This window comes from Prunus persica, chromosome G3 (assembly GCF_000346465.2).
Source record: "Prunus persica cultivar Lovell chromosome G3, Prunus_persica_NCBIv2, whole genome shotgun sequence".
In the NCBI taxonomy this organism is placed as follows: Eukaryota; Viridiplantae; Streptophyta; class Magnoliopsida; order Rosales; family Rosaceae; genus Prunus; species Prunus persica.
In genome coordinates, this window is record NC_034011.1 from 14453570 (window position 1) to 14597288 (window position 143719).

General features: G+C 37.1%; 13 protein-coding genes, 1 long non-coding RNA gene and 1 pseudogene across 22 annotated transcripts in view; 10 read left to right on the forward strand and 5 right to left on the reverse strand.

The window, feature by feature from the left end:
* The window catches only part of LOC18766135 (pentatricopeptide repeat-containing protein At2g20710, mitochondrial), a 4349-nt gene extending 3338 nt beyond the window's left edge, over positions 1-1011 (forward strand). Inside the window, exon 2 of the mRNA XM_007198840.2 lies at positions 1-1011. This exon is cut by the window's left edge and continues 682 nt beyond it. Within this exon, the coding sequence (XP_007198902.1) occupies positions 1-452 (452 nt within the window). The 3' untranslated portion in view covers positions 453-1011.
* Positions 4809-7325, reverse strand: LOC18766098 (E3 ubiquitin-protein ligase RMA1H1). The gene is made up of 2 exons (XM_007198776.2): positions 7004-7325; positions 4809-5857 (listed from the first exon to the last, which is right to left on the reverse strand). Exon 2 carries the CDS (start codon positions 5814-5816, stop codon positions 5028-5030), a length of 789 nt encoding a protein of 262 aa, XP_007198838.1. The 5' UTR covers positions 5817-5857; positions 7004-7325; the 3' UTR covers positions 4809-5027.
* Positions 24509-29382, reverse strand: LOC18766025 (thioredoxin 1). The gene is made up of 2 exons (XM_007198900.2): positions 28706-29382; positions 24509-25720 (listed from the first exon to the last, which is right to left on the reverse strand). Exons 1-2 carry the CDS (start codon positions 28953-28955, stop codon positions 25407-25409), a joined length of 564 nt encoding a protein of 187 aa, XP_007198962.2. The 5' UTR covers positions 28956-29382; the 3' UTR covers positions 24509-25406.
* Positions 33808-35166, forward strand: LOC109948187. Its single transcript, XR_002270790.1, has 2 exons — positions 33808-34166; positions 34409-35166. It is a non-coding gene; the product is annotated as an uncharacterized LOC109948187 (long non-coding RNA).
* On the forward strand, positions 36191-42061 carry LOC18765988. Of its 2 annotated transcripts, XM_007198770.2 has the most exons (9): positions 36192-36881; positions 38583-38723; positions 38894-38986; positions 39075-39201; positions 39644-39753; positions 40184-40264; positions 40618-40700; positions 40792-41071; positions 41613-42061. In XM_007198770.2, exons 1-8 carry the CDS (start codon positions 36576-36578, stop codon positions 41009-41011), a joined length of 1161 nt encoding a protein of 386 aa, XP_007198832.2. In that variant the 5' UTR covers positions 36192-36575; the 3' UTR covers positions 41012-41071; positions 41613-42061. The 2 variants fall into 2 exon arrangements, with proteins under 2 accessions (XP_020416577.1, XP_007198832.2); XM_020560988.1 differs by lacking the exon at positions 40184-40264 and having other exon boundaries at positions 36191-36881.
* Positions 44106-46167, forward strand: LOC18766021 (GPI-anchored protein LLG1). Its single transcript, XM_007198812.2, has 3 exons — positions 44106-44490; positions 44596-44652; positions 45571-46167. Exons 1-3 carry the CDS (start codon positions 44403-44405, stop codon positions 45921-45923), a joined length of 498 nt encoding a protein of 165 aa, XP_007198874.2. The 5' UTR covers positions 44106-44402; the 3' UTR covers positions 45924-46167.
* Positions 47570-48610, reverse strand: LOC109948341 (uncharacterized serine-rich protein C1E8.05). Its single transcript, XM_020561132.1, has 2 exons — positions 48361-48610; positions 47570-48090 (listed from the first exon to the last, which is right to left on the reverse strand). Exons 1-2 carry the CDS (start codon positions 48490-48492, stop codon positions 47977-47979), a joined length of 246 nt encoding a protein of 81 aa, XP_020416721.1. The 5' UTR covers positions 48493-48610; the 3' UTR covers positions 47570-47976.
* Positions 58201-60451, reverse strand: LOC18766049 (riboflavin synthase). Of its 2 annotated transcripts, none has more exons than XM_020560613.1 (2): positions 59444-60451; positions 58201-58475 (listed from the first exon to the last, which is right to left on the reverse strand). In XM_020560613.1, the coding sequence occupies exon 1, from the start codon at positions 60307-60309 to the stop codon at positions 59467-59469; it is 843 nt and encodes a 280-aa protein (XP_020416202.1). In that variant the 5' UTR covers positions 60310-60451; the 3' UTR covers positions 58201-58475; positions 59444-59466. The 2 variants fall into 2 exon arrangements, with proteins under 2 accessions (XP_020416202.1, XP_007198837.1); XM_007198775.2 differs by having other exon boundaries at positions 59459-60443.
* Positions 73574-83321, forward strand: LOC18766066 (serine/threonine-protein kinase TIO). 6 transcript variants are annotated; one of them, XM_020560981.1, is made up of 22 exons: positions 73574-74127; positions 74220-74294; positions 74378-74470; positions 74620-74694; positions 74813-74905; positions 75465-75528; positions 75636-75720; positions 76138-76210; positions 76293-76361; positions 76459-76539; positions 76735-76837; positions 76914-77054; positions 77341-77479; positions 78163-78334; positions 78632-78730; positions 78811-79347; positions 79549-80709; positions 80941-81177; positions 81704-81847; positions 81951-82031; positions 82272-82460; positions 82571-83321. In XM_020560981.1, the coding sequence occupies exons 1-22, from the start codon at positions 74038-74040 to the stop codon at positions 82814-82816; spliced, it is 4047 nt and encodes a 1348-aa protein (XP_020416570.1). In that variant the 5' UTR covers positions 73574-74037; the 3' UTR covers positions 82817-83321. The 6 variants fall into 6 exon arrangements, with proteins under 6 accessions (XP_020416570.1, XP_020416571.1, XP_020416572.1 ...); XM_020560982.1 differs by having other exon boundaries at positions 76926-77054; XM_020560983.1 differs by lacking the exons at positions 73574-74127; positions 74220-74294; positions 74378-74470; positions 74620-74694; positions 74813-74905 and having other exon boundaries at positions 76160-76210.
* Positions 84084-85118, forward strand: LOC18766070 (CASP-like protein 1C1). Its single transcript, XM_007198826.2, has 3 exons — positions 84084-84303; positions 84425-84527; positions 84656-85118. Exons 1-3 carry the CDS (start codon positions 84149-84151, stop codon positions 84887-84889), a joined length of 492 nt encoding a protein of 163 aa, XP_007198888.1. The 5' UTR covers positions 84084-84148; the 3' UTR covers positions 84890-85118.
* On the forward strand, positions 87966-91468 carry LOC18766119 (transcriptional regulator DEF1). 2 transcript variants are annotated; one of them, XM_007198838.2, is made up of 3 exons: positions 87966-88369; positions 89132-89422; positions 89973-91468. In XM_007198838.2, exons 1-3 carry the CDS (start codon positions 88217-88219, stop codon positions 91116-91118), a joined length of 1590 nt encoding a protein of 529 aa, XP_007198900.1. In that variant the 5' UTR covers positions 87966-88216; the 3' UTR covers positions 91119-91468. The 2 variants fall into 2 exon arrangements, with proteins under 2 accessions (XP_007198900.1, XP_020415063.1); XM_020559474.1 differs by having other exon boundaries at positions 88028-88369; positions 89129-89422.
* On the forward strand, positions 115590-118447 carry LOC18766073 (putative pentatricopeptide repeat-containing protein At1g12700, mitochondrial). The gene has a single exon (XM_020558920.1). The coding sequence runs from the start codon at positions 115760-115762 to the stop codon at positions 117590-117592; it is 1833 nt and encodes a 610-aa protein (XP_020414509.1). The 5' UTR covers positions 115590-115759; the 3' UTR covers positions 117593-118447.
* LOC18765983 lies at positions 130558-132972 on the forward strand (annotated as a pseudogene).
* LOC18766028 lies at positions 136370-137397 on the reverse strand. Its single transcript, XM_020559976.1, has 3 exons — positions 137007-137397; positions 136776-136902; positions 136370-136571 (listed from the first exon to the last, which is right to left on the reverse strand). The coding sequence occupies exons 1-3, from the start codon at positions 137395-137397 to the stop codon at positions 136370-136372; spliced, it is 720 nt and encodes a 239-aa protein (XP_020415565.1).
* The window catches only part of LOC18766055 (callose synthase 12), a 7239-nt gene continuing 6159 nt past the window's right edge, over positions 142640-143719 (forward strand). The window contains exon 1 of the mRNA XM_007198843.2: positions 142640-143719. This exon is cut by the window's right edge and continues 4864 nt beyond it. Coding sequence (XP_007198905.2) covers positions 143280-143719 — 440 coding nt within the window. The 5' untranslated portion in view covers positions 142640-143279.

The window sequence follows — 143719 nt, forward strand, 5'->3', positions numbered from 1 at the left end:
TTTGTATGTTAAGTTCATTAGTGAAGCTGGATGACATTGGTGGTGCTGAGATGATCTTGGAGGAATGGGAATCTGGGGCAAAGTTCTTTGACATTCGAATTCCCAACTTTCTGATCACTACTTACTGCAAGAAAGGTCTTTTGGTGAAGGCTGAATCATATATAAATAAGCTTGAAGAGAGCGGAAAGCCACTGGATGCAAGCACATGGACTCGTTTGGCGGCCGGTTATCATATGCATGGTCAGATGGCGAAGGCAGTGGAAACAATGAAAAGGGCAATATTGGCAAGTCAACCAGGATGGGAGTTGAATCATTTAATTTTGGCTGCATGTCTTGAGTACTTGAAAGAGAAGGGAAATTTGGAAGTTGCACACGAGCTTTTGAGTTTAATTAGAGAAAGGGATCATTTTTCAGAAGAATTGTGTGATAAATTAGAAAAGTATATTATTTAGGGGTTAACCTTAGAAGAGAGATGGGAAGTATCACAGTAACTTTTGAGATTGTTGACAGGAAGTAATGATCTGTACGACAAATTAGAAGCTTATACATATGGTGAATCTCAGGTTTTGGCCTTGATAAACTGAAATAGGATACTCATCGAGGGATTGATGAAGTCGAAGATGGGTAAAATTGAAGATGGAGACACATGGGATGGTGGAGCTTAAAAATGTGGTAGCAGCTAAATATATGTTTCAATCTGTAGAAGTTATGTTCTATGACCAACACCAAAAAACGAGAGGTGAACATCCCTGCCACACCAGTCCTTTGAATGCTGCAGATGATAGCTGCTAGTTGACCCTCAGCAAATACATTTTTCACCAATAAGCTGAAGGAATGTTGCTCTCCTTCGTGTTATCGTTCAATTTGAGGCGGATGGAATGAATGTGTACATGAGTTCCCTCAAAGAAATTTTTTGAAAGAGAGTTAGCCATCAAGAACATCTAGAAAGAGGAAATGAAGGGGTTTCTTTTTCTTTGTGTTCCACAGTGCATTAATTCATTGTTTTGATCTTTTGGTCGTGTCCTATGCCCTATGGTTACCCAAAACGTTCGGAGGGGAAAAAAAGAAGGAATTAACGATCTGAATTATCTATTTTTAAAAGTTTAGATGAAATAAAAAGAAGAATATATACCCTTGAAATATTATATGGAATAGTCCCGCAAGGGTGTATATATATAACCATTAAGACATCTACTTGTAATTTAGTGATCAAATAGTTTCAAATTCAAGTGATTTCCTACACAGATAATTTTTGAAGAAATACCTAAAAGATAAACGATTTTGATTATTGAAATACAACGTTGAGTGTGCGGAAGGGGCTCCATAAGAGTGTTATTGTTTGAAATCCACTATTATAAAGCAACATTATAGGATAGCCAATCTAAAGCTGGCCCCATTGCCTATTCTCAAGCCTATTATGAGGTCTTCAAAATGAAGAAATGCATTGTTGATATGATTCTATCGATCACAATACGTATCTTTAACCAAATCCCTCCTCTTACATGCTCCAAGGTGATCAAATAAAAAAATATTTTAAGTTTGAATCTTTTTCAATCAAAAAGCAAAAGTTACACAAAGTCCTAACAAAGCATGTGCAAATTGACCCGATCGACATGACGAGCAAACCAGCAGCCTGAGGGCCCCCATGCAAGACGAAAGGCACAAACCCTAATATTTATATTCAACCATCCAAAACCAAAGGTTATAGGGTTTGCCTGATTGCATGGAGAGATTAAGGTCTTCAAAAAGAGAAGCAAGTCAAAGAAGGTTAATCATCATCTTTCAATCAAAGCACACCCACTGTCACTGATGAGAGCAGTCATTTTCTTTGAACTTAAGCAAGCGAACCAAATTAACCTAAACTCCAATCAAACACCAAACCAACCCCACTACACTCAAATTTGTGTCACATTCGTGTTTTGCAACGAGCAAAGACAAAAAATAATGGGCCGGCGGTGGGTGTGACTTCAAAAAGAAAGGAGCCGAAAAGGAAAAAAAATTATTGAAGTAATTAAGGAGGATTTAATCCTCTCAAGTGCTTTCATGACCAGAAAACAAAATCAAACCAAACCAAATCCCCCTTCAAAGCTGGGCCTGTAATTATATCAACACTCACCGACAGAGAGATTACTGGTTGGACTTTTGTTGAAGTGGTTGTTGCACCATTTGTTCTTAAATCAAATTTTATCCCATGTCAAAATTGCTTTTTTTAAGGGAGATTCACTATTATACCTAATAGAGGGGCCCAATTTATTATTTTAAAAAAAAACCCTACATAAAATGCACTTTAGAAACACACTCAAAACCTATTTACGATATAACAAATTGGTTTTGAAATTCCTATAAATTACAAAACTACCATCAATTTATTATAACAAGCCCAACCCCAAAACCTCTACAACAACAAAAACCCAAGACACCCAATAAGGCATCAAAGTAATTTAATAATCAAAATTAAATTCAATATGGCCAACTGTCATTTTTTGAGTTTGTTTGTAGAAATGAAATGATATAGGATTTATCCATATCACTAGTGTTAAGAACGGATATATAATTAAATATCTCTTTTTCTTAATGCCATAGTGCTGACGTTGAGCAAGCCTCACAAACTAAATGGTTAAGATAAAAAGGGTTTATCTCCTTTGATGAAATACAAATCTATGGTTAAGATACGTATAGAATCCTTAGATTTGTAACACTTTTTATCGGTTAACTTTTAAGTGAAGCAGTTTTCGGATGAAAAAGAGCAATCTCAAACGGAAACTTAGAGCGATGCACTTACAGTGGCCCTGCATGCATGCGATTATTTCTGGTTGTTTTAGAAGTATGGGGGATAATATATATGGGTGACATGTCTTTCTCTGAAAGACAAACGTATTTGTATCCATCCTAGCTATCCGACAGTATTTGGGGTCAAGCAGAGGTAGGGATAGGATCAGAGACGTTTGTGATGTGAATACCAGAATCTTTTAGTGTAGAGAGTATTGCTTGGCAGCAACTTGAGTGCCGATTCCTTCCCACCACCGTAAGCAAAGTAGTGGTGGTGACCCTTTTGTCCACCATCCATGGGTAGATTTGTCATTACGCATTGGCCAAAGTCGTCGATGGCTTTAAAACTAGTTGACCACTTTTCTTGGAAGGTTCTCCAATATCATCATTCACCCGACATAAAAATTATTAGGTGTATCCGATACATAAGCCACTTACTTGACGATTTGAGATTTAGGGTTTAGATGGTAATAATAAGTCTGTTTTTTAGCGTTAGAAACTTAGAATGACCCTTTAGAGCTTATACTTTATGCGTTCTAAGTCTTAGATTTTGGGTGAACCTAAGCAATTGACGAATCCAAAATTAAAATCCCAAAATCCGAGTTCTAAATAGTGATTCTACTTCTAAATAATCAAACTATGTCGATAAATATGATATCAAAGTTGAAGAAAATTGAGCAGAAAGTCTCTTAATAACAATACATGTCTTATAATTTGAATGAATTTTATACACTAAGATAGCATATTACATGAATACACGTCTTATAATTTGAATAAATTCTAAAACCTAAAAATTAACATGTTACGTAAAGCATCGGATACGCAATAATTTCTCCATCCACAGCTTCCAAGTTGCTACCACTTGGTCCACCACAAGACATATATGTTTTGTTTTTGCGTGCGTAGCTAATGGGCGAATATGTTGCATAAAAGATATGATAGGAAAGAAAATGACATGCCTCGTCAGGTTGTTTGGATATGGATGCGGTGTTCTAACTAGACAAACCAACATTCAATTCCAACACTCCTTTCAGAGAAAAATGGTAAACTCAGCTAAGAAATTTCACCACCTCAAGTGATGACTATTCTTCATGTGGACCACTTTTCTTGTTTTGGGTTGCCTCAGTCAATATGCAACCATAGTCCATACTTCCATTGGCGTCTAATGAATGAATCGCAACTATTCAAAGATTGAATATTATCAAAACCAAAAAAACACAAAAACAAAAAATACTAAGGAAGGAACTATCATAGCTAGGCTTAAGAGTTTTTTTTTTTTTTTTTTTTTTTTTTTTTTAAAAGGAAGAAGGTAGGTAGAATCGAGTCGAGTCTAGTCAAACCAACTACCAATTTGCTTAAACTTAGATGTCTTTGAAAAATCTGTCGAGCTCGAGTTAAGCTTGATTAACTAGTTGATCAAGCTTGGCTTGGATACTTCTTTTCAAGTTTGAGCTTTGCTTTGCATATTGGATGAGCCAAGCTTGCATTTGGCTTAGCTTTTCCTATATTTGATTTGTAAACCTAGATCTACTTGGAGTAAGTAACCATATGCAATTCTCATATTATTTGTTTATTTATTTCTATCAATGATATCTCTTTTTCTTATTACATGGATGGGGCCAAAGCCCAATCTATATCTAAATGATTTTTCTTGCTTACATGGGGCCCGGAAGCCCAAGGAAACCAACAAGAATGATTTCTCAAATCACAAAATTACAAAAATGATCAGTTAATGGTGATTTTATTATTATTATATTATTGATCAATTATTGGCAGCTGTTAGCGGCCTTTCAACATGGTAATTCTTCACTCCTCCTTTGTAAAAAAATAATAATAATAATAACACAATATGATGACTTTTTTGGACTTACCAATAACAATACCCTCATGTTCAACAGTTTTTTTTTTTTTTTTTTGGACATAAACAGATCAATAATCAAAGCAAAAACTTGCATGGCAAATTCCTCACAACAAAACAACCAAAAGTACCAATTGTGGAATTCTGTATTGCAGAGAGTCCTTTGATTTCTTTAGATTCGTTGATGGTGAAATTGAACCCCTTATTCTAAACTCGATCCTATACATGCTGAAAATTTATGCAATGGATTTTACCAAGATCTAAACACATCTTGAAGCACAGTACATTCAACCGCTAACATAAAATTGGCAACCCGTCTGGTTGAATCCGCGCGTCTTTCATATTCTTATACTCAATTTTACAGGTATACAATGAGTAAGGGAGGGAGCTAAAATTGTGCTCAGAACAAAAGAAGGCACAACATAAAGCAACAGAAGAGGAAAAAACATATTCTGCTGAGCGACTTATCAGCCTGCATTACATGCCTTCTAACCCTTGGACTACCGCTCCCGGCAAGATTGTACGAATTCGAATAAGTGTACAAGTTTGTCATTGAGTTACCAAAGACCCTTGCGTATACCATTTCGCCGAACATTCCAATTACTGGATTGATTGTGGTGGTGCTTCCAGGGCTTTGCATCGGTAAAGCAGTGTTACTGCCTTGTTGTGGAGTGTTTAGTTGTGAACTGTAAGGAGAACTCCGATGATGGAGTTGCTGAGTAACGTATGGACTGGTGGGGGTACCGGCTGTTCGTGGTGTGTCAACCCCGCAAGGACGAAAAGGTCTTCGCGGAATGACTATACCAAGATGGGAAGCCTTGCCTTTGGAGGGCTTTGTAGGCTTTGTCGTTTGGCCCCGACCGTAGAGTGGGACTAGAGAAGATTCATTGACTTCAGCTTTGCATACAGGGCACTGCGGCTGTTTTTGCTCATCCTGGTATTCAGAGGGCGGGCTCTGGAACTGAAGCCACTTGTATATGCAAGGCCAGCAGAAGAGGTGACCGCAGAGGGTGACTACTGGTTCGTGCACAGAGTCCAAGCATATGCTGCAGTCGAAATTACCACAGGATTTGTTTTCAGAGTCTGTGACTTCATCAGAAACAGAGTTCCACTTTTCAAAGGAACATTTATCTTGTCCAATGGAGTCATTTTGAACCATAGCCTCTGGAAAGTGCTGCTCTAGGGCCATCTTAACTGATCGAGAAAGTGGTATTTCTTAGCTGCCGAAATCTGAGAAATGGAAAAACAAGAACGTTAGAATATGGTCTAAAAACAAGCCTTTAATGAAGTTTAATGATATCAATGAAAAGGCTACAGAAAGATACATCTTGGCAACAAGAAAGCATCAAAAATTACACGATTAAAAGATCATTAGATCCAAATGTTTAAAATTTTTTAAAAAAAATTAATTAAAATAATCCTATCATTTTATAAATAATCAGATGACTACAAAGAGCATATGATAAGTTCAGATTGAGTAGATTTATCTATTGTATGCAGTCCTTCTAGAAAGACTTAAACAAGATTAACATTTTAAATTAAAGATTAATAATTTCAATCTCTTCAAGATGCTTGAGAATTAAATATGTGATCTAAGAATTTCAAGTAGACAAAACATGAAAAATATATAGGTAGGCTTGACCGAACTTGGATTAGGTGAGAATTAGGCAAAACAAATTGCATCAATTGTTAAAAATCTGTGCTCAACTTCCAACCAGCTATGGTTGGGAAACCTAACAGAAGTATTATTTCTTCCAAACCTTCACCAATGAACACATCAAGTTGAAACTCATGGACTTAAGCTAACATCAAATTGACAACCAGAGAGACTCTTCTGTAGAAAATCAACAGAAAGACCAAGAATACCAATATTTCAATGGTTGTGGTTGACCTGAAAAGACACGGTTTTTTCAGGGAAACAACTTCTCCTTGTGTTCCTGATTAATATCTAGTAGATTTTGGAAATTTGCAGCAGATTTCATGGATCTCCATTAAATTAGGGAAACAAAATCCTGAGAATCAGATTCCCGGGAAATTTCAAAGCATGTAACCAGCTACACCACAAACCATCACCATGGTGGGTATTTCTAAAATTTAATATGCAGGGGACCCATTTTGAACAGAGAAACACAAGTTCATACTTCAGGGGAGCCACCAAACCAAAACGAGGAGAATGTTTTATGCAAGTTAGGCAAGAACCTCTTCGATTTCTCAGAATCCAAGATTCTTGAGTTGAAATCGATTCACCATACACAAGCAACTCGAAAAGAAACAAACTTTGCTACCCAAGAAGAGAAACCATTCAAAGAACAAGACCCACATACATGCGAATGAACAGACAGATGCATAAGGATATGAAGAGAGACAAGTGCATACCAGGAGTATTTGAGAAGTGGGTTTTGCTATTCTTTGTGTATGTAAGCTGTGAGTGCGTAATTAAGAGCTTTGGTAACAGAGCTTCAATGGCAGAACAGAGAGAATCAGAGAGAAGGAAGGAGCGTTGGTGGGTATGGAGATGAATGAGAAAGATGAGAGGAAAGAGGCATGGGGGAAGGAGTATATATAGAGACAAAACATATTACGTCTTCGAGAATAGATTATTAGATAAATGATAAAGCCATGAGCCACTTTGCTCTTCACGCACGGTTCTTGAGATTTGATAATTTTGATACCACCCTCTCTCTCTCTCTCTCACTCTCTCTCACATATACGTGGCACCCATCATTTGTACTATTTTCTTTTTTCTTAAATTCTTTGTAAGATCATTTCTTTGCCTTTTTTTTCAATAATTAATAATAATACATTTGTTTGATTGTTTTTATTTTCTCTTGGAGCTGTTTTTTTCCCTTTTTCACCAATGCTCTTGTAGCTGGAACTCTAAAATAGTTATCATACACATTTTTTAAGAAATTTCTAACATTAATCACTTATAAAATTAAGGAGGTGTATCTAATCCATACTTATAAAGACTTTTTATTAGTGAGTGACTTTTATAAAGTTGAAAAATTCTTTATAAAGTTAATAAAAGTTCCTAGTAAAGAAATTAATAATTACAAAAAACAATTTGGTTAACAGGTTCTAGCCCAGTATAAAAGGGCATTAACTTGCAAGCTAGTTGGCTCAAGTTTGATGTCTCCTTGGTTGTGTGTGTTATGTGTTGATTCCCCCAGTAATTTAGACTATCGCTTGTATCTACCAATAAAAAATAAAAAAAAACTTCGCCTATATTCAAAACAGAAATTACACGAAGAAAAGTAATACCAACAAAGAATTACAAACAAAACAAGAAAGTATTGTATTTTCGTATTTGTTGTATTGTGGGATTTCTTGTATTTTTTACTTGACTTGATTTTCACATGATAATTGTGGAAATTTTTGGATTGTACGTATGATTACATATTCGAGATTCAAAGTGCTTTGTTTTACTTCGATTACATCCAAAATCAATCTAGGATAATCTAGAAGTTCTTAATCTTTAAAGCATTTGGCAATGTAACCATACCCATTTGTAACAAGTGGTATAAGAGCTCATTTTGTTCCACCATATTTTGCTTTATAATAAGGGGAAATTTTTGCATAACCATAGAATACAGCGACTTGTCATAACTCATCCACACATTATAAACATTCACTTATATTATTACACGTGAATAATTTACATCACATGACTATACTCTAGTACGACATTATAATTCATGCGTACAAGAAGAAGGATTTCAGAGTACCCAGTAATTGTGACGAACACATCCTTAATGTAATAAAATAAAAAAACAATAAATTTAGAGAGGAAATTAGAATATTATTCAACGTGACAGAAGAAATTCTAGAGTCTAGGTGTTTTCAATTAACACAACATACTATGGATTTTCTTGGAGACCGAAAGTTCCTTGAAGTTGTATAAAGTGGAATATAAATAATAAACTTTGGGAGAAATCAATGTACCACATACTTCTAGAAAGAAAATTTAGACCGATGCTTCACTTTTAACAACTACTCAACACTTTCCTTTTCTTTTATCTTCAAGTACAATATTTTATTTACTTTTTTACGTACAAATAATAGTGTAAATTATTTTAAATTTATCTAATTTACTGACGACACTCGAATTTGAGTGTAAATGACGAACTTACTACTTTGATTAACTGATTTAACTTATATATATTCTTTATTGATTTATTTTTTATAAATACAGCAACACATATTTTTCTCTAAAAAATTGTCTTCTTCCTCTAATCATGGTTTCTTTGCATTGTGGTTTCAGACATAAAACATTGAGAAACCATTTATTTCGTGATGCATGATATGTAATAGGGTTTTACATTCCACCTCACATGTTAAATAAAAATATTATTTTATTATATAGTGTTTATTGGTTTATGACTTTCTAGGCACATTAATTGAAAAGAAATAATGAAATAACATCACAGAGTCAAATAACAAAAAGTAATACCATGAGAGAGAAATGTTATTCTACTTAAAATTTAATATTTTAGTTGGAGTGAGTCTCAACTATTTTTTTTACATACTAAAAGTGCCGCATTTCTTTAAAAATAAAAATAAAACTGGACACATTTCTTTAAAAAATAAAAATAAAAATGCGCACATTGGTTTATGTTCAAATTGTTTCCTTGGTAGAAGAACTTGTGATATACTTCAAATAAAATGTACTCAATAAAACCATCTGCAAATTCTTGGACAAAAACAAGGGGATAAGAATCTGCTGGCATTCGAGTAGTAGTTTGAGAATGCTGTTTTGACCATTATTGTCTACATTTGAATTTTATAAATAGGAATACCAAAAGGTTATAACTATGACAAGTATAGCTAACATAAATTCATATGTTGCACCACTTAAGTCTAACACGTTACAGCTATGGTGATATGAGAGTACGTATAACTCTAACCCATAACTTATTATAAAGAAGCCGACGATCTTTTATGCACTAATACAAAAATTTCATTTCCCACATTGAAGTACGTCGATTTTTATAAATAAAAAAATTCTTAAAGTTTGTCCCACGTTTCACTCAAATTGATAGTGTGCATATTTCATGGAGTGTAAGTTTAATCATAAAGACTGCTTACTCATTTTGGCAAAAGGAAAACCCTTAAAACCAAATAATATTGACATTGATCTTTCTAGAAAAGGGAAAAAAAAACAGTGATATTGATATTGCAACTAAATTGGTTCACATATTGATATTGTAACTGAATTAATTGGTTGACAGCTTGATTTGCAACAAAATTCATAAAAACAAGTTACTCATGTAACCCTGTCAATGTCAGTTTTGCGTGATGTGCCACTCATAAGAAAGAAATGAGATATTTATTCAAAAACCTATTTTAACACGACATATTATACAAAAAGTCATATAAAAAGTCATATAGAGTAATGAAAATAATTTAATCAACCCTTTTGGTGGTGGATTGTAGTGAAGAAGAAAGTGAATCGTTAGGTACCTTTGAATACAAAAACAACACTTGCATTGTGAAATTTGTTGGAGTGTTACCGTCAAATCAAATTAGTAACTTCGAATATTATACGCATACATACATAATTTTTTAAAAGTATTTCAATTTTTCATACACTACTTAATTATATGGAAAAATATGCATTTCTGCAATAAAAAATATATATCATTTACGTATTATACATGCACATACTTATTTTTCTTGAATAAATATATGTTTTTTCAACTATCTTGCAATAATACACATATTATTTGTGTATTGTATCCATATTTTTTCACGTACTGATGAAAAGAAGATTAAAAATAAATAATTATAAAATGACTGGATTTTTCACCATATATTTTTAAAAACTTTAACAAATAATATACATACGTATTTTATACATATTATACACAGTGGCAGAGTAAGAAAATTTATCAAGGAGAGTCATCCTTAAATAGCAGAGTGAAAATTTTACTCAATGGATTGACTCATTTGTTAAAAAAATCCCGAGAAATCTTAGAAATTTGAGGTGTGTTTATGTCTTAGAAAAAAGCCCCTACTAGAGCCCAGAGGGATTTTGTAGTGTATTTGGTTGAGCAACCTCAAAAGATGAAAATGATCTGCCCATGTAATATAGAAAATAATTGAGTCAAATACAACACATACAAAACACAAAGGGTGAGAAGGGTGAGAAGGGTCAAGTGACCCTTGTGGGCCTTCATTGGCTCCGCCCATGATTATACACATCTCATATTTTACTAATTATGCTAGCAAACATTTCGCTACAAACATAGTTAGCTTGATTTAAAAAATGATAATACATAGCTTTCAAAATAATTAGACTCCCCTCTGTAAATCCTCAAAGATACCTTAATATGCCCTGTTTTTGAAATAGGGTAGCCTCCCCTCTCCCTAAACTTTATATTGATTTTTACAACTGATGGCCTATTTGAATTATATATGAATGCAATTTATCGTAGAAATTTCAGAACCATGTATTTGTGGCTAGGTATTTAGATTTTGGCTAAGTTTATTGGTAAAAGAACTCACAAAATAGTCTGCTAATAATTTACAATACTAAAATGTATAAAGTCTAAAAAAGAATTATACTTGTTTTGAATTTAAGAAGCAAAGGAAAACCAACTTGGTTTGGTCACCAATCCTCTAGAAGCAAAGGAATTATCCAACGTGAATTTAATATAATACAATGGAGTTGCTTATATATGTACGGTGTTAAATTATCATCCCCTTATAAATAAATAATATATATCAAACCCCACAGCCAAATTGGGGTTTTAAAAATAGAAAAAAAAAGGAAGAAAGAGAAAGAAGAAAGCTACTTTTATAATTATTAAAGAGCTTCACTTAGACAGCTATCGTCGTGCTTATGGCTATGATGTAGTATAGTAGATATCAATTATATACCATTATAAATACATAGTCCAATGTTCTCCGAAAAATATCATAAATTTAAATTCTAGCATTCGTGTAGTGTATGTAAGTGAACTACAACGTAAATATATAACACAATTGGAATCATGTTTTGCCTATGTATATGCATTATTTAGGGTTCTTCTTTGTGGATCATTTTGCCACTATATCATCATCAATTAATCTTGACAAAAAATTGATAAAATAAAATAAAATATTAATTGCATGCAGAGTTGTATACCCTAACCCATCTCTAGAACATGCATCACAAACAACTAATTTTAGGTACAAATAGGACGGCAAGTGTTCTTTTATCCAATGTAGTTGAAAAAAAAAATTTAATTGAATAATTTACAATTTATATACATAGTTGACTACCATGAGTTCTTGTAAGCAGTTGACCAACTATAGCTAAGTGTAGTGACTATAAAAAATGATGCATTGCCAAGTCTAAGCATCATTTATTTAAAGAGAAAGTCTAGGTATCAGTGGGTAAGGAAGTCAATGCCTTATAAATTTCTGTTACATGCTACTAAATTTATGAAAGATTCACATAAAAATCTTATTTGTAATTGTTGGTACGAAGAGCATGAGGATCAAAATTTTGTAACAAATGGACATTACGGTATAAGAGGGTGAGCTAGTCAAGTAAATTAACACTAAAAAAATTTGACATATAGCAAATGGCTGGTAGCTTAAGTGGCGAAGAATATTGAACTTTGTACCCGAGATCCTAAGTTCGATTCCTCCTGCATTCAATATCACTTGTATTTAAAATAAAAAAGAAGAAGAAGAATTTGACATATAAATTATTATCTCTTTGATAATGTGTATGTTGTTGAACCCATACGTGGCATACATATTATAGGAAAAGAAAAGCACAAGAGACGTTAAAGTATATTTAAAAAGAAACAAAGCTTTGACAAATAAAAATTATTTAAAAAAATCCAATAATTAGACCATTGAGAATAAATGCATCAAAAAATAATTATGTTGGCCAACTCACATTGTTTACAGAAAAGGGGAAAAAAACCTAACGAAGAAAATAGTAGGGGAAATTTTTGAGAGTAAAGAAAAGAAAACGTACATGAATTAGTATATATAGAATGCAGTCCTGATCTCTTGGACTACAGGGGTCTAAGAGATTTGTGGTCACTCACCGTTGGATGTAAATTCAACGGTTCACTCACTCTTGCACTCATTTTAAAAAAAACTTTTTGAACCATTGGATTAATATCCAACGGTGGGTGACCACAATCTCTTGGACTCCTGTAGTCCAAGAGATCGGGACTAATATAGAATGGTGTTGTTGACCATACATAAAATACATGTTCCTCAAGACCAAATCTGGACTGTCGATATGTATTAGATCAATCTCAAGGGCAGATACAAAGAACCAAGGGGCCCCTTATATTTATTTATATATTGATAAGAGAGTCTGACTCGTTATCTTTGATCTGGAGGAAGGAAAGAGGCCGATGACGTGGCAGAAGTTGTCGTCGTGGGAGCCACAGGCGCAGAATAAGAACCGCCACGTTCAGGCAGCACAAGACACGATTCACGAAGACCTGAATCACCGACAGCAAAGACCAATGCAATTATACGCGGAGTCGACACGTGGCATTAAATTAGCATGATGATGACGGACGAATGGGGATGTGCCCTTTCTTGTGTTTCTAGATGGTATACCATATATTGCACGATTGCGTTGCGGTGTGCTACTGCTGATGTGGCTCCTTTTATCTGCTTTGGGTTTTCTACTCTTTTTTCTTGTTCTATCCTATTTTATCAAAAAGAAAAAGTTTACATATAGAAATCTACTTATCCTTGTTAATCTATATATATAAAGCAAAAGGCAGAGAATGGTGAAACATTCAAAATACCAGAAAATGCCCTTAGTTAATGCAAACATTAAGAATTAAAATTATTAATTAAATGAGGATAATATAGTAAATTCACAATTTTTCTTATTAAAAAAATTAAAATTAAAAGAAAATTCAGATAATGGATCCTATTTTTATGGAACACAAGTATCCATTATCTTTTTTAATTCTAAAATAAATTTTAATTTAAAAAAAAAAAACCTCTCGCATGCGCGGAAGCGCGTGCAAAAAGGCTAGTCTATATATATAAAGCAAAAGGCAGAGAATGGTGAAACATTCAAAATACCAGAAAATGCCCTTGGTTAATGCAAACATTAAGAATTAAAATTATTAATTAAATGAGGATAATATGGTAAATTCACAATTTTTCATATTAAAAAAATTAAAATTAAAAGAAAATTCAGATAATGAATCCTATTTTTATGGAACACAACTATCCATTATCTTTTTTAATTCTAAAATAAATTTAAATTTTTTTAAAAAAAAGCCTCTCGCAGGCGCAGAAGCGCGTGCAGAGAGGCTAGTATATATAAAGCAAAAGGCAGAGAATGGTGAAACATTCAAAATACCAGAAAATATCCTTAGTTAATGCAAACATTAAGAACTAAACTTATTAATTAAATGAGGATAATATAGTAAATTCACGCTTTTTATAAAAAATTAAAATTAAATAAAAAATAATGAATCCTATTTTTATGGAACACTTTTTAATTCTAAAATTTTTTTAAAACTTTTTTAAAAAAATGCCTCTCGCAAGCGCGGAAGAGCGTGCAGAGAGGCTAGTAATACATAATGGTGAAATATATAAGTGTTGTACCATAGTTTTTTTTTAAAATAATAAAATATAAATGACTCTAAAATATAACCATGCATGATTGGAGATGGAAAAATTTAATAATTCACTATTTTTTTTAAAATTAATATTTTAGAGGACTAAATCTTTAACACTGGACTACATTTAGCGCTATGACTGAAAATGGCCTAAGTTGGATTCACCATTCTCCCAATATAGCTTGTAATCAAATAAAAAATTAGTTTCAATATATTATATATGGTCTTGTATAGCAATAAAAAACTGTCTTTTATTTTATTTTTATATATAAGCGATATCTTGAAAAGAAAATTTTAAAATGAGATCTCGAGCGCAGAAATAATATCTCTTAATTATTTGACCCATAACACTAAAACATTTTAAAGTTGGTAATACGACCGGTAAGCTCTTTAGCTACGTAGTGTTGTACTATGCGGCCACATGGATACTGTGTTTATCATATCATAACGTTGAGGACCGTGTCGAGGATGGTCAAATGACCCCTTCCACTTAAGAAGTTTGCTCATTGTTTTTAACTTGACCCCAAGAAACAAGGCATCAAGTATATGGTAAATGTTAGCGCAACTGGTTTGACTGTTTGACCACTTGGGTATTAGGGGTGTTTGGATGGCTTATTGCAAGCGATATTTTATTTTAATTTAATTGAAACTATGTGGAGGAGAGGGGGATTTAAACTCGAGTGTAGAATGGGGATGTTTTGGATTGCTTACTGTCTTTTACATATTAATAAATGAACTAGTTAATGGAGGTGCCAAGAAGTTTATTAGAGTTTGTATATTGTAAAACTCAATAGTTCGTAAAGGAATTTGAAATAGAATCATAATTTGAATAATTCTATATAGTTAACTATTTTTTTTATTTATTATGAGAGAATAATATATGCTCACTTCATTGCAGATGCAATTGGTCCGAAAGCTCTCTCCCCCTAAAATGAAATAATTTTAAAAGAAACAAAAAATTTGAAAAAAGATGAATGCAAGCGAAGACCAAATTAATGCGTCATTGTTACGTTTACATTTGAATATAGGTAAAGCTTAAATGTCTTAAATGGCATAGTTGATAGTTGATAGTTTACAGTTGAATGACTTAGTCGAATTTAACAATGGCAATAAAGGGTACTGCTTTTTTTATTATTATAAATAACGATAGTATTTTATTAATAAGAGGAACAAAAATAAATACAAATAGCATTGTATTTAACATTAAACATATCGAAATTAATTAGGTCAGCATAGTATAGAAGATTTAGACTCATGTACGGTTTTAATATATCACCGGACATTGTTAGTACTCTTGTTTGTTCTTGAAAGAGAAAATGTACTGCATGAAATAATATGTAAGGTTCATTTCTCATCTTCTATAATTTCGGTGATAGAACACTTACGTTCATTTTATGTAAGATCCCACATCAACCAAACGGAGAGGGGGTAATGTGCCTTATATGTGCACGCCCGCATCCATCTAGCACAAGGCTTTTTGGGAGCTCACTGGCTTCGGAGTCGTAGGAACTCCGAAGTTAAACGAGTTGGAGGCCAGAGCAATCCCAGGAAGGGTGACCCACTGGGAAAGTTGCTCGTGAGCTCCCATAAACAAAACCGTGCGGGCAGAGAGGAGGGCCCAAAGCGGACAATATCGTGCTACGGCGGAGCCGGTCCGGGGTGTGACAATTTGGTATCAGAGCCACTCTGCCGTGTGGTGCCAGTGTGCCGACGAGGACGTCGGGCCCTTAAGGGGGGTGGATTGTAAGATCCCACATCAACCAAACGGAGAGGGGGTGATGTGCCTTATATGTGCACGCCCGCATCCATCTAGCACAAGGCTTTTTGGGAGCTCACTGGCTTCGGAGTCGTAGGAACTCCGAAGTTAAACGAGTTGGAGGCCAGAGCAATCCCAGGATGGGTGACCCACTGGGAAAGTTGCTTGTGAGCTCCCATAAACAAAACCGTGCGGGCAGAGAGGAGGGCCCAAAGCGGACAATATCGTGCTACGGTGGAGCCGGTCCGGGGTGTGACATTTTAATTTAGAACGCGAGATTGACCTTTTCTTTTACGATGAAGAAACAAATAAAAAGAAAAGCTATGAAAAAAAAGCTATGGGTACGTAAGTTGTAAAGATGATGGTACAGGTTTTCTAGAGGATAAAGACTTTCCAAAGTTACTACTCAACAGACCATTTATTATTGAAAAGCTTCATTCATTTTGAACATTCTGGCCTCTCAAAATCAGCTGAAAATGTTTCTAGAAGGAACTTCTCATTGATTGTTTTTTGTCTGCTGGGTTTAAAGTCTAGAAGGAGAGAGAGTGGGAGAATTACAAATTGTGGTGGTGCATGCTTTAAGCTTTGACTGTTTGACACCACCAATAAATTATGTCTGGGAAAGTCGGCATTCTAGAATATCTATAGATCCTTGTAAAGTTCCTTTGCCTCTCTTCGCCGTTCCTTCTTTTTGTCCGTTCAACAACGTGAGAAATTCTGAGGGACCATGTTCTAGTAACAAGAGAAATTGACCAAGGGTTGGTTTGGGAGGGTTTCAGCTGTAAATTCTAGGAACTAACTGTTAGATCAGAACTAAGGATTCAACTCATGTCGTGTCTCACATTCATGTAGTTATTGTTAAGTTAGAGTCTGTTTATGAAATATGAACTATGGAAAATTATCGTAACAAAATTAGCTAATTACTGTGAGACTACACGCTTATTTACTAAAATATTATAATTAAAAAGTGGCAATAATCATCATTATTTGGTGACATTTGATAACTAATGTTATGGTGACTAAATGTCACCAAATAATAATGACTGTTGCTACTTTTTTTTTTTTTTTTTGGTACTGAAAACACTTAGAAACAACGAAAGAAGAACAAGAACGAAAGAAGAACAAGATTGTGGATGTAGAGTGAACATCTAGCGTAGAAAAGTGAAACTGAATCTGCACTTAAACAACAAATCATTAAAATGAACAAGGAAGGACTTGACAAGAACTTGAATAACTTAGCTTGTTAGCTTGCTTTTTTTGAGGGCTTAGTTTTATGTACAACTCTCTCTAGTCACAGTTAACGTATATAAATGTTTGTGTTTTCTTCTACATCTCCTACGCCTAATTATCTGGATAAGCAGATCAGCTCCAACTTCCAAGACTCAATCATGCATGAACTTATTAAACTGCAAACACCATGCCTCTCTGTCTCCATGCTCTCCTCCTTCCCCAGCATGAAGACGTTGTTCATAAATGCGCGTGTCTCCAGCTTTTTTTTTCACTTATTTATTGTTAATTTTTGTATTAGAATGTAGCACTCTTCTTCCCATATTTTAAATGCAAGAGTTTGAACCGAGGGGTCTAGCCCAGTAACTAATAGCATTAATTTGCTGATTAATGATTTCATATTCAAATTTCTATGACACTTTGTCGTGTATGTGAGAAAATCCTCTTTTTCAACGAAGTTGAAACCTGTGAACTTGATTAATTGGCCAATGAAAGAAGGGATATACGCATGATTGATCGACCATGCTCCTAAAGACCTAGACCAACAAACAAACGGATCTACTAATATTAATAATGCAAAATTAATTTATGATTTGAAGTCACCAAGGACAAACGACAAATTGAAACCGCTAATGCCGGAGCACTGAAGCTATAACATGCAACATTAATATTAAAATCTTTGAATTATTAATATAATATAGTCGGGAATTAATGTTTAACTTATCTATATGTGGTCACTATTAATTACTTAATTATTTTCCTAGCCATAAGTTGCTTTCAAGCTACCCAATCAACTTGATCTAGAAGGACACCCATTTCAGAAGGGAGGTGGGGCCACCACTTCCCTATGCCGACTTAGCTCAAAACCATCATCTCTTGCACTCACAAGGAATTATTTTATTTTTCACCAAGAAAAAAAGAATTATATTATTTTTTAATAGAAAAATAAAAAATTATTGAATGAGATATTTAGTCATATATTCATTTTTAATACTAATGATATAGTTTTATACTATTTAATTTCTATAAACAAACTCAAAAAATGACAGCTGGCCTTATTGAATTTAATTTTGATTATTAAATTACTTTAATGTCGTATTGAATATTTTGGATTTTTTTTACAGGAGATTCACTATAATACCCAATATAGGAGCCCAAATTATATATAAAAAAAATCTATATGAAATGGACTTTAGAAACACACCGAAAGCTCATTTACAACATAATAAAAAGGCTTTTAACTTCTTTTAAATTACAAAACAGCCATTGATTTCTTAAAACAAATCTAACCCAAAAACCTCATAAAAAGCCCAAAACACTCAATGAGACATCAAAGTAATTTAATAATTAAAGTTAAATTCAATAGGGCCAGCTATCATTTTTTGAATTTTTTTTTATAGAAATTGAATGGTGTAGGGTTTATTTATAGTTTTAGTGCTAAGAATGGATATATGACTAAATATATCTTTTTTTTAATGTAGTTTTGGGGTTGAGCTAGTTTTAAGAAATCAATGACCGTTTTGTAATTTAAAATAAGTTAAAAGCCTCTTTGTTATGTTCTAAATATCTTTTGGGTGCAAAGGACCCACTAGTATAGTGGTTTGGAATATTTACTCCCTCAGGCAAGATCCTAGATTCGAGTCCTAACATCCTGTTTGGGCCTAAATTCGACACACCAAAGAGATCCAGAAACAGGCCCGTGGTGAAATACTTATCCAGTCCCAAAAAGACCCAAAGCTGTCATATTGGGCCTTTGAAAATCAGCCCACAAAATATTGTTTAAACTCAAGCCCAAGAGACTAAAGACACATTCACGTGGCTACCTCACCTCTCTGGAAAGTCAGCAAATCCAACTAGAGTTTTTATGTGAGAAGGGACGTTTCTGAAAACACTGCCGAGAAAGAAAAATCAAAGGGGCGTCTATGATCAGAGACTTTTTGCTCCAAAGCAACACACCGTCTTCTAAAAAGATTTCGCAAATCACGTTTTCAAGAGCAAGAGACAGGGAGTTGTTCAGAAAATACAAAAGAAAAATCAAAACCGCCATAGGATCAGCTCACACAGACGGTGGCATTAAAATAAAAAAAAAACCGTCAGCCAGGAAACCAGGGAAGGGATCGCTATAGGAAATGACCACTGGGAGTCTATCTGCCATAATTGATAAAAATCTTTCCTGCTTTACGTTTTTTGAGAAATCTTTTGCCGCCCATTATTAAAATTTAAAACCACCTTCAAAAGGAGGGTCTCTTATAAAAACAGAAACAGGCAAGAAAGAAAAGGGACATTTCTTTTCATCAATCAATCAAAAAATACAAACAGGAAAACAGCTCTAGATCAGAATTCCAAAGTTCAGACTTAGAAAATAAGTCCTCTGAAAGCGAGATCCCTCTCGTTACAAATTTGGTTCAGCAAAAGCCAAAACAAACACAGCTTGAGTTTTCACAAATATGAAAACCTCAACAAATTTTTATAGCATAGTTCCAGCTTGTTAAATCCTCGAGAATAGCCACTTCTGTCCTTTCAAACTGAAGAAGTCGCAGTTCTGCCCGCTCGAAAAGTCTCCCAAGGCTTGAAGTAGATTAAAGCTCTGCCAAAATTGAACTTTGGTATCGATTTACAACTGAAGCCAAGCAGCTAAAGTTGTTGACAGTACAGTCCAGCATAGACATACCCAGTCCAGCCCGGATCAGAAGTTTCTACCCAGGCAGAAATGAGATTCCAGCCATCTTTTTGCCTTTCTAGAGTTGATTTCTCCATTCTTAATTTTGTAAAAGGCAGTTCTGCCTGAAACAGTACTTTATTATTATCTATTCTGGCCAGAACAACCATCTTGATACTGAGATAAATTGTGAAAGTCCTCACCAGTCTGAGGCAAGAAAAGAACTTACTTGGGAGATATTCCTCACCCAAATTCACAATCGTTTGTTTTAGAAGTCAGTAACTTGAGGCGCAGGTTATCCACTCTAAAAATGAGTCTGCTAGAATTTACATTGCTAGCAGTGGCACGCTCGCACACCAAAGAAAGCTGACTTGTTGACCAACAAGTGGTCTCCAAGCTAGTGGGGAACTTCGCCCTTCCATATCAGGAGTTAAACACGAAAACGGGTGAACACATCCATGTAGTGTGTGTGAGTTTAGTATGTTATCGCCTCTTTCAATAGAAAAGGTTCTCAAAAAAAAAAAAAAAAAAAAATTTGAGTGTATTTCTAAAATCTATTTTATATATGATATTTTTATTACTTGGCCCCTATAGAATTTCCCTTATTTTTATTATTATTTAACATGCTTTATGTTTTTTTATTTGCTACCTACGTGTAAAATAATACATTAATGTACTCTATAAAAATAGTCTATCTCTGGCCGGTAGTTATTTGTTAATATAGCTTCTAGAAGTCTTTTGCCATATTCCATTATTTTAATAGGTGGACGCCTAATTTGCCGATCAGTTAAGGAAGACGAAGAAAGTCCAACAAATTATTTATGGGAAAAGTGGTGCTACATGAGAATGAAGTGACACATAGATTAACTTGTCGAGCATTGTTTATTAGTGATAGATTCGAATGGTTCGAGGAGCCTTATGATCTTATTCTGGATTTTTTGTTTGTTGATGCCTATAATCGTGGTCAACTTTTTAAGCCTCTCTTTTCTCTTCACCCTTCTATGTTCGTGTCTTTTTATTGATGATTAATAAAGTTTCTCTCGTACAGTCGAGATTTCTAAAAAGAAAAACAGTTGAAATCGAAACTTATAATGAAACTTTAACTACAATCTTATATCCCTTCAAAATTACTAAAAGTGAGAATAACAAATAAGAAACAAAAAGGGATGCTAGCCGTCGGCCTGGCCCGTTCCCACCACCCTCTCCTATATTGCCCATCTATTTTTGTATAAGTTGTATTTTATTTTGATATGGTGGAGCATAATTGAGTCTGATGAGCAGTGTTTTTTTTTTTTTAGGACCTTTTCTATTGAAAGGGACAATAACGTATTAAACTCACACACTCAACACGGATGCTAGGACTCGAACTCGGAACCTTGCCTGAGAGAATAAATATTTCAAACCACTATACTAGTGGGTCCTTTGCAGATGAGCATTGTTTTAAGTGTGAATGGAAATTACTCTTTAAACAAACATCTTCACAATTAATATATAACTAAAACGGGAAACCAAGTCTTAATTTCGTTGGACAAAAGGACATCTTGTCCTGACTCTGAAGAAACCACTACATTAGTGGGTCATTTACAGATGAGCATTGTTTTAAGTGTGAATGAAAATTACTCTTTAAACAAACATCTTAACAATTAATATATAACTAAAACGGGAAACCAAGTCTTAATTTCGTTGGACAAGGGACATCTTGTCCTGACTCTATAGATAAGAAGAAAGCTACTTTTGTACAAGAAAGAAAAATCAATTACGGTAAGTGTTAGATATATTAAGTCCAGAGCAGATAAGTTCATGGAGTGGTGAAAATGAAGTCTGCTCCAATCCATGCCATAGATTTGACATGAGGCTAACTATTCCCGTGTATAAGCTGATCAGAATTCCACCTTAAAACATGATTATACGTGATCAATGTGTGGAAAGTTTCTCAATGAAACCTAATTGTCAACCCTGGACCAAACCTTTTGGACAAGATTGAATTCTCTTTTTATAGATCACTAGGGGTTAAACTTTTTAGTGTGAAAATTAACTGTGATATTCTAGGTTTCTGGCACATTTAGTGCTTTGGAAGGCACGACTTTGCAGTTAACTTGTCTGTTAAATAAAGAACCCAATTCATCGTACATGTTAAGCTGGGCAAGATGCATAACCATATCAGCATTTCAGAGAGTTCTGCCTGCCCTGATCAGATCAACTGGCTTTTGAACTTTCACAATTAATTTTCATATAGTTGTGCCTACCAAATTGGCTTCCGAACTTGGGTGTTAGCGGGCGGACTCACTGTCCTAATCAACTGATCTAATCCACATTTATAGGGATGGAATATCTTATGTGGGTATAATATTATAACACGTTAACATCCAAATAAGGAGGGGCATGGGAAGAAAAAAAAAATAATTGAATGGCAATATCCCTTTCTTCGTTAAGAATATAATATTCAGGTGATCATTTTCCTTCTTGTTAATGACGTCGTGCCTATCTTCTTCTTGCTCAGAAGACAGGTCTTCTGCACGCCAGATAAAGATGAGGTGGTGCATGATGGCTCTTCTTTGTACATTGTATTGTCACTGCTTTCTGGACAGAGGATATGGACATGGGTAACACAGGGTTGTTGACCATGTCTGGAAAGCTCACAAGCCAATTTGCAATTGGCAACAACTTACTTAGATTAGCTTTAAAATAGTAGAGAGAAAAAAAGGGGGACAGTAGGGCTTAGATCTATTCGTCCACTCACCATGCAGGAGCAAAATTACAAGTTGCATATGCCTAGATTTTACACTCATGACATAGTCGCCTTATAAAAAAAGCCGGCTAGGGTCAGGCAAGATCCAGATTGAATCAATTTTACTCTAAAATACCGACAGAACTTATTAGAATAAATTGATTTGATTCAGTTTGGTTTTAATAAAAAAATGTTGATGAAGTCGAATCAAATTCATAACCTCTCTGGTTTAGTTTAGAATGATTTTCAAAAGTTCAAAACCACAACCGAACTGAATCATTACAGTCTCGTTTAGTTTTAAACTATTTGACTTTTTTTTGTATAACTGAATCACTATAGTCTGATTAAGTTTCGGCCGAATTGATGCCTACCCCTACTGTTAGGTAGATGAAACTATTGTCATTCATTTTTCTAGCAATTAGTATATCTTGTATTAATCCTGCTTAACACGAAAAATATGAATAGAGAGAATATTCATTCATATTATCGTACAATGAATATTCATTCATATTGTAGTAATATTAGATATCTTATAAAAATGATGGTCCCCTATATATATGTTTGAAACATTAGATTATCCTTAGGCTTAGAAATACACATGCAGGATCTATAGATAGTCCATGTGATCAACTTCAATCATCAGTCAAAGCTACTAGTTAACCGAATGGACCAATCACCAACTTCACAACTTGACGTTAAACTAAATTTGCATGGCTTGGTTGTTGCCAATATGTTTCCAAAAGGATACGAACAATAAGATACTTCTAGCTAGCTGGCCTCCTCTTTAAACATGGCCTCCCATGGCCTCCTTGGTTTTATAATATCCAATTATTTGCTAATCTCCTATTTGTCATTTGTTTCTAACCTAACCTAGCTTTCTGGCATCCAAGTGGCTAATAATTAGAATGCACGTAATAAGCAACACCAGTTTCCAGACACATAAACCACCGATTAAAAATTAGCGTTGCATAATTGCATTGGAAGTTGACCTACATGTTGATGATATATATAGCTTTTTTCTTATACGGATGTTTGCACGTTATTACCGTGCGGACGCCATTGTAAAGAAAGGAAAATAATGAGACGTAATAGAAAATAATAGCATGCGGATGTTTCTAGTAAAATGCCGGCTAGCCTGAGCTTCAGCAACAGTCATTGTTTATGCAGAATAAACCAGACATACAAGGCCAATTGGTTCCTAGTGTAATATATCGATTCAATACTGAGCAACAAAATAAACAGACCAAATAGACAATAGAACATTAGAGAATAGAAAATTAGAGAATACAGGTCGGCATGTCAATTAAAATTGGACTTGGTAAATGTCAGAAGGTTTCCCATATTCACAATATTCACAACAATTCAGATAAGGGTCTGACTGGCTGTGACTGCGACTGCGACTGTGATATGGTCTACAAATTTTAAATAGGCCAACTTGCAGGTTGTTGTTGTTTTTTATTTTTTTTCAGCTTCATTCCGTTTGCACCGTTAGTCCAATCGTCAACTTTTTTCATTTCAATGTGTTTTTTTTTTTTTTGGTCATGCTCACATCTTACTAAACAGACTGATAAAGCCTCTTCCTTTCCTTCCGCAAAAAAAAAAAAGAAAAAAAAAAGCCTCTTCCTTTCTTAAATCATAACAGTTAGCGTTTGAAAGAAAAGTTTAATTCAATTACTGCTCAAGTTTTGTGGACCATCCAATTTTAGTAGAAGGTTGTGGGCTAGAGGCAATGTGCCCAGATCAAATAGGGTTCCTCATGTTTCAATTAGAAATTTGAACCAGGCACCCTACGTTAGGGATAGACAAAAGGAGAGCTCCTAATCTGTTTAAGAAGAAAAGCTTCTTCTCTTGTGTACCAAGTGTTGAACCGATTTTATTAAGTTGGTAAAGTGAACTAGTTTTGACAGAAGACTAAAATGGAATGAAGTATTTTATTTCTGTCTTCTCATGAAAGCCTTTTTTTTTTCTTTTTTCTTTTTTCTTTTTTTCTGTTGAAAGACAAACTCATCAGTCTAGCTTTCAAGTTTACTGAGACTTTTCTTTGAGAAATAATAGAATAAATGGTTCCCTAAACATACTTCTGGCATGGAAAAATTCAAGAACAGAGACCAAAAAATGTAGTTTCTATCATAATATAGACTTTCCTCCTGTTTTTTCATAATTGTAAACAAGGCAACTTCTAACTTCGACCCTATTTTCTTATTCAGTTGCCAATAAGAATGAAGTCCTCAGTTTGATTCAAGTCATATAAACAACAGAAATAGTCATAGTTTTTGAATCAAAGACATCAACATCATAATCAGAAATGGCTTAGAAGAAGAGTCAGAACTCTTGTGAGATTCTAGATGTAACTTGTACGCAGGCTGCAGCCCTTGATTTATTTATCTTTATTGGTGACAGCAATTCAAAAGAAAGTAACAACATATTTTCCAGTAAGATCCAACAACATCAAATCAACATGAAGGCCTAGTCAAGTTCAAAAGTTCTAGAATAGTAGAAAATATGAAAAAATGTGAGTGGGTAAGAAGGCAAGACCCAGGTCATTGTAGGGTCTTATGTAGAAGCTTTTCAAAGTTGTGAAAGTTGACCCTCTGGTACTTCCTTGGGGCAAGAAATTTTCAGCAAGGCCAATATTATTGGAGAAGTCGAGAGGCGTTCGTGTAGAAAATCAACATAGATGACCATCAAAAGACAAGATAAAAGATGCTTCCAAATTTGATAGACTAATCAATTTATTACCTAACAGCAAAGAGAACATGAAAGAAAAGAAAAATACAAATAGAAATTTTGCAAAAGATTTCCATACCCACCTACAAAAATTTCTCAATGGTAGCAGTCAATGTGGTTTTAGGCACAGCACCAATTATTGCGTCCTTTTTCTCACCATTGATGAAAATCATGATGGTTGGGACACTTCGAATTCCATATTGGGTTGCAATTGAAGGAGTATCATCCGTGCTTAACTTAAAGCACTTAAGCTTCCCAGCATACTCCTTTGCTAGTTCACCTACTACTGGATGGATCGTGCGGCAAGGCCCACACCATGGAGCCCAAAACTCAACCAATACAGGGCCATCAGCTTTGAGGACCAGTGAGTTCCATGTTCTATCCGTAACTGTAGGAACTGTAGTTAGAAAGCAAAAGGGTAAGTACATTTGCCTGCATTTAACAAAAAGAATCAATGCTAAAATGTGATCTTAATACAAAAAGATGATATGCTGGTAACCTGATACAAGCAAACAATCAGACAATGTTCTTTTTTCTAAGTTTCAGAAAATGTCCAACTTTTACTCAATCAGTACTCTGTATCAACCTGGTCTTATGCACTAAAATACTGGAGCACTATCTGAGCCAGCACTCTTATATATGATCAAGTATACATGCAGAACAAATGCAAAATACAGCTCCATTTAAAAACTTGTAACATGCAATAATGAGAGATGGTGAATGGTAACTATGGTCCAATCGTTTGATGGCACATGAATGGAACTGCCAAACAACACCAGGTGAAGATATTACAGTGAAGTGTGCTTATCTATCGCATTGACAATAACAGTGTATGCACCAAGAAAAACAATTGATTCCAAAACTTTTACTGAATTACAGTGTATGCATAATATATATTTCACGTCCATTATAGTCAACTATACTGAATAAGAACAAAATTTCATTTGCAGGCAGATGAGAATCAACTTGAGGCCTTTCTTTCACTTCATCTTTTTTACATTATAGAAACATCAAGAAATCGTCTGTGACAAACCAGACATAGATATATTTTATCTGAAGCCATTGTGGGAGGAAATAAAGACCTGAGAAAGTTAATTTGAGTTCTCTGACTTTCTACCATGGATAAGGTGAAGCTGATATTGAAGTACACATTCAATTCCCACATCTAGTGGTACTGTGACATAAGAGATGTGAGATGTTAAGAAATGAGGAAATGAGGAAATGAAATTTGACGGAGAAAGGGTCATCACAAAATTGGATATATGTAACCAAATGGCTTCGAACTCATACAGGTATGACAACCACAAAACATTGTATCTTACCTCATGCCTATTTCATTTCCTTTGATATGTCTCTTCAAACCTGAAAAGTATGATTTTTCACCACAACTTCCAGATGGCATGCTAAATTTGGAGTTTAGGCATTGAGGTGGATAACTTCTTGTCAGATTGCAGTGTTGAAATTAATTGGAAGTCATCGATTTCAAAAGAGAAAAATTGTTTGACAAAGGAAGCTTCTAATTTGATACGACAATGGCAACACAAATTAGAAGTAGGTTTCATCTGGAAACTCAAAAACAATTGCATCCATTATTACACACACCCACACAATATATGTTTACCAAATTGATGTGTACATTAAATCTTTTCACATGTTATAATCTTTTCTAAGAAATTTTCTTTGGTGATTCAATTAGATTTTCATTTTCACACACACACACAAAATATATGTTTATAATTTTCTTTATGCATATAAAAGATTAAAAAAAATTCTTCTCAATTAGGAATGTAGCATAATTTGAGGGTTAGTTTGATGGGTTACATAGATTCTAACCTCAAAAAGTTACTTCTAATGCTTCCTTGAAACTGGCCATGAAGGAAATTTATAGACTGTAAAATGGAACCAGTCATTTTTTTTATGTGAATGTGGGTTTGCACTCACTATTACGTATTTTAGGGACAGTCTATCTGTCAATACTTTCAATTCTTGGGAGCGTAAGCAGCACATTCAAATGCTTCAAACTCTCAATCATTATGGTTCCCAGAGTTCTAATGGTCTCTATGTTCCTAATTCAATACCTGCACGAAGGATCATCCCCATTACGGAATATTTTGTAAAGCAAACAGGATTAAATAATTTAGATCCATACTTTATCTCAAACGTAATCATCATATTAATATGGTTATCGTAGTGATGAAAAATACGTACATTCACCTCTTCATCAAACCATGGTCATCTTAATGATGAAGAATGGTTCCATGAAGCGAAGTGGGCCTCAAAAGTTCCATAGGGCATTCTACCAACACACCTATATTTCTGTCATGGACAACTAGAGCACTACATTTTCTAGAAAAGTGACCACTCCACCCCACCCTAACCATTCAACCTTCCCAACCCTCATCTTATACAAACCCAAGGCAAGGCAAGTTGGTTTGGCCTGTAGCCAGCCTGCTGAACCCTGAATGTTTGACTCGGGCTGGTCTTTGAAGCATTAAACTCACGAGGTTGTCCCTGCCTCAGCCTATTACCAAGTATTGTAACAAATTTTACGTTATTTCCATTATGAAAAAAGACAGACACACAAATATCAGAGGATGAACATGAATGTTTTGGGTTCAAGAATTGCATGGGAGTTGCATAGTACACTAGAACACGTATGGTTATATGCAAATTTCCTATCTATACTCTGCGTCCTCTACAAACAGCAATAAAACTTATGACTCTCGAACTAACGAAATCCTTCAGTCACAATCTTTGTTTTAGATAACACTTGCCAATCAAATTTCTAGCGTGATGAAGGCTTGCTCCTCGTTATAGTCAGAAATAAATAAGGGTGACAATATTGAAGATGATTAGAACTTATGATATGAAATAAGGGAGCTAGTCTTGTTTCGGCATCTCTAACCAACAATAACACCAAAAAAAAGCAGTTCATACTTGTTGTCGGGGATACTTAATTAAACTGTTGATGAAACACAATCCCATGTATCAGTACTCATCAAGGGAGCAAAGATGCAGCCCATCAAGCAAAGCTTACATTACATACCCTAGAAAATGACAGAGCATAAAGCTAAAACGAATCTATAAAAACAATCTCAATTCGCATAGCCATTTAGGCAAAAAATTGAATACACCCAACTACAGAGTTAACGAGATGTCCATTGGTAAATGATCAAAACTTGGTTCAAAATCAAACTAAACTTTTCTTTCTTGTTTCTATTGTGCTACATTACTTCCTCAACACCAAAATAGAACATCAACAAAACTAAATTCTTAAATTAAAAAAAAATGGGGTAAGAGAAACTACAAGAACCAAATTACGAGAAAAAGAATTAATTTTTATGCGAAAATTTAAAATTACAAGACAAAAGAAAAAACGTACCATCGAGAGTGGTATCCTGAGCTTGAGAGACAATGCCGGCAGTTGATGGAAAAGGCCTGGCTTTTGGAAAATTGGAGGGAGCGGGCGACGGTTTGGGAAGCAAGTGAACCCTCAAGCCCCTGAATTCCGGCAACGCACCCAGTCTCCGGCGAACAGAGATGGAAAGAGCCGGCCTTGACGATATCACCGGCCGGAGATATGAATTTTGAGCCGAAGAATAGAGAACGATGGAGTCAGTTATCGTCGCCATTGAAGAGAGAAATGTACGGGAGAGAGATTCGGGATGGAGACTATTGCTTCAATATATAGTGAGAATTGAGAAAAATGAAAGTCAGATGTGGGACTCTTTGAGTGAAGGTATGAAAGAAAAGTGTTGGAAGATGGAGACGAGGAGCTTGGAGTGTAGCTATAGCGATCAAAAGTTAACTAACAGCTGAGGTTCGGATTTCGGAGAAGACACGTTGTTTTTTTTTTTTTGACGAACTACATAAAACCCGGCACCTTCTATAGTGCACCCATGCACCATTTGTCCTTTATAATGTCCTCAAATTTTTTTAAAAATTGGTTACCGGTTATACAAGTTATCAAGTTTTCACTTTTTGAAAATGCAATTGCATAAGGGTCATGTAATTAATTGACATATGATTGGATAGTGATTTACAGTAGTTTGGATATGAGACTACCATAACATGTAAAAGGATTCTAAAACTTATAAGTTACAAGATTTGAGTAACGATTTACAAGTTTTTGAACCAAGATTACAACATTAGGGTTCACCTAATCCATAATGTTGTAAATACCCATTTACAAGGATATGGATCCACATTACAAGGAATTGGTAATTCTAGACCATGAGGATGTACATTGGGTCCTTATTCTAGTAAAATGAGGGTTTACAAGACTAATGACCGATTTTACAATTTTGGGATACGAGGGTACCATAACTTTGTAAGGAGGATCCAAAAACATGTAAGTTACACAATTTGGGTAGTGCTTTACAAGTTTTTGTACCACGATTACAACGTTAAGGTTCTCATAATCCTTAATGTTGTAAATCCTTAGTTTACAAGGATATGGATCCACATTACAAGGAATTGGTAAGTGCGGACCATGAGAATGTAAATTAGGTCCTTATTCTAGTAAAATGAGGGTTTACAAGATTAAGGGCCGATTTTACAATTTTGAGATACAAATGTATCATAACGTTGTAAAGAGGGTCCATAAAAATGTAGGTTACACAATTTGAGTAGTGATTTACAGGTTTTTGCACCATGATTACAACATTAGTGTTCTCATAATCCTTAACGTTGTAAATCCTTATTTTACAAGGATATGGATCCAAATTATAAAAAATAGATAAGTTCGGACCATGAGGATGTAAATTGGGTTCTTATTCTAGTAAAATAAGAGTTTACAAGATTAAGGACTGATCTTACAATTTTGGGATACGAGGGTACCAAAACGTTGTAAAATGGATCCATAAATATGTATGTTACACGATTTAGGTAGTGATTTACAGGTTTTTGTACCACGATTACAACGTTAGGGTTCTCATAATCCTTAATGTTGTAAATCCTTATTTTACAAGGATATGGATCCAAATTACAAAGAATAGGTAAGTCCAGACCATGAGGATGTAAATTGGGGTCCTTATTCTAGTAAAATAAGGGTTTACAAGATTAAGGGCCGATTTTATAATTTTGGGATACGAGGGTACCTTAACGTTGTAAAGAGAATCCCTAAACTCATAACTTACAAGTTCTTGGTAACAACTTACAAGGTTTTGCTCCTGGATTACAACGTTAGGGTTCACCGAATCCATAATGTTGTAAATCAGCCTTTTACATAAATATGGATCCATATTACAAGGAATTGGTAATGGTGGACCTTAGGGATGTAAAATTATTCTAGTAAACAATAGTTTACAAGATTAATGACCGATGGTGCCTTAACGTCGTAAAGAGAATCCCTAAACTCGTAACTTACAAGTTTTTGGTAACAATTTACAAGGTTTTGCTCCTGGATTACAACATTAGGGTTCACCAAATTCATAATGTTGTAAATCACCATTTTACAATGTTATGGATCCACATTACAAAATTAGGGATTAGGAAGAACCTTCAAGTTGTAATCATGATGCAAAACCTCGTAAATCATACCCTTTTTTTTTTCTTTCCTTTTTTTATGGTATCAAAAGCAATTGTCAAACAAGAGACAAATGACCCTTAATCAATTCAAATGTTCCTTTTCGGAATTAAACTTATCCAAATATATAGTTTAATTTTATTTTGTATTTTCAAGATAAACTTATAAAGCATGCATTTCTAGGAATAAAATGTATAACATGATTGCAACCACATTTGCAATAATGTGCATAAAATTCAATTGCAAGGAGAGAAATTATGAACTGCAAAGAAAAATACAATTGCATTCTATTAAGTAATGTTTTTCTGCATTCTACTAAGTTTTTTGCACATGGATTACAATCTTTTGAACATACAATTAATTATGAAAGATTTATCATTAGTGAGAGACGTTTCATAATTGTGCAAAGATAATGATAATTGCAAGACTGAAATGCAAATGGGACTACCTTTTTTTTTTCCTTTTTTTTTTTTGGGTCTAAATCGAGTTTCATTAAAAAAGGAGAGAGAAAAAGAAAAAGAAAGCAAAAAAAAAACGTGGAGGTAGAGATTTGGAAAAGAGAACAGAAAAGGAAGGAGAGGAGGGGGGAAGAATGAGAGAGGGGGAGAAGGAACCAGAGAAGAAAGAAAGGGGGTGAAGAGGGAGAAAAAGCAAAAACATAGAAAGAAAAAAAAAAGAAAAAAAAAAGAAGAAAAAAAGGGGGATGAGAAGGGGGAAGGGGGGGAAGGGAGGAAAGGAGGAAGAAGGAGGTAAGAAGGGGAGGAGAGAAGGGTCGATGACCACTTACCCCCCTGGCGGTGCTAGAAGAGTTGGGCTAGGGTTGGGAGCTTTTTTTGCTTTGTAAAAAACTTATTTTCGATGTCGTTGAGCTGTTAATATTGCCTCAGATACAAATGAGACTACTTTAGTTGTCAATTGCACTACTAGAATACAAATTACCCTACCTGTTTGTCAATTCAGTCGAGCAATTGCCATTATCTGTGCACAATTAATTGAAAATGTAAATATAATATGTGATTTGTCAATGCAATTGATCGACTGGAATGCAAATAGTACTACTTTCTTTGTCAATTGCACGACTGGAATGCAAATGGTACTACCTGTTTGTCAATTACATTGACAAATCACATATTGTTTTTACTTTCTTAAAATTGAAAAAACTGCCAATAACATGACAATATGCATACACTAATCTTAGAATACAACTTTATGGTACAATGCCCATTCAATGGGATGATTGTTTCAATTGGCACATAAACTATGATAGAACAGTCAAATTTACTTTAAAAGCTTATTCTCAATGGTACTATATCCTCATCAAAGCTAACATAAACTTCATTCATGTAATTGAAAGTATTGTTCAATACATTCACTCTACAGAACCAATAATTATAAATCTAAAATCTTAAGTCATTATGTATATTTTTTTATAAAAAAAATACAATCTCCAGATACAATGAAAATATTACAAATTCAAGTAGCCAAATAAATAGACTCCAAAATAGCATATTAGTCTTGTACTTGCCTAATTCTTTACCCCAACCTGAAAATCACGAAACTATTAATAAAATGAATGGAAACATAAAGCAATATGCTAATATGAAAACAACTAGAAATTCATCATTATAAACAAAAAAGGCTTTTTATCACCAATGGTCCCTGAGGTTTGCAAAATTATGGTCTTTCGTCCTTAACCTATTTTCTTGACACTAATGGTCCTTAAGGTTACTCTATGCACATCAAAATGGTCCTTCCGTTAGCTTATGTTAAATTTTCTGTCAAAATGTTGACGTGGCACATATATGAAACCACCCATCCAATAGAATAGGGCCATGTGACTTTAAATAAAAGGTATAATACTATATTAAAAATAAAAATAAACTTTTTTTGAAAATAAATATTAACACTTTGAAAAACGAAAAAATAAAAACAAATGACCTGCCAGTTCTACCACCAGCCACCTCCCATGATCCCACCCAGCCAACCCCCATCCTACCTTCCTCCAACTGACAGCCTTCCGATTCAGCGCAAACCCAACGCCACCGCCACTCTCCTCTCCAACACAACCAAACTCCACCTCGCCCAGATTACCACGAGTTGAGTCGGTCGAGTTGCCGCTTTCATTTTCAACTTACCCAACTTCAGCAGAGATTAAAATTGGGCAGCAAATATTACCAAAAAGAAAGACAAGAAAAAAGGGCAGCAACATCACCTTTCAAGATGCCAAGATAGACAATTCAAAATGCAAATTTCAAAACAAATGTCCAGTATTATCAAACCAATTAGCTAGAATTTGAAATTTTATTCAAATTAAAAGGCTCGAAGTCAAATATCAGATACATATCAAGACACCCATGGATCTGGTGAAGGGGGGAGATCCACTGTTGGGCTGTGTCGCATAGGGGAGAGAGAGAGGGGCTGGGGCTGTGCTTTTTCGAGGGAAGAGAGAGGGGAGCGGGGTTTGAGACAGAGAGCACACCCAACCCAGATGTAATACAGAGAGAAAGAGAAGGGTGCCGGAAGGGAGGTGCCACAGGGATGGGCGTGGGGTGTCAGGGCTCAGAGGATTGGGGTGGCGCTGGCTGTTGTGATTACTTCGTTTTTTTTTCTTCTTCAATTCTCTGGTTGGTCATTCGTGTTAATTTTTTTTTCCTCTCTCTCTCAAATCTGTGCGATTTGGGGAGTTCAATTTTTCTTTCTTTCTTTTAATATTATTTTATTAAATTTTTTAGTTTTTAAATACTTAAAAATATTTTATTAATATATTATTAGATGTGTGCCCCATATATATGCCACATCAGCATTTTAATAGAAAGATTCAAGAAAGCTAATGGCAAGGACCATTTTGATGTGCATGGTGTAACCTTAAGGACCATTAGTGTCACAAAAAAAGGTTAAGGACGAAAGACGATAATTTGGCAAACCTCAAGGACCATTCGTGATAAAAAACCAACAAAAAAAGAACAAACCTACAACATAATTAACTTGAACAAACCTACAACCTTATAATTTAAGCAATACCACCTTATAACTTAAGCAAAAGTATATCAGCTAGCAAATGTAGCTTTGTATTGTAACTTAAGCAAGAGTATAAATAAAAACCCTACGAAAATTCTCTCTCTCCTGATTTCTTCCCCATTCCTCCCAATTTTTTCCCCCTACAGATTTCTTCCCCCGACCTAGATTTCTTTCCCCACCCAATTTCTTCTACCCCACCACCCAGATCAAGAATATCAAAGAAATTTTCCACTTGCATGTTCGAATGCCATGGCCTACCGAAACCATCTCCATTCCTTTCCGGCATACCCTCCACGAGGTACTCATTGGCAATCCTCATTCTTGATTTGTCTGAACCACGAAATCACAAGTGAATGCAACCACGAAATCACTTCTCTTTTTTTGTCTGAACCACGAAATCACAAGATCTTTTCCATTCTTTCAACATTCTTGATTTCTCTTTGATTTCTTGGATTTTTCTCTACATCTTAGCATCTTTTTCCATTCTGAAGATTTGGTTTATCTTAGATTTTTTTGTTTTTTTCGTGAATTTCATCTCAGATTTGGCTATTTCTATGTCGGTGTGGGAGATGAAGGGGGTGTGGGTGGGTTGTTGCTAGAGTGAGTGGTCAATGAGGTGAAATGGTGAGATCCATATCGAAATCCCAACACAGCCATAGCTTCCCTGTGAGATCCATTCAACCAATCTAACAAATAAAAATGAACATTTATATGAAGAAAATTGGATCTAAAAATGATTTTGGCTTCTTCAATTGGGTTTGTGTTGATGCAGCGTTTGTCTGCTCAACCTTCAATGCTATCCAATGTTAATCTTCTTCAACACGATTTTTCCTTTTCATTCTATGGTGAACCAAAGAGAGAGTCAAGATCCAAAAAATAGAGAGAGTGAATAAGGTGGGGTTGTTAGAGTTCCTTCTTGGCTTTTCATGGCAGATCGAGAATGATGGCTACATATCAGAATTAGAGTGGGGGACTGGATTTATGTAAGAAGATCAGTTTGTTGGTTGTGGGAATTGTTTTAATCATTTTAAAAGGTAACGGAAGGAGGAGGGATGGTGGCTAGGGATGAAAGCAGGGGACAGAGACATAAAGGGGATTTGAAGGGGTGGCTGAGGTCGTGATGGGGTTGGCTGGGTGTAGAAGAGACTGTGAGAGATTTTTTTGTTTTGAATTTTGAATTTTTGTTTATTTAATATAATTTATCTTTTTTTAATATTTGAAAAGACAAAAGAATTGTTTATCATATATTTTTTCCACATGTAAGTCCACCTCATTAAAAATGGAACCCACATTCGCCATGTCAGCATTTAACAGATTCACTAACGGTTTGGCTAATGGAGGGGGTAAATTGTAGGGTTTCCATGACGTTGAGTATGTACTGGTAAATGTCCCTAAATCGGGTATGAACTCATAAATGACCCTATAAGTTAGGGGGTTTTATGTAGTTTGTCTTTTTTTTTTCTTTTTTTTTTCAACCGTTTACCCCTGAACTATGACCATTGTTGAAATTAAGACATTGAATTAAAAGATCAGCCAATTTAACCCCCAAATTAATTGAAATATTTAGCCTTTACCGTTGCTTTTTTTGAATTTCATCCATTTTTCCGTCAAAAATTCAAGTATCACCATGTCACCTACTATTTGGTTGATTGATTTATTATTATTTTTAAAAAACTAAAATAGTTATAAAAAATAACTCTCTCTCCCCATCTCTCTCTCTCTTCCTCGTCAATACCAATATTGTCCATAACTTAACCACCTATAAAGCCCAATAGGTGTTAGGATTTATCACAAAATGTCTCGGTGTTATTAGAAGTGGAACCACTTATTACAAGTTGCAGTTTGTTTCGTCAAATTTCTGGTATGAGACTTTATATTCTTCAACACGCTCCCTCACATGGGACCACTACAAGTGGGTGATTATGTCCAGATTAAGTCAACATATTGTTGCGTTTGATCACTGGAGAATATTTAGCCGCATTCGACACATAGTTGCTTTGTGTTTTGGTTTACTTATCAATAAAAACTAGGGGTGGGCTTAATGTTGTTTGGTTCGAGTTTCACTCCAAAACACTCACCGAACCGTAGCCCTTGGTGGAGGGTTTTCTAGCACCGATGCTAAACCACCACCTTTGATTAACTGGAGTCCTCAGTTAATCAATCGAATGATTTGGGTTGGCTCGGTTGCGTTTTTGAGGTGCACAGAGGACTACGACAAAGAGACAGCGATCTGAACTCGATAACTAAACCCTATTTTATTTTTTAATTCCACTTAAAACCCATTAAATACCATCATTACACATATAAAATACAACAACAACTGCTACTACCATGTTGATGGACTTTCTTTTAAGCCGGAGGTGATGGGTTTGAAACTCTATAATGTCAAAATTTTGCAAAAGTTTAGTATTGTGAGGTGACCAGTTCAGTTTGAATAAATTAGTGGGTTGGTAAAGGTCAAATGGTTAGTCTGGTTCAATTTTCAATCCAAAATTCCCAAAAAAAAAAAAAAAAAAAAAAACTAACTAGACCAAACCAAACCGATTTTTGCCCAATTTATCAGATTTTCGGTTTAATTGTCCACCCCTAAAAAGCATCACTTATTCTTAAAAAAAAAAAAAAAAAAAGAAAAGACAATTGCAAATTTAGTTCATGTGCAAACGCAGTTTAGGCTATAGTGACATTGCACAGGAGCAGCAAGTCCACCATGGCCTCGCCTAGGGCCTTCACATTCAAATGCTCTCCTTCTCTCGCCTTTTCCACCAAGACACTCATGGACTCAAAACCCAGAACCCTCCGCAGCCCATTTTCATGTTCAACTTCTGGCTCCCCTCAAAGAGAAGCTCGTTTAAGCGACGCTGTTGAAGGCGCTATCACATTGCAGGAATGGCAGGGTTGGGGCACCACGTCCCCTCTGCCCGCCATGGTTACGAAAATTGTTGAGGATTTGAAGGCTTTGGAAAAAGATATCGATGCCCAGATGAGCTTTGGTGGTAGTGGTGGCAAACTTCAGGTATAACATTTGAACAAATTGTTTTCTCTTTTGTCTTTTGGGAATCTTTGGAGTAATTTTTGTTTTAATGCTATGTTAAATTCGAAGAAGGCCAAGGAGGAAATGAAAATTAGATATTGATATATTGTGTATAGTGTGTATGTTGTTTTCTTTTTTCTCTTAACTACGTTTTTTTTTCAGATTAACCTAGCACTATCCATCAGTTTGCCCATCAAACATGGTTTTGTGGAATATAGGTGTTTAGTATATGTCTTGGTTGCTATAAAGTGAAGAAACTGAAGTTCTTTCCAAAAGAAAAGAAGCAACTGAAAAGTTGATATGGGTATTGGAGGAAATCAGCCCTCTTAGCTTTGTTTGGTGCTAGAGGGGAACAAACTGTTGCGGTTTATGTTAGATTATATATGTAGGTCTAGGTTTTCTTGCCACGACAGCCGCATTTGTCATTCTAGATCTTTGATCAAGTGATTTTTGTTTGAATATATGGTCTAGATTGAGAATCTGCCTGACATAACATATAACTTGCATGATAAGACACACATTTTTTTGAAAAGAAGAGGATAATACACACATCATCTTATATGTTTTATATATTCTTTCATTTGTTTGCCTTTTGACTGTATTGATGGTGTTTGGAAATTCAAAATGTTGCCATAAAGGCTAAGGTTTTTGCTTTCTTGGGTTACAACTGGTGAAGTCTTAAGAGGTTAAAGTTTTGATTTCCTTCTTTTTTAGCCGTTTTTTATTTTTCTCTGAAAAGAAATGAAGCTTGGTATTTATTGACTGAGAGTTTGAGATGATTTGTGAAAAAAAAAAAATACAAGAGAATGGTGGTGTATATATCAATGGATGTTTATCAGCATCTCTCAATACCATTGTAATATAGAGAGCTTAGTTGGTTCAGTGGTCAGGGTGCTTCAGATGTAACAAATTTATACCTTTCTAGACTTGGTCAGGGTGCTTCAGAAATCAGCCTCTTAGCTTTGTTTGGTGCTAGAGGGGAACAAACTGTTGCGGTTTATGTTAGATTATATATGTAGGTCTAGGTTTTCTTGCCACGACAGCCGCATTTGTCATTCTAGATCTTTGATCAAGTGATTTTTGTTTGAATATATGGTCTAGATTGAGAATCTGCCTGACATAACATATAACTTGCGTGATAATACACACATTTTTTTGAAAAGAAGAGGATAATACACACATCATCTTATATGTTTTATATATTCTTTCATTTGTTTGCCTTTTGACTGTATTGATGGTGTTTGGAAATTCAAAATGTTGCCATAAAGGCTAAGGTTTTTGCTTTCTTGGGTTACAACTGGTGAAGTCTTAAGAGGTTAAAGTTTTGATTTCCTTCCTTTTTTAGCCGTTTTTTATTTTTCTCCGAAAAGAAGTGAAGCTTGGTATTTATTGACTGAGAGTTTGAGATGATTTGTGAAAAAAAAAAAATATATAAAAAATACAAGAGAATGGTGGTGTATATATCAATGGATGTTTATCAGCATCTCTCAATACCATTGTAATATAGAGAGCTTAGTTGGTTCAGTGGTCAGGGTGCTTCAGATGTAACAAATTTATACCTTTCTAGACTTATTCTATTAAAGATTTAGTTTGGATGCATGTTTCCTTTATTATTTTCTGATTATGCTCAAGGAGTGGTTGATAATTGGCTCTGAAGTAGGTTGCGGATATCTTACTTTTCAGGGGGATTTTAAAGTGCAAGAGGATAAAAAGCACCGGAAAACCTATCAGGCTTTAGGTGATTCTGAACAAAAACTCCAGTTCTTTGCAGCTCGACAAATAGCATGTCGTTTGCTGGGAAGTAGGGGCTACCTTTGTCAAAAGGTATTTATTTATTTTGTAAAAAAATTTCACATTTATCAGGTTTTACCTACTTCCTCTCAGTGAGGCAATATTGATGCATCCTAGAAGGGACGTTTATGCCTTTTTACCATTTCATATCTTCATATCGTGTCACCGTTACATATAATATAAGGCTCATTATCACTTTGCAGTGCTGGCTTCCTTTGGAAGATTGTATGTGTTCAAACGTCACACAATCCACTCTTTGGCATAGAATGAGGTTCTGGTTATATATGCATCCAAAGGTTTGTTGCTGCTCATTTTATGAATCAGTTTGATACTTAAAAACAGTTTTCAAAAAAATATCTAAATTAGCATTCATCATTTTTGCAGGATTTCTTGCGACAGAACAACACTGGAAAGTTGTTATGGCAAGTATTTGGCACTGAGGCTGCAACTTTGTGCCTCTTTGGCATTTCCGAACATGAAGAAATAATGTGGAATGCTTTGAAGCTAGCAGGTCTATTAGAATTTTCTTCCTTCTTCAAAGAATTTCAAAACTGATGGTGCCTATAAATATCAAGTTGACCAGCTTAATGTAATTACTGTAGTGCTACTTTGAATTATTAAACTATTATTTGGGAAACATGATACTCTTTCCTTATTGTTAAAAAACATACTTCGGTTCCAGGGTGAGTTTTGACTCCGATAAAATGGGTGCTTTATTTATTTATTTATTTATTTATAGTTTGTAGGTACTGGCTTTTGCAGTAGATACTGTATTTGCATGTTGAAACTTAACTATTAGAATTACTACCCGGCTAAATTGACGAACTTAAGTTGTCAGTGCTATTTTGAGCAGTTAGATTTGGCAGTTTCATATGGCGTTCCCTAGTTTATGTTTTTGGATATTAAACCTTTTGACTCATTAACTTCTGTTTGGGATTTTACATTAAAAACAGGAAAAAAAAATGTTTGGTGCCTTTATCCCAACAAAAATGCAGCGTTAAAATCAGTTGAGGATGTCTTCGGCCAAGAACCGTCACCATATCTGGAATGCACAGATACTAAGGTATTATTGTTTTACGCCATGTCTGGTAGTGCTCTTATTAGTGTTGTTTTTGTTAGTAAAAAAATTCAATGATATGCTTCCTACATTATTCATCCAATAGCATTGCCTGCAAAAGCACCTATGAAGTGCTTCTCTAACCCCAAAAAAACTTTTATCTACTTCTTTTTCTTGGTCAAGAAATTTTATCTACTCCAGTCAAACACTATAAAAGCTGTTTTTGTGGTTATCTGAAATTGCTTTTGCATTCCCAAAAGCATTACCAAACTCACCCGTGGTTTGATTAGAAATGTTGGTTGTCTCCTAGTAACCTTGTCGATAGATCATCACACTAGAAAAGGTCATATTTAGGCTTCAGGTTTCTTAATGAGAAATCTCTTATATCTTCTTCAAGTGCACATGGCGGTAAAAATTTCAATTTGGCTATGCACAGACAAATGAAGATGGAACACTGAATTTCATTTTGATTGATGGAACTTGGAACAATTCAGTTTCGATATTCAGTCGTCTGAAGGTAATACTGTCAGGCTTATCTTTGTTTCTGTGTTTTTTCTTACTTCATGTTTTGATTGTTGCCTACAAAATGAATAATGCAGATTTCTTACATAAATTCATGTGATATATTTGACCATCAACCATGGACCTCTACCAATAAATTATTCCCTAATAGTCTCTCTTCTATTCATGACAATAGAGTCAACGGCTCAGACCTTTGATGCCTATGATATATGCAGATAATTTGCATTACTTGTATGAAACTATCATTGAATTAGGGATAACCTAGCTGACAACAAATCAATTAAATTAAATTTTAACGAAAGAACCTGTAGTTCTCTTTGGGAGTTTTTCACATGATTCTATGTGCAGGATCAAGCAACGTCAGTTTGGGGAGAGGCAGACTTTCCTTGTATTTCCCTGGCCACTGGTGTATCTGCGATGCATAAACTTAGGTAAGAACTATAATTTTTGTTTTTTTTTTGTTTTTAATACAGGGGCTTTTGTTAATCTGGTTTTTAACTGATTGTGTTGTGTTAAGGGCAGGCCTCAACCATCATGGGATCGTACCTGTACAGCAGGAGCGGCTATTGGCCTCCTCTCTGAGCTGCAACTTCTTCCGGAGTTCAGCTCCTTTGGATTCGATAAACAGGCTGAGGCTCTAGAGGATACTTTAGTTATATTATTAGAAGCACTGACAACTAGAAGAGTTCGGATGGGCAGGTCCATCACTCGTAAAGTAAGACACATGAGTGGCATCTGTTAACAGCCAACCAAGAAAACTTAATGGTTGACCTGATACCAGGAGAGATTTCTAAATGTTGAGGTAAATTCCACTGAATTCTTTGATACCTTATTTCTGAATGCACTATATTTCTCTTCTGTTAGTTTATATTGTCTGTTGAATTTGCTTCCCATGAATGATTAGTTCACATGGATGCCATTAATCAATACAGGTTCACTTGATTATGATTAGAATCATAATAGTCAGATACTCCAATTATTTCTTTGTTGACTTCCCATGTTTGTTGCTTCCCCCCCTCCTTCTGTGCTTGGCTAATGTTCATAGTTGATTGCTTTCATAGTAACCATCTTGTAAAATGGATTACATCTTGTTTCTCTTTTATATAAGGTTTCCATTTATCGGTTGACAACTCATCACGAACGAACCTTGGTAATCAGTAATAGAGCGAGTAATACACGTGTGTGGCCACAACTCCTCTATTTTCCAGTTGCGCTGCCTCTTTGTATACACTTGCTAACAGCTTTTTTCTTCTTTGTTTCTTGGAAAAGTTATTACTAATTGCATTTCTCAGTACTCCTTGCTTAATGAAATATTGGATATGTTTGGTACTTCCTTTGTTCAGGCTAGTCAGCTGCATACTTCAGAATACATTGTTACCAAGTGAAGGAAGAAAATCTGTTTTTGAGGCACCGGACAGTGACGTTTCACGCAGAAAGTGTTTAATGGTGAACTGATGAAAAGGAATTTGTGGATTGTATCACATTTTAATGAGTCATTACTATCGAAAATTTTTCTTGCCCTTTTGGTATCCATTTCTTTGTGGGTATCCTTGGGGGTTAAAATGGCTTGAGTGGCTGATTGAAGTGCAGCTTAGAGCACCTCCACCCCAAAGGGCAAGGGGGGCAGGGGCAGGGCAAAGGCAAGGCAAGGTTTGTCACTATTCACGTGAATAGTGGCAGCCTTTGTCTTTTTTGTTTTCACCCCACAGGACAAGGGCAAGGGTAATTACTATTTACTTTAATTTATTTTCAATTTTTTATACTTTAACCATTAATTTTGATAAGATTTTCGGTTGCCACGTGTCACTATTTATTATAAAATTCACATCTCAGTCATCTTAAATTTGAAATACCTACTCACTTATTATACAATTGAAATATTCCTGGTCCTCATAGTCCAACATAATCGAGTACAAGGACGACTCAATCATTGGCAGAGGCAGTTCCACCGGATCACGACTTGTGTGAGTATTTTTCTTTGGAGGACGTAATAGTGCCATTATTTCCGACACGGAATGCTTCACTGGAACCTATTGCGGGCATTGTTCGCTTGAGGAGTCATGTGTAATGGTTTTCTTCTTTTTTGTTTTACCTTGAATAATTTATTTTAAAAAAATGAAATTTGAAATGCAAGAAATATATATAAATAAATAATAAATAAAAGACATTAAATTGAATAAAACGACCAAAAAAAAAAATTTTACCTCGTCACCAAGATTTTGATCGCTTTGAACATTTGTCCATGACTCCAACGGTAAAATTTTTTTGATTTTCTTGCACTGATGTTAGCAACCCGAAGGCAACAACATGGGTCTGCTCATGGGCTTGCCTGGACTCGTGGGACCCACCTGTTGCCCAGGTTGGACTTGGAGCGCTGGAGCTGCTCGTTGGGCCTAGAGCCCCCTCCTGCTTGGGCTAGCCTTTTGCGATGGCGGTGCTCTTAGAAGCTAGAACGACAATATATTGCTTACCCTACATCTTGACAGGTAGAATTCTTACAATATTTATTTAATAAAAAGGGCATGCCAGCTAAGCTTAGAGGGCCCCACCAATGCGAGAGAATCTGCCTTGTAACCGGTTTTATATCCTCTTGTGTGTCTCTCTAATTGCATGATAGCTATGATTCTTTCAACCAATTTGTGTCAAAACATAATCCCTCTCACTATTCTTTCATATAGCAAAGCATGCTAAGATCTGGGTAATTCAGAAAGTTCATGATAACCCAAAGGCTGATCTTCAATTACAAACCCAAAATGGCATCCCCCATGGGACAATTTTCAGGCTGTATAACATGGGGTGGTCGGGGTTGTGTGACGAGGGGAAGATAGTGTTGGGCTGGCCAGGATAGATACAGAAATGTGGGAGTTTGCCGCGACTTGGGTGGAAGGAGAGGAGCTCTGAGGTGGTGAGGGTGGTGGTTGCGTAAAAGTCTTATTTACCTCTAATTTTAACAAAAAGAATCCATGATTCAACAATATCCAATTAAAGGACGGTTGTAGCTATTTTTTGGAGATTAAAATTGAAAATGTAATTCTTGGTATAATTGAGGGATTATTGTAACAATTAAACCTAAGAAATATTATGATTAAGGTTAGGGTCATTTTGGAAAGATCGGTGAGTTGGGAATGAGGGATATGCTTTTAGCTGATAAAATATTTTTTTTTTCTTCTACAATGATGTTTGACCTTAGAATGTACTTAACTCACACTTCAGTATTTTATCGTGTATGTGCTATGTGAGATTATTCTATTGAATCCAATTTGTTACCTTATTGTGTTCAAAAATATATGAATAATTGGGACTAAAGATAGAAAAACAAAAATATACTTTATAAAAACTAGCCTCTCTGCACGTGCTTCCGCACCTGCGAGAGGCTTTTTTTTTTTTTTTTAAACTTTAAATTTATTTTAGAATTAAAAAAGATATTGGGTAGTTGTGGTCCATAAAAATAGGATCCATTATCTGATTATTCTTTTTATTTTTATTTTTTTAATATGAAAAGTGTGAATTTACCATATTATCCTCATTTAATTAATAATTTCAATTCTTAATGTTTGCATTATCCAAGGGTATTTTCTGGTATTTTGAATGTTTCACCATTCTCTGCCTTTTGCTTTATATATATAGATAACGTGTCATTACCCATGAAACATGTTTGCAAAATAACAACTGACCATATCCAAACATGTTTAAAGATAAACGTGTCATTAATTTTTGTGCGAAATTTTCTTAAGCAAAACCCATTTTCCTTCCATACCCCAAAGTATTAAACTGCCATTTATGCTCGAACACAAAGAGAGGTTGACAACGATCCAAACCAAAACAGAAGTTAAATAACGTTTTGTGGGTCAACGTAGATCAAACTGACAGTTTCCACTTTTAGCAATTGCAAAATTTGCAATTTGGAGAGACCTAAAACGCTTCGTTTCTCCAAATTTCATGCAGCATTTCGCTCTCCTCCCTCCAATTCTCTCTCTCTCCTCTCTGTCTCTCAACAAACAGAGAGAGGTAACCAAAGCCATCAAAAAACAGGGGCTGAGCTCAAACTCTTGGAAGACAGAGATCGACGACATCACACAAGTGGTTCGGTCTCTGCACAAATTAAACCCTAAACAACCTTCACAATACATACAATGTCGTCTGCTTCGAATCACGGTCTTCATCTCTTCTTCTTCTTCTTCCTCTTCTTGGGCTTCGCCTCCTGCACCACCTTCCTTTCCAGTAATTCATTAAATTCCCATTTAATTTGTTTATGTTCTTTTTCTTTTTCTTGTTGGAAATTTAATTTCTTGGGTCGTTGATTTTATCTACGTATGAATGTTGCAGATGATATTTTCCAGCCTGGTGGATCCATTGGACGCTCCCTTCTTCAGGCCAAACAAAGTAATTCTTCACTTTGCTTTCTCCTTTAAATTATGCATTTTCTGTTTCCATATTTTTCATTTCAGAAATAATTAATTGTCAATGCCCCTAAATTCCATGGCTGAAAATGTGTTTGCGCATCACTCTTTGAGAATCTGTACACAATGTTCACCAAACATTCAGTTTTTTATGTATAAAATGGTATGGTTTTTCTCCCACACCAAGAAAGTTGACAGATTTTTAGGCTGACAAGAAAGAAAGCAAAACATCGTCTTCTATATGCAGTAAACTCTGAGTAAATCTTCCTGTTTTGTGGCCTTGTTTGTACTTTTTAATGAGTTGCAGTCAAAATAATGACACATACATTTTGGGTCTGTGAAGGAATTTATCAAATCGAACTCGCTTACTGGCTTCGATATTCTACTTTGGGATCAAAATATGAGAGAGAATTCATCTAAAGAAATAAAACATAGAAGAGTTGAATACAATTGCAGTAAAGAGACATGCTTCATTTTTGTATATTGACTCAACCTGACAGAATCCTAGCTTTTATCTGCCCTAGTTGGACAGGAATTGCTTTCTTTTCAGTATCATTTCAATCATTTTGGAAATCTCACTGAAATTAATAAGGAGTTTGAATATCAAACTTATGAATCGGTTTTGTGACAATTGTTTAGGGAAGAAGTTAAAATGTCTCAGATGATATTGAGAAAGTATTGCCTCTTATAATTGCCACCATTAGGCAATAACAGGGCAATACAAACCTGTGAATTGATTATTACTGCTAGAGGACTACAGTTCTTCGTTGAAACCAAAACCTGATATTTTTTAGATTTTGATTTGGCGTCTCTAGCTAGCATGCTATGTTTTACCGGCATTCTCTTAGCTCTGAGATTCTATCACCTGCTTGTTTCTCTTGTCTTTTTGGGGTATCTGCAGATTGTCCTGTGAACTTTGAGAATCAGAACTACACAATCATCACAAGCAAGTGCAAAGGACCCAACTACCCAGCCAAGAGCTGCTGCGACGCCTTGAAGGACTTTGCCTGCCCTTTTGCAGATGCTATTAATGACTTGAAAAATGATTGTGCTACAACCATGTTCAGCTACATAAACATTTATGGGAAGTACCCTCCTGGCCTGTTTGCGTCTCAATGTCGCGAAGGGAAAGAAGGTCTCGCATGCCCCGCTGAGGCACCGAAACCTCAGAAGAGTAGAGGTCAGATAGCAGCTACTCACTCCATCATACTAGCACTCACTGCAGTCCTAGTATTATCATTCAATATGTTCTGAGCTGGTGTGAACTGTGGAAAACACCACCCAACTTATAACCATTAATTCAATTTAACTTTCCCTGCTTTCTCACACCAATTTGTATGCTTGAATTTGTACTCTAAATATGAAACTGCCCAAATAGTATAACTTTATTATATGCTTGTTAGTGTGTGTTCATTACTGGACCACACACACACTGCCAAAATGAAACGACTTCGTTTCCATCCGATGTACAATCTGTTGTTCTCCTGGGATGCATAGCTTTCATAGTATATGAAACACCCAATTAAGATCTCAGATTTTCTTATAGTTTTACCAACGTTGGAATAAATACTACCTCAACTATTTTGACCTAGTAAACTTCATTATTTGGGCAAAAAAACCCGTATGTCGCAACAGGTGATGAGTTTTGTTTGATTATCGTTTTCTTTGAAACATTATGGGCCCAAATCAAAGCTCGAGACCCAAACATATAGAGAATGACTATTTGAAATATGACATGTCGTCTCCACTTTACTTGAAGCGATCTTTAATTTAAATTTTATTCACGACAGTTACTGAATAAAGAAAAAACAAGAATGTTAGGCTTTGCCTATAATGTTGTGGGTGGAGAGCGAAGATGCAACTTGAAGGGTACAACCCAAAACTTGCCCAAACTCGACCCAAGAAGAATATTCTAAAATGAGCACTGCTATTCAAAGGTGTTCCACCTCCATTTTAAAAGGATGCATAAATGGTAAGTTGACAAGATCATCATATTCTTATAACAATTTTAATTTAATGGTGATTAAAAAAAGAGAGTAATGTTTGGTGCAGTCAATAAAAGTACGCTAGGCATTTGAGAAAACTATCTTCCTCAAAGAAGCACAGAAGAAAACCAATAAATATCACAATCATGGAAGAAAACAAGTGCTATAAGTTTCTGACATCTTTTTTGGTGACCACGCATCGTTGTTGTTGAAGTATGTGGTTGGTTGTGGAATATTTCCATGATGCACGTGAAAGGCCAAATTCCCCACCTAAAGCTTAATTTTGGTGATGCTCTAGTCAAACTTGAGCTCCAATATCTTAAAGGGATTTTTATAGCTTTGCTTTTGAGAAGTGACATATCTTTGTGCTAGGCATGTCATAGCACAAAAGTTTCAAATATGAAACTAAGAATATTCTTTCTTTCTGTAATTGTTAATGAATTCACTTCTAAATAATCAATTCTATGAAATTAAAAAAAATATTATCCTACCAAAGAGGCTGACAAGATAAGATGATTCTTAGACTAAATCTAGACTGTGTATATTAAGTTGATTTTTATGTGAATTGATGGCCAAATTCCACACCCGAGGTATGTAAACGTTGACGCGTTTGTGTGTGAATTCTTATTTAATCGAATCATTTTCTTTGATAAAGTTAAACCATTTTAAATATGTGGTCCTAACCGACAATATAAACATATATGGAGATATCATAACGTAACATCTATGTGGTCAAGAGAATATTATTATAGTATAGGCAATAATATCATAAGCAAAGAAGCCCATTACTCTCGAGATGGTACTTGCTTCGAGCAATAGGGCTGTCGGATAGTATTATTTTGCTATTCATGTCTAATCACACTCCGCCATATGAAATTCTTATCACTCGTGGCGAAACTTGATTGTCATGATTTACAAAATTTTCTCCTCAAAACGGTTACAATTAGAAAAAGGAAAAAAAAAACCATAAATTCATTTACATAATTCCTCTGTTACATGTGATTTTATGAAAAAACAAATCACCATACCATATGACTTTGGCATCCAATCCAATCATTAGTCCACTGGCAACATTTAGTAAAAGAAAGAAAGGAGACCAGAAAACAGGGGAAGATAAATTAATTCCACATGAAAGCTAGCCCTTAACTTAAAGTTACAATTCCTCTGTTTCTAGTACTAATTTCATCTACCCAACGATTGAAAGTCCTATCTTCAAGTTGTTTCCTGAAGATGGATCAAAAGCGAATCATCAAAAGGCAAAAATATATTTAGATTTGAAGAAGATGGATCTGTGAGGCTTGATGAGTTGAGACCAAATCTTATTATCTATGAGCAGTGACCAAGGTTTCAATAAATCTCAAGCCATCGAACCTCGGAGCAAATTTTTCTGTGGAAGGTGATGGATTTTCTTGATTTCTCTTAGAAGAGACAGCCTCCTACAAAATCAAACATAAACAGATCAGTTTCTTACTTCATGGGGAAAAAAAAAAGAGTAGAAGTTGGGTGCTAGAGAGTTTCTCTTTTTGCTCAAAATTCCAGATTTCAATGATTTTCTTTTCTTTTCTTTTCTTATTTTTTTTTTCTCAGCAACCAAACAGAGCAGAACCCAAGAAAAATAGGAGCAGCCAATATAGGCTAAACACTATGTGAACAAAATTGAACGTCCCAAGAAAACCCAGAATTCGAATTAAGGTTTTTTTAATTACCTGATTAGAAAATCGCATGGTTGAATTAGACACAAAGCTTGAAGAAGAAGAAGAAGAAGAAGAAGAAGAAGCAGCGAGAGCAGTAGCAGAAGCGGCGGCGACTGAGGCTGCTAAAACACCAGGCTTCTTCATGACGGCTGAAGATGGTGTAAGCTACCGAGATCTCTGGACAGCCTAGAACTTGGGAGACTGTTTGTTTCGGCGTATAATGAATGAGAAAGTGAGAGAAAGCAAAACTGTGGGCAGTTGGAGGGGCTTTGACGGCATATATATATAGTGGTCGACCGTGGTCAGTGGTAATTTCGAACGTTTACGCGGCAACGATGCCCAACTTGGGTTTCGACATTCCAAAATTGCCCTTTGCAGTCTTTTTTCACATATTTGCAATTGTCTTAAATGCCCTCGTATTTTGAAAATAGTATTCAAACTCTTGCATTTGAGAACAACAGTGAAAGGCTGGTGTAACTATTTCTTTTTGTATAATTGAATCCTTTATGGATCCGAATTCATGTCATGGGGTCCAGATTTGATTATTGAATGCAAAGACTAACGCATTTTTTTGTGTCATTTGGGGAGGGATTCGAGTTAAGATTTCTTTTAATACGAACTATTATTGGCACTTTAAAAAAATTATCATACACTTATTCTTTATAAAAATACGAGAAGAAAATTGTACTTAAATAAATATACAATGACTTTTTGACTTGTAAATAATAGTTTACTGTAAAAAAAAATTATAATTATAATCTTTCAATTTCTAGTGTTCATGTGTACAACGGACTTATATGAGCATAAGTTGAGTCCAACCAATATAGCTTGAGTGCAATTGTGAGTGAAAAGTATCAACCGAACTCATCTAATTCAAGCCTAAGAAATTGGGATCACGACCTTATTTTCTCAAAAGTTTACTTAAGAGAATGCAAATGCAACATATGTGTGTTTTGTTAGTTGGTTAGGGAAGTGTAACCGTCTCTTTGGAATTGAGTTTGAGTTCTCTCATTCTCGTATATTAGAGTATTTAGAATATTTCCTTGTAAAATAAATATACAAATGCATAAATCAAGCCTGATTAAAATTATATAATTAAATAACTTGATTGGACCATTGCAGTACAAAAGTATTGATATTTGCATTAAAGAAAAAAAAGATAAATACATTGAATTCAAATGATTCATTGAATCTAATTATTTCAAAGACAAAATATTGCATTGAACTTAAGTATTTCAAACACATTGCAAATTAATCTGTTAGTAGAGTATAACTCAGTTGGTTGATATCTTCCACCTTCACCTATGTGGGTAGAGGTTCAAAATCTCTAAGCACCTAATGAATATTTGTGTAATCCATCAATCATTTATACTCACAAATATATATATATATATATATATAAATATATATTAATCTAGCATTGTTTTCAAAATCGAAATACTTTCTTTTCAATAATTTCAACAAATGGATCATTATATTATGTGGATTTATATATAACACTTGTTTGTTCTTTATTTTTGTTACTTAACCCATTAATCATTTCAACCAATCTCATTGATTGATTATACTTGATTATATTTACTTTCAAAAAATGGGTATGGTATAGATTGTAGTCCATACAACCCATTATCTAGTTCTGTTCTTGAGATTAAGTCTATACCAAATAAATAGTTTAAGTGCCCGTTTGACATTACTTATTTAGGGTGATAAGTAATTTTTTTTAAAAAAATTTGGGAAACCTAGCCCGTTTGGTAAACTATGAAAATCACTTAATGTTAAAAATTGTTGTGAGAAAAAGCTATAATAAAAAATAACTAATAAGGTGCTTTCATTTTTTGATTATGCAGGAATCAATTTCAAAGATGTAAGCCAAACTGCTTTCTTTCACAACAAATCTAACAACGATTATTTTTACAACACAGTAATGTCAAACTGACAAAGTCTCATAATTGTATCTTCTTTCATTTGGTCCAACTTGTTATTTGAGAATTTTTTTTGTTCATTCAATTGTGATAGTATCTTTCCTTCTTCCTTTTTTCGAACCAATTTATCTTTGCTATGCTAACCTCATCTTCCAAGTATCCACCACAGGAAAGGAAAAACGAAAAGACAAGAGTGAGGTTAGTTTATTGACCGAAAATAAGAAAGATTGAGGTTAGTTTCGTAATAGGGGAAAAGTCGATCTAGAAAGGCAAGAATATTGGAGGGGCAATTTGGTAATGTGGCAATCAGTTTTAGGTATTTCTGCGGCACGTCGATGTTGATTTTTTCGAGATGAAGTTAGCCCTGATAGGCTGATCTTTTCTAGTCGCACTCAATTATCTCCGGCCACGTGAATGATCCAGATTGTACCATACGAGCACCACTAGTTTCGCAACGTAATTAAAGGCCGATTTCTTTGGAACGAAGATGTGTGGCGTGGGCGGAGTGGGGCTGACAGTTTGGAAGCAATAAATGAAATTACTATTTTAGCCCCCCTCTGATTGACATTATTACCATACACTTCGTTTTCATCCCATCAGCACATTTTTTAAATTTTTTGAGACCGGCCACGTCAATTATTATTGGTTTTTTTTTTTTAAATGTTCGGTGATGAATGCTTGAATATATTCAATTTCTTGTTTAATGATTCAAGTCCTCAACTTAACAAATTAGAAGGATTTAGGTGGGATTAGCTAGGTGAAATCAGTGTTCTAGTGCTTTATAATCTTTGGTTTCATTTTTTACATTATTTGCCCGTTCTTATTTAGATTTTAAATCATAATAATTCTCTTATTGTTTAATTCAAATATAATTAGGAATAAATCACTCCAGTATTTAATAGATTAACTTGATCCCTATTAGAACGATACTCTATTTACTACTATACTAATTTGAGCGTTATTGTACACATGCAATTAATCACATTAGATCACTCCTACTCTCTCCCACTCCTACTATCATATCTAGAATCCATGTCCACGCTCACGAAGCAATTCATTTTGCTTTATCTTGGTTACCTTCAAACTTTTCAAGTATTCACAAAGCAATTCATTATAACCATACACTATAGTTCATAGTTAAAGAGGAATGAATTTTTATATGTAATAAGTAATGTTAAGCTAGGTTCTAGAAAACATAGCAAAGGAGGGTGCAAATCTTGCAATTGCCTTAGGAAACTCATGCGTGAACAATTATTAGGAAACTCACGTGTGAATAATTATAGTGTGGTATTAGCATATGGTCACATAGTGTAATTTGTCTACATGCTATAATATAAGTGAATATTTATTGATATTATACCCTAAAAGTGAAAAATATGAATCATGTCATCTATTCATCTCATAATACGTAAACGAGTTAGACCACATCACTGTATTACATTACCATTCAATAATTCATCCATGTGCGATAAGTGTACAACTTTTGTATATCGTCCCAATGTATCAACTTTTGTATATATTTTTTTAAACTTGAAAATGACCAGAAAGTAGCTAAGCTAAATAGTTAAATTGAAACGTACTATTTAATTGAATCCCATCACTATACAATATACTTATAGGTAAAATCTTTTCTTGAATGGACTAATGCAATTTCTCACTTCGTTAACAAAAGTTTAATTTTGTAGCTTTAAAAAGAATATTATAAAATTTAATTTATTATGTGTGCACATATAGTATATACAACAAGTATGAATATTTATAGGAAGAGTTGGCCAAAACTTTGACTAATATAGATTTGGCAAGAGGCAAAAGACAAATAAAAAAGCTGCATATGCCAAAAACTAAAAAGAGCTTCTAATTTTTTTATATAATATATACTAGCCCCTTGACACATGCTCACGCATGTGCCAATTGGTTTTCTTTTTTATTTTTATTTTTATTTTTAGAATTAAGAAAAAATAACAGGGTAGTTATGTTCCATAAAAGTAGGACCTATTATCTTATTTTGTTTTTAATTTTAATTTTTTTAATATTAAAAAATGTGAATTTACGATATTATCCTCATTTAATTAATAATTTCAATTCTTAATATTTGAATTAACAAAGGGCATTTCCTGGTATTTTGAATGTTTCACCATTCTCTGCCTTTTGCTTTATATATATAGATTATATACACACATTACTGCTATTAAATCTATTATATATATACACAACAAGCATGACTCTTTCTGAAAAAATTAGCCGACACATGAAAATCTATATAATTATCATTTTATAATAAAAAGATGAAAATCAATATGTTCTACCCAAAATCAGTACTCATTTTAAGTCTTTTATCATTCTCTATTTTTCTTCGTGAGATTTTTGGAGCTCCTTTTTTGGGGTACAAATGTTTCAATCAGCTAGAATTTTCCAGCCAATGGGCTTTACGAGAATAATTTAAATATGTTACTCACGCAAGTATTATCTAAAGAAATTTCACCTTCAGGATACCAAAGTGGGGTCATCAATGGCATGTCAAAATCTATGATGGAACAAAATACTTTCCATATATGGCCTAGCCCAATGTTGGAGAACCATGATGCAATTTAACCAAGACACACTATAAAGCATCAGGCGAAGAGCTGCCTAGCAGGCGCTGTCCTCTAAGCCGAAGAGCTATTATTTGGCACGCAAATTGCCTCATAAAAAACTCAGATATAAATTTGTCATGTGTAGTTTATAAATGAGAGAAAGAAGTGAGGAATCCTCTTTTCGACTCTGACTCTCCCACTCCAGTTGTTGCTTTTCTTTCTGTTACTTCGAAAGTAGCTGCTTCAGCTTCAGCCACAATAATAGAACTCAAATAATGTTCAATTTTTAGGAGCATAACTGACGCAGCGTGGCAATTGATCGGTTAAAATCTTAGCCTAAACATGTAACTCTAGAATGCATTAGGAAGATATGAGAAAATCTAAAGGTTTAATTGATAAACTGGAATAACAAAACATAATCCTAACCACCGGTAAAGTATGTTTAAATACTCCTAGAAACCCTAGGTATTACAAAAGAATTAAAATAGGAAAATAAAAAAGTTTCCAAAAACTGTACAAACTTTAAAATTGAATTTCGGGCAAATAAATGATCTCGGATGCTCGAAAAGTACATACATCATGGCAAAGCCATGAATCATTCTCTTCGAATTGACAGGTCATGGGCCCAATTATGAGCTCCCATATGCACTTTACTCGATTTGTCTTTATGCGCGCGTCGCTCCAACTCCTCTTCAATTGCTTCCGCCATTCTACATCAGTAACTTACATATAACGAATTTCATACCAACATGTCTATAAAACTCAACACGCGACTGTCGCAAACACACATTGATTAGATATGAAACTCGGTGTTTGTAAGTTGTTCTATGAAGGCGAGAATCATAATCATTTAATACATTAATTTGCAGAACGCAACAATTCTCCTTTTGAAGGGTCTTCATTGATGGAGTATATTTGGTTAAACATTTATCTACATAGCAACAACAAAAATATTTTATAAGATGCCATTGTTTCAATGTACCCCAACAACATTTTCGTTTTATCCATCATTCCTTGAAATCTAGAAGAATAATCATCCATTTTATTGCACAGAAGCAGCCTACAATTAGTAAAATTCAGAAATTAAATTTCCAAACAGCTCAAATAATATCCTAACTTCATGTTGGTTTTTGAAAATTGAAACCATTAATCTAGCAAATTTTGTATCCAGAATCCAACATCTGAAAAATACTTACCTTCTTATACGTAAAAATTCAAATCAGAATGATCAAAACAGCTCAAATAAACTGATATATTCGATATGTAGAAACCCGTAAAATCCTAAATCATATTGAATTATTTTAAAATTCTAAACAGAGAGAGATGAGATTGATAAATTATTCATACCATACATGATTCAGCCTAGAGGGAATCAAAATTAAAGTCCCTATCTTTGCCGACAAGACATGGATACTTGAGAGATTGCCAGATCCCCTAATATATGAAGTCAAACTCATTCATTAGATTGCCCAATGCCCATGTCTGGTCTGTACATGGATTGAGAATGCCATGCCAAATCAGTCTATTCTCCAAAGCTCAAGCAGCACGCGCATTCTCTCTTTTAAATGTTTTTATTGGGCGGCTGCATCTTCACGTTGTTGGTATACTTTTGTCGGACATGACACATCATTGATCGTCATTTTGTTTTGGTCGAGATCTAAACACCCAAAGGAAGCAAAGAAAAACAAAATAATAATAATAAAATAAATTGAAGGAAGAAAGCATGCGATCCAACAAGATATTCTTTAATCGAAAAATCATGTTCATATAAAGGGTTTGTAGATAAAGTGATTAAGAGAATTTATCCTTACAACCGAGGTCTTAGATTTGATTTATTTTTATTTTTATTTTTGTCAAAGTTAGGAAGAGGGAGGGAGAGTTTTCTCTCACACACACTACCAAGATGTTATGGGTTTTCAAACTTGAGACCACTAATATGCAAATCTAAGCCCTTGTATAAAAAATAAAATAAAAAATAATACCCATTTAAGTCATAAATACTAAATACGGTAGTTCGAGTATTTATAAATAAGGTCATTCTCACATGATATAGTTAGGGGTGGTTGCGGTTCGGTAATCGTAAATTTTTGCCCAAACCGCAAACCGACTGACTATTTGCGGTATGATGATTTTTAAAACCGCAAACCGACCAAACCGCAAAAAATGGTCGGTTACTGTGAATTAGCATTTTAAAACCGCAAGTTCTTTTTGTGTCATAAAAATCCAATCTTCCACATTTTAAGCCTAGTTTTGATGCTTCTCTTGAAGTCTTTTGTGTTCAAGCATACTTTAACCCAAAAATATAAATTCACAACCTCCTCAACTTCTCAAGCATTTACAACCTAAAGAAAATTAAAGTTACTATTCCAAGCATTCCAATTAAAGTTAAACTTCTCAAGCATTCACAACCTTAACTTCTCAAGCATTCCAATTCCAAATCCTTTAAAGTTACAAACCAAAAGGAAAATGCAATGCAATGCAAAATGAATTAAAGTTACAACCCAAAGGAAAAATCTAATTTAAAGTTAATTAAAGTTACAAACTAAAAGGAAAATGCAATGCACCAATGTTACAAACTCAAGTGTTGGTGGTGGTGAGTGGATTTGAAGGACCCCGTTGTGTTGTTTGAGCACCAATGCTATCTACAAATAAAACAACATAAGTTTAGTACATTTTATTATAAGAAGAAGCACAACTAACATAAGCATAAATAAACTAATTACTTACTAGATAAGTGGTCTTGTTATACAACGGCTACGATTAAACAATAAAATGCAATTTTTATTTTTAAAAAAATATAGTCGCAGTTTGCGGTAACCGCAAATTGTGAAAATCAAATACCGCAACGACAACCGCAAATGCAGTTCGGTTCTTCATACTGCAAATGCGATTTGGTTTTCCACGATTGCAATTCCATTGCGGTTAAATGTCAGTTGATTTTTGCAGTTTTCGGTCAAAAATGCCACCCCTAGATATAGTAGTGTTTTATTTCAACACTAAATCCACTCGTGTGTACTTATTTATTCTTAATAAGTAAGATATTGAAATATATGATACACCTCATTTGTAAACAAATGGTTTAATGAGATAAAATCCCCATACCAACCAATTACTATTAATTAAGTAGACACAATATCCGTGGTTAACTAGAATTGGATCAGCCAGTAAATAGGGTTTTTATATAGCCACAAATAACTTGTGTCTATCTATTGGGGGTGCTTTATGTACTTGACCTTTATTTTATAGTATCAGAAGCAAATTTCGGTGGTGAAGGCACGACGAACTTGTCATTGTCTCACCTTTCGGTTCAGATGGAGACAAATGAATTCTTGGAAGTATGAAAAGCTCTTTTTTTCTTTATCTAAACTAACAGCAAGTCAAGCCGAAAAGCAGCTCGACCCAAAAAAAGCCATATAGCTAACAAACAATACAGTAAAGGAGAAGAGAAGCAAGCAGAGTTGTTTACCAAAGTAGTTGGATAGTAGAAGACCTACGGTTAAAGGAAGAAGATAACTTAAGAGTTTTTATTTTACAAAAGAAGGGCAGATTGTGTTGGCGTTTTCTTGTCAATTCTGCTCTAAAAACACTGGATTGTGCAAATTGAGTGGTTGGTTTTGGCAATTGTGCAAATGGAGTAGTTGAAGTAGAATCCTCCCATAAAACAAATTGTTCAAATTGTGCCTGGCAATTGATGTTGAGCAAACTGTCTACAAGGACATGATTATGTTGACAACATTGTAGACCACATCACTAGTAAAGTTGTAATGAAGCCTAATTGGATGCCCAATATCAGGCTAATCCCACCAAATGGAGAAACACTTATGTAGAATGGGAATATCAATGTCTTGCTTTTTCGACTAATTACGATATGCCACACGTGATAATTTTTACACTTGACTCCTTCATGACGGCTGAAGATGGTATAAGCTACCGGGATCTCTGGACAGCCTAGAACTTGGGAGACTGTTTGTTTCGGAGGATAATGAATGAGAAAGTGAGAGATAGCAAAACTGTGGGCAGTTGGAGGGGCTTTGGCGGCATATATATATATATATATATATGTATATGTAGTGGTCGACCGTGGTCACTAGTGAAGTTGTAATGAAGCCTAATTGGATGCCCAATATCAAGCTAATCCCACCGAAAGGAGAAACACTTGTGTTGAATAGGAATATCAATGTATTGCTTTTTCGACTAATTACGGTATGTCACGTGTGATAATTTTTTCACTTGGCATATCGTGATTGGCCAAAAATAACAAAACAATGCTATCCCTGTTTTACACAAGTTTTTCTACACCGAATGACATCTAAAAACAGTCAAAAGGATCACAAAAGAAACATTACTGGTACACCAAAATTGAAATTGTCCAACAGGGGGTTGAACTGGACCTCATAAAATAGAACAAATATTTGGCAATATTTTGCTCTTTTTTGTCTTTTGATATTTTACCCCTAATTTATTTAAGGCTCAATTTATCTAACCTAAACCAATAGATTTTCTCTGGTTAATTTAATGGTTCTGGCAACACATTTGATATCATTACTTGCACCAAAATTAATACATTCAACATAATTAGTACAAGATTAGGTGGTTCACCAAACTCGCCTACAAACCAACCATCTGCCTTTGGATTGGCTTTTAGATTTGAGATTTACTGGCCCATGGAGCCAAGCCCTAGCCTAAGGTGGGTATTATCAGTGTAAAAAGAATGTGCCTAAAAACTAGATAGATTAAGAAAGGGAGAAACTAACCTGAGCCCTACACTTTTAACAGAGAGGTGAGCTATATTGCCCATTGAGCTTCCAACAAACAGATGCAAGCTTTTAATGGCATGGAACCACAAGATTTGTTCTCCACTTATAAATAGGAAATTAAGGAATAATCTATTTAACCTTTTTTTTTTCCTACATCAGGAAAATGAGAGTCTAATGTGTACATCAAAAGGGTTATGGAAAAAGATTTAACACAGAAAAATGCAAAGCAGGCAGCAATATAAGAATGGGAGCTCGAATATCATAAAAGCACGAATCACGAATCGACACAAGTATAAGACATTCTGGTGCAGAGAAGGAATTGACTGAAACTGTTAATCACTCATAATAAACATAGATCAGTTAACCATAGTGAGAAGAATATGAAAGGAATCTTCATCAGAGCCAGTGCAGAATGGTTTTCTTAAAGTGCATTTTAGGGGAAAAGATACTTGAGGAGGGTTACACTCTGTTCGTGCGTGTGTAAACAGGGGAGCCATAAACGTCTGTTTGTGTGCGCACGTGCATGTGTGTTATTGCTGAATTAGTCTGCAAAACAAAGATTTCAGCTAGAGTCTGTTGCTGAAGTAGTCCTTCACAATATGGTGGTTACAACCAAATGCCAAATTTATTTCTTTTTTATCTTCAGAAACCACACATTTTTACATGAATCAAATGCTGAACTTTTATTGAATGTGGACCTTTTATTAAAATCAAAACCACTAAGTCCTTATGGAGAAGGTGTACAGAACGCCAATACAATAAAGCTCTAACTATCATACAACAAAAAACTAAACAGCTCTCTTAGAGTCAGCGATCATGACAGTTACTATCCAAACAACAAGTGTGGTCGTGTACAAAACTGCACCAGTGATGACCTTGCAAAGAAAATGAGAAAAAGAACAGTAAGAAACTTGACAGCATTAGAGAACTTTATATTGCTCAAATAAAGACTCTTTATGATTAATCCGTTGAAAGACAGATAATACCCCTAGATCTTTGTAATAGAAATTACTTGCTGCATATTTTTTTCTTTTTTCTTTCCCCCAAGCTCGTATCAGTGCAAAAAATTTCATTTTTACATGTCACTTGGTAAACCATTGACTGGATTTGGCAGACACTGAGAAACTTAGTAATCTAATGCATTCTTAATTTTCACTTATTAGTTAAGCACAAGAAAGAATAAACAAAATTCCATTAGAGTTTCTACAATAAAATGTTCAACATGATGATTGCACATTTAGAAACTATATCGAGCGGCAAGAAAATCTCTGATTTTTTAAAGGTAGTCCATTCATTATCTGAAATACGATTCGTATAAACATTAACTGAAATTGAGATAAAACGAGATTATTTTGTTCTGTTTTTCTTATTTGCTTTCGTTTGTTTTTGTTCTTGTAGTCAAGCCTTAAGTATCTAACTTACTAAAGATCAAGTTAACTAACTCAGAAAATCCTTCAATCAAACTCTACTCAGAAAACTATGCCAGTCACTGCTTAGGGTAAGCTATCAATCCATTTCACAATGATCAGTTCCATGCCAGAACACCACATTTAGACGCTCCTGTTTTCAAGCATTACGTCACCCCTTCAAAGTTTTCTCTAAGGATCATCCTACTCAATACACATATCATTCCTGCAACTCTAGTATTCTTTATTTGATAGAAAAGGACATGCCCAAAGAAACTCACAGCTGCTTACTAAAAACAGAACTAAAAATCAATCCGAATAACAGAAAACCACACAAATCTGCATATCGTAAACACTACAAGACTAGAAAAAGCATGCATTACAAGAGGTAATAATACATAGGCTCAAATCAGGAGAGCAGAAAATAAACAAATTACCTATAAATTGAGTACCTTAAGGGTCATGAAGATTTGATTGACTCAACAAATCCACTGCTGAGGAGCCTCTCCACATACTTGCCGAGTATATCAACTTCCAAATTCACCTTTTGCCCAACCTTCTTCAAGGGAATCACCACGTTCTGCTGAGTATAAGCCACCAACATGAAATTAAAGCTGTCTTCTTTATCAAACACATCCACCACAGTCAAACTAGTCCCATCCACTGCTATAAACCCTTTCGGCACCACATACTTCAACAGCTCCTTTGATGCCTTCACCTTGATCCATAGAGAATCCCCCTCAGGATCCATTGACACTATCTCCCCTGTGCCATCCACATGACCCTGCACAAAGTGCCCACCCATTCGGCTCGTGGGCTGGACCGCCCGCTCCAGATTCACAAGTGACCCCGGTTCGAGCTCGATCAGAGACGTCTTCCTAAGCGTCTCGGGCGACAAACCGACGGTGAAATCGGACAATTGGGTGTCGAATTCAGTCACCGTGAGGCACGTCCCGTTGACGGCAATGCTATCGCCGAGGTGGACGCCCTCGAGGACGGTTTTGGCGCCGATTTTCATGTCGAAACCGCCGTTTTCAGCGGTACCCAGTTGCTTGATTTGACCCATTTCCTCGACAATTCCAGTGAACAGGCATCGGATTGTGTTTCGAGGTGGAGATTTGATATGTGCATGGGGTCTTTGGGTGGAGATGAAGAGGGTTAGGGTGGATGGTTTGAAAATGGCGTCGAAATTGCAGTGGGTTCTGGAAGCGACACTGTGGAACTTATTCAGGATTGACATTTTCCGAACAGAGGGTTCAGGGGTTCTTGAGGGTAAGCTGAGAGACGCTGAAACTGCTGCCATTCTTGTTTGTTTCCGAGGAAAGTTGGGATCTTTTGAGTTTTTAAATTTTGAATATTCGGTGAAAAGGCTAGTAAAACCCTAAAACCCAAAAACCCAATTGGCTCACAATTAGCTCATTGACTCATATTCCTGGGCAATTAAAAAAAAAAAAAAAAAAAAAAACTCATAATGAAGAAAAGCCCGAATCCTACATTTTTCCGTCCCCAGAGTTCAGGTTCATTTTTTTTAACAAGTGTTTTACAAAGGGGCTATTTAGCCAATTTCGATTTTTAAAATTTTATTTCTCATAACAAAAATGGTGAATCCACAAACGTGAAAATCAGAAACAAAACCGCAATTTTAGTTAAGAGATTTAACTATGTTCAAAAGAAGAAACATGAACGTCTCTTCAACAAGTCAGCCCTGGGCCTAAGTTCTCGAGGGCAACAACTTAGGGCATCTCCTTTTATGAAAGAGCCAAGGTTTTTGTGTTGAGTTGATTATCGAAAAAAGTTGTGTGTTTTGCCTTTGTGTTGAGTTTATTGTTGAAGAAAGTTGTGTGTTTTGCCGTGAAGTATCCTATCCTTTTATATGAGTGTAACCCTAGCATAGAAAAAGTAATCTTCTATTAGGTCACAGTCAAAATCAGATCACAATTAATTAGAATCAATTATCTAATTGATTGTCTTCGCCACCAAATAATGGCCGAGAATATCCACTTAATTTAGGTAATTATCAATTAAATAATAATTTCCTTATATTAGCCATTTTACTGGATCAGATATCCAATTAATATTAAAGTTCAAGCCATAGACTTGGCCCAATACACCTTAAATATTGAATATGTAATAAGCAGGCCTAAACAGGCTGCTGATCAATTAGCTAAGAAGGGGCATGGGTATAATAACTCTTTTATTTGGTTTAGTAATTTTCCTGTGAATGTAATTACTATATTTTACTTTGATATGTATGGAAATAAGATCCCAAGGAGATCTCATTTGTAATGTATTTTTTTAATAAATAAAAAAAACTAATTTGAACTAACTAAAACAATAAACTAAATTAATATTTAAAACAGAAAAATTAGGTATTAGACATAACTATCCTTATTAAATAGCTTTTAAGACATAGAGTATTTCTGTTTGGGTTTTAATACCTACTTATCAAATTTTGTTTTAAATTTGGCCAAAGAGGAGGCCCAGATTGGTTAGGCCTGTCTAAATTATAAACACAAAATACCTCTCTCTCTCTCTCTCTCTCTTAAGCACAGGGGTTGTGACGTCAAAGTGGTTGTGACTCCATACAGCGCGTCATTGAAGATGGCCAGATCCGGCAGAGAAGGTCTGAGACCGAAGGGCCAGAGCCGATCGCTGCTAATGTTGATGCCTCTTAGCTTTTCCATGAGCTTTTCTCTGACTGGTATGGTGAGGAACTCCGGATCTTTATGCTCATAATTTATTTTATGACATTTTTGTTCCTGTCAAGATTATAACATTTAATTTTTTTTTTCTAGAAACTATAGTGCAGTATTTGAACGTCTCATTCTTCTTGTTTTTGCATCTCTATGCAGTACTTATTGGGCTGTGTCTGACAGGACCCGACCCAAATTTCACTTTGGAATCCGAGCCGAACCCTGTGCGTGTCTGACACTTGGCGGGTGTCGAGCACAAATGACCTATTTTCCCTTCTAATCAAAATATAATTATCTCAAGTTTGACTTCTGCCAAAAATTCGGCAGAGTCTCCCCTGTAAATTGAACATTTCTCGAAATTTTCACATGTCAATAAACGTTTATATAACCCAAACGTTTAGCATATATCAATTTATAACCAAGAATTCAAGCATCACAACAGTCTGGCCACATGCCTCAATGAAACGAATAAATCATTCTACTAACAACATTAAATTCAATTTCTTAAAACATTCCCAGAACAATGCTAGATTTCATAATAACTTAGCTGGACTACCTTTAATTACTTGACCTCGTGGCTGCACCTAGAATCTTAGGTTGCCTACATACCCTTAGTAAGGGATCAGGCCACACATAGTTCTCATCTTCTATCTCAGCTTCCTGTTCCAAGCTTTCTGGCATTACTCATATGACAATATATAATTAAATGAAGGAATGAAGCATTTAGATTCAAGAAATCACTCTTGGAAAGCCATAACTATTAATTCCTCATGACACCATTGGTGACACGTCCTGCCTTGTAGTCCTCGCTCCACACAGTTCGGACATCTCTACGACCTGTGGGGCAAAATATGCTAGAAAAACTTAAGCTATTTAATACCATATAAAATAATAAAAGATAAAGATAAATAAACATACTAAAATAAAATAAAATAAAATAAAGTAAAATGAGTTAAAGATTTATAAGCTCCGAAGACCCTTGTATCCTTCTATTGAAACTCACGTAAGGTTCATAAAAATAAAATAAAAATATATATATTTATATATATCAACAACTTAATTAGAATCTATATGTATGTTTCCATCTATAACTTGTAAAACAAATGCGACGCTTAAGAAAATAATGGTGATCGTATAAAATCCTCAATTTAGTTTAAAAGCATCTTAAAATCTAAATTCTCTCCACCTAGGCATACCCCCATTCCTGATCCGTCAATTCCATTAATACCGTCAATTCCGTTAATACTGTCAATTCCAATAATAATTCGTCAATTCCAGTATTAGTCCGTCAATTCCATCCTCGTAGGCTTCGGAAATACAAAGTTAACCGAGCCGCGTCCTCGCAGGTCTCAGAAACATAAAGTTAATCGAGCTGTGTCCTCACAGGCCTTAGGGGACCATTAGTTAGCTTGAGCCACAGTCCTCGCACCACACAATTCAGGCGTCCCCGAAACTCATGGTACATTGTCATAAATGACAAATCCATTTCCAAAGGCAATTAGGGGGTAACTCCTGAGGTGGGTTTGAAAACCATATTCTGAAACTTATCTCCAAGTTCCTCTTGTTTCACAAACCTTGCTTATATTCTCTTCTCAATTTTTTAAAAATCAATTCTCAATATTGCATAATCTCTAATCATCGAAAATATCCTTTAAGTGTACCATCACATACAATAATACACCTCCAAATACAAAATAACATATATATATATATATAATTTAGCAATCCATATGTATACAATCATATATACACACTCCATAGTCATATAATTTCATAATAAGTGATATGGTAATCTAATCCATGAAATTAATGCCATTACTAACCAATGAACACTCACACATGTTTCCACATGAATCCCATAAAATACTGTATTCCATAATCATAAAATCTGTAATAGAGTACATGTATGAGTCTCCGGACCGATCCTATGCCCATTTAAACCTTTCGGATGATTGGAACGGTCTAAGAAGACCCAAGAACCGATAAGCAATAAATTTCCCAAAAAGTCAACTTCGGACACCATGGGGTCCACAACCTCAAAATTCCGATCCGAGAGTTCCTAGAGGTTCTAACATTCCTAGGACATATGTCCCAAGAGTTGGGTCTCGATCAGATGGTCGGATTGATCATGATCGCACGATCGGATGGTTACTGTAACCCTAGACCTAGGTTTTGCATTTTCGGAGTATCCAGGACTCCGATTTACGATCTGTCAGATTCTAAACGATCCTGAGAATACCTAAATTAACATATATGAAATTAACTACGAACCAACAGCTCAAACTTATTGGACCTGAAAATCGCACAATAGGCGAGATCCGTTTGGGGTTCAAACGTTATCCGAATTGAGATCCGCGAATTCCTACGCGCTCATGAAGACAAAGAGCTCAATTTAGGACTGAATATGAATCCCACTATGTTGCCCATGTGCCACCACACTCACTAGCATCGCGTGGGTGGCTTGATCAATTTACCCCAATCGAAAATACTCCAAACCGCCGGCCCAAACTCCTACTTTAAGTATAACACCCTATTTGGAACCACTTTTATTCTTGGACCTACCCCAAAAAGTGGCCAGAATAGCAATCCCAAAATCGACAAAACTTTGAACCCAAAATCGAGCTATCAATGCTAGAAATTTCTAAAACGCTACCCAACCATCAACTAGAGCTTGCAAAATGGATGAAATTCCATACCTGGTTCTTCAGATTTGGTGGCCGGATGACGGTGTACGACGCGGGCGAAATTCCAGCAAAACAGACCAGATTTCTCGGCTTGCCCAACGAGATTTTGACAGTGGTTGGGGTTGGAGTGGGCTGAGGTTGACGGCGGAACGACACCGGTGAGTTTGAGTCCAGTCTGGCGGGTCGAGTGATGTCTGGTGGTGGCGGTCGTGAGAAACAGACGGGGAAGGGGGTATTGCAGGGGGAGAGAGAGATTAGGAGAGAGAATACGTTTTTTTTTTAAAATGACTTGGCAAATTACCATTTTGCCCCTCAACATATTTGATCGTAATTTCTTCGTTATAACTTCGATTCGAGTCCACTACGTGTCTACGAACTCGTTCGGTCGCGCTTTAAGCAACGGTACAAGCGGAATTTTCGAACTTTTTCCCGGTAAAAAAAAGTCAACATTTTCTCAAATAATTTATTATAGGGGCAAAATTGTCTTTTCTCAGAATAAATTAATAAATAATAATTAATTAAGGATCGGGTTGTTACAATATCTTTGGAAATTCCTGAAATGTTGAAATGTTGAAATGTTGAATACATGAATTTCAGTAGGATGACCAAACATCATGTCTTGAAATGTTGCAAAGAAAATTTTAGTTTAAACCAGTTCCTGGTTGTTAGGTTATTTCTAAACCAATATCATGTGCATTCTTTCAACACCAACTTAGGGGAATATGTGTATAAAGTAGATTGAGTGAAGAATACATAGAGAAATCAGAAGAGAGATTTCTGTTTCAATAAGATTAACCTTCTAGTTAATTATTGGATGCCTAAGTACACTTTGTTAGTGTAAGTATGAAAAACTTGATGAGAAATACATATACATAAACATACTAACCAAGAGAACCACTTTGATATTCTTCATTGTTAAAAGAACTTCAAGCTCCCCATGCTCCTGCAAATTCAAAAGGACACCTAATAGATCATTTGATGTGTCCTTGCCTGTAGTCTCGGCTTCTCCTTGCTGGCTTTATGCTCTTTGACAATGTGGTCAAGTATCTTGTCAATTTTCCTATTTTGCAAGGTCTTTATGTGATTCAAATTGCTGAAAATCTTACTAGTTGCAGTAATGTAGTTTTTGATTTTTAATTGTTTTGGGATGTTGCTTACTAGGTGTTGCATTGCATTTTATAATTTAATTTTTTGATTTTATTAGTTTTGGTTGTTTCTTACTAGTTGTTGGCATGAATTTTTTGGTTTTCATTTGCTGATTTGATTGGTTAAGGTCTCTTTTTACTATTTGCGGTCATGTAGTTTTTAGTTTTTAGTTATTTTGGGATGTGGCTTACTAGGTGCTTTCATATATTAATATCAAGTTCTCAAAGATTGTAGATTGATCATTGACAGGAAATCAAGTTTGAAAACTGCACTGCAAACAGTGGAAACTGCATTGTAGAAAGCGGAAACTGCAATGTAAAAAATGGAAACTGCATTGCAGATAACGGAAACTGCAATACATAAAAGAGAAACACGAATAACCTATTTTACGTTCTAGGTGGTCTTCAGTCCGATCCCCCTTCTCCCAACATGGCTTGAATTTAAAAAAAATATTGTTTTGTTTTGTATAACTCTAGAGTTGAACGTGAGGGATTTATTAGATTGTAGATTGATCATTGACACAAATCGATCTTCAATGACACAAAATCTTCTTCTTTTTTTTTCTCGAAAACTGCACTGGACAATAGAAACTGCATTGCAGAAAACGGAAACTGCAATGCAGGAAACCGAACGTGCAATGCAGAAAATAGAAACATGAATAAACCTATTTTACATTCTAGGTGGTCTTCAATTTGATTCCCCCTCCCCAACATGTCTTGAATAAATAAAAAAAATTGTTTTGTTTTGTTTAACTCTAGAGCTGAGCATTTTTGCCCAGACTCAGTATTGCAGTTTCCATTTTTGTATTGCAGTTTCTGTTTTTGCATTGCAGTTTTCTTTTATACATCGCAGTTTTCGTTTGGTACTTTCATCTTGGTTTATACTTTGAGGAATACCTTCTATGTCGATTATCAGTTTTTTTGTTCTTTCGAAATATTTAATTTCTGTCATTTATAATTTACATGAGTTATCCAAATATTGAAAATTTTAATTCCTGTCATTTACAAAATTCGACATACATAAATCCAGACACTGAAATCTTCAATTGCCAGAAATTGAAATGACGGAAATCTAAATTCTATCATTTTAGAATTCTATGTAATTTGCAATTCCTTCATCCAAACGGAGCATTAAAGTTTACATCTTGACTGCTTCCAGAGGAAGAGAATATGTCTTCATTTTTTCTACCTGCCCTTTCCTTCCGCCTCTTCGCAGGACGGGAAGTTTCACTTTGTCGCTTCACACTGATGGACGAGTTTCTTGCTTCCACTTCAGAAATTACGACTTCCTTTGTAAGCCAATGGAAACTTCTTTCAAATTAGATATTACATAAATTGATTTTTCCTTGAGAGGACATTTGGATAGGTTTACATAAACAGTCAACACAGACAAACCCAAGTATGATGCGGTTTAACCCATCCACCACCTACATTACCAGTATGTACATTGCCCCATACGAGTAGAATGCGAAATGTAGAAAAGCACTGAAGTGTTTCTCCTTAGAAGTGAAGTTTGAGGTCTGAACAAATCCTCAACATTACAATGACCCCTCTTGGCGATACCAAAGCTAAGTTTATCAGAAGGAACACCCTGATCAAAACCAAATTGGAGAGCAAATCTATTTGGGTAATATGGCTCTAGCCAAAGTTTGTTATCAACTCTTATAGGGAGTTTTGATGTACACATACAAACTAATATCTCAAACCTGTCATCTGACAGTTTTTAATTATCCATAAAGGTAAGGCCATCCTGCTCATCAAAAGCGCTGGGACGATATCGCATGGATATGTCACTTCTAAAAATAACTCTAGCCTTTGAAATGTCCATATCGTTAGCAGCAATACCAGCATACCTAGTTAAATGAGGATAACTAGCTGGAAATTCAATATCATTATGCCATCTATACAAACAGGGAAAATACTCACCCATCCACCCACTGATGTAATGAACCGGAAAACAAGCTAAAAAAGTACCAGGACCTCTCGAACAAGTGACAATTTCCCTAAGGCCATGATATATATAGCCAACACAGTAGGTGCAACAGAAACTTTTACTCCTCGAGCCATCAAACTAGCCATGTAAAAAGTTTCTAGCCTCATCCAAGAACCTCTTGAAGGTAGAGCAAATCTATTAAGAAAGAATGCTAAGAAGGCAGTTAATTTTCATTTTGTTGATATCTCTAGATTTAATTTTTGAGCCATCATATTTTCTCTTGCTTTTAAGATGTTTCCTTCACCAAAAGTTCCATAAATTATTTTCCCTCTGAAAAAATGTGCAACCCACTAGTCCCAGAGTACACATTTTTTCATCATAAAGTGAGCATAGTTGAGAATAAATTAAAAGAAGTTTCCAAATGGTCGACATATACATTACTTCACGCTGGAAATCCCGATTTAGAGGTATAAACTCCTCATAAGGAACTCCTAAAATAGGTAAACCCCCAATAATCTTCAGGTCATACAACGATATTCCCATTTCGCCATTTTCTTGGTTCAAAGTGTTGGTCAAAGGCCCCCACAACTCTAGAAAGGCTTTCCAAACATTTAGCGAATACATATAAGGATAGCGGGAAACGGCTACAACACCATACATTTCAACACGAAATAATACCTCTTTAAAGTCTCGTAAAATGGCCTCAGTCCACTCTAGGATGCCAAGACGAAACTCTGCCAAACCACGAATGCTTAGCTCGAGTCCCCAATCTGTTTTGTTTTTTTAGCATTTTACATAAAATAGGAGGAAAATTATTTTTATGGCCAACTTCAATGTCACCATCAGCATTATTGTTGACCTCCATCAAAGTGCAGGCTTCAAACTTTGGACCGTGAACTCGACAAACTTTAAGAATTCCATCATCAGGAATAAACTTGCAATAACATAGTTTACATTCTCAGTGGTAAACCAAGTGACTCTATCCTCAGGAGATACATCAATTTGAACTGAGTTCAAAGACATAGACCTATCATATTCTTGACCAATTGGAAGCCCTTTCTTATCAAGCACTCGTTGGACGTATAATTGACCATTTGCATCCATACCTGAAAATTTTGCAATACGTGTTAGTCCAAGGTTATAAATTTTTATCAAGACTCGTATGCGTAAAGGAAGTTACATAAACGATGCTTGAGGGGGCATTTGTTAAAAAAAAAAAATATTTATTCATTGACATCAAGTTAAATTCTGGCCCAAGTTTAAAGAAGTTGGGCTCATAGCTAAAATGGTATTGTGAACTTATTGCTAAATTGGTTTAGGCCCAAAATGAATTAATATTAATATATTAAAAGCACTAACAGAATATGCTTCATGTACGTGACTTTGGAGTGTGGAGTTGAGGGGCTGACTGAAATTGTGAAGTTACTCCCACATACAGTACCCACACAGTACATGAGTCCATAACTGACTATACTCCTTTCAGTTTCTCTGGGTCTATAAAAAGGGACCATTAGGAAGGAAAAAGGGGAGAAAACAAAAGGCAAAAACGCATAGGAGAGAAAACATAAAAGGGCTACACAAAAGAAAAAAAAACCAAAACTGCTGCAGAAACTAGCAAAGAAGATACGAAGTTCTGTCACAATACCATTGAGAAGGTATAAACTAATTCATTTGCGTATCCTTTTCTATACAACTAACTTGCAAGCAAAAAAAATTTGTGTGAGACCATTGTACAGAAGCCTGAAATTCCTCCGTTTTGATATCAAGAAATGTCTGATATCAAGAGAGGTCTCAGCAATGGAACATGTAAACAAATCCTCTCAAATTGGCAGTAATCGTGCTATTTACACAAAGAGCTCCCGCAAGGGCCTCTCTGTTCTGAATATACAGATGGGCTTCCACAAGAACCCCACTATACTGAGTGCTATAAACACCTTGCGAGTGTCCATAGGCACGATGTGGTAGTCAGAGAAGACCTTGCGAGTGTTCTTGAGTACCAAAAACAGAAAATGGCATGTTATATCCTAACCCACCTTCAACATAGCGAAAATCCGGATATGCAAATTGGAGAAAGAAGAGATGGCAAAATATGCTGCAAATCGAGAAAATCAACAACTCTGTTTTAGTCTCACCCATATGCATAAACAAAAGAAAATGTGAAAGCAGATCTTAAAAGATATGCAGATACTGCTAATTGCTAGAAAGTTTATAAAAGCTGATGACTAACATCCACGTGTTGTGCTCCAAAAGTTGTCAACAAAGAAAAATCCCAAGCCAAACAGCTCTCACAAGTTACTAAGACAACACTCCTCTGCAGTAATTTGCAAATATCATAAAAGGTTCTCATTTTGTTGCTGGCAAGACATGAGGCGAATAGGACAAAACAAAGTCATCATCTCAATTGGCGGTATCATAGCCCTCCCAAAAGATCTCAGTCTGCAAATGAAAATATGCAATCAAATAGTGCACCAAAGCATCAGGTCGTTGCTACAAAATTCAAATAAGAAGAAAAAATCATCAAGAGACCAGAAGGGAGTAGAGAATTCAAAATTGTCTTTGGACCCAAAGATACAGCTAAACCTTCAAGGAAATTATGAAAATAAAATCACATACAAAAAGAAAAAGCAGATATCCCAAAAGAGAAAAGAGTTTATTTTCCTCGACACCAAAAAAAAGGTGCACGACAAACAGCCTCCGTCCAGAATCGCCAGGCCGCAAATTATTACTTCAAGCAAAAAGCAAAAGGAAAATATGGCTCGTCAATTTCAGGCCAAGAAGCCTCCATCTCCTGCCGTGCCCAAGATGGAAGAAGAAAGCAACCAAAAAAAAAAGGGGGTTTGGAAGACCAGGAAGAAACCAGCAAAAGCAAGGAAGAAAAGCCAAACAAAGACAAAGAGAAGAAAAAGTAGCTCTGTACTTTGACAAACAAACGCTGCCTCTTTAAGTTCCCATACTTTCAATTAATAGTTTAATCGGTCATATAGTCTAACTCTGACATAAAGGAGCAAAGGAAAGACTAACCTTGTTTTGACTTCTCTTTGGTTTTGGCGTCTCAAACTCAAAGCTCTTTATCAATTGTGGCTTATGGGTAACTAAAGATATATGGTTTGGTCCAGTTTGAATTAATTTGAACTACTCTAGATAGACATGGGAGTGACTTAGTTTGAATTGATCTCTACTATTCCAAATAGATATCGGTTTTGGTTTCAATTGGCAGCTGACTCTCAAAGCCTTTTTGACGAGGACTCTTGACTTATGGGCCAACTAATGGAAATGTCAAGGCCTGAAAATAAATTGATGGGTTGACAAAACAAATTACCAATAACTATCAAAAGCCCAAAATATTTGATGGGTGGTCCAAATAAATTATGTGGTTAATGGATTATTTATTTAAATCCTCAAAACCATATGTGAGTAAATTAATGGGTTCATTAAAATGCATGTTAATTTTCTTTGGACATTGACGATAAAAAATGGTACAAAACCATTCCAAATTTTCTCTTCGGTCATCTACCTGTGCAAATTTCAATGAGATCAAATTCAAATTTCTCAAACACAAGTGGTCATTCATTCCTTGAAAGTCCAGTCAAATTCTACGAGGAACTACGTCCGGTTTGATTCCGCCAAGAATACGTAGGCAATTTGAAAATTCAATCTAGATACAAATGCAAGTCCAAATAGAATCCTTGGTTTACCTTAACCAAATTCGCCCCAAACACTTTTCCAACTATAAAATCAAATTGAATCCATGGTCCAAGCACATTCATCCAAATTCCATAAAATATTTCTCACACCATAAAATTCTTTCAAGGGGTCATCCACTTTTTGAAAGCCCTTGTTAAAAATATAACCAAAAAAGGCTTGATCCCCGAAATGAGGTATGTAGGTAGTCTAGGGTTCCCTGGATGCAGCCATAACATCAAATCAAATTCCATTATTTATTTCATTTTTCATATTAAACTTTTATTTGTAAATAAGAGTGAGATATGTTGGGTGAATTTTTTAATTGCTTTATTCCATTTTTTATCTAACAGCTGAGTTACTAGGGATGGCAAAAATCCTCGTGGGGGCAAGTCCCCGTCGGGTCCCCAACCTTAACAAGGGTAGATTTCTGGGCGAAATGGGTATCGGATACGGGGATCCTCGAACTTGAAAAATCCCCAATGGCTATGGGGAGGGGATGGTATTGGCGTCCTCATCCCCAAACCCAACTCGAAAATATATATATGTTTATATTTAAATAAATATATATAATTATAATATTTATGTTTAATCCCAAGTTAACTTCTCTCTCCTAATTCTTCCTAATCTTCTCTGGACTTTCATATTGATGTGATTTTGAATAGTTGAGTTGAACTTTATAGTTAATTTGGATGTGTCGAATGATAATTTAATATAAAACTTAATGTTAAAATGTATGATAAATATTTTTTATGCAAAAAAATAAAAAATAAAAATTCGGGGATTTGGGGCGGGTATGGGGGATAGTCCCTCGACAAAGACAGGGACGGGGATTCCTCGAAACCTATTAAACGGGGATGGGTTCGAGGACAGGGGACAGGGATGGTATTGTCATATCCAGCCCCTACCCGACCTGTTGCCATCCCTATGGGTTACCCTTATACTGACCCGATCAGATGTAGTGCCCTGGGTGTCAATAAATGGCCTCCTAGCCAAACCCTGACAGGACAGAATGTGAATCAGTGATCGGGCATTCGAACATCGACTCGACCATTGTGGTGCCGTGTATGACTAGAGGCGCATTGATGATAAACATGCATGATCAGACCCCTGTCAAGTCAGTCACTCCATCCGTCTGATAAACAGCCTTATGATGGAAAAAGATTAGTTAATGTACTTCCCATCCAAGGCTAAGTGTTGCCTTACCATTTGATCCCCGATGAGCAACCTGGTGATGAAAAGGGATCAATTAATGTGCCTCCCATCCAAAGCCAAGTGTCGCTTTGCCACCTAATCCCTGTCAGACAGTATGGTGATCAGAACAAGTCATTTAATGTAATCCAGTCCCACCATGGGGAAGGGAGATAAATATCTCCTCCTTAAATATATGTCTCTCCTTCTCCCCTCTATAAATACCCTTCACCTATATCAGGACAAAGGTAATAAATATTCTCACATGGCAAACCCTATATCCATTTCTCCACCTCTAAACTACCTCGGACTTAGCCATCGGAGGGGGTTCAACTGGGATAAACCCCAGTTTGCTCCTATTCTGATAACTGTTTGAAGTGTGCAGGTAATCTCAAGAGGTACCTCTACCACGAGATTGAGTATAAACCTTAATCTTAATCCAGATTCAAGCCATTTACTCTACGAGAAGGATGCATGATTTACACTCTCATATTCATATAAATACACCTAAGTCCTGAACATCTCCAAGGGAGTATGTAGAGACTCGGAATCTAGACAATTTTGTAAACAGTACATGCCATAATGATACAAAATACCATCCCCAGCATATATTTATATTGAATATATTTTCTTCTTTTTTTTTTTTTATAGACATATTGAATATATTTTGAGTATTGCTAAACGAACCCTAAAATTAACTAAGTACACCCTACTACCAAATTATTTATTAAATTACTAATTAACTCTAATATAAAATGACCAAAAAAAATATATTGAATTGTGAAACAAATAAAATTTTAATAAGTACACCTTACTCCTCGTATTGCTTGGTGCTCACGAATAACGAAGCCAGTACTAGTTTAGAATTGGTATTACGAAATTAAAGATTTTGATGAAACCCAAAATATAAAAAGATGGCACAAATTCATATAAAAAGAGAAACCTGGTTTAGGATTGGTTAGAGTGTTGTACTAGGGCTATTTTTTGTAGTTAAATAGGGTGTATTTAGTTAATTTTACATTTTGATTAAAATAGTATGGTTAACTTAGATTATAGAGTATACTCAGTTAATTTTAGAGTTCGTTTAGCAACACCTTATATTTTTTATGATGTACTTATTAGGTTAGGTTAAAAGTGACATGGGAGAGAACTGAAATTGATTAGGATTTGAATTGTTAGAAACAGAATCCCTAAAATTGAGGATATAATTATTCAACGTTTAAGTCAAAAAATAGCATTATGGATATGCTATAAATTAGGAACTGTTATTATGAAGAGAAAAAAATGTAACAGTCGTTCACAAAACTTGAATGTGCATGTGGTATCGATTGTAATTTAGTGCGTGATACTATTATCTTAAACGACATCCTATTTTAAATTTGAGTTTTCGTTGGAAGTAAAAAAAAAAAAAAAAGAGTTTATGTCTAGAATATATTAGTTTTATGAGTTTATGTCTAAAAAAATGTAACTAAATTGGCTGAAAATTTGGTTTAGGTAAGTTCTATTAGGGTGAAAATAAAGTGGGCGGGAAAAATCCAAAAAACCCAACCTCTCTCTCAGTTCCACTCTCTCAGTACCAATTTTCAAAACTCTCTTCGCTCGCCCTCTCTCTAATCTCTGTTTCGGGTTCAGATTTTAGATTAAATGTTATGGTTGTTGAAACCTAGATTTGCATCAATTTTTTACTAAACCTAGATTTAAAGGATGGGTGTGGAGGGCTACCATGTGATTGAGCTTGTAGGCGAAGGTTCATTTGGGAAGGTATACAAGGGAAGGCGCAAGTATACTGGGCAGGTAGGAAACCCTTTTGCACATCTAATTTTTCCTTCTCTATTTTTCTTCCTTTTCGTTTATGCGGCGATTCATTATTTTGATTACTGCTTCAGACAGTTGCAATGAAATTCATTATGAAACATGGGAAAACCGACAAAGATATTCACAATTTAAGACAAGAAATTGAGGTAATGGACTCATTTATCATCTATGATTGATATTTCTCGGAGGGTTTTCAGTTGTCTGATATTCACTGTTCCTAAATGTGCAGATCCTAAGAAAGTTGAAGCATGAGAATATAATTGAAATGCTTGATTCCTTTGAAAGCCCACAAGAGTTTTGTGTTGTCACAGAATTTGCACAAGTACGGATCCCTTTTTTCTTCACTATGACTGCATTAATTTATCTATACTATCTTGTTATTTTGGAAACTCTAGCACATGCACAGGGATATCATCGAATTCCTTGATATTTCAAGACACATTAAATATCAACGAATTCCTTGATATGCAGGGTGAATTATTTGAAATTGTTGAGGATGATAAGTGCCTTCATGAAGAACAAGTTCAAGCAATTGCAAAGCAGTTGGTAAAATCTTTATCATGAATTTGGGTTCCATCTCAATTCTTTATCATGTTTGACTGTTTAGTCTTTCACGTTGTGAATGACAAATATAGTAAGCTTTCTTTGTTATTGAATTTCACAGGTCAGAGCATTGCATTATTTGCATTCCAACCGTATCATCCATCGTGACATGAAACCACAAAACATTCTCATTGGTGCTGGCTCTATTGTTAAGGTTAATTCTACTGATAATCTCAATATGTTAAATTTATGAACAATTGAAGCAAATTAATTCATTTTCTTAAGTAATCTTATCGTTGTTGCTTTTTTGTCCACTCTTTATACTTTATACAAGTGGTGTGCTGTTTAGAAGAGATAGCTAAGGTGGTTTAAAATAAACTTCATCTATGTTTAAGACATGTATAATGGTTTGCCTGTTTAGAACTTTCAGTTTACCCACTTTATGAAAAATATAGGTTTGCTTTTGCCTTATGATCATTAGTTCAATGTGGTTGATATTTGGCGTAACTTCTCAAAGTTGAGTACTCATGTCTTTCTCATGTCCATCGTATGAACTATGGAACTATGTAAATTACTTTTGTAGTGGAAAATGACTATTGTACTATTTTCTATATAGTAATTTATTATGTTATCATTTATGTTGTTAAGTTCTCATGGTGAGATATCTAAGTAGTTCCTTGTGTTCCTAGTAGAGCTTATACAAGCATTCTTATGTAAGTGCATAAGTGCATATTTGGTATCAGATAACTTTTAAATCATCTTGTTTGTCACAGCTCTGTGATTTTGGGTTTGCACGTGCAATGTCCACAAATACTGTTGTTTTGCGATCCATTAAAGGTTAGCTTACAATTCTAGATTACCTTTTAGGAAACTCCCTGAAGATTCTGGAGGAATTATGGTACTTTGATTGCCCATTCAGTGAAGTTTTCATTAATGTTCATTAGGTACTCCTCTGTACATGGCACCTGAACTAGTACGGGAACAACCCTACAATCACACCGCAGATTTATGGTCTCTTGGAGTAATCTTGTATGTTGCATCCCTACTTTTATCTTTCAAAGAAAAATATTTCTTTGAGTTTCTATTCCACTGTTCTACTTCTGGTTTGTTAGATTTTGACTCTTGTTATAATATATTTCTGTACCTTCAATAACTTAGTTCAAGAGGATTTCTAATTTAATCTATTCATTCATGTTATGTGCTTTCTTTCCTTATTTCATTTTTAGTCTGGCTGACGTGTAAGATTTCATAAGGGATCTCTTTGCAATTTTCCATATATCATAATCAAAATATAAATAGTTTTGATTGCAAATTCCGCAGCCTATTTGGGTTTGCTCCTTTTTCTCCCTTATTTTTTAATTTTCTTTTTATTTTGGTCGCATATTTTTTTCTTTTCTATTTCCCCATATTTGTTATATTTTGTTTTTGGGGTGTACTCAACAACAGATATGAATTATTTGTTGGCCAGCCTCCTTTCTATACAAATTCTATATATGCACTCATCAGGCACATTGTTAAGGTACATTTAATCAAATTTTTGTATGAGTTTTGTTAGGTATGTCAGTGAAGGCATAATCTAATGCTACTTTGAAATGTTTCAGGATCCGGTTAAATACCCTGACAACATGAGTCCAAGTTTTAAAAGCTTTCTGAAGGGATTGCTCAATAAGGTTGTAATTTGAAATGCATGGCTTTTCAGTTGAAAATTTTCAATGTCTATCTCTGCCAACTTCCATTATTAACTGGTGTTTTTATTCTTGAGAGCAGGTACCTCAAAATCGATTGACTTGGCCAGCTCTTCTTGAACACCCATTTGTTAAAGAGACGTCTCATGAACTGGAGGCTAGGGTAGTGATATCTCAATGCATCTACATGTTCCATGTTTGCTTTTATAAAGTTTAAAATAGTAAAAACCTTATATATTGTTTCTCAGTGTTTTAATATAACATGACTTCAAGACAATGCCAGTTCTTTGTCTTGTATTCACAGAGACATCTGTCTAGATATCTAGTTCTAACTGTGCAATTATTAAACCTTTTCCAGGAAATGCATTCTGCAACTGCTGCAGAAAGAGGATGTGTTTCTGCATGGAGGCGTGAAGGAAACACAGTTCAAACATCAGTTGGTTTGGCTGTTTCTTCTTCTGGTAGTTACTTTTTTCCTTACTAATTATTTCTTTTTCTTTCGTCTGTTTTTAATTACTTACCATGTCATACGTAAAGTCAACTCTACAGCTTCTTCAGAGAACAGTGGAATAAGTTTTCAGAATGATGCTCAATCAGACATTTATGACTGCACGACAGTCAATTATTCCCCAAATGAGTTCCCAGGATTTGCAAATCTTAAGGAAGTTAAACAGTCAGGTATATGAAGCTTCCATAACGAGGAAGATCGTCTGATTCTATTTTGAAAAGGAAGTGGAAACCTTTTGATGTAGCTACAAAATTGACATTCCTGACCCTCTCTTGATTGTCTGTGTGTTTGCATATGTCAAGATTAAGAATTTGATTAAATTAATTTTGTATATCATGCTTGAGGCCCTGGATCTGTGTTCATTAATGGAAAAGCATAAGCATTGCAGTTATTGCTTCATAAGTTTATACATGATGTTGCTATTATGAGGTGAGCTTAAGTAATGTTTTGCTTCAGGTTGCCAAATTTTGGACAGATTGGAAAATAACTCTGGTACAGTCAAAGGTGCACAAGTAATTGGTCAAGACAATGAAGCATTAGCACAGGTTTTGCTACCACTAAAAAGATGTTCCCAAGGATCCCTAGATTCTTCCTGGTAAAGCTGAATTGCACTCTTCTATTAAATACGATGAAAATTTTTGTTTCTTATTCTCCTATCAAGTTATGTTGGAACCATGCTCTACACACTCAGTGCAGAATGCTTTGACTGCTTCTGTAAATGATGATAGCTTAAAAGCTCTTTTATTTGTTTTAAATGGTCCATAACATGTTTTATTCTTATTTTTAAATTAACAGATCTCCTAGTAGCTAGTCAAATGATGGCAAGAAAACAAGTGTAAAATATTCTTATGTGTACTGTACCAACAAGAACTACGGCAAATTAGTGTATATATAGGCATATCAATTCTACATAGTACTGCTCCATTAGGGATTGTTTTTTTTATAGAAGTGAAACAATTGTATTAAAACGAAGAACTAAACACAGAGTGGGATAAGGCATCCACAGCCAAACAAGACAAGAAAAAAAAAAAAAGGAACAAGAAAACAAAAAACTAAACCGAAACAGAGAGAGGAGGAAGCAGCACAGGAGCGAGAAGCACACTCTCGCTTCACAGCTGCTACCAAGTTCAACATAATAATAGAATATTAGGACTGTTATATACAGCTCTTGGAATTTTTTTTGGTCAATGCTGGTTCTTTATTTTTTGGACAATGATATGACCAGATACCTACCAAATTTTTATCTGAAAGACTTGATTGTTTGTCATATTTATACAGGGATGAAGATATTCTTAATTCTAACCAGTCTTTGAGAATCCTTTCAAATTTAGTTGCAGCTGGTGCCATCCATTCCAGTGCGCTGCTTGATGAAATTATACATGAACTTCTTGTTTACACTGGCATCATTGTGAGCATGAAAACTTCTGAAGTAAATGAGTTAAAAGAAAAGGTATTAGAAATTTCTTACTTCTAATCTTTGTCTGCACATCCCAATGGCCTTATGCTTGAAATTGGTTTTTCCATTGGCTGTTAATAAATTACTGTGCTTTTTGCAGACTTCGAATTGTACCTTTGTCTGGCTTATCTGTTATAATCCTTGCATCTGCACACTGCACCTCTCAATATCCATTAACATTTTGAAAAAAAAGGATTCTAGGCTATTATGCCCTCCATCCCCTGCCATGTCTACTTTAACTTCTGAAATGTGTTTTCTATATCTTTTGCAACTTTTAATTTACTTTTGCAGAGCTTCTCAATAATTAAATTTTTGGTAGACAATGCCGGAATTGGCACTGGAGACTCATATTTCAGGCACTGGGTTGCTTTAACTGATATTTTTTCGCAGGTATGGTTCTTTTTAATATGGTACATATTGCTTTATGGATACAATTCAAAGGTCCTGTTCTCATCTTGTTGGATGTGTAGGTTGTTGGTTGCAGTGAAGATGCGTCTGGAAGAGTACTGTATGCGTCAATTGCTTGCATTACTGTAGTGTTAACAAGACTCACTCAGGGCCTTAAAGCATGTTCTTCAACTTCAGCTCCTGAGGCGGTTTCTGATCTTAATGGAACGTTGAAACGTATTTTGGATCGCGCTAAAACATGTGGTCTAGTGGATCAACTTTGTCTCTGCTTAGTTACTGCAGGGTCAAGTCTTATTTCTGGTTCTTCAAATATGCTGTGTGCAGCTTGTGAAGCATGTAGGGCTATTTGGTTGCTGATAGATGCATCCGAAAATATTTGTACAAAAAGAAATGCCTATTCATTTCCCTTAAGCACTTTGCGCAGTCCTTCACTCCAATTTGACATTAGGGATCAAGATCAAATTTCATTAATTGGGACAGAATCCACAAAACTTGTTGCTGCAGTGACTAGAGCATTCCTTAGATCAGAAGCAGTACAGGTTGCTATCCGTTATTGTCTTCATCAACGACTTGAAGCTTCACTGTATGCTAGCATTCAGGTGTTTCTCTCATCCTAACCATGTGAAGAAAATTTCTTTGCCCATGTAAACAGCCATTTATGTGTAGTCTTTCAAAATTGTAAATAATGAGATGTCAATTGTCTTGGAAAATTTTACCATCAGTTTTCAATTACCATTTGTGCCTGCATCTAGCTTTCATAATTTGACGTAAAGGACTGCAATTTTTCTTCCATGTTTCAGCTGTTGTTGAGGTGCTGCTTGCATAATGGAACTGTTCCCGGTATGCTCTGTGGCCTGCCTAGTTCCCTACCTGTAACTACTGTTGTCAGTGGTGGGGGTGATGGAACCATTATTTCAGAGATATTCTCTTTGTTGTCTTTGTGCATGTCATCTCAAAATAAAGATCCACAAGCAATGGAGACAACCAACTTCAAGTGCAAATTAACCAATCCCACTACCTTCATTCTGCATTCATGCCTCATCCTTGCAACAATTGCACAATGTTTGAAGGCAACTGGTAGACATTCTGCATTATTTATGTTGACAACCTCCCCAAAGAAGCAGCTTTCTCGACTTTCTGTCCTTGCTCATCATTTTTCTTCTGATGAGACCACAAACACTTCCTTTCAAACTCATACTGCATCAGCCATGCTGGCACTGGCTTCCATATTGTCGCTTGAATCTGGAGCTTCTGTTGGCTCATCTGTCTCCAGGGTAGCAGTGCCTTTGATTCCTCGAAGTACCACACTATGTGAATACCTCAAACTTTCATCAGGCAATGGAATTGAATTGGGTCCTAATGACACCAATGGTGCTCTCTCATACTGGCATGGTCTTCGGGATGGATGTGTTGGCTTGCTGGAGTCCAGACTGAGGTGGGGAGGACCCGTATCCATAAAACAGCTGTGTGCAAGCAATATCCCTCTGCTTCTAGTCAGCTTGTTAACCAAAAACCAACAAAATGTGTCTCCACAAGAAGTTGACAGCACAAATGATCAAGTTGGGCTTTCCCCTATAGGAGTTGTGTCGACAATATCGTCAATATGTCACTGCCTCTCAGGTGGAGCCTTAACTTTTCGTCAGGTTCTGCTCAGAAGTGATCACATCAAGAATATCTCTGACTTGATATCTGATATGCATCTCAAGCTTGTAAAGTCCTGGGTTGGGCCTGGTGGAGGGAAGGATGGTGTGAGAGATATAATAAATACAGTAATTGATCTCTTGGCATTTCCTTTTGTGACCGTACAGAATGCTCCAGGATTTCCATCAGCCACTGCTTCAGTGAACAGCGGGGCCCTTCTCAACATGGGTTCACCAGGTGTGAGAGTTGGCATGGAAGACAAAGACATGGTGAAAGTAATTGAGGAAGACCTGGGAAAGTATATTAAAAACCTTTTGGAGGTTAGGTCTTCTTTCCTTTGTTTTCCTCTTTGTGGCCCCAGGGGCGGGGTTTGTTTAGATTCTTTTTCCAGGATGGTGTCATGAGATACTTGACATTATCGTTTGGAGGATACACAGCATATAGCTCATTATTTATTAGATATGCAGATTGAGTTAATTTGCTGAATCTTGATACCATCATGTACTCAGGTGCTTATATGTTTCTCATTCAATTGCTTCTGAAGTTTTCAGGTAAGAGTGCCAGGCATCATTCTTCGATGTTTAGAGCATCTGGAGTTAAAGGATACAGGAAGGCCTGTGGCCTTTCTTGCTAAAATGATTGGTCACCAATCATTGGCACTTCAACTTGTGCGTAAAGAAGGCTTGTTGGAGCCTACTAGAATGAGAAGATTACTCGATTGTTCAAGCCCAAGAGAGGTGGTGCTGGATGTTCTGATGATTGTTTCTGATTTAGCTCGCAAGGATGAGGTCAGATTTGGTTTTGATTGAATAATTGCTGCTGCATGTAACATCCTGGGTCAACATATGTTCTCTTTTCCTTTTTTCTATAAAGTTTCCAAGCTATGGAAGGAACATCGTATTGTTTAGGGGAATCCTTGTCTTCTAGGTAATACCAAACAATATTGACGTCAGATCTTGTTGGATCCTTGTCTTCCAGATATTTCCCCTTAATTCCTCAAATATTTAAGCACAATAGTCAGATGTCAGTGGTCTTTTTTTTCTCGTCTATGTGGTATTGCATCCTCAGTAATTTAATTTTTTATTAATACCATTTTAATTTCTCTCAAATTTTACGAGATATTTTGGGGACCTGTATTGTGATTAGACATCTCCGAACCCAATTTCATGTACTTTTTGTGAATGGATATCTAATATTCACTTGATTTTGTTTTGTCCCGTATTTCAGAGTCTGATAAACAAACCATTAAATGGAAGAAGAGTAATGCATAAAACAGTTTTTGTTTTCTTATTATGTCTTACTTTTGGGGTTTAGGGATTCTACGGATGTATTAATGGAGCTTCTGTACTGGAGTTCTTCAAGGAATTTCTTACCCATGAAGATCCCAATGTGCGGTCAAAGGCTTGCAGTGCTCTGGGGAATATGTGCCGGCACAGCTCCTACTTTTATAGTGCCCTAGTAAGTAGTGAACAATATATTGTTTTAAGGTTCTGTCAATCTGTACATATGTAGGAGGTTGGATTCCTATTTTGGTATTTTACAACAGAATATGATGATATAGGCAAGGCATCAAATTATTGGCCTCCTTCTTGATCGATGCTCTGATCCAGACAAACGGACACGAAAATTTGCTTGCTTTGCTGTAAGTTCTCTTGCCATGCTATATTGCTTTCAGCTGTCTGTTGCAAGCCTATTCTTTTTCACCATGCTATTAAGAAAATGTGTCGACCTTAATTGTTTAACTCGGTTTCTTCCACAATAAAAAAAATTATGTAACTTTGGTTCTTGGGCTGAAAACATTTGTAGTGTCAGTCCCAAAGAAATATAAACAAACATATGCGGCCTTGCAGATATGCAGCTACTTATCTCTCTCTCTTTGCAGATTGGGAATGCTGCCTACCATAGTGACATGTTATATGATGAGCTACGAAGATCTATACCCCATCTTGCCAAATTTCTGGTTTCAACTGAAGAAGACAAGACTAAAGCAAATGCTGCAGCTGCACTAAGCAATCTTGTCCGCAACTCCGACAAACTTTGTGAAGATATTGTATCAAAAGGAGCCATGCAGGTTTGTGGTCTTGCGCCTTTCTGTTTTAGATAATTAAAGTATCCATGATTTTGGAAATTGAATCACTTTGCAATGGAATTTCACTTGTGAGCTGTTTATATACGTTGCAGTCTTTACTGAAGTTGGTGGCGGACTGTTCAGTGGTAGCACTGAACCCAGGTAGGAAAGATTCGGTAAATGAGTCACCTTTAAAAATAGCTCTCCTTTCATTGGCAAAGATGTGTTCGCATCCGCCCTGCAGACAATTCCTCCGTTCATCAGAGTTGTTCTCAGTGATTGGACGGCTTCAGCAATCTCCAGAATCAAGAATTGCCAATTACGCCACTGACATTATCTCCAAAATTGCTGATTCCTGATCCTGAACCACCAAAGCAAAGTTATTAGTTACCTTCAAAGATACAACTCCCATAAGCTTCGTTACCACTAATCAGCTGTGGCCATCGCAGGCAAGAAGGTTTGCAGATTATGGGTTATGATGCTAAATTACCAGCACCTGTCGTCATCATTATCATTCAAGAATATTGAAGTGGATTCTGTTTAAATGTCTACGGCACTGTTCATATTGAACCCCTTGACTTGAGGGTTAGGAGCTGGAACAAACATTAAAATATAGGAAAATGCTTTTGATTGAGAGAGAAACTCATGCAACGACGTTATAAGTTTTTTTCGTTATTTCTGAGAGCCACTGAGTGAGTCAGTAACTGAGCTTTGATTCAAATCCACTTGTCCACAACTCTTTCAAGTGGTCCCTAGTCTTTCAACTTCTCCTCTCTTATGTGATCTCTTCGAATTTTCTCCTCCCTGCTCTCATCTTGTTCATAGTTTATGGGTTTTATTGCTCATTCATACCACTCTTTCGGACATGTCTTTCTTTTCTACATCAAACTTACAGGAATCAATGACTCAGACAAACAAGTGGGGTGGGACGAGTTAAAATATTAGCTTCATAAATTGAAAAATTATATTTAATGGCATGCGGTCAAAATTTAGCGGAATTTGGAGGAATTTGACAAAAAAATAAAATGTCCTCAAATTGCTCTAAATTGAAAACTACAATGCTAAAATTGAAAATTCGAAGATCAAAGTGGTGAAACCAACTACAAGGACCAACAGTATACATTTTTTGACTTGAATTTTTGTATTAATATTTACATAGATGGACCTAGCTAGAAACTTTTTATTTTCTTTCTATACTTTAATCAATTGGAATGTGGGCCTAGAACTTAGACGCTTTAGTTTTGAGTTTCAAATATATCTCAAGGTCTGTATGGTTGAACTCCTAAATCTGCCCAACTTTACAACACAACTCTTTTTCAAATTACCCACATCAAGATAGATTAACCGACATGAGAAAAAGAACTTGTATATTATCCCCAACTAATTACGTTTCACCATGTGATATATAAGTTTTTCTCCATTCATAGACAACAAATTATCACCATTGGCTTACACTTTGAGAAGTCTAATCTTACAGCTTAAGTAGATGAACTTCTACTGGACTGTGGTGGTGACAGTTGAGAATTTCAACTAACAAAAGACAAAGTATGAATCCGTACACCCCCTCATTTTCCTTCCTAACACTCTACCCCACATTGGCTTCCATACAAAGCAGCATCAAGCTCTCTGCATATTTCAAAGCCAAGCTATAGCTATTTCCTTGTGCACCCAAAAATCTCATTGTAGAATCCATGGCCAATACAAAGAGACTCTGCACCCTTGTGTTAAGGCTCATGGCTGTGGCTGCTACCCTTTCGGCCGCCGTTGTCATGGCTACAAGCCATGAGAGATCCAACGTCCTTGGATTATCTTTTGAAGCCAAGTATAACCATACACCAGCCTTCAGGTATAAGTTATTCCTAATTATCTCTTCTTTGTTTTCTTTTCTGGGATTATAGACTTGCATAATTGCACATTTTCTTCAGATATGAATCTATGCCTGTTGCTGATAGCTTTATCTTTTATAGGTACTTTGTAATTGCAAATGCTATCGTAACCGTATACGGGTTTCTGGTTCTTTTTCTTCCTTCTAAGAGTCAGCTATGGAGACTAGTCGTGGCCTTGGATATGGTAAATATGATCTTATATATAACATTTCTTTACAAATGTTTCTGTTTTGGTTTATATGATCTTTTTGGTGAAAGGAGTTGGCAAAGGACTTATAAACTAAGCTGCAGTTAATTTGTTTGAATCATCAGGTGCTCACCATTTTACTCACCTCAGGCATTTCAGCAGCTTTGGCTATTGGCAGTGTGGGCAGGCATGGAAATTCATATGCAGGCTGGCTGCCCATTTGTGGCCAAGTCCCCAAATACTGTGACCAAGTGAAGGGAGCTCTGATTGCAAGCTTTGTTGGCCTCCTAATATATGCTGTGCTGCTTCTTTATGCCATCCACAATGCCCTAGATCCTCTCTTCTTGCATAAAACTTAGGTTCTGATCAAGGGGTCAAGATCTCACTCAATTGTATCCCTTTTCTCAATGAGTTATAGAAGACAGAGAGATAGCAAAATAAGTAGCCTGTACCATTTCTAATTGATCATCATGTGCACACGTCAGGATTGAAATACACATTTTTCATGTGGAACATGTTTTGACTATTGGGCTATAAGTTAACTCATTTACTCATATATTAATCTAGACAGAACAATATCATAATTTCCCTTTGGATTAACTCCATTATACTTTCCGCATTAAAAAAAAATAGGTCCATTGTAGTTTCCTGAACCTTTCAAAATTGAAAGTTTTTAGCAAATTGCAGTTGTAGGTTAGGCTAGTTCGTCAGGATGGTGTGTCTACCGCTTTTATATCCGAATTCGAATCCCCCTCCCATAAATAAGTAATTTAAAACATCTCTTTAAAAAAGCGATGAAGTTTTTAGCAAATAATTCGCTATATTAAAATGAGTAGAGAGAATATAGTTGCATTTTTACAACTTTAGCTCTATGATCTTCGTCATGTTGGGTGTACCTAATCTTTAGGTTTTTCTTAAAGTGACCTCAGAGACAGAGGAAAAGGGGCACAAAAAAATAAAAAAACCCAGGAAGGAACATACATGGGTTGACAAATGCCAAAACCAAACGAAAATAAAAGCGAGTTACATAAGACTAACGGTAAGAGATGGCAAAGCATTTGCCTCACCAACTAATTAAAGGGAGAAACCACTACAACAGAGTCCTTAAACTATCAAAGTTTTATGACAATAAAGGTTGGAAAAACTATCTACCAATTGCCAAATTTTATTGAAAGAATTCCGAGTTCGAATTCTCCCCTTTGATAAAAAAAAAAAGATCTAAATATTACAATTAATTAAAATATGATTGAAGCTGTTGGAAACAACATAATGACGTAACATTCATCGACTTGGATTCGACATGCAATGTTCTAAAGTTAGTAATTTCACTTTTCTTAGTTTTTGAAAGAGCCTCAAAATTCATGCCCAATCTTTTGATAATTAAATATTATTTACATACTAAGCCCAAATCAAAGGTAAAGCCCAAATTAAAAAGGGAGACACAAAAAGTTACATAATGCTTGAACCCTAAATATTTTTTAAATAAAAAATTGTTAATTTTGAACGGCTATCCTATTACCATGTCGTCATCCATAGCAATATTGTCATCCTTGATAGCTTCAATGTCTTACCCCAAACTAAATATGTTCAACAGGCCGGTTTTGGGAATTTGAGAGTCCTATGCGAACTTGGTCCTTACATCATCTTAATACGAAACCAGAAAAACATAATTTATCATGAATTAATTCATGCTATAAACCAATAAAAGTAAACAACACAACTATTGTTCATGGAGACATCAAACAAGGCCTTCACTAACAAATTATGGAATGCTGGACAGTTTGTATTGTCGGTCAACATGACGCATCAGCTTGGGAAAATATACTTGATATAACGATGGCATATGTATCCATTTGTGATATGTCTGTGCCTGCTTGTGTTTTACAGAACAAAAGAGAAGAAAACCAAATGCTTGAAATACTGCAGACTTACATTAAATAGATGTTTCTTTCTTTATTCTTGCATTAGCTAAAAGCTTTCGTTATCTTATAGTAGCTTTAAAACAATTTCCATGAAAATGCTGTCTGCTGAGAAAGATATAAATACCTAATGTCTCTCATCAAGTCCTCAGAAGTTCATTTGGATCTCTTGTATCTTTTTCATGTAGACAATTACATCGCTGAAGTTGGCTTCTCTGCATTAAAAAGAGGGGGAGAGTGGATCACATCTTTACCGTTGCCCTTTCACAAGACAAATTTGGGCTTTGTTATGTTTTTATTCGTGTGGACTTAATTCTCATTTAGCTGCTTTTGCGACGGTGATTAGCTCTTAAAGGTTCATCTCTACTTTTTTTTGAAAGTAATTTTGAAAAGCAATATAAAGCCTGCTTTTAAAAGCTGCTGTCAAAAGGCCACTGCTTTTAAAATAATAGCGATATTTTATTTTTAACAAACACTTTAAAATGCTTAACTTTAAAGTGAAGCAGATTTTTGGCAAAAAAAAGCAATCCCAAATGGGGCCTAAGGTGAAGTTCAAAAGCCAACATGTTATGACCATGTGCTTATATCTCAGTATTGTGAATTCTCTAGAAAATTTCTCCCAAATTTTCATAGAAAGCCCCCTCACTTCTACATTCACATAGATGAGACTACCAAGGATATTCGTGTAGCTAGATATCCCACTCAATATAGAGACTCATTAAGAGTTATAAATAACTCAACCTTAAATCGCTTGAGGATTTCATGCTTCTAAGGTTGGATATGGAACAATACTAGCATGACTCCACTCATATCACTAAATGACTTGTTATTACCCATTGAACCTATTTCTTGGAATTTCCAGTCTATAGGTTGGGTTACCATTACAAGTGACTCAACTTTCCAGGGGTTTTAGTTACATTCCTTTTGAGGTTTTCCAAACATTTTCTCATGCTAGTCATTTCGTTAAAGGATCAATTAAATTCTCATCAGACCCTACATAATCCACTATTACAATGGATAAGAACAATTGGTATTGATCTCTCCCACAAGGGGTGTCAGTAAGTTTTTCAACCAAGTTGCTTTCACTAGCCATTACTAGAGCTATCATCTCTGACTTCATTATAGATTGAGCCATAATAGTATGTTAATTTTATATGGAGGTTAATTATTTTTAACTTAATATCAAATATTTTTTAATTAAATAAATTGACTGAATTGAAGCATTATACTGAATTTGTTAACTATTGCAATTAGGATGACGAAATTGAGAAAATTAAATCGTGGTGACCAAATATGATTTTGTGCCAAACTCCATTAACCAAAAGTGTAATTAATTCATTAAAAAAGAGAAAAGAGAAGAACAAAAACAAAGTCAATGTATTGTGATATAACACTTTGAGATTTGGGTATTTTATGAAAATAAAAGGAAACATGGGGAGAAATTAGAGAAGTTGAAAAGTGGACTTTTGTACAAGCCTATATCTGCAAAATCAAAAAGCATGGTCGGTGAGCCTCATCCTTATCTTACCGCAAACTCCAGCACTATCTTCCTCGTGTTTCTTATTTTTATGCAAAATAAATTAAAAATCCCTGTTCCCATTTTATTATTACGAAACTTGCTTTTGCAGGCAAACCCAAAACCAAAAATCAAAGTCTCTCTCTCTCTCTCTCTCTTTATAATTATCTGCATCTCTATCTTCTTCACCTCGATTTTCTCTCTCTGGAAAACCCTAACTTTCTCTCTCTATACTTCCGATCATTCCCAACATGGCGTCTGGATCATCGGGTCGGGCCAACCCAGGCACACAGGGCTTCGATTTCGCGTCGGACGACATTCTCTGCTCGTACGAGGACTACGGCAACCAGGACTCCTCCAATGGCAACCACAGTGACCCAGTGATGGGAAATAATCCCAGCAAGGTACTTTTACTGCTTTCATCTATGGACGTTGTCGTGAGGCTTTGGTTCTGGAGGTTGTCGGATCTAGGGCTTGGCTGATTGTGCAGTAATTTCGTGGGATTTTAAGGGCTTTCTTTCTATTGGATTAGGATTTCCGATCTTTCGCATAATGAGGATAATTTGTTTTATGGCATATTTAGCGTATATATTTGGTATGGATTGGTAAAGCTCTGATTTTTTAGGACGAGGAAAGGAGATAATTTTTTAAATCCTTTATTTTTCTAAAAATGAAATTGAACAATGGTTTAAGATAGTGTTGCAAATTGGTAATAAAATGACACGAGCTTGATTTTGCCCCTCACGGCCAATTTTGGTTCTGATGGGTGTAGGTGCTTGTATTTTTGGACTGAGAAAGATGGTATTTATGAACCAGAAGCGTTCAGTTTTTTATTCCTTTTGTTGGGGAAATTACTGTTTTATTCATTTTTTGGGGAAATTACTGTTTTATTCCTTTTGTTGGGGAAAATAATTGTCACCCAAAGTAAGTACTATAATTTTGTAGTTCAAAAGGTTATTGGTTTAACCACTCACTATGTGGGAAGTTGAAGAACCTTTCTACTTCTCTTGTTACAAAGTTCCATTTTTATCCATTGCATTCATCAAATCTTGCATCTGACCCTAATACACAGTTTATTGTTACCTAATCTAAAAAAGGCTCTAAATTACAAGTATAATAGAACTTGTTCTTTTTTCTAACAAGTGGCTGTTATATTCTACTAGCAGCAGGATTTTCATAAAAGTAGGATGGCGAGACAATCAATGTTCTCTTCTGCTGCCTATAGCCAGCCGGAAGATTCTCTCCACCAAGATGTAATTGCTACTGTTGAAAAGAGCATGAAAAAATATGCTGACAATCTCATGCGCTTTCTTGAAGGAATTAGTTCACGGCTTTCACAATTGGAATTGTATTGCTACAATCTTGATAAGTCAATTGGTGAGATGCGTTCTGATTTAGTTCGTGATCACGGGGAAGCAGATTCAAAGCTCAAGTCTCTTGAGAAACATCTTCAAGAAGTGAGTTGCAACTCTGAATTAATTGTTTCAGAATCTTCAGATTTATGTTAAATTTGTTCAGTTTGGGATATGATTTACATGTCTTTCTTGTTGTCATTGTTTATTGGTCTTTTTATTCACTTGCATAATTGTGTTGATTTTGCTTTTGGTATTCAACTGTAGTGATGCTATATTATTTGGGTGTTAAAGGTTCTGTGGTAGAAAAGTATTGGCAGGAACATGAGGATGATCCTGTAGACCTGTATAGGTTTTTGGATAGAACTGTCTTTTTCTTAGTTCTTTTAGGAATATGACTTTCGGCAATAGATTTCATTTGTATAAAGTGTGAAATTTGGAATGCGAGGTCTTCAAAGTGGGTTTATGAGTATAGAATTTGTTTGTCTTGGCCAATATATCATGTCTTGATTTTGCTTTTCAGTACATAAGGTTTTAGCATCTTATAAATAGTTTTGGTGTAATGTATACTGATTTGGAGCCTCAGTTACACCAGAAAATTATTGTTTGATGGCAAAGAATTCTGTTTCATTGTTGTGTAATTGACCCATTTCAGGTTCATAGGTCTGTCCAGATCCTAAGGGACAAGCAAGAACTTGCTGAGACTCAGAAAGAATTAGCCAAGCTTCAGCTTGCACAGAAGGGATCTGCTTCATCAACCCATTCCCAGTCCAATGAGGAGAGAGCTTCCCCACCTACCTCTGATGGTCAGAAGACTGACAACACACCTGAGACACATAACCAGCAATTAGCTCTAGCCCTGCCCCATCAAGTAGCGCCACAACCACAGCCGGTGGCACCTCCCCCACAGGCCCCAACTCAGAATGTGACCCAACAACAATCTTATTATTTATCTCCAACCCAGTTACAAAACCAACCACCACCACAACATTCTCAGAATCAATATTTGCCTTCTGATTCTCAGTATCGAACCCCCCAAGTGCAAGACATCCCTAGGGTGGCACCACAGCCAACACAATCTCAAGTAAATCAGACACCACAAGTCCAATCTTTCCCTCAGTATCAGCAATTACCACAGCCTCAGCAGGTGCAATTTCCCCAACAGCCCTCTATGCAACCCCAGATGAGGCCCCCATCGACGACAAATGTTTACCCTTCCTATCCACCAGGTCAACAGACAAACCCATCTCCTCCAGAGGCTGTGCCAAGCAGCATGTCAATGCAAGTGCCATATTCCAGTATTCCTCAGCAAGGACCTGGTCGTTCTGATGCCATGCCTTTTGGATACAGTGGAGCTGGTAGACCAATACAACAGCAGCCTCCACCTCAGCAATTGAAGGGTGCTTTTGGAGCGCAAGCAGGAGAGGGATATGCTGCTTCTGGGCCTCACCCTGCACTTCCTCCAGGGAGTACATATATGATGTACGACGGTGAAGGGGGTAGAACTCATTATTCTGCGCAAGTGCCTCATTATGGATATCCTCCGACAAGTGCCTCTCATCAGACTCCACAGCCAACAACAGCTCCGAATCTTATGGCTCGGAATCCACAATTCATTCGTAACCACCCTTACAGCGAGTTGATTGAGAAATTGGCATCCATGGGCTTCAGGAGTGATCATGTTTTAAGTGTGATTCAGAGGATGGAGGAAAGGGGGGAACCCATTGATTTTAATGCCGTGATTGACAGGTTGTCAAATGTACATTCGTCTGGGGGTCCTCAGAGGGGATGGTCAGGGTAAAAGAATCAGCATATTATCTATCTTCCATTTGGGTGACAATCATTGCGTGTGTTTTATTACGCATTGAATAAAGGCTTATGGTGTCCTCATATATATGGTTTGAGAGATACTAGGATTATTGTATATTTGTGACCTCATTCGAAAACGTTACTGGTTGTTTTATGCCATGCTTTGCTGTCGAGCAATGATAACACGATCTCTCTGTTTCCCCTACCTCGCATGATATTGTTCAGATGACTGAACAAATATTCAGAATTAGCATTCCCCTACCTCGCATGATATTGTTCAGATGACTGAACAAATATTCAGAATTAGCAGGTGCTGTGAAGACTAACTCAATGTTTGGGACATATATATATGTGATGCTAATACTTTCTCAAGTATGAACTCTTGTTGATATTTAGCAAGTTATGCCGGTGTTTGATGAGGTTGAGCATTTAGATTGGATTGTTATGGTCAGTGAATCGCCTTATTATTGGAGGCATAGGTGTGTCCCTAAAGATTACATGGTCCTCTTTGGTCGAGAAAAGTTTCATTACTTAGAAACAGAACATGACAACAGGTCGAAAGTCGGTTCTCTTTCAGGTTTTTGTCCCTCCAAGTGTATAATTTTGGGCAAAACTCAGGATTTAGATGCTCACAAAAGATCACATACTTTCCAATTTTGTCTTTAGTTGCTGCTCTGTCGTTTCTCAATCTCCTTTATTTTTTCCATGAACACGACAGGCTGAAAATGACAAATTTTGAATTTGGATATATGGGGTGGGTGATGGGGTCCATCCAGCGTGTTGATGCTTCAGGTTATATTTGACATCTTCATTATTAAAGAAAATATTCTTTTAGTAACTTACCACTACCTCAAATAATTGAGACTTAATGGCAGATTGATCTTGTTTAATATTAAATTCATATAGCTGTATGATGCGGTCAATTGCTTTTTCTACAATGTTAAATTAAACTAAATGAGTAATCAAATAAGCCTTGGAAAAGTTGTTGAGCTTACAATTTCGATGTGTGCAATTTGGGTTGGTTCAACTCAAACCCAAGGTGCCTAACTCCACTGTTAACCCAATTGGGTGGGTTAAAATAAGGTGAAAGTCACCTGAATCGAAACCTAAAACCTCAACTCAATCATTTGTTGAGTTCGGTTCGGTTGAAGCTTGCCCTTGGATGCTTAACCCAATTTGTAACCTAAATTCATTCCAACACATATTACCCAGGGCACTTCATATTATATGAACTAATATGTATATTTGGATAATAGATGATGGTGTTGCTTTTCTGTTTCTTTAGGTTGAAATTTAGAACTAGAGTTGTTTTGTATATGTTATTTCGTAGTTCAATTGCAATTTTGCATGGTTGAAATTTTGGAACTAGTACTGATGCTAATTTCTGTTAACTTTTGATTGGATGTTGATTCGTGGAATTGAGTTTTGAGTTTGTATTAATCTAGGATTGAAAAAGGTGATGGCAAATCAAGTTATAGGCAAGCAAAATCTTGCAAGATAAGGTGTTCTAGGGTTGAGCCCAACCCGATAAAGCTGCGCATCCTGAGCTTAGCCTGCATTCTGAAGGTTGGGTTAGGATTGCGTTGACTATCTAACCCACTCGAGTTGCACACTTATGCTTGAATGACTCTTAGATATTATTTTTTGAGTTAATTTTAATTTGATATTTACACTTTTACTCATGTTATTGAATACTGAGCCAGCTTGACATTGTTGTACTGTGAAAATAATCGCTGTCAAATTTGCTGTGAGAGAAATCAGCTGTGAGATAAAGTAGTATAGCGTTTGGTAAATTTTTTGTTAATAGTGTTGTTGCTATTGATTTTACTCATAATCAAAAAATGATTGTTAATTAATCATTAAACTCAGCTCCTCTTCGAAATTAATTCCTGCATAATCAGAAAATGAAAGCACCACATTAGCTGATTTCCCTTATAGCTTTCTCTCACAGCAATTTTTAACAATAAATGATTTTCTCACAGTTTACCAAACAGGTTGGACTTCCCAAAATTTTTAAAAAATCACTTATCACCTCAAATAAGTAATGCCAAACGGACACTCAAAGTAAATGAAATTCATACTTAGGTGACGAGGGGTAAATTTAAAAGATATTCAATCAAGAATGCAACAAACTTCACACACTCTAAACCTTGACCAAATACTCTTATGACTAGTCAACTGTTAGATATGAATTATACCAAATAATAATATACACAGAGCATATCAAGATGTACCTGCAGGCCTAGAGAACTACTAGTGACAACCTAGGCACTCAGAAGGACTCGTCAATCTAGGCATCCTCTGTGCTAGCAACAATTATGATGAAAGTGTGTGAAGACAACATAATCAAGCAAACACCAAACAGCAGAAAAAGATGACTAGTCAACCGCACAAATCCAGATGACTAGTCAACTATCAAGAACACAAATTCAGAAAATTTACAGAGATGGAAATCAGAAATTGTTCAACCAGAAACCCACCATTGGGAAAAACTGGGGGTCATCAACCGACCAGGCAATCCACTAAGCAAAAAGATTCTTACAAAGAACACTAGCAAGCTCAAGAAATTCCTAGGTCTATTTAGGAAGATGAGCTATACCTCCTTTGTGCAATCTTTTTCTCCAACTTAGCAAAGCTTGAAGCTTAGTTCTTCATGGCAATGGTAGCTCCTTCTCCAGCTCTTTCATCCCATGGCACTAGCTTGCAAGCTCTAATTCAAACAGAAATGAAATTTGGATTCATGGAGAAAATGATCAATTTCTTCAAGAAACCATACACTTGAAGAAATCAATCTTGAATCTAACCTAGATGTATATGATAGATTGTTTGATCTAGCAAGATGAAGTTTTCATATTTCAAATGCAGTTTTCAAAAAGAAACAATTTGGAAAACTAAAAGATGAAACATATGAAGGTTACTCTTGAGGAAGAAGAAGCGAAAGTTTGCTATGAAACTTTCCAAAACTTGTCCCCAAAAGTGACGGCTGTCAAATGAGGAATTCTTTGGCTTTTACCAAAAATTCCTAGGTCAGAATAGACACATGGCAGCTGAGAAATTCGTAGAAAATGACAAAAAAATGGTTAAGCCCCAGCTGGAAACAGTGAGCTGGAAATCCTAATTGAAACAAAGGTTGACTAGTCATACGAAGGAAAGATGACTAGTCATACGAATGCAAGATGACTAGTCATACGAAGGAAAGATGACTAGTCATAATCTTAAGAAATTTAGTGAATGCAAAGTCGTGTAATGCAGAATTTACCTTTGTCAAACGCATTGTTTTCCATAAGAATGTAGGTAGATAAGAACACCTAGAGAAGTAATTCTTAATCTAAACTTAGAGCTTGGGAAACTACAATGATTGTCCTATTACAAAATTGTCAAGGGAAGCCAAAAGAAAAAACTCAAAATGCATATATTAACAGTAAATAAACTCTAGACACATTGATCAAAATGTTCGCAATTAAGACTAGGTTTAGTGGCTCAAGAGGTATGATTTTCTCTAAAATAAGTAATGTGCGTGGTTTAGTGCTACAATACTCGTGTTTCCTATAAAATCAATCTAGGTGTGCTTAGTACTTCAATTTAATCATATGAAAAATCCATTAAATTTGAAGATAATATGAACATCACAAGAACCCTAATAGCATGGTGTTTACATTAGGCATTCAAGAAACCAATTCATATGGATGATTCTTACTTCATCCATTAGTTACTTAAAAAAACATGAAGGTACATATAATCCCAACAATCTCAATAAGCATGCTTTCAAAAGTAATCAATCAAAGAAAAATATACATCAAGGATAGATTATTTTAGTGAAGAGGAATTCATCATTTGTTGTCAAGAAACCAATTCATATGATGCTCATTTAGAAAGGATTCAATCATTTGTTGATAATTAGAAATTATGTTCTTGAGTATTCTACACACTACACAACTTCTCAACTTTAGTTAGATGCATAGAACCTAAGGCGATTAATCAAAGGAAGCAAACACATAGCATATGACACACACGCACACACACACACACACACACACACACACACACACACACACACACACACACACACTCTCTCTCTCTCTCTCTCTCTCTCTCTCTCTCTCTCTCTCTCTCTCTGTGTGTGTGTGTGTGTGTGTGTGTGTGTGCAGGTGCAAGTTGGGTTCTAAGGGTGGGGGGTGGGAGTTGGGTTCTGTGAGGGAGAGGGGATAGGAACAGGGATCTATTGCCGCCATCGGGGAGGAAGGGAGAGATGGGTCTAGGTCTAGAGGCAAGGGCTGGGAATGGGTTTGGGTCTTGGCTGGGATGGGTCTCGGTTGGGGGTGGATCTCACGTGGGGATAGGGTGGTTGTATGGTGGCGTTGGGCTTAGAGGGATAGGGCAAGGGGATGGGTCTCGGCTGGGGGGAGAGAAAAAAAAAAGAATGGGGAGGAGGGGGGAGGGATCTGTAGGGTAGGGGATTGATTTGGGAATGGAGGATTAGTCTGAGGGTGGAGGGTGATGGTTACATGGGGAATAGGAGGAGGAGAAAACCTAAGGGGGAAGGAGGGAGACTGGGCTCAGGGGTAAAAAAACAAAATGGGGGAGGGGAGGGGAAGGGTCTGTGAGGTGGGGGATTGGTTTGAAAGTGGAGGGTAGTGGTCATGGGGGAATAGGAGGAGAAGAAAAACCCAGAGGAAAGGGAGGGTGGGCTGGGTTCGGGGGATGAAAAATATAGAAGTGGGAGGTGGGAGAAAGGGTTTTCCAAAAAAATAATTTTAAAAATGATTTAACTGAAAATTGGATGAAATGTTGAGGATTTAGACGTAAGGGGAAATTGGCGTAAAAAAAAGACAATGTTGCTTGCAAATATATGCTTAGTCATGTTAGTTAGAGTGGATATACTCCTCCATGTACAATTAAAATATTATTAAGTATTGATGAGGAAAAATATAATATACTTGTAGGTGTCAGGTAGTTAGTATTAGTTAGTATTGATGAGGAAGTATAGGAAGTATAGTTGTAAATGTTATAATACATGAAAATATATTTATTTTTTTGTTGGAATAGATGCTCTATAAAATAAAAGCACCCTAAAATAGTATAAAAGATAGCAAAAAAAGTAGGGTGACTTATAAATAAACCTAAAACAAGTGAAGTATTTATAAAGAAGGACAAAATTAAAGTGTTTGGACAATAATGCCTTTATTCATTTCTAGATTTCCTAGGGGATCCTCTAGCCATATGAAACCGAAATATTTCTTCTTTTCATATGTTGCTTCGTACTGCCGTATGGAGCCAAAAAAATTTGGCGGCTGTTCTGCTAGGATGATCTCTTCACATGAGTTGAGGCTGATGATGCTTCTGCTATCATGAGAGCTTCTGTTTGGGCCTAAATTTGACACGCCAAAATTCAGAAGACAGGCCCATGGTGAAATTACCTGCTCAGCCCAAAAAACTTGAGGGTAATCAGGATCCAGACAGGTTGAAAGACCAACGTGAAAACTGTCATTTGGGCTTCAGGGATCAGCCCATAATTTTTGTTGGGTTCAAACCCAAAGAAATTAAAAACACACCCACGTGATTGCCTCAACTTTGAAAAGTCAGCAATTTCAACTAAAAATATGAGAGGGACATCTTTGAAACACTGCCAGCAGAAGATCAAAACCCATATGTGATCAGAGACTTTGCTCCAAGAAGCAATACACCATCTTCCAAGGAATTCCCGGGTTACGTTTTCTAAATTAGAACGGGAAATAGGGAGCTGTGCAGAAAATACAAATAAGAAAACCAACCGCCATAAAATTTAGCCCACACAGACGGTGGCGTTGGTTGAAATAAAAATCTGCCACCCAGGAAACCAGGGAAGGGACTGCTTTAGGAGGTGACTACTGAAAGCCTATCTGCCATGATTGATAAAAATCCCTTTTACTTTACATTATGGAGATCTTTTTACCGCCCATTATTAAATTTAAACAAAAGACCACCGCCCTAAGAGGGTCTCTTATAAAAGCAGAAGTAGGCAAGGAAGAAAGGACACTCAATTCATCAATCAATCAAAAAAACAAACAACAAGAAAACAACCAAAAGCTCACTTGGATTCCAAGAGAAACCAGCTTTAGATCAGAATTCCAAAGTTCAGACTTAGAAAATAAGTCTTCTAAAAACGAGATCTCTCTCGTTACAAATTTGGTTCAGCAAAAGCCAAGGCAAGCAGAGTTTGAGTTTTCACAAACGTGGAGACCTCAGCAAACGTATAAAGAGTCCTGCTCAAGCAGAACGACGCTCGTAGTGCAATCCCTAGCCTACCAGACCTTCGAGAATAGCTACTTCTGCCCCTTCAAACTGAAGAAGCTGTAGTTCTGCCCGCTCAAAAGCCTCCCAAGGCTTGAAGTAGATTAAAGCTCTGCCAAAATTGAACTTTGGTATCGATTTACAGCTGAAGCTAAGCAGTTGAAGTTGTTGACAGCTCAGTCCAGCACAGACATACTCAGTCCAGCCTGGATCAGAAGTTTCTACCCAGGCAGAAATGAGATTCCAGCCATCTTTTTGTCTTTCTAGAGTTGATTTCTCCCTTCTTAATTTTGTAAAAGGCAGTTCTGCCTAAAACAATCCACTTTATTATTATCTATTCTAGCCAGAACAACCGTTTGATACTGAGATAAATTATGAAAGTCCTCACCAGTCTGAGGCAAGAAAAGAACTTACTTGGGAGATATTCCTCACCCAAATTCACAATCATTTGTTTTAGAAGTCAGTAACTTGGGGCGCAAGTTATCCACTCTAAGAAGAAGTCTGCTAGAATTTACATTGCTAGCAGTGGCACGCTCACACACCAAAGAAAGCTGACTTGTCGACCAACAAATGGTCTCCAAGCCAGTGGGGAACTTCGCCCTTCCACCTCAGGAGTAAACACGAAAACGGGTGAACATTTTGGAACGCCCAGTGGGACTTCTCAGTATACATACTCTGACAAAATCATTCACAGATTTACAAATACCGGAAGCTCTAGCCAGAACCCGCACCAGATATGGAGAGAAACAAGATGGCTCTCAGGGAAGGCCTCGAGTCAGAAGAAAGCGATGCTAGGCAATCTGCCCACGGTAGTACAAGAAGTAGACGTTCCAAGACTAGCTCCAAAAGGATGAATCAAATACAGGAGTCAGTACTCCGACAAGAAATCAGAGTACAAAAGAGCCAGGACACTCTCAATAACATGACAGCCATGATGCAATGGCAGGTCAACAGACAGTTCCGGAAGGACCGAGAATCCACCATGGCCAGAATCCCAAACCCCGATCCTGTAATCCAGCAGTTAGATCTCCCTTATGGCCCTCCCCCAGGACTAGCATGGCCATACCAGGAAAACCCCCTAGTTGCACAGATAGCTGGAGTACCAGACCACAGAGAAATTTAGGCTGGTCCGAGGGAAGGAGCCCTTCCTAATCAAGAACACGAAGCCCCAGCCCGACCAGATGACCTTGCACTAGCTCAGCAGAACCAGCAAGAACCTCAGCCCATTCCACCTCATGTGGCCCCGCATGATCAACATTTGGCACTTCTGCCTGAACCACCAGCAGTATTGCCATATAGACCCAGAAGGATGGACCCTAATCCATTCCCTCCACCCGCAAGAGGGAGAAGAGGCAGAGGGGGGAATAACCTTTTTGCTAATCATGACAGGAATAGGCCGGGGGCAAACTGGAGGAATCACCCAGACATAGAAGAGCAGGAAGAGCGCAGGGAGGAAGCTCCACCCAGACCATACAGAGCAGAGCCTAGGATCGATTACGTCCAGCCAGAACAGGGACAAAATCTTCCCCCCGTCAATGCTTTGAATGACATAGGAGCATTGCAAAGAATGATCAGAGAAATCATGGAGCCCGAGGCTAGAAGAGGGGAAAGGCCTACTTACAAAAAGCCATACCCAGCCTATATCGATCAGATACTACTGTCTCCAGGTTTCAAAGTACCAAACTTCACTTTGTTCAACGGGGAGGACCCCCATGCTTCCTCAGTTGAACATATAGGCAGGTTCTCCGTCCAATGCATAGCTATTGAGAACAACCCTCTGCTGAAATTAAGGCTTTTCGGCAACTCTCTCTCTGGACAAGCTTTTACCTGGTACACCAGCCTGCCAGCTAACTCTGTTCAAACATGGGAACATATGGAAAATGTCTTCCATGACTACTATTACAGGATTCAGCCAGAAGTCACCATCAGTGATCTAGCTGCCCTCAAGCAAAGTGAAGATGAACTGGTCCAAGATTTCATAACCAGGTTCAGAAAGCTCAAAATGAAGTGCCGAATCCCTATGGAAGAAAGACACTTCATCCAGATGGCCCAAGCTGCCCTTAAAATCTCTCTCAGGAAGAGGTTCGACGGAATGTTGTTCGGAGACCTGGCAGAACTGGCTGATAAGGCATCCAAATATGAGGAGTTACTCAGCGAAGAACAGCAAAGGAGGAACTCCTCCAAAGGTACATACTACAAAACCCCTTCTTCTTCAGTCCACCTGATCGAGGTGGAATCACAAGAAGGTGCAGAAGAATCAGAAGAGAGAGAGGTTTCAGTGGCAGAAATGGCAAAACTAAAACATCCCATTAGTTGCAAAGCCCTTACAAAGCCACCTAAAGACCAAAAGCCACCACCATTCACAGAAGGATTCGTTCCCAACAAGCCAATGCAAAACAAGGTTTACTCTTTTAATTTGACCAAGGTTGATGTTTTGTTTGATGAAATGCTACTGCAGAAGGCGATAGAAACGCCCTACAGAATACCCAAGCCGGAAGAACTCAAGGGCAGACAGTACTGCAGGTGGCACAACTCTTGGAACCATTCTACCAATAGTTGTGTTGTTTTCAGGGACGTAATACAAGAAGGGATAACGGCAGAAAGGTTGAAACTGGCAGAAAAACCTCCATCGGTCACGACAGATTCTTTCCCTCAGCCACAAGTCAATATGGTCAACTTGAATTGGCCAGAACAGAGGGAAACTGAGCCAACGACAGATGCTAGTTGCAGTAGAGGCAGAAGAATCATAAGGGAAACTAGTCAAATACCAAGAGCGACCATCTCGGCTGGGGTGGTGCTCTGCAGCAGGTGCAAATGTGAAACAGAGCTAGAGGTGGTTCTAGACAGACAAAATCAGCCCACACCTAGTGTCTTCGACAGGATTGGAACTTCATCCCGAGACAAAACAAGGCAGAAGAGCTGTCTTAGGCCTACACAATACAGCGAAATGAGGACGGAGCAACCCAGAAAGGAAATACCAGTCAGGACACCCGGAAATGAAAAGCCCTTGGCAACGATCATAGAGGGTAGATGGTACTCTGTAGGAAAAAGCGGTAGACCAACTCTAGAGCTAACCAGAACTTAGAAAAGAAGAATCCAAAGGCAATACTGCACATATCTTAAGAGCCAGGATAATACACAAGTACATCCAGAGACCAATTCTGCCAGAAAAGGAAAAAATCCTGAAACACTTCCCAAGACAGAACAGAAAGCTTGCCAGTCAAGGGAACTGCTTAAAACAGAACCTCCAGCCAGATCTCCTAGCCATCTAGCCTCGTCATCCGGCAGTCATCCCAACACCATACAGGCTCCAGAGAAATCCGGGTCTACCCTGCTACAAGGAGAAGACGACTACACTGAGGAATATGAAGAAGAGCAATTGGACTACGAACCATCTGCAGATGAGCCCCTCGGAGCTATAGAGCAGGATGACTGGACGGAAGAATACGGGGAAGAATTAATGGAATTTGGTGAAGAATTGGACGCAGAAACAGAAGCTTTTGGCCCAGAATTGGAAGACCTGCTACAAGGTGATCTGGGAGTTAACATGGTATTCATCCTACCAGGTAAATTCAGGGCCGCCAAGGGACAAGAAAGCACTTTGGAAGGAGATGTTCTCTCTCAGGAAAGCTTTGAATGTAGATTGGCAGAAGAAAAGGAGCCACCAGAACGACAAGCAGACAATCCCAGGACAGACGGAACAGCCAAAAACCCAGCTACAGAGCAACTTTGTTTCTCCAAACCAACCAGAGAAATGGCAAATCACCTCAGGCCTTTGTTTATAACGGCAAATCTTGGAGGTATTCCCATTTTCAAGATCATGGTAGATGGAGGTGCAGCCATTAACCTATTGCCCCACAAAATGCTGACCAAGATGGGCAGAACAGAGAAGGATTTGATTCCAACACGTTTGACCGTCACCAACTTCACTGGAGGCATCACAAAAATTCATGGCATCTTAGACGTGGATGTCATAGTCGGAAGCAAAAAGTTGAAAATAGCATTCTTTGTGATAGACACTACTTCCACCACCTACAATGCACTACTTGGCAGAGATTGGATTCACCAGAGCCTTTGTATTCCTTCCACCCTCCACCAGCAGTTAGCACTATGGAATGAAGAAGTCTGCATGGAGATTATAGAGGCCGATCCACGGCCATTCCTGCCCTCTGCCATGTGCTTTGAAGCAAGGTATTATCATGATGACCTCGGTCCTTTCACTTTCCTTGGAGTCAACCAGAATGGCCGCCCCCATGGTGTCACGGCCCAAAGACTCATTGAAGAAGGTTTAGCCAGTTCTCTAGAAGACTAGAATAGACCTTTTTGTGCTGAACTACCAGAACTCTGATGTTTAGTCTCAATCAACTGGATAAGGATCGAGCTGCAACAATCCGATCCATCACAAAAAGATTGTTGATATATTGGAAAGAAAGGAGGCTTTTCATACAGAATCCAGCCATCAATATGGCAGAATTCACCCATGAAAGCACAAAGGAACAAGAGGAGGAAATTTTACAGAAGGAAGTATTAGATTTTGCACCAGCAGCACTGGATGACTCCTTGCCAGAAGTGGAGGATCCTCTACAGGAAATAAACTTAGGGACAGAAGAAGATCCAAGGCCTATTTTCATCAGGACACTTTTGAAGGAACCACTCAAGACTGAACTCATGGCACTTTTGTAGGAATTCAGAGATTGTTTTGCCTGACATTACCACGAGATGCCAGGATTGGACAGGCAGTTAGTAGAGCACAAGCTGCCAATTAAAGATGGCTACCTTCCAGTTAAACAGGCTAGAAGAAGAATGTCTATGGACACGGAACTAAAGGTCAAAGAAGAGGTAGAAAGGCTGCTCAAGGCAGGATTCATCAGGCCAGCCGTCTATGCCGATTGGTTAGCAAATATTGTGCCTGTTCTCAAAAGAAAAATAGGGGCAGTTAGAATCTGCGTGGATTACAGAAATCTGAATGAGGCATCTCCCAAGGACGAATATCCTATGCCAATGGCAGACATGCTAGTGGATGGAGCTGCTCATAACCAGATGCTATCTTTCATGGACGGCAATGCAGGTTATAACCAGATTATGATGGCAGAACAAGACATCCACAAGACAGCCTTTATGTGCCCTGGACATATAGGTACTTTCGAATATACTGTAATGCCTTTCGGTTTGAGAAATGCGAGGGCCACCTACCAAAGGGCAATGAATTCCATTTTTCATGATATGATAGGACATTCCTTGGAAGTATACATAGATGACGTGGTGATTAAATCCCCTGAGGAAGAAAACCACGTAGCAAGCCTGAGAAAGGCATTCCTAAGAATAAGGCAGCACAAACTAAAAATGAACCCCAAAAAATGTGTTCTTGGAGTCCAAGCAGGAAATTTTTTAGGATTCTTGATCCACTAGAGAGGTATATAGGTTGACAGAAATAAAGCAAAATCCATCATAGAAGCCCTACCACCTCGAAACAAGAAGGAACTTCAGAGTCTCCTAGGAAAAATCAATTTTCTAAGGAGATTCATATCCAATTATGCGGGAAAAATCCAACCTTTTTCTTCCCTGTTAAGACTGAAGCATGAACAAACATTCAAATGGGAAGAACAACACCAACAGGCTTTCTAGGAAATAAAGCATTACCTCTCAAATCCACCAGTTCTGTCCCCGCCAAAAAGAGGCAGACCACTCAAGCTCTATGTATCTGCATCAGAAGTATCCATTGGAAGTCTGCTAGTTCAAGATAACAAAGAAGGAAAGGAACAAGCAGTCTACTATCTAAGCAGAACATTAACAGAAGTGGAAAGAAGGTATTCCACAATAGAAAGGCTTTGCCTGACCTTGTATTTCACTGCTGTAAAACTCAGGCACTACATGCTGCCACATACTATCTACATCATTGCCAAGACAGACTTAATCAAATATATGCTAACAAGACCAATGCTGAGGGGCAGAATTGGGAAATGGACTTTGGCTTTGACAGAATTCACCTTCAGGTATGTCCCCCAGAAAGCTGTCAAAGGGCAAGCTGTGGCAGACTTCTTAGCAGATCACCCAGGAGAGGAAATTGAAAACATGGATTCTTTGGATATAGCAAATGCGGATCTGCTAACTATAGCTCATGTTTACCTTAACAATCCAATCTATTCGATTCATCTCACACCTTGGAAATTATATTTTGATGGAACAAAGACAGATAAGGCTTCAGGAGCCGGGATTATTCTGGAAGAACCATTGGGGGTCAGACATTGCTATTCCTTCCAGTTAGATTTCCAGTGCACCAACAACAGGGCCGAGTATGAAGCTTTGATTATAGGGTTTGAGATGTTGGTAGAATTAGGAATCCAATCCGTGGAGATCTTGGGAGATTCCATGCTTGTCCTAAAACAGATTGCTGGAGAATACAAGTGTCTAAATCCTTCTCTGGCTGTATATCTAGTAGCAGCTAGAAATCTGCTGACAGAATTTAAAGAAGCTACTTGGGAACAGATCCCAAGGGAGGAAAACTTTGCAGCCAATGAACTGGCTCAGGTGGCATCAGGCATACAAATGCCCGAAGACTGCGTCCAAAGGATCATCAAGATAGGAAGGAAAAGTCTACCATCTGTTTTGACTAGAGGAATGGAGATGGAAGTCAATTCTGCCTTAATCACTGAAGATGATTGGAGGGAGCCTATCATGACTTACTTACAATATCCCACTCTGCCCTCTAAGAAAAGAGTCAGAATCATGGCTACAAACTACCTCATGTGGAATGAAGATTTGGTCCGAAAAAGTAAGGATGAGGTGCTATTAAGGTGCCTCGGGAAGACAAAATATATGAAAGTCATGGGAGAAACCCATGAGGGGATCTGTGGAGCTCACCAAGGGGGAAGAAAGATGTGCTGGTTAATCAGAAGGTATGGCTACTTCTGGCCAACCATGATGAAGGATTGCATCAACTATTCCAAGGGATGTGAAGCCTGTCAAAGGCACGGCCCAATCCAGCAGGCTCCTTCGGTTCCCATGAATCCAGTGGTAAAACCATGGCCTTTTAGGGGATGGGCAATGGATCTCATTGGCAAAATCTACCCAGCCAGCAACCAGCAGCACTGTTTTATTATTGTTGCCACAGACTACTTCACCAAGTGGGTAGAGGCCAAGCCAGTAAAAATCACAACATCTCAAGAGATCATCACCTTTATAGAAGAACAAATCATACAAAGGTTTGGCATTCCAGAATCAATCACAACTGATAGGGGTTCTTCTTTCATATCTAGGGATATGCTAGATATGGCAGAAACATCAAGTTCAAACTACTTCAGTCTACTCCTTACTATGCTCAAGCTAATGGACAGGCAGAATCAAGTAACAAGGTGATTATCAATATCATCAGAAAGATGCTGGAGAAGAATCCAAAGCAGTGGCATGAGAAATTATCAGAGACTTTGTGGGCATACAGAACTTCAAAAAGAGAAGCAACTGGCATGACCCCCTATGCTCTAACCTACGGCCATGATGCAATTCTTCCCATGGAGATAGCAGTCCAGTCTCTTAGAATTGCTCACCAGCACGGTCTCACTGGGGAGGACTACTCTCAAGCCATGTTGCTGGAATTAGAAGAATTGGATGCAAGCAGGATTGACACCCTCAACAAACTCTTAGCAGGAAAACAGGCTGTGTCGAGGGCCTACAACAAAAGAGTCAGAAACAAGAGTTTTGAAGAGGGAGAGATAGTCTAGAAGGCAATTCTGCCCCTTGGAGCACACATAGCTGGATATGGGAAATGGTCACCTACATGGGAAGGCCCTTTTGTAATTAACCAAATCCTCGGAATGGGGGCATACAGGTTGCAGGACCGAGATGGAGTTATTCATACTGCCCCAATCAATGGTAAATGGTTAAAGAAATTCTATCCAACCATGTGGGATTCGCAGGCTGTACAGACAGATCCCGGGATAGAAAAGGAGCAAAACTGACCCCTTTTTGTTTTTTGAAAAGAATTTTGTTTGGAGCTATTTTTGCTTTAAAGTTATTTTGTTTTTGCTTTCAGTACTGTGTCCGGTTATTGCATCAAGAGTAAATGAAAAGCAGTGAAATGCTATTTAAGGGCGACAAATAAATAAGCTTATATAAAAATAGCCACCCTCGAGGCAAAATTGTTCAAACAATAAAGAAGCCAAAAATAGAAAAGACTAAAACCCTAGTTTCCTAAGGGTTTCCTGCAGGTTCGCCTTCTTGACAGAGAGCTCTTTCTGGAGCAACACCCCCTGATGAAGTGAAGCCTCTGCAATTTCCAAGGCTGGCCTGGAGGCTGCAACCATGCTTTGCACAAGGAAGGTAGCCTTGGTCTTAGAACTCAGTCCAGCCCCAAGCCTACTCTGCACCTCCCTGCACTCCGCCAGTTGTTTTTGGAGCTCTTCAATTTGCTTCTCCAGCTTGTCTGCAGTAGCCCTGGCTTCCTTGTATCCTGCCACCATCTGGTCCAGTTCTACTTTCTGCTTTGCAAAATCAGCCAGGTTGGCTTCATGAGTGGCCTTGCAGAACTCAGAAATCTTGAAGGTGGGCCTGAGATCCTCATAACGATCATGCAAGATGAGCACATCTCTGGCCAAGCTTAGGCCCATCTCAAGAATAGGCTTCGGAGCCATGTTCTGTCTGTGTAGCAGGTCCAAGTCCTTCATCAGCTGATCAAAGGCTTCCTTGTCTTGGTCAAACTCCAGCTCAGTGGACTGCCAGATTTTCAACCTCTCCATGGCCTCCTCCACTACCCTAGATTTTGCCCTGCCTGGAGGAGAGCTGAGTTTCTCCAATCTATCCAATTGAGCATCCAGATCCATGGCTTCAAACTCTTCCAGTTCTGGATCAGCAAAAGAAGCCGTGGCAGATGATCCTAGAAAGGAATGAATAGGCATCTGCAGAAGAAAGCACAAGTTAAGACCACACAGAAAATGGAAAACAAGGGGCCTGAAATTTATAAGAGGCTTACAGCAACAATGAGAGGCTTTAGGGGGCTGGTCACCGCTACCAGGACGCCAACAGCTTTAGGAACTTCTGCCTGGAAAGGCTACAATAGTTAAAAAGGAAGAACAAGGCAGAATTGCAGGAAAATATGGACAGGTAAGGAAGAGAATTACCACGACCACAGGAACAGCGGCAGTTGTTTCCACCTCAGCCTTCGGAACTGCAACAGACAGTTCTGCCTGATCCACAGGCTCTGATGCAGACCGCTTCGCCTGGTCCTCAGCCGCTGGAGCGGCAGTAAAGTGCTCTGCCTCGGCATCCTCAAATAAGGCCAGTTCTGAGCTAGTCAGCTCAGCCCTTTGACCCCCTTGTTGCCGCTGCGCTAAGGCAATGCTCTCTGCAATCACCTCAGCTGGGATCTCCTCCTACAGAACAGGGGTCAGAACAGAAGGAATGGGGCGAAAGGGGAACTGATACAAGTCATAGAAATAAAACTCACCTCTCTTTCCACCAGTTTTGTTTTTTCCTGAGGCACTCCTTCCAACTCTTCCAACTCTTCCAGCTCTTTTTCCTGTTCCACCTCCTCAAAAGCCTCTCGCAGCTCTTCATCCGTCCCAGAGGTAGTGGTGGGGACTGCTGCAGTTTCTTCTGTGGCAACATATTCCACCTCACTCCTCTTTTTAAGTTTTTTCAACTTAGTAGGAGGAGGGGAAGGACTTTCAGCTGGACAGAACAAAAGCAAGATTAGGGAAAAGAAGGATAAATGTGAAAGAAATAACTGGAACATCACGAGCTTACCTGAAATGCCAGGCAGCGTGGTATTGGCCGGAGGAGGGGCAGGTCCTTTTCTTTTTCTTCTGCCAGAAAGAGCGGCCTCGGCAGGGGTTTGTTCTACCTGGACCTCATCTTCTTCATCTGCAGAAGGAAGCTCCAAGTCCCCAGCGGCAATAACAGAAGAGACTGCACCAAGGAGTTAGAAATTAGAAACCAATTCAGCAGGAAAAGACAGAAGAAACAAATGAAAAAGAAACTTACCGATCACTTCTCCAGCCTGAACAGACTGCCCACCTACGTTGATTGACAGAGAAGGATCTGATATAGGAAGAACAGACATTAGAAATCGATCATCAAGACAGAACAAATCCCAGACAGAATCAGAAATCTACCTTCTATGATTTGTGCATTGATGTCTTTGATGGTCTGGACCATGTGCGTTTTGGCGTCCCCATCAGCAAAAATGAGCCAGTTCTCCCAACCGTCGAAAAGCACCTTGAGGGCGGTAACAGAAGCAGGCAGACCTTGGAATCTGGCTTTCCACCAGGCGTCAAAGTCAGCAAAACTGCAGGAATTCAGCTCCCACGAGGGATAGAGGGCATCCGTGCTGTTGTTGATTTTGTTCACTGCACACCGGGCATCCTTGTGCACCTCCAGATCATCTGCATCCCTCCAAGAAGAGGCCCGGTTACAACTCCGATATGATTTCAGCGGAATGAGCTGAGGACAGCCAAGCTGCCTTGCACAGAAATTGGGATGATAGACTTCTGCCCCCAGATGATAATTTGGGGGTTTGCCCCCACCATGGGGTAGATCTCTGGGCAGAGTGATGCTCAGAAATTTCCTCCTGAAGTCTATTCTGGCAGCCTCATCTTCTGGCTCCTTCTCGAACAACCGAAATCCGGTCTGGAACCAGGGATAGGTCCTTCTGATCACCACTTGCCACTGAGCTGCCGACCTTTTTGTACAATGCCTGAAGAGCATCAGGTACTCCTCAATAGAACGCTTGGGCAATTATGCTGATATCAGAGGAAGGGCCAGGACTTGGTCTTCAGGCAGAACTATGTCTGGGAACCTTAGCTCTGGAAAATAGACCTGCAGCCAGATCTGGATCATCCAGAATGTGCCAGGGGCCGACAGGTTCAGTGGGTTCTCCAGGGTGGCAGTGTGCAGATTCTTGAAAAGGTGAGCCAGAACTGTAGGCCCAAGCCCCACATCAGTGTGATTGTGAAGCGCTTCTGCCAGATGTCTGTACTCAAGCAGAACTGCAGAAGACCGATTGGGGAAAATGAACCGGTTCAGCCAATACAGAAGGAACAACATGTGTTGCTGATCCTTGTCCTTCTCAGCACTGAATTTCTTCATATAATTGGAGAAAGAGCAGTTCTGGTTGATCATGGCTGAAGAGATAGTGAAAGGAGTGGCCACCTTCTCTTGATTTCTTCGCCTGTGATAATCTCCAACAGCATCAACAGGCCTGCCATGGGGCCTGAACCCAAAGATCTGGGCCATATCCAGCAGGGTTGGCGCCATAGGACCCACACGGAAATCAAGCGTGTTGCTGGCAGAATTCCAAAAGCACAAGGCAGCGGCAAGCAGGTTCTCATCTCTGTTAATCGACTGCTTGGACAGGAGAATGGCGTCATAAATCCCGGCTCTCCTCCAGTGACCCCCATATCTCGGGAGAAGTCTGTCAATCCAGTCTGCCCATTTGACCGGACTGTTCCTCACCTCGCTGGACGGGAAAGACCGGCTCAAATTCTTGCTAACCCAAGAATAAGAAGCCAGGGTAGAACTACTCTCAAAACACAAAGGAGCCTCGGCGTCCTTTTTCAGCAAATCTGCCATCTCGGCCGGAACAGGACCAAACCAGTGAGGCCCTAACACCAGGGTGTTCTCGAACAAATGAAGGACATTCTCGTCCAGATTCTTTTGGGTAAAGGGATGAAGCTTGCTCCTGACTTCTATCGCATGAGCATCAATCCCGGTCCCAGTGATGTAATTGGGAGGAACTAGAGCCGAAGAAGACTGAGCACGAGACTTTGGGGAAGACATTTTTGATTCAAGGGAAGAAGCAGAGAGAGAGAGTGAAAGAAAAGGGAGGTCCGAGGACATACACTATAATGATTAATGGACTCTGTATCGCGGGCCTAACAAGTGAAGCAGAAAAGTTTCTTATCCAAATGGAAGAGAAAGGCTGTTTTCCTGATGGTTGCACCTATAACACAATTATCCGAGGGTTCATCCATAATAAACAGACATCAAGGGCGATGGTACTTATTCGAACAATGGTAGAGAAGGGTTTTTCTGCAGATGCATCAACAACGGAGTTGATAGTTAATTTACTGTTGAAGGATGAAGTAGATCCTGCTTTGTTGCCTTTGATAAAAAAAATCCCTGTGAAATTAATATGCATTTGTGGACAATAAAATTTGGAACTGCTGCACCTTCAACAGCCATAAAGGTATTACAGTGGTTGTGCGTGTGGCAGGAGGTGAAAATGCCTTCTCACTTGTATCCTTAATTTCTGGTATTAGTTCTGTTTAATTTGATTTCTGTTGTATTTGTATGGGACAATGGGAGAACCTCTGTTTCAACAAAAAGATCCCATGCAAACCTCTGTTCACTGATGCAAAGGCGCAGTTGAAGGTCAACCCAATGCAGCTGTGCATTACATTGCATTTATTAAGGGTATCATTTTGGTTATAACACATTGAAAGTTTCTAGCATGTGAACTATGAATGTTCGGGTCTGAATTCATGCCAATTCTAATATAGGCATTAATTGATCCCAAATCCTTTCCTTTTTTCATCGTGCTGGGATTGTATGAATATATAGTCAATGGCTTTAAATTCTTAATCAGATATGTATGCATTGCCCGGCCTATATTTTAGATTTGAATTTTTCCCTTTATCTATGATAATTTATTTACTTTGTATTCCTAGCTATCACTTTGGCAATTCATCGATGTTCTGGAGAGGATTGAACTTGTGTTGGGTACCAATTAATCTTTATGTTAACTAAACTATTTTTCTAAGTTAAAACTCTTTCGTTTCTTGCTTGGTTGGTGGGAATTAATTAGCCATGATGGAAAATACTTGCCCCAATGCCAGGATCGGGATTGAAGGGAAGGGTGAGTTTATGCAAAGTGATTTTTGAAGATAGTGAACTATATTATATATTACCTATCAAAAAGAAAAAGAAATGCTTTAATATGCAGCTAGTTTTCTATGCTCTCTGTTCATATTTCCATCCATACAGTGTAAAACTCGTGTGTTTGTAAACGCCTATATTTGTACGTTTCGAATACCACCCAAGGCCATCTCCAATGGGGACTCTAAAAGGGGTCTGCACCACCATTGCATTGGGCTGCAATATATAGCAACGAAGGGAAAAAGGGCATCCCCAATGGTTCAATTTTTGTGGCTTTAAATGGTTGAGCCCAACTGGAGCTATACCCAGATTTATGTTCATAGTTACTAACATATTGTTGAGGCCTTAAAAATCCAAGGCTGAGTCTAAATATATTTCTAGCCCAGTACAACACTTAACTGGGGAAGAATTCCGACTGGGATACGCAAGAGTTTGTCGTGTACGCTTGCACAAGTTATGGTCTACATGCCACACCAAGCAAATACGTAACCCGCTACGTAGAAATGTTGTAACAAGCTAGTAAAAATGTATTGGCTCTATGAACCCGCACTTATTATCCCGTCGAGTGCCATTTGGCCCGACCATAGCCCATTACAATATGGCAAATCTCGAGCACAAGCACGCCAAATAACACGCAACGCCAAGCGAAAAACCCTTATCTTGGCACCAAGTCACGCTACAAGCTTAAGTGGACCCAAGCCACGTGAATGTCTGGGGCTTGTTGAGCAGGTTGTGGTATGGAGGGTTACGAGTATTCACGAGACCCATTGATGGTCCAAGGAGTGGAAGTTTGGGGCTAGTTGGGAGCACCAAAACTCAAGCCTATTTCTTGAGCCCAAACATGTGAGTAAGCATGAAAGAGAAAACTCAATACCTTAGGAAAATATTCAATGGCCTACAATACTTGGAAATATCCCACATCAGTCAAAATATCCAGCACCTTGTCAAAACCAAAGCAAATCCATGCAGATAGGTTGTTTCTAGCAGCTTGATGAAACCAAGGCAAACTTACAGGCCGCTGTAAATAAAACACCAACTACCCAACACCTTAGAAAATAACCCAGCCCAGCATCTTATAAAATATCCAATATCCTAAAAATATCTCAGGAAACCTCCAGCACATGACTAAAGCCTAATCCAAGACAAATCATTGTTAAAACAAGGGGATATTTATGTGTACAAGCTGTCGGGAATAAAACACCCTTCAGACCAGCACATTTACCCACTTCTTTCCCTTGCCAACTCTTGCCAGAAAATAAGGAAGGAAATAAGGAGAGAGCGTTGCCAGAGATAGGAAGGTGCCACAGAGACAGCTGCAGAAAGACTCTAGAGCTCAAAAAAATCTTATCCCAGTATGTTTGGATTAAGGAAATTTCATGAAAAGGGGTTGAATCAAAGGAAGAGAAGGGAAATGAAGGAGAAGATGTGGCAAATTTAGAGAGAATCGGCTAGGGTTTCTTGGGAAGAAGGAGCTTCCAGCACCTATAAAAAAGGGCATCTCCTACCTAGCAAAACATCACATCCAGAGCGAGCAAGCATCCTCACTCACTGCTGGAACCTTCGATTTCAAGCCTTGTTCTCCCATCTTCTCCCCTTTTTCTCTTCTGGCAAACCATCCAAGAGTGCCACGAAGCTTTTGTCAAGTGACTAGAAATTTACTCAAGCTACCAATCCTTTCACCCTCATCTCTTCCTCTCTTCCCTCAACAAATCTTCCCAAATTTCCCTCTCCCCGTGCCACTAACCTCTGTCTCTCATAATAAATACAAGCTCTCTCTCTCTCTCTCTCTCTCTCTCTCTCTCTCTCTCTCTCATGCTAAACTCATGAATGCTCAGCTCCCATGCCACAAGCTTCTCAAGCCAAGCCAAAATATTGATTTGTAAGCAGCTATTTGTTTTGTTAGTGAAAGAAACTAAAGTGCTTCCTAAGGCTCCACTAACCTTTTGAAGCACTCTTGGGGCCTGATTCTTGAACTCAGACATAGGGTCAACTCCACCCATTTGCTCTTTATAGCAGCCTAAGGCTATTTGTAGTTGTTGGAACAAAAAAGCCCCTACACATATCATAATATATACATTAATGCAAAAAAGAAAAGAAAAAAAAAGCACGTATATCCGGATATAGAGCACTCTTGTTGTGGGAGTGATGCTTTTAGAGCTCCAAAGATTCCATGAGAGCTCTAAATAGGGCTTTATCAAGCTTTTTTAGCGCCCCAACCATTGGGATTGACCTTAGTATGCTTGGTGCTTAAAGTCTTAGTGTGCTTGATTCCGATTATGGATTAATAAACATGTCATTGTTGTAGATGCATTTGATTACGGATTCCGCTTCCATAAACATATCATTGTCTTAGTACTTGATTTCCATTATGAAGTAGTAAACGTATTTGACAGGGTGTTAAGTGCTTGAGTTGTTTGCAATGCAGATGGGAATTTTGCTATTCTCATTCGTGACAATGGACTACTGAAGTGACTGAATATGCTCATCTCCAGTACGAAAGACCTTTAGTCCCTCTCAGCATGAAAATCTGGTACTCTCTAGATTTTCAGGCGCTGAAGTTATTTATATAATGTACTAGGGGTGGGCACTCAAACCGGCGAACCGGAAATCCGAGCCGAACCGTACCAAACCAAACCGGAAAAAAACCGAGTTGACCAAAAAGTCAAAAACCGGTCAAAAACTGAACCGGACCAGTTTGGACCGGTTTCGGATTCGGTTCCATGTCTTCAAAAATCGAACCGGGCCGAACCGAACCGGTGAAACTAAAAAAATATATAATTTCAATATATATTTATATTTAATGCTATATTTTTAATTTCACTAAAAAAACCTAATATTTATCCAAGTTCAATGTCAAAATATCTCTCTTTTCTCACTTTAATATTTATTTTTTATATGAAATTGAATAATTTGTTAATTTTTAAGTAAAAAATAATATTTCAGTTGAGAATTGTATTAAAAAATAATTTTTATAATCCGGTTCAAAACCAAACAGGAACTGGAACCGGACCGAAACCGTTTCAAACCGAACTGGACAGTTTTTGAATTTTTTTTATTAAAACCGAACCGAACCAAACCCGATGAATAGTACCGGATCGGTTGTAATTTGAGGCAAAAATCGGTCCAAACCAAACCGTGCCCACCCCTATAATGTACTCATGCCAATTAAGTGCCTATAATAATTCATCTTCTACGTAAGTACGTATAATCTATATATATAAAGCAAAAGACAGAGAATGGTGAAACATTCAAAATACCATAAAATATCCTTGGTTAATGCAAACATTAAGAATTCAAATTATTAATTAAATGAGGATAATATGGTAAATTCACACTTTTTCATATTTAAAAAAATTAAAAGAAAAAGAAAAAGCAGATAATGGATCCTATTTTTATGGAACACAAATACCCATTATCTTTTTTAATTCTAAAATAAATTTACTTATTTTATTAAAAAAACCTCTCGCAAGCGCGGAAGCGCGTGTAGAGAGGCTAGTTGTAAGAAAAACATAACTTAGGCTTATCCAACCTTTTGGGCTTTTGCTTTTTTATTGTTTGTTGTAGATTACTTTGCTTTCTTTTTCTGTTCTTAAAAGGCAATCAATAGTATTTGGCAGTTGTGCTTGTGAGATGTTGAAATGAATATATTCTATTCGTAGTCAACACACAGAAGACAATCTTGCTTAATCATTTGCATTAATAAATTTATGACAATAGTTTATTTGATATTAATAATACTACAACTTTTGACAATAGTTTTTCAGATTTTAGACACTATTGATGTGATGACATGAAAATAAATTTTCATAAAAATAGAAATAGTTCAAATAAACAAATAAATTTATTAAGCGGGTATACTTTTTCCAAAGGAAGAAAGTTGTGCCAAGTGACACAACGGTTTTAATGAATTAAACATTGATAAAAGTAGAAGAGATGTATATGAAAAGAAGAAATCCAGGAAAGGAAAATGTCCCCATTGTATAATAGCATAGACGTAGTGCATATATATACCATAGATATGCAATTTTGAGTTTGTACTTGGTCACAAATGGTGGTCAATATTTTGTATGTTCGGTTACTCTGTTTGTTATTGGGCCTCTTATCCCAAATGCAAAAAAATTGTTTCTAAGATGGCCGGTGTTACTAACTCACATGTTACAATATGAATTAATGAGGAGTTTATATTTTAAGGTATAATATCAATAAATAAAGTACGTCTAACTAGATTAGTGAGATCACGCAACGGTGCTATATAAGGCTACTTTAGAATTGATGTCACTTTTTAAAACATTAGGTTTATGTAGAAGACTTCATTAGGACCCTCAGAATATATATTGACATATTGGGTTCGCATTTCTTGTTGAAACTGACACTACTACCACAAGTCTACAAGTATATGCTGCACCCCTGAGCTTCATTATCAGTTGACCTTCCAACATGGATGGCTCCCTCTCCCACCATGATCATGAATCCCACACGTCATCAGATCCCGATAGAAGATGCGGTGGTTGGATCACCTTCGCTTTCATCACTGTTCTCTATCTCTATCTCATAAACACAAACTAACTTTGGTGCATTTATATATATTTGAGTATTAATTAATAAGGTGATCTTCTATGTTGAGTATGTAGGGGCTTTGGGCTTGACACTTGCAACTGGAGGGTGGCTCTCAAATTTGGCAAAAAAAAGAAGAAGTTCATATCCTTAATTTTATAAAAAAAAGAAAAGAAAAAAAGAATAGAGGTGAATCGAAAGCTAGGTAAAAGTTCAGGACGCAAATCACCCGTTAACCTTTTGTAGTAATTTATATTTTATTCATAATGCACACATAAAAGACAATGTTGCTTGCAAATATATGCTTAGTCAAGTTAGTTAGAGTGGATATACTCTCCTCTCCGTATAATTAAAATATTATTAAGTACTGATGAGGAAAAATATAATATACTTGTAGGTGTCAGGTAGTTAGTATTAGCTAGCATTGATGAGAAAACATAGCTTTCTAATTTCTGAGCTAAATTTTAACTAAAAAATAGAAAGTATAGTTATAGATGTTATAATACATGAAAATATATTTATTTTTTTTGTTAGAGCATATGCTCTATAAAATAAAAGCACCCTACAATAATATAGAAGATAGCAAAACAGTATCCAAAACTCAAAATGTGAGAGGAGAGACAAGGACAGTAGCTTAAGAATTGCTCAACTTTGTTGGTTTTTTTTTTTTTGGGTAACAATTAACCCACTGAAATAATTTTTTTTTGTAAAAATGACGGAAAAAAAACAGAAGAAAAGCCCAACCCTTTCCCGACATAGCATTGTTCTCGAAGTTGTTGCCTAAATGCAATTACAAAGGAAATCTAATTCGAAACTCATCGAAACAAAGTTTTTGTCGACTGGATCATCATCCACGCACTTGAGAGCTCCGCCGCTCCCTTTCGAGATTTGGTCTCGCTTCCCAAATGTTGAAGGTTGGCTGAGACTCACTGACTCACTGAGATGCTGAAGATGATGATGCGGAATATAGCTGCTGCTTCTTTTTATTGCAGTAGTCGGAGATGGAGAGGAGGTATGCCTTGTCTTCACTCTAACTCCACTCTTGTTGTTTTCGACAACAATTACTTTGCTTTCTTTCACTCTCAACCTTCGAAACCAATCAAATCTACAAGAACCCAACTAGACCAGCCAGTGAGAGACTCACCCAAAATCACAAATGTTGAGGATGCTTTCAATATGTTTGATAGAATGCTCCAAATGCATCCTCGGCCTTCAGTTGTTCGTTTCAATCAAATATTGGGTCAAGTTACAAAATTGAAACATTACTCGGCCGTCATCTCGTTGTATAACCAAATGGGTATGTCGAGAATTGGACATGATGTTTATACCCTAACCATTCTCATAAATTGTTATTGTCATCTAAACCAAATGGGGTTTAGTTTATCTGTATTGGGAAAATTCTTCAAACTTGGTCTTGAACCAAATGTCTTTACCTTCAACACTCTGATCAACGGCTTTCTTCTTGAGAATAGAGTGGCGGAGGTGGCAACCCTTTTCGACAAGATGATGAGGGGAGGTAATTGTCAGCCTGATGTGGTTACTTATGGCACACTAGTAAAGGGCTTTTGCATGAGGGGTGACAACCGTGCAGCTATTCAATTGCTTAGGAAGATGGAGGAAGCGGTTTGCAAGCCTGACCTAGTAGTCTATAACACAATCATCGACAGTCTTTGTAAGGATACACTAGTTGATGATGCATTAAACCTCTTCTCAGAAATGATGTGCAAGGGTATTTCCCCAAATGTCATTACCTATACATCCTTGATGAATGGAGTTTGCAAATTAGGCGAGTGGAAAGAAGCTACAAGGTTGTTGAATGAAATGGTGAGTAAAAATATCTTTCCAGATGTGTTCACGTTCAGCGTCTTGGTAGACACACTTTGTAAGGAGGGAATGGTTGTGGAAGCAGAAGGCGTGGTTGAGATGATGATTCAAAGAGATATTGATCCTGATACAGTTACGTACACTTCACTCATGGATGGTTACTGTTTGCGAGGAGAAATAGGCAAGGCACAAAATGTTTTTGAACTAATGCTTAGCAAGGGCTCGATGGTTAATGTTGTTTGTTACAACACGTTGATAAATGGATATTGTAAGCTTAAAAAAATAGATGAGGCCATGATGCTTTTTCTGGATATGTCTCATAGGGGACTAGTTGCAAATACCGTTACCTATAACACTCTTCTGGATGGTTTTGGCAAAGCAGGTAGAATACAGGATACACAAAAGTTGTTCTCTGAGATGCAAGCTTGTGGCCAACTTCCAAATGTTCGAACTTATTCTATTTTACTGGATGGCCTGTGTACAAACCGACAACTTTCTAGGGCAATGCAATTGTTTGGAGAGATGGAAGCGAAGAAGTTGGATATTGATATTGTGATTTACAATATTCTTATTGAAGGTTTGTGCATAGCTGGAAAAATTGAATCTGCAAGGGATCTCTTTTGTGGTTTATCATCAAAAGGACTTCGACCTGATGTGAGGACATACACTATAATGATTAATGGACTCTGTATTGCGGGCGTAACAAGTGAAGCAGAAAAGTTTCTTATCCAAATGGTAGAGAAAGGCTGTTCTCCTGATGGTTGCACCTATAACACAATTATCCGAGGGTTCATCCATAATAAACAGACATCAAGGGCGATGGTACTTATTCGAACAATGGTAGAGAAGGGTTTTTCTGCAGATGTATCAACAACGGAGTTGATAGTTAATTTACTGTCGAAGGATGAAGTAGATCCTGCTTTGTTGCCTTTGATAAAAAAATCACTGTGAAATTAATATGCATTTGTGGACATTTAGCCAGATGGTTCAATTGGAAAACCATGGAGACTATGCACAGTGCAAAAAGTAGAAGATTTCAAGACCCTCTTAAGAATTTTGCCATTATGGTCAGCAAGTATTTTCTTAGGTCCTAGGTACCCCAATAGCAGTCCAATACAGCTTAACAATCTTGCAGGCTGTCACCATGGACCGTCAGATTGGACCTCATTTTAAAATCCCAGCAGGGTCTATATTAGTCATTGTCCTAATCTCCACTGCCGTCTCTCTCACCCTTATCGACAGGTTCTTGTGTCCCATGCGGCAGAAGTTGACTGGTCAGTTCCCAACATCCCTCCAACGCATAGGATTAGGCCACGTGTTAAAATGTTCTTGGCATCGCTGTTTCAGCACTAGTGGAGTCGAAACAGCTTAAGATAGCAAAAACCCACGACCTCCAAGACCAGCCTGGTGCTATAGTCCCCATGTTTGTTTTATGGCTCTTCCCATAGTTAGTTTTGATGGGCATTGTAGAGGCATTCATTTTCTGGGACAAGTTGCATTGTACTATCAAGAATTTCCGGTGTCATTCCGAAGCACATCTACTGCCATGATCGCGTTGATCCTTGGGATTTCGTTTTATTTAGGCACAGGTGTGATTAATCCGATTCAAAAGGTTACAAGATGGCTGCCAGACAATATAAACAATGGGCAGCCAGAAAATGTGTATTGGATGTTAGTTGTGGTGGGGTGATGTAGAATGCATATTATTAGTTTTCCTAATTCTACTTGGATTAGTTTTCCTAATTCTTAAAGATTCCTTCTTGGTAAAGGATCTCTTATTAGTTAATTTGTTTTCCTAATTCTTAAAGATTTCTTCTTGTTAAAGGATCTCTTATTAGTTAATTTGCTTTCCTATTTCTTAAAGTTTACTTTTCCTTTTCCTAGACTAAAAAGGATTTTGCCTCTATAAATAGAGTTGTTTGTAATCTTTTAAGGCAGACTTGATTAATGATAAATTTCTTTACTTTAAACTCTCTGATTCCTTCCCTTTCCCTTCGTCTCTTCAATCTCTAATTCTTCTCCCTGATCCCTTATTTCTTCTCTGTTCTATTGCTCAAGTGTTTACTCTAAACCTACGGGCTGTTCTACATCAATTGGTAATCAGAGCCTACCTTCACTTACGTTTCGTTTGCTCTCTACCATGGCACCCCAAACCGTGGCCAGCCTTGTAGAACAATTTCATGCGTTCCAAGACAAAGTTTCTGACGATATCGCTGGCATGGAAACCCAACTCTCCAAACTCAGCGTTGACCTCAAAGACGAGTTGGTACAGGCTCACACACATCGTGTTGACCTTAAAGACGAGTTGGTACAGGCTCACACACATTGTGTGCCAACGGACACACACATTGTGCGCCGATGAACCTTGCCATCATCAAACTCCAAGACTCCGTTCAGTTGCTTATCAATCACTTTCGGGCTAGACATGCTAAACCTTCTTCTACCTCTGTGGTGCTATCGAGTTCCTCAACGCCACCACCGAAAAGTGGCATTCTGCCCAATCCACCGGTGGATCAAAAACTCAAGGCTGTGCCATACGGCATGCTGCATAGCTCCACTGGGCTCTCGCTTGATGAGCCCAAGGCTCAATCGGAGGCCCCTTTTTCTTTTGGGTCTCTGCCACCACCCTATTATACCCAACACACAACGGGCCCTTCTCCAGTGACTACTCAAGTTCCTACCCTGCCACCAGTTCCACATGATCATGGCACTCATCCCCCTTGCCATTTTGACAACGATGTCATCCGCCACATCAAGCCTACCACTCTTACTTTTGATGGTCATGAGGATCCTACGATGTTTCTTGATTGGGTTCAATCCATGGAAGATTATTTCGCTTGGTACAACTTGACGGATGCTCATAAACTTCGCATTAGTAAGATGACGTTATAGGGAGCCGATAGAGAATATTGGAATTCGGTGGATGAGCAAATATATCAATTTGGACAGCCGCCTCTGACTCTATGGGACAACATGAAATTAAAGTTTCACGAACAATATATTCCCACCTTTTATCGCCATCAATTGTATGATCAATTATGGACCCTTTCACAAGAAAGTTTGACTGTTATTGAATTCCACGCTCGTTTTATTAAACACAAGATACGTGCAGGGATTCGTGAAGAACCTGACATCACTATGTCTCTCTTTATCCATGGTCTTCGTGACGATATCAAGCGTGAAGTCCGTCGATTCCGTCCGCATATATTGGAAGATGCATATTGCCACGCACTGGAAGCTGAAACTTTTTTGCCCCCACAACGTAGATATACTTGGTATTCCGGACTCTCTTCCACTCTTACTCCAAATCGTAGTACTCCTAGCTCCACATATGGCGTTGCCGGTCCATCTGCTCCTATGGTACCCACAACAGAAAAAGGACTAGCCCCATCCACAGCTGCTCACATCGAATGCTATCGTTGCCATGCTAAGGGCCATATCGTCTCCCGTTGTCTGCATCGAACTTTAACCATTGGCTCCCTCAATGAAGACTCTTGTGTGGACGTGTATGTGGAGCCCCTTGAACCTATTTATGATTCAGAACTTGATAATCGCTGTGAGGAGGCGTTTCACCAAGTGAGTGTTATGCGTTGTATTTATTCAGCATCTACACCTCCACCTAATGATTCATGGAAACGCACAAGTATGTTTCAAACCTATGTCCCTTGCAGTACCAATAGATGCCAACTAGTTATTGACGGGGGGAAGTATATTGAATGTTATCTCTAAAGCTGCTGTCGACCGCCTTCACTTTCAGGCCGAGCCACATCTCCATCCTTTTCATGTTGGCTGGGTAGATAAAACCAGGTTACCTGTTACTGAAAGATGTCTTGTTCCTCTTCAATTGGGTCCTTGTCACGAGCGACTTTATTGTGATATCCTACCCATGAGTGTCGCACATGTGCTACTAGGCCGACTATGGCTTTACGACCGTTGTGTGAAAAGTTGCGCCAGAGAAAACACATATACTTTTCAACATGAAGGAAAGAACATAACGCTAACGCCTTCCAATCTGGCCATCAAACCAACTAAGGATGTTCAACCAACTCTGTTACTTAAAGAGAAGGCTTCAGAGCATCGATTGAGTAGTTTATCATATGTAGGCTTTGCACACGAACTGCAAGACACTGGTGTGTCCTTTGCTCTATTGCTTAAACCGGCATCTGACAGCAACCACACACCACTTGCAAAACCCATACATCAGTTCCTCCCTGAATTATTTAATATCATACATGATGACTTACCAGATGAACTACCTCCAGCGAGAAAGATAAAGCATGCCATTGACCTTATTCCTGGTTCGCAAATTCCTAATCTTCCCCATTATTGTATGAATCCGTCTGAGCGAGTGGAATTGAATCGACAAATTCAGGTGTTGCTGGATAATTTCTTTATTCGTCATAGTTTAAACCCTTGTGCTGTTCTAGTTCTCCTCACCCCCAAAGAGGATGGTTCCTGGCGAAGGTGTGTTGATAGCTGCACCATAAATAATATTACAGGTTTCATTCCTCCTCCGGTGCTGCGTAGTCCTTCTACTAGTTCTGCCCTTACAGATCAGATTGAGGACATCTTAGATCATGAAGTTGTGGCCTCGTCTATTGGAGATTCTACCCGTTATCTGGTTCGTTGGGTTGGAAGGCCTGCTACTGAGGATACTTGGATTACAGAAGCTGAATTTCGCCAGTTGGATTCCACTCTTCTGCACAGTTATCAAGATGCTCTTCATGATCTTGATTTGGCTGCTTCCTATCATCCCATCATCCATACTTACAAACGTCGCCATCATCCTTAATCTTCGTTTACTTGCCGATGTCGCGTTCTTTTTCGGTGGGGGAGAATGATGCAGAATGCATATTATTAGTTTTCCTAATTTTACTTGGATTAGTTTTCCTAATTCTTAAAGATTCCTTCTTGGTAAAGGATCTCTTATTAGTTAATTTGTTTCCCTAATTCTTAAAGATTCCTTCTTGTTAAAGGATCTCGTATTAGTTAATTTGCTTTCCTATTTCTTAAACTTTACTTTTCCTTTTCCTAGACTAAAAAGGGTTTTGCCTATATAAATAGAGTTGTTTGTAAACTTTTAAGGCAGACTTGATTAATGATAAATTTTTTTACTTTAAACTCTCTGATTCCTTCCCTTTCCCTTCGTCTCTTCAATCTCTAATTCTTCTCCTCGATCCCTTATTTCTTCTCTGTTCTATTGCTCAAATGTTTACTCTAAACCTACGGGATGTTCTACATAAGGGGGTTCTAAATTTTGGTTAGTATTTATTGTGTGCAAGTATCAAAATGTAAAGGGTGTAGATGGTAATTCTGGCCTTGATAGCAAGAAGTGATGTGTTGTTAGTGGGTAGTTAAGAGTACTCTAAGGCTTAGTTTGGTATTGTTGTGCTTGTAAAAAAAGCTGCTTTTGCTGTGCTGTGAGAATAAACAGATGTGAAGTGAAGTAGCTAAGTGTTGGGTAATCTATATTTGTAAAAGTGTTGTGAGTATGAAAAGCAATGTAAAAGGGTTTGGTAAATTTTTTTTGTAAAAGTGATGTAACAGTGTATAATGACAAAAAAAAGGTACGATGTTGAAAGTTTTTTTAAAAACTAAAATTTTCATTATAAAATAAAAAATGTATAATTTAAGTTAACAAATAAATTAATTAATGTGCATATATATAAAAATTTAAAATTTTAAATAAAATAAAAACTCGAAAGCAATTGCTTTCAGCCAACACCCCCTTCCTTTTTCACATTTTTCTCATTTTTCTTTGTTTCTTCCTCTTCTCCTCTCTTTTCTTCTTCCTTCCCAAATAAACAAATCTTAAAGAACAAAAAAATAAAAATAAAAACAACTCTCCCATCCAGCTCCAGCAACGTAGGGCACTAGAACATCCCTCTCTCTCTCTCTCTCTCTCTCTCTCTCTCTCTCTCTCTCTCTCTCTCTCTCTCACGCCACAGCAAAGGCCAGTTTTACATCCCTCCCCCACCCCACCCTCTTCCCCGCGCCAGGCCCACATGAAAACCACCACCACGCCACCACCCTCCCCCCCCCCCTCTCTCTCTCTCTCTCTCTCTCTCTCTCTCTCTCTCTCTCTCTCTCTCTCTCCTACCCAATCCAAAATTCCTGACATAAACATAGCCACATCCCATAATATGAACAATTTTATTTCATTTCAACACAGAAATTTCAATTTCTTAAATCTGCATCTCACGGGGGAGGTTATGGCGAGATGGGTGAGTTTGTGGTGTTGGTGGGGCTGGGTAGGTGTTTGTTCTGAACGGGTGAGGGAGTTCCAATTCTGTTCGTGAAAAATGATAAGGGTAAATCGCGTCATTTTCGAAAACAAATGAGGATAATATGGGTATCAAAATATTCATTAAAACCTCCGCATGCTTCCATCCATAGCAGCTTTTAAAAGCACCCCTGAGAGCATCTCCAACCGATGTGTCAAATGTGTCACACAGATATTTAACAACTAGAAATAACATCTCACATCACTCCAACCAATATGTCAAAGCTGATGTGGAATGAAGGCTGGAGGTTGAGATGTTATTTTTGACATCCCAAAAGCAAGATGTCAAATGAATATTTTATTATTTTTTCTTTTCTTTTCTTTTTAATTAAAAATGAATCAACACTAAAATGTAATAAAATAATAATTTAATTTGACATATCAGGTGGAGTGTAAAGCTGTGTAAGATGTCAAATTGCCTCATCAGCCATCAAATTTAAATTTGATGTTTGGTATTTGACATCTCCCTTGGCTCTCAGCTGCTTCCAAAATCTGCCGCCAATGACCCTATTTTTTATTTATTTAAAAAAAGCAGCTTTGTCTTGTTTAACCAAACAGCTTTGGGTTCAAAAATTTTAAAATAAGCTGCTTCTTTTGAAAGCACTGCAACCCCAAACTGAGCCTATTGCTTTGAAATAGAAACTACAACAAGCGAAAATGAACTTGATCACGATCAATAATATCCGCTAAAAGAAGGCCTTAAATGAAATTAAGGAGTACCCCTCATATCAAACAATTAAACACTCACAAATCATATCATACCTAGCTAGTCTATGTATTGCTCCTATTTATTTTCTTGAAAGAGATTCCTATACATTCTCTATCAAAAATTATTTTCAAGTAATATGAAACACCGCCACATGATAACTAGTCCACATGTCTTACAGAAAATACAAAATTGAATGCAAAAGACCTAGTTGCAATACACGATATCCTAAGAAATGCATATGGAATTAAGAAGTTGTATTGGAAGAAGTAAAGCTTGTCATGCCTTAGTTAAAACCTTGACGTTGTAACTGTGGCTTTTGCCTCTTTTTCTAGTAGTGATTTCTATAAATAGCTAGGGAACCTAAAATAATTAAAAATCAACAAGGGCGTAAGATAATTGAATGTGGGGTACATTTGGGGGATATTCAAACCTAAACAAGAGCAATGCTTGCTTGGCATATCATATTGTGTACCACACCAATACAATGGGGTTCACCTTTATTAGAGAAGTGGTATACAATGTAGTATAACTAGCATTTTTGTTAGCCTATTAAATGGGTACTGGTAATTTGAATGAAAAAAGTTTTGTTAAGTAACAGAACTTTCTTAATGAAATACATATAATAATAACGTCATGAAGGACTGTTAATTTAACAATATAATAGCAAATATACTGCAAACGTGTTTTCTGGGTTGTGTAGAATTGAAGGATTCTCAAATATATATTAACCCATGCACTGGCGGATCCACAAAGGCTCAAAAAGGTGCAGCTGTACCTCTCCTCTCCGGAATTCCTTGGGGATGTCGGAATTTGCGCCCCTTCGCTAGTGCCCACCAATTGTTCGACTAAATGCCTCAAAGACGTTGTTTTGTTTGCTGCTGTGTGAGACTTTGAATATTTACCTTAGATTGTTGGGCTCGATCTCACGAGCATGTAGGAGAAAACGGTTCATCAATCGGAGCTCCACAACCAAGGTTATGAATTTTCGAAGTTTTTCTAGAATTAAAGTTGAGTTGCAGAGGCTCTTCGAGGAAGAAGAAAGACACCGCGCGCTTCTCACTTTTGATTCTTTTTTAAATGGTCCAATAGCAAGCTGACACATGTCCATTTCTAATTGGCCTAACTTAAAAAATTCATTAAAAACTCATATGTGTGCCAAAAAAATTCACCAAAAATTACCCCGAACTTTTAATCACGTGTACTTTTATCTATGACTTCCAAATCACATGTGCTTTTGGTTGGATTAATTGGTATTAATTTTGGTTAGATTAATTGGTATTGACTTTTGTTAGATTAATTATGTAATTGACATGGATTTTGTTCATATTTGATATGAATTTTGGTAAACTAATTGTGTCACTAACATCGATTCTGTTCATATTAATTGATATTTCATACAGACTATAATCAATTAGTAATACACGTAAAATTCTTATTTGTTTTAATTATGAATGACATTAGTATTGTTTAAATTCTAAGGGCATTTGGTTGTCTACATTCATTTTTGAATTTTTAGCCTTTTTTTTAACACACTGCATGGATATTAGACTTGAACCACCTTGCTTCAGTCCTTTGCGAATTTTTAGCCTTTTAAATCTTGCACCTCCCCTGAAAAATTCTTGGATCCGCCACTGAACCCGTGCAACGGGTTCATGTTGAATATCACATTACAGGCATGTTTACGTATTAGTAATGGGTATGAGAGGAAAGGGAATGATTTTCATTCCTGACTTCCCCTGCGTTTACTTGCAATCAGGAATGAAAAAATAAGTGGGCCCCACCTCAAAATCCGTAATCACATCCTCTCAAAACTAGGTATCAGATCAACTAGGGGGGAGTAGTCGATACGATTCCCATTCCTGTTTTCTCTTTTTAACTTCCAAAAATATCCTTACCACTTTACAATAATTCTAAAACACCCCAAACCCTTACAAAATAAAAATTCACGCCAAGAAGTTCCAAGACGCCCCAACTTCTTTTTCAGCTTAGCATTGCAGACACAACCTTCTAGAAGCAGTAGCAACGCCTTGTGCTATGGATAAAAACTTTTGTGGAGATTATATATCTCTTTTTTGGTAGTATGAAAATTATGTATGGTTATTATTATTTGATTGTTTACTAGTTACGTAGGTGAAAGATATATATTTATTGGAGTTTATTTTTTTTGTTTGAAATTGGCACTGGACAAAGGTGTTATTAACATTATCATTGAACTAAGCTCTTACTGTTCATCTTGTTCAGCATATTGATTTCTCATGTTTACACCACCTTATTAGTTTGCTGTAGGATTAGTTTGGTCTCGTTAGCCTTTGAGAATTATATATGTGCTGTGGTGAAAATATGCAATACATTTTAGTAATCAAATTAATTTGGATTCTAATTATGCAAATTAGTAAACAATAACAATGGGAATCAACCTCATTCCTATTAGCGAGATCCTAGTGTAATTAGGAGATTTACTTGCTAATATATTATGATTCTATTTATTTCCTTTTGTATAGATATTATGTAATTATGACTTTATCTTAGTTTCCTAGTATAACCCTACTAGGGTTTGTACTCTTGTATTATAAATACCTCCTTTGGAGAATGAAATATAATATGAAAATATTCTACCCACTTTGTTTGACATGGTATCAAAGCAAACTTTTCTAGTGACCTGTGTGTTGTACCCACCCGTACTCTAGCCCCATATTTTTTCTCTACCTGTGCCGTGTGTGCCCCCCTCTGGGTTTGTGAGTTGTGTTGTCATGTTAGTGCCATTCCTGTCTTCGTGCATCTGCCATATTTGCGCCTTTGCTATGTTCCGCTGTGCACTCTGCTGTGTTCATACCTCTATTGTCTTCTTGCCTGTCTTCGTGCATCTGCTGTATTTGTGTCTCTATTGTGTTCCATTGTACACTCTGCTGTGATCTGTTGAATTTCTGCTACAATCATGGGTGATAACTCCTTTGTTGGTGCTGTTGCTACTGCTTTTGGAAATTTATGTGGTTCAGACTGTATTCCAGGTACTGGCTCCAATACTTGGATAATTGATACTGGTGCTTCTGATTATATGACTTATGATGCTACATTTTTTGATGAGTTATCTAATAACACCCGTGACCCATACATAACTAGTGCTAATGGTTTGCTCTTTCCAATTACTAGTAAGGGCACAATCTCTCTCACTCCTACTTTGTCATTGTCTCATGCGTTACTCATTCCCAATATCCATTGTAACTTGTTGTTTGTTGGCCGATTACTTGATACACTTAATGCTTCTGCTACTTTCTATCATACACATTGCTCTTTTCAGGATCTCAAAACTTGCAAGACGATTGAGCATAGTAAACGGATAAGGGGTTATATTATTTGATATTGCAGAGGGTTATATTATTTGATATTGCTTTCTGCACCAGTTCGTGATCGTGTCGTTCATACTGTTCAAAGTTGCAGTGTCAAGGACAAACAACAAATTTGGTTATGGCATCGTCACTTGGGACACCCGTCATTCGGCTACCTTAAGCGTCTGTTTCCATATTTATTCCGCTCTTGTAATAAGTCCAGTTTTAAGTGTGAGACATGTATTTTGGCCAAGAGCCATCGCATTGTGTTTCCTTTGAGTGACAGTAAAACTGCAAAACCTTTTGATTTAGTACATCCGGATGTATGGGGACCTGCTCGTGTGACTTCTAATGGTTTTCGTTGGTTTGTTACTTTTATTAATGACTGCACTCGCCTAACATGGGTGTTTTTGATGAAGAATAAACATGATGTTGCTTCTATTCTTCTTGAATTTTGTGCCATGGTGTCTACTCAGTTTCATGATCGAGTCAAAGTGTTTCGAACTAATAACGGAGGTGAATATGTGAATAATCCCTTGACCCATCTTTTTCGTAATCAAGGCATTATCCACCAAACTACTACTCCATTCACTCCTCAGCAGAATGGTGTGTCTGAACGCAAGAATCGTCACTTACTTGAAGTTGCCCAATCCTTTCTATTGGACATGTCTGTTTCCTATCATCTTCAGGGCCATGGTGTTTTGGCCGCAACCTATCTGATTAACCGTACTACTAGTCGGGTTCTTGATTTCAAGACTCCACTCGATGTATTGTATGCCCATACTTCTCCAGTTTCTATCTCTAAGTTGCCTCCGAAGGTGTTTGGATGTGTTGCCTACGTTCATGTCTACTCTCATCAACGGAGTAAACTGGATCCATGCGCTCTCTGCTGTGTCTTCATTGGTTATTCTACTACTCAAAAGGGTTATAAATGCTATCATCCTCCTACTCAGAAGGTGCATGTTACTTTGGATGTGACTTTTCATGAAGAGGTATCGTACTATGTTTCTCCCTCCTCTCCAATTCAGGGGGAGAAAGGGAGTAAATTGGAAAGTATCGGATTGCAGGATCTTGAACTTAGAGATGTGGGTGAGGATGATACAAATGATGATCTCGGAGAGAAAACAATCGGTCGCCCAGTAGATAGCGACCGGTCGCACAGGTCTGGAGCAGAAGAGGAAGCACTCTGCCTAGAAACGATCGGTCACCCAGATGGGCACAACTGGTCGCGTGACCCGATGCCTAACAATAATACACTATGTCTGGAAACAATCGGTCGCCCAGAAGATAGCGACCGGTCTCATGACGCTGATCCGGATACACTTTGGTTGGAAACGACCGGTCGCCCAGATGGGTGCAACCGGTTGCCTGGGTCAACTGATGCTATTCCGTGTGTTTCCAGCAAATACGAGTTAGATACAATACTCCCATTTGCCTTGCCATTGCCCCAGTCCAATCGTGATACTGAGTCAAGTGAGTTAATTTCAGATGATCTGTCTGTGTCTACTTATCAATTACCCCACGATCTGCTAGTGGGAAACCCAAAGTACAATATTCTTCGGATATACATGCCAAATCGAAATATCCCATTGGCCATTATGTCACAACTCATCGTTTATCTAAGTCATATAAATCATATTTGTGTCAATTATCTAGTGTATGTGTGCCAACTAAGCTGCAGGATGCTCTATCTAACCCCAAGTGAACAGATGCCATGAATGTGGAATGGATGCCTTAAACAATAATAAGACGTGGGATCTAGTTCCTTTGCCACAAGGGAAGAAAACAGTTGGATGCAGATGGGTGTTTACTTTGAATCATAAGGCTGATGGTTCCATTGATCGTTACAAGGCTAGATTGGTAGCCAAGGGGTATGCTCAAACATATGGAGTGGATTATCTGGAGACATTTGCTCCATTGGCAAAGCTCAATACTGTGCGTGTGCTTTTATCCTTTGCTGCTGACCACAATTGGCCCTTATTGCAGTTTGATGTCAAAAATGCATTTCTACATGGTGACCTCCAGGAAGAGATTTACATGGATCTTCCTCCTGGTATTCATGTGACCTCTAAGGAGGGTGTTGTATTTAGATTGCGGAAGTCCTTGTATGGATTGAAGCAATCTCCAAGAGCGTGGTTTGGAAGATTTGCTACATCTATGAAGAAATTTGGGTATGTGCAAAGTAATTCGGATCATACTTTGTTTCTGAAGCGCCGCAATGGTAAATTGACAGCTTTAATACTTTATGTTGATGATATAATTGTAACTGGAGATGATCAGACATAAATACAAAGTCTCTATAAATATCTGGCTTCTGAGTTTGAGATGAAATCATTAGGTGACTTGAAGTATTTTCTCGAGATTGAAGTTGTCAAATCTAAGCATGGTATTTTCTTGTCTCAAATGAAGTATATTTGGGATTTACTTGCAGAAACTGGAATGTTGGATTGTAAACCAATTGATACTCCTAGTGAACAGAATCACAAGTTGGGGTTATATCTTGATCAAATTCCTACTGATAAGGATTGCTATCAACGGCCTGTAGGGAAATTAATTTATTTAGCTCATACACGTCCTAACATTACATATGCGTAGTGAGTCAGTTTATGCACTCGCCTAGTGAAGACCATATGGGAGCTGTGACGCGTATTTTGAGATATCTCAAAGTAACTCCTGGCAAGGGGTTAATGTTTTCCAAGTATGGTCATACAGATGTGGAAGGATACACAGATACTTGTTGGGCAGGTTCAGCTACTGATAGGCGTTCTACGTCTGGGTATTTTACGTTTGTTGGTGGTAATCTTGTTACTTGGAGGAGCAAGAAACAAAAGGTGGTGTCTCGATCTAGTGCTGAGGCTGAGTATCGTGGGATGGCCCATGGCGTATGTGAGTTACTGTGGTTGAGGAGATTATTAAGAGATCTTGGCTTTGGACCTAAGAAACCTATGGATTTATATTGTGACAGTAAGGCTGCAATTGCAATTGCACATAACCCGGTGCAACATGACCATACAAAGCATGTGGAGGTTGATCGAAATTTCATTAAAGAGAAGTTGGATGCGAAGATTGTTTCCTTCCCGTTCATTAGTTCTGAGTATCAATTAGCCAATTTCCTTACAAAAGCTGTTTCTACCAGTAACTTCCTCAACTAGCTTGAGAAGTTAGGCATATGCGACATCTTTGCTCCAACTTGAGGGGGAGTGTTAGCGAGATCCTAGTGTAATTAGGAGATTTACTTCCTAATATATTATGATTCTATTTATTTCCTTTTGTATAGATATTATGTAATTAGGACTTTATCTTAGTTTCCTAGTATAACTCTACTAGGGTTTGTATTCTTTTATTATAAATACCTCATTTTGGAGAATGAAATATAATCTGAAAATATTCTACCCACTTTGTTTGACAATTCCTTTGCTAATTCAATATGTTTAGTAAACAGTTTAATGTGAATGATTCTTCCCATACCGATTCAGTAGTTCTCCGATTCCTAAATTCTTTGATTCTTTACTTTCTCCATTACTGATACGTAAACATGCCATACAAGTTGTAAGCACATCAACAACTTTGGGCTAGCTTAAATAGTTGACCCTCCAACATGGATGAGTCCCTTTCCCACAATGATGAAGCCCATGCATCATCATTGCATTCCGGTCGCAGGCGCGGTGGTTGGATCACTTTCCCATTCATTACTGGTCTCTCTCTTTCTCTCCATCTCTTTCATTTTATTAGTTTGCTAACTCGCACTAGTGTAGTGATTGTCGAACATAGTATCCGAGTTATGATTATGAACTTCTATATTGCGCAGGGGCTTTGGTAGGCCTGACACTTACAGCCGGAGGATGGCTCTCAAATTTGATTGTATTTCTGACTGAAGAATTCAATGTTAAGAGCATTGATGCTGCTCCGATTGCAAATGTGGTTCATGGTTCTTCAAGTTTTTTCCCAATCATCGGAGCAATCGTAGCTGACTTTCTCTTTGGCTCATTCTCCGTTATCTCAATTTCCTCTTGCATTTCCTTGCTGGTAATAAAATAGTCAATCTCTTATTACATGCTTGTTCCATCTGTGCCTATTCTTTTGCTGCTGATTTATGTGAACACATGAATAAAACTTTTGATATGTGCTTGATTTTAGTTGCTATTCACTTTTATTTGGCAATTGCTAGCTAAGTACTTGGGTGGAAAGGCTTAATTTAGGGGCTTAAATTGAGGGACAAGTTATATATTCACATTTAATGGTTGAATTTAACAATATAACATCGTCTGGTCAATCTGATCTTAGATTGATCATGTAGAGATGAATTATCTAACAGTATAACATATCAGATATCAACATAACCTTTTAACTTGTTAAACTTCCTGCATAATCTTGGATTCAAATATTTTGTAGGGCATAATTGTCTTAGCATTAACCGCGACGCTGAATTCGTTGAGGCCTCAACCTTGTGTTGTGGGATCAGAGTTATGCCAACCCACTTCAACATTACAAGATGTAGTATTGTATGCTGGTAAAGCTCTAGCTTCTATTGGCTTGGGCTGTACCCGCTATACCCTAGCAACAATGGGAGCAAACCAGTTTGACAAGCCTAAGTATCAAGCGAGTTTCTTCAACTGGTACTTCTTTACTCTAATACTCTACTACAGCTGTAGCCCTAACAGTTATTGTCTACATTGAGGACAATGCTGGATGGAGATGGGGGTTTGGCCTATGTGTCCTTACCAACATAATTAACATTGATAAGCCACAAGGAAGTCCATTTGTTGCTTTAGCTCGTGTTGTTGTTGCCGCTTTTCGAAAAAGGAAACTCCAGCTCTCCTCCGAAAGCAAGGATTATTATGATGGACATGATGGAGTGAAACAAGGCATGGTGACTGGAACACTTAGCACCAGTTTCAGGTACAAACTTTACAAGGTTAATTACTTGTATCGAAAAGTTATGCTATCTTACCAAACTCTTGTTGTCGGATAAATGCTTATGTTGTCAGAGAGTGAATTTTAGCCATCTTAGATTCTTAGTTTGGTGCGAGACAACAATTTCCTTTTCTTTTTTTTCTTTTTTTTTTAAAAAAACTAGTCAATGTCGTATAATATAAAGATCACGTAGAAATAGAGTTGAGATATCGATTCAAATTTGGACTAAGAAATACAAACTTGATGTCCCCTCTTTGCATACAGATTCCTAAACCGTGCAGCACAAAAAATTGAAGGAGACATCAGATCAGATGGTTCCATTGCAAAACCATGGAGACTTGGCACAATACAACAGGTCAAAGATTTCAAGACAATTATATGAATTTTGCCATTACGGTCAACAAGCATATTCTTAAGTACCCCATTAGGAGTCCAGTCCAGCATGATAGTCCTGCAAGCTCTAAGCATGGACCGTCACATTGGGCCTCATTTCGAAATGCCATCTGGCTCTGTTATACTCATTGTCCTACTCTCCACAGCCATCTTTCTCACTCTTATTGATAGGTTCTTATGTCTCATGTGGCAGAAGCTGACTGGTCGATCTCCAACGTTCCTCCAATGTATAGGATTAGGCCACGTGTTAAATGTTCTTAGCATGGCTCTTTCAGCACTAGTAGAGTAAAAAAGGCTCAAAATAGCCAAAGCCAACCACCTCCAACCTGTTGTCCCAATGCAGGCCTTCTGGCTTTTCCCGCAGTTGGTTTTGGCAGGTATTGGAGAGGCATTTCAATTTCCGGGACAAGTTGCATTGGACTATCAAGAATTTCCAGTGTCTCTCTGAAGCACATCGACGGCGATGATCTCGTTGGTCATTGGGATTGCATTTTATTTAAGCACAGGTGTGACTAATTTGGTTCAGTGCGTTACAAGGTGGTTACCAAACGATATAAATAATGGGAAGCTAGACAATGTGTATTGGATGTTAGTTGTTGTTGGGGTGCTCAATTTTGGTTATTATCTAGTGTGCGGTAAGTTGTACAAGTATCAAAATGTTAAGGATGCAGATGTTAATTCTGGCTCTGTTGATAGTGAAAAGTGATGTTGTCGGTCCAATATTATATATTTATACTATTGTTGATGAAAGAGATCCGTATTAACTGTTGAAAGGATTATCTCACATCCGAAAATGAAAGTCTTATCTTAATAGTTTAACTGATTTTGAATTTTTTTCATCTATTGTTAATTGGTTTTTGGTTACATGATTAAATTATTTTATTAACAACTAAATCGATGCATGGAGAAGATTATTTTTCTTTTTCCTTGTCTTAAATTTCAAACTTTGCCGCAATGTAGAATACGGAGCTTCGATCTTCATCCCCTCCAACTGTAAAATTATAGAAATTAAAAAATATAAGAGCATTTTCATCAATGGTGTCATGGCAAAGAGCAAGGACAAGGAAGGGTAGACACTATTCACGTGAATAGAGACTGCCCTACCCTTTTTATTTTGCTTTTCCACCCATTGTCGTGGCAAGTAAAAGCAAGCATTATTCACATGAAATATGAGGAGAGGAATTTGTATGGAGTTTTGGTAGGGAAAGTGAAGAACATGACTGGTTATTTATAGAAAGAAAAAAAATCTGAAAGTTTTGGTATTTTTTCCTTTTTTTGTGTATTTAAATTGACATCAACATGAGATCTACAAATTCAGGCAGCAGCTCAAGCAATTATTGCCTTTGGGTTGACCGGGTAAATGGGGCCCATTTTTGCCCGAACTGTTTTTCATTGCTGGGGGGCTTGTTCCAAGCCTAGGCTCCCTTTTGCCTAGCAATTGAGCACCGGTGAAAATACTCTAATAGAAAGATTATTGGAGTAAAATTCTTGTTATTAGCTCCATCTTTTAGATTATATGCACAGAGTCAAAGGATTATCTGAAGAAGAAAAAAGCTAATTATCTTGTAATTAGTATGTAAAAACAAACATCCATAACATATAATATGATGGTATTTACCAAAAATAAAATAAAAGGACATATACAACCAACCCTAGTCCCTGCCTTTGTTGCCTATAAGAGCACTTCCACACATTTGGCATGGCAAAGGGTAAGGGCAAGGCAAGGGCTGTTACTATTCACGTGAATAGTGGCAGCCCTTGCAAAAAGTAAGGTGTGTTTCCACCCGTTGCCATGGCAAAGGACAAATACTATTCATTTTTCTTTTTTTTTAAAAAAATAATAAAAAACCTAAGCAATTAATTTGGATAATATTGGATAAGATTTTTGGGTTCCTATATGTCAATATTTATTATAAAATTCATATCTCATAACTCAAGTGAATTTTTCGGATAAGATTTTCGGTTTCAAATTTCAGATAAGATTTTTATCCTCTAAAATTGCTCCACGTGTCATCTAAATCAGCCTAAATCTCTCTGTAAAACCAGAGGCTCAGCTCATACCTCTCACACAAGATCTTCTCTATAATTTCATTTCTCATATTTTAGATTTCATACTCCATTCTCAATGTCAGACATGAAGAGATGCTTGGAGAGGCAAGAGCGAGAAACTAAAGAAAGAAGGCGTAGATGAGCTGAAGGAAAAAGGGTGCATCAAGAAGAAGATGAACAAGTTGCCATAGCAGTGGCTTTGCTTGATCAACAAAGCCAAGGCCACCGCCCTGGTTCACAAGTCGGTCGTGGCTCGAATGTGGACAGACATAGGCATTCTCGGGGTAAGAATCTTTTGGAAGATTATTTTATCCCAAATTCTTTGTAGTCTAATGTTGATTTTTGAGGGCGATATAGAATGCAACCTCATTTGTTCAATAAAGTCATGCATGATTTTTGCAATTACCATGCATACTTTGTTCAAAAGTGTGATGCTGCTGGGCTTTTGGGACTTCTTCCGGAGCAAAAGCTTACAGCTGTTATACGAATGCTGGCATATGGTTCATTTGCTGATCAGGTAGATGAGATTGCTAAGATGGGGAAGTCCACTACTTTGGAGAGCTTGGTTGTGGTTTTTTTTATAGTTATGCTTTGGTTGTGGTTTTTTTTAAAAAAAAAAAATAAATTATGTTTTGTTTGATGTATGGAATGTTTTGAATAAAAATGTATTTTATTGAATGCTTTCTTTATACACTCAAAAAAAACCAATACAACTAATTAAGAATTACTACTAATTAAATGAAATACATGAATTACAACTACTTGAATACAAAATATTAAAATACAATTAAATAAAAGGCAAGCAAACTAAGTTAATGGTTTTGATCATTGAACCAATCTGTGTTGCTAGGTCCATCGTCACATAAAAGTCTTCTTCTCATAACATCCCTTCGTTCTAGCTTCCAAAATTGTTTTGTTTTAGGGGACATATGGCTTGTATCCATGGCCATGGTTTCTTGATCATTCTTCTCAATGCCTTATTTGCGTACATACTCCCTTTCTCTGGCATATTCATCATGAATTGCCCTCTTGTCCGCTTGGGTTTTCATGTCTAATTAAATTCTCACGGCACCGTGCCTTGCAATTTGCTCCAAAAAAATTTATGTATCATTGCTAGAATTACTCCCTCTCTTCGCCTTCACGGCCTTTCTCCCAATAGGCCTCAGCTCCTTTTGGATAGGTGAGTCTTGACTCATCGAGGAATTCAAAGGCGAACCCGATGCCGTTGAACCATGGAGTGACGTCTCGTTGAACACAACAATCCGACCCTATGGAATAATTCAGAAGATCGAACAATTCTTCACCACCTCCCAACATTGGTCATGGTTGAAAGTTTTTTTGCCTTGCCCAATAGCACCAAACCACATTTGTACTTGCATAATCTATTAAAAAGAATTTATTGGAAATGCAAGGAACACTGGAATGAAATATTGGAAATGCAAGAAACATTTAAAAAATATTGGAAATGTAAGAAACATTAACAAAATATTGGAAATGCAACAAACATTAAAAAAATATTGAAAATGCAAGAAATATTAACAAAATATTGAAAATGCATGAAACATTGGAAAATTATTGGAGATGCAAGAAATATTAACAAAATATTGAAAATGCAAGAAACATTAAAAAATTATTGGAAATGCAAGAAATATTAATAAAATATTGAAAATGCAAGAAACATTTATTAAAAAAAATTAGGACATTAAAATTAATAAAACAAAAATTACAAATAATTTATCTCATTGCTAAGATTTTCCCCGCTTCAATAGTTGTCCCTCGCTTTTGTCAAAACATCTCTCCATTTCCCCAACTCTTTATTGAAATTTTTTCACCTACTAGACAATTCCATTGCCGTACTAGTCGAACCTGATCTTTCACAAAATACCGCATGAATTTTTCTCCACATATGAGAGAATTTCATCTCATTGCCCGTGACGAGATAATGACTAATTTGGACCCAACACTCACACAACAAAACATCTTTCATGGTGATCCACGCCCCTGCCTGCCTATAGCCTATAGCCCATCCAATCTATGGTTCGCTCCCTGCCTGCCTACTTGTTTTGTCTTGGAAAGAAGCGTCTGACGATAACATCTTTCCCATGAATTGAGAATTTGACTTTGCCGCTGTCGTCTACGCCAACAAGAATTTTTGTGATGTCTGAGGAAGACTTAACAACACCACGAGCAAACAGTGGCTGCGAATTTCGCTCCTCTGCTCCCATACATATTGCTTCTATACACTCTCCAAATTTCCTACATATCATATATACTTGACGCATTAAAACATTTAATTCAAATCTTATAATAATAGAGAATAACAAAATTATTTGTAACATCTTAACTAATCGTGTGTTGTACCGTCTCTAAATAGAGATTCGACCCAATGCTTTATACGAGAATATATGATCAGTTACCATGTTACTCTAACTAATACGAAAAAAGAGAGCAGAGAAGCACCTTGTAAAGAAGCCTCTGAGTTCTTCTGAAACAGGATGGCCCCTTGAGAAGGTCAAGAACAAAGTTATTTCATTCTTGTCAGCATTAGGCTGGTGCCGATCATGTCTTTCTTCACATGCTTCTTGGGCTGGCAACGAAGGTTAAGCCTCAATAACATTAGGATCAACTCACAAATTAACTGAATTTTGAAACCCTTGTTGCACTATTATATATCACTAAAAGCACTCTCACACACTTCGTTCACAAAGTCCTCCATGATTTGCTTGGTGTGTTCCTTGTTAAACACAGAACTTAGTGAAACTTTTACCGGAACAAGAAGACGCAGTTTCAGAAACTGGCTATCGGTGTCCTCGAATGGAGGATGAACGCAATCTGAATACAAACGTTTCAGTAACTCAAAAGACTCGTTTGCCAAGTCATTGAAGAATGGATCGTGCAAAAATAAGGTATTCACCATAAATTTCTGGCCAATACTTTGTCTTTCAAGCGTGTGCCAAAGGGCTACGATATACTTGGATAGGATAGGGTCAAAACCTAACCCCTTCAACAGTCGAGAATATATGTTGCGATCGATTGTATGGAAAAGCTTAAGTTCTTGAAGGGCTCTGTCAGAAGATTTCATGGTGATATAAGTGGCAGTACTTCTTGGAGTGGTTGGAGAGAGAGAGAGAGAGAGAGAGAGAGAGAGAGAGAGAGAGAGAGAGAGAGAGAGAGAGAGAGAGAGAGAGAGAGAGAGACTTTGGATTTTGACTTCTTTCTTCTAGTGAAATTAGGTTTCCTTATTTCAATTGGAAAAAAAAAAAAGTTTCTATTTTGGTTTAACACTACTACAAAAAGTGAAAAAGACGATAAAAAAAAACCGTCGTCGTGTTTAAAAAGACGACAGTAACAGAAAACCGTCGTGGATAAGTAACTCAAACACCTAAAAATTGAGATCCGTTTGGATATTTTTTTTTAAACGACACACCAAATTAAAAAAGCGTCGTCTTATTAAAAAGGTTTTCTTCAGAGTTAAACTCTGAGCCCAAAAACAATGACAGCAACTATGAAGCCACTAATGTAGAAAGTAAAGACGACGGTTTACCAAAACAGTTGCCGTGTTAACTCCTAAATAAACATGACCAAATTTTCTTAGTCAGCGTTGTATAATTCCAAAGGAATCCAAGTTGATATATTATAAAATTTCGCCGTATTAAATCAATGTACCACGACGGTAAAGATAAATTTATCGACTTATTATTTGGCAGTGTACTACGACGATATCTATAACTCTACTGTCCGCATAAGTTTGTAGTAACCGACTCTACTGTCCGCATAAGTTTGTAGTAACCACGTCGGTTTGTTCAATTAATGATGTATAATATTATTTTACCACGTCATGAAGTTAAAAGCACCGTCGTATTTATTCATTTTATACGTCTAACCTTATCTGTAAACCGTCATCTTAATTTGTATTGCTTTTTAAGATTTATTTCTGAATTTTTGTAGACTACAATAGTAGATCAACAGAATGACAAGAATTGAGAAAAACCACGACAGTTTATAAAGAAAACCGTCGTCACAAGCAAATTAAAATGAGATCCCAAGAGATATGAAATCTTACCAGTGGGATTTGTGTTCCTCATCATAATCGAACCACCAATGTGAGAAAGACAATATTTTAGAAGTTGATGACGTATGTGTTTTTGTGTTTTTCAGATACACAAAAGCACATACACATCAAAATCCAAAAAATTTGCCTCTAAAATTTGAAGACGGTAAGATTTGGGAAAGACAATTTTTTAGACATTGACGATGTATGTGTCTTTGTGTCTTCGAGATACACAAAGGCACATACACGTCAAAATCCAAAACATTTGCCTCTAAAATTTGACTACGGCAAGCTTTCAGAAAGACAATTTTTTAGAAGTTGATGATGTATGCGTGTTTGTGTCTTTCAGATAAACAAACGCACACACACATCAACATTCAAACTATTGCCTCCAGAGAGGTGAGAGAGAGCCAAGGCCTGAAGTGAGGACGGCAGCCAAGGGCAAGAAGAAGGTGGAACCTTAATTGAAAACTGAAGGTGAAAGAACGCGAGAAAAAACCCAATTTATACAAATAATCATTACTAACCACGTTGGTCCTCTTATACATCACGTCGTCTAATAACAAAAATTAACGTCGTTTAGTACTAAATAAGGACATATTAAAGCATGTACCGCGCCAGAAAAAGTAAATTGCAGTGGTGTAAACTCTAACCACGTCGATTTGGTAAACTAAATTCATTGACTTTTAAAACCAACAACGACGGTTCTCTATAAGTGCGCGGTGTCATAACTTATAATATCACTTCTTCAAGAGTAAACTTTTTCCGTGTAAAACCTAGATAACCACGTTGGTTTCTACTATTTTAAAGTCGTTGTAAAGTTATACTAGGGCGGTTTTCGACAAAACCATCGTCTTATTGATCTTTGGGACAATATAAAAACTTTTTCATCACCTAACCTAAAGTTTTACGTTGTCTCTAACCGATAAAAATTTTCAGTTTCCTTTCATTTCCCAAAAGCAGTGTGTCTGAATCTCTTCATCTTCCTCGTCTTTGTCTCCAAAACTCCAAAGTTTACGTCAGAAGAAAACTTTCTTTGCAAGCCAAAGGTATTTTCTCACTCTGTATTTTTTTTTTTTAAACATCATTTGAATTTTTTTTTTTTTAAAGAACGAGTCTGGAAACAAGAATCCTTTCAAAATGACGAAATCTTTCATTGGTTTGAATAAAATGACTAGTCCCTCACTCTCACGTCGTATGAGGACGACGATTTTGTCTTGTATATGACCGTTTTATTCACACACCACGACAGTAATTAAATCCGTGCTATTTCAAATAGCACGACTGTAGTTAATAACCAACGTGGTGTTAGAATAAATACAACGTTAATAAGATACAACCGTCATCTTATTTGAAACGATCGTGGGAGAGAGAAATATGAGCGATTTTTTTTGTATGGACTCGTAATAAGACGGCGGTTTTCTCTTACTCACGTCGTTTTAAAGCTCTTACCACGACGGATTTTCACATCCATCATTCTAAAGAATATCACGACAGTTTTGTTTTTTTTTTTCCGATGTCCTCACTGTAATATTACGTCATTCTTTTTAATTAAACGTCGTTTTTTTACTTGCAGTTTTTATTTCTCTCTAAACATGGTTTCCAAATCTCAAAGTAAAGAGGCTCAAGTATCAAAAGGTCAAAGTAAGGACCTTGCAATTTTAAAGGCTCAAATGAGTGAAGCCAAATTTGTTCAAAGCAATCTCGCGAAGAAGATGAGATTTACTTCAACCTCCGAGAAAGACCCAAGCTCAGCGACATTTGATGAGGAGCCAAAATCGACTCGCAATATCAACACAATGAGCCGTCTTATGAAGAGAAAAATCCAGAAGATTAAGCCTGTGGTTGAGTACAATAAAAGGGGCAAACCACATGTCAAGGTTGCTGTTGAGATGCAATCTTACATTGATGTTTTGGCACGCACCAGAGTCCCTCTTGTGGACAAGAAATGGACTCAATTGCCCAAGGACCTGAAGGAGCAGATTTGGGAAGCTGTTAAAATGGCATAAAATCAGACGTTGATGATGTATGCCATCAAAGTGCTATTTCCTTGTAATTCATGTAGAAGGGTGATAAGCCGACTTTTTTGGCTCCCTACTTCAAGTCTCTGTTGTGACCAGAGTTGTTGTGTAATCTTGAACTAGTTTTTGACTGAACATAAAGTACTATTACATATACAACTTCTTGTCTTTTCCTTCATCTTTAACATTTTGATTGATTTTGTAAATTTTTAGAGTTTGGATGAAGATGAAAAACTATTGAGCATAGGTTGCTAATTATGATCTGAATTCACCAATAATCTTTGCAAGAGCAATTTCCATCTACAAACCGATGGAATCTGTAATTATCCCTGATAACAATTTCTCTATTGTAGGCCTGAGATATTAGTTTCATGGCTGAATGGCAATCTCTACAAATCTGCAGATTATTAACTACACGGATAGAAGTTCTTGGGGGGTTGTTTAAAAGACCAAAAGCAACATCCCACCTACCCGCTTTTGCATATACATGCTCTCAACAAGGAACTCTGTATAGAGATATCTGGTTTGATAGGCATGCTTTCAATAAACTTCACTGCCTGGTCTAAGTGTCCGGCTCGACCTAGGAGATCAACCATACACCCATAATGCTGAATCTTAGGAACAATACTGTAGACACTGCCATATAGACATATCTGGTTTTTATTTCCTATTTTTATTATAATATTTTGGGATTCTTTAAATTTTTTTAAAGTACTTTTAAAAACGCTTTTATTGTGTGAGCCAAACACTCAACAAAATATCAAAAGCGCTTTTATGTAGTGTAAAAGCACTTTTAAATGTGACATCCAAACGACAAATTGCTTCTTTGTAGAAGCGCTTATGTCATAAGTGCTACTGGCATAAGCGCTTGGGGAAGAAGCACTCACAAATGAGCCCTAATTATTCTTAGTTATAGTTAATTGACGAAAATACCCTTCAATTTAGACATAGGTGGTGGATTGCAACACTTTACAAAGTTCAAGTTGTTAAAAATAAAAATTAAAAATTCAGGTGGTAATGACGCACATGCTTGAAAGTCTAGGAAAAAAAAAACTTTTAATTGATGTTTAAGATTCAGTATAAATAATATAAAAACTCAAAACTGAGCATAAGTTGAGATTTAGTTTCCTTGGTAAAGAAACAACTTAATTCAAAGTGGGAGGTCATAGGTTCAAAACTCATCAATTTAATTGAATGTGATCTACGATATTGTCCCATTAGGGTTTAGGGGGACAGTGAGTGAGTCGTGGTAGGCGACGGTGGGCACGTTCAGATGAAAGGGACATGTGACCTATTATTTAAAATCAATTAAATTTAATATGACGTTGACCTAATATGAAATTTGAAAAATATAACTTGATGAAATGCTAATAATATAAATTTTTGCTAACTATACACTAATTTTTCTAATTATATATAAAATCTATCCTCTTTATTTCAAAAAAAAATCCTCAAATACAGCTCCAAGACAGGATCCGGCCTAGACAGATTCCAGAAGCACCAAAACGACCCTTTCAATTTGAAATTTCTCTTCTTATCTTTTAAGAAAGAAGCCGCGTTTGACCTTAACATAAATAGATCTTGACGTTAACTTAGCATTGGCCGTTGGATTGGGAAGGGGACATTCGCCAGCCAGACGCGCAGCGCATACAGACACAGTAGAAGAATACAAATGATTGTCGCCTTGCGAGGGGAAAAAGCGCCTAAAAAGAAGCAAATTAACATTTTCTTAATTTATAAAGTATTAGATTCTCTTTTTCTTTATTTAATTTTTTTCCTTTTACCAGTCACCTTTTCTAGAACTTCAAATATATAAGCAAATAAATCTTGGAATCCCTAATTTAGCAAATAAATCATGGCATTAGTGCTTCAGCTCATGGGTCGGTCTACAATTTCTTTTTTTAGTTTTTCGTCACATAAGTAGCTATATTCAGTACAGATTTTTTATTTTTTGTCACATATTATATAAATTTTTTTTGGTTTAACTATGCTAATGTCCCCTGAAAAATAATCAATGTCTCATATTGTCCTCTAAAAATCACTATAACCCATATTCTCTAATAATAATTCATTTTTACGTTTCATTCCCCTCTTTTCCCCATTTGTCGGTTCAATTGTCAAGTCAGTCAACAAATCTATTCCACTTTTCTTATAACATGTTTACCAAACAAATGTTATGTATCATAAGTAGGTTAGAATAATTGGCCGAAGTAGTGAACTCCCTCTTACACCTAAGTTCGAAACTCCTTCACCAACGATGAGATTAATTTAGAGTAATTCATACTATTGTTATTTGAATCCAAATTTTTCATTATTCAACTTGATTGCTAACATATATTAATCTAAAATATATGAGTAAACTTAGAGTATAAGAAAACTTAACTCAAAATAACACGATTTGGCATGTAATTGGGTACCGGTACGACTTCCCACATGTGAATGCCAGAAAAATGTTAATACCAAAGTTGAAAATTTCACAGTATGTCCATACCATAAACAAACACACACAAAAAAGAGAAAAAAGGAAAAAACAAGAAAACCACTAACGGAAAGAGCCAAAATATTTGAAATTAGACGGTAACTGGTAAAACAGAAGAAAGAGAACCAGAGAGAGAAAGAGAAAGAGGAGGACCAGAAAAAGGAAAAAGCAATGAAACGACAGCGTTTCAACCTTAACGCGCCCCCCGACCCTCGTTCTCTCCCTCAAAAATTCCTTTTGCACGTTAAAATCCATCCCCAGCTGCCCCCTTCCTCTTCTTCTTCTTCTTCTTCTTCTTCCACCTTCTCTCACCCTCATCAGAATCCAAGACAGCAAGCAGAAAACAGAAAAACTAAAACCACCGCCCAACGCACACTTTCTCCGTGCTACCTCCTCTGCCGAACTTCCAGGCCATGAGTATCCGCCAGGGTACTCAATCCTCCTCCTTCGATTCGGACTCGGAGCCTTACAACATCATCCCCGTCCACAACCTCCTAGCTGACCACCCTTCTCTCCGCTTCCCCGAGGTACGCGCCGCCGCTGCTGCTCTACGCGCCGTCGGAAACCTCCGGCGTCCCCCATACGCCCAATGGCAGCCCCACATGGACCTCCTCGACTGGCTTGCCTTGTTCTTTGGCTTCCAATACGACAACGTTCGCAACCAGCGCGAGCACATCGTCCTCCATCTCGCCAACGCTCAGATGCGCCTCAACCCTCCCCCGGACAACATCGACACCCTCGACGGCGCCGTTTTGAGGAAGTTCCGGCGTAAGCTGCTCAAGAATTACACCGAGTGGTGCTCGTATTTGGGGAAAAAGTCCAACATTTGGATTTCCGACCGGCCTCGTGACAC

Coding starts and splice junctions, on each gene's coding strand:
- LOC18766098 (XM_007198776.2), bottom strand. CDS start 5,816: ATGGCCCTAGAGCAGCACTTTCCAGAGGCTATGGTTCAAAATGACTCC.
- LOC18766025 (XM_007198900.2), bottom strand. CDS start 28,955: ATGGCGACGATAACTGACTCCATCGTTCTCTATTCTTCGGCTCAAAAT. Junction 25,721..28,705: donor TCAGGATACCACTCTCGATG/GTACGTTTTTTC, acceptor TTCTAACTACAG/TTCCTACAGTTACGGATAGA.
- LOC18765988 (XM_007198770.2), top strand. CDS start 36,576: ATGGCCTCGCCTAGGGCCTTCACATTCAAATGCTCTCCTTCTCTCGCC. Junction 39,754..40,183: donor TGGAATGCACAGATACTAAG/GTATTATTGTTT, acceptor GGCTATGCACAG/ACAAATGAAGATGGAACACT. Junction 40,265..40,617: donor CGATATTCAGTCGTCTGAAG/GTAATACTGTCA, acceptor TTCTATGTGCAG/GATCAAGCAACGTCAGTTTG.
- LOC18766021 (XM_007198812.2), top strand. CDS start 44,403: ATGTCGTCTGCTTCGAATCACGGTCTTCATCTCTTCTTCTTCTTCTTC. Junction 44,491..44,595: donor CTGCACCACCTTCCTTTCCA/GTAATTCATTAA, acceptor TGAATGTTGCAG/ATGATATTTTCCAGCCTGGT. Junction 44,653..45,570: donor CCTTCTTCAGGCCAAACAAA/GTAATTCTTCAC, acceptor GGGTATCTGCAG/ATTGTCCTGTGAACTTTGAG.
- LOC109948341 (XM_020561132.1), bottom strand. CDS start 48,492: ATGAAGAAGCCTGGTGTTTTAGCAGCCTCAGTCGCCGCCGCTTCTGCT. Junction 48,091..48,360: donor CCATGCGATTTTCTAATCAG/GTAATTAAAAAA, acceptor TTGATTTTGTAG/GAGGCTGTCTCTTCTAAGAG.
- LOC18766049 (XM_020560613.1), bottom strand. CDS start 60,309: ATGGCAGCAGTTTCAGCGTCTCTCAGCTTACCCTCAAGAACCCCTGAA.
- LOC18766066 (XM_020560981.1), top strand. CDS start 74,038: ATGGGTGTGGAGGGCTACCATGTGATTGAGCTTGTAGGCGAAGGTTCA. Junction 76,362..76,458: donor TGAAGGGATTGCTCAATAAG/GTTGTAATTTGA, acceptor TCTTGAGAGCAG/GTACCTCAAAATCGATTGAC. Junction 81,178..81,703: donor ATTTAGCTCGCAAGGATGAG/GTCAGATTTGGT, acceptor TTTGGGGTTTAG/GGATTCTACGGATGTATTAA.
- LOC18766070 (XM_007198826.2), top strand. CDS start 84,149: ATGGCCAATACAAAGAGACTCTGCACCCTTGTGTTAAGGCTCATGGCT. Junction 84,304..84,424: donor AACCATACACCAGCCTTCAG/GTATAAGTTATT, acceptor TATCTTTTATAG/GTACTTTGTAATTGCAAATG. Junction 84,528..84,655: donor TAGTCGTGGCCTTGGATATG/GTAAATATGATC, acceptor TTGAATCATCAG/GTGCTCACCATTTTACTCAC.
- LOC18766119 (XM_020559474.1), top strand. CDS start 88,217: ATGGCGTCTGGATCATCGGGTCGGGCCAACCCAGGCACACAGGGCTTC. Junction 88,370..89,128: donor TGGGAAATAATCCCAGCAAG/GTACTTTTACTG, acceptor ATATTCTACTAG/CAGCAGGATTTTCATAAAAG. Junction 89,423..89,972: donor TTGAGAAACATCTTCAAGAA/GTGAGTTGCAAC, acceptor GACCCATTTCAG/GTTCATAGGTCTGTCCAGAT.
- LOC18766073 (XM_020558920.1), top strand. CDS start 115,760: ATGCTGAAGATGATGATGCGGAATATAGCTGCTGCTTCTTTTTATTGC.
- LOC18766028 (XM_020559976.1), bottom strand. CDS start 137,397: ATGAAATCTTCTGACAGAGCCCTTCAAGAACTTAAGCTTTTCCATACA. Junction 136,903..137,006: donor GGACTTTGTGAACGAAGTGT/GTGAGAGTGCTT, acceptor CTTCGTTGCCAG/CCCAAGAAGCATGTGAAGAA. Junction 136,572..136,775: donor CTCAGAGGCTTCTTTACAAG/GTGCTTCTCTGC, acceptor TATGATATGTAG/GAAATTTGGAGAGTGTATAG.